Source organism: Ostrea edulis, chromosome 5 (genome assembly GCF_947568905.1).
Source record: "Ostrea edulis chromosome 5, xbOstEdul1.1, whole genome shotgun sequence".
Lineage (NCBI taxonomy): Eukaryota > Metazoa > Mollusca > Bivalvia > Ostreida > Ostreidae > Ostrea > Ostrea edulis.
In genome coordinates, this window is record NC_079168.1 from 80,824,192 (window position 1) to 80,968,370 (window position 144,179).

Consider the following 144,179-nt stretch of genomic DNA (forward strand, 5'->3'; position numbering starts at 1 on the left):
TCTCTCTCTCTCTCTAATTTCGTATGTTTTATACTTTCTCAGTAATACCGTAAAGCATATCTTTAAAATTTGTCTCTATGAATTTATGAAAATACATGTGATGGCGGATTCTGGCTCACGAGGTTGAGTGGCTGCGGTTGTTCGCTGTTTTTTCGGTCTAGGTGCAGAATTTGCTATCCTCCTCCCAATCTAATTAACACATGTGTAGCGAGTATGTGAGCGGATCTAACATCTAATTTTAATTAGATTGTCCTCCTCCCGGCATATTATTATATATCATCATATCTATTATGATTAAATCAACTAGTACTGATTTGAGAAACTATTTCAGGGTGTAGTGAGCCACCTGAAATTTCACTAGAGGAGTTATTCTGCTAAAATTAAACTTTAATATACAGCACAACCAGCCGCAAGACATTTGACCTACTGCCTGAATTGAATGGTTGACCTTGACCTACAGTGTAATATCTGAATAGACCAGTAGGTGTGTCGAAGCTTAGCTGGCTGCCCAGTAATCCCTCATAGGCTGCTTAGCAGCTGGATTAACAAGAGTGATACAAATTTAATATTTATTAATTGTAATCAGAAACAGGATGCAAATTTACATATATGGTGGAAAGGGTCGCATGCAAATTTTTTGTGGGGAACTGGAGAGGCGGCCAGTGTGCCAGTTTGACTACCAAAGTAGGGGCAAAACAGGGACCCTATGTGGACATAGGTGCCCGAACCTGAACCGGTGACAATGTTCTAGGGGGGGGGGTAGAGATTTTTGCGCATCTCACCTGTCTCCTACGTGCTACCTGATTTAATTAGCAAGTGTGGATCAAGCTGTAGACCCTCCTACAGTAGGAGGTGGATGTGGCCCCAGCTATGAACTAGCTGAGAGCCCCACGAATTAAACTTTAGCAACTTATGCAAGAAATTACTATTTTCTGTCAATATCCACTGACCCTTGATCTACTTTAGTGGTTATCTGGAGGGTACACGTGAAATACCTGCCCCCTGCTTTAGTAGCAGGTGGGAGGAGAGCCGGTTTTGGCGCAGAATTAGTGATCAACTACCCCAAGGCACTCCCCAGTCGGCCATCGACATTGGAACAATGTCCACCACAACAAATTTGATTTCTTTTTCTTTATTTTCCCCATCACCATGCATACTTGGAATTGGAGGCACTTTAAATAGTGGGGTGGGCAATGTGCACCCTCGTCCGTCACCCAGGCCCCCTGTAGGCACGAGGGGAGAGCCTTGATCTCTATGCTCCCCCCTTCGAACCCCCTTGTGTACTCTCAAGCAGTGGTTACTATGACCAAGATTTTACTGGTATCACCAAACTGACACATTTCTGATAATCATTCTCGACTTGTAGATTAGCTGAATTTCCTGTAATTTTCATGGGAATATCTAAAACTTTCAGGATTCCTGACCAAAAATTAGACTCAATTCTGAAGTTGACCGTTTCAAAATGTGTAATCTCAAAGGTAATAAATCAACAGCAAAGTAGTCTCAATTCAAGACTTGTCAGCCCTTTGAACAACTCCTATGATGGAAAGCAAAAATTTGACAAAATTTCCTAACACCGATTTAGAAAACCATCTCCCAGTCCTACTGGAGGAAAGTTAAATCCCATAACTGAAACTGATATACCTCTAAAGATTCCTATTGATTCTGAAAATTTTAAGCAAAAAATTCTAGAATAACTTTGAAGTCTGAATTCCGTCAAAAAAGATGTAACTACAAGTCCAAAAAACTTCCTTAAAAACTAAGGTAACGATAGCAGAATACGGCACAATGCTAAATATCAGTTTCGACAATTCCTAAGACTTAACAATAAACTGTAATAGATCAAACTTTTTAGACCGGAAATTCCTAATAAATTCGTCAAACTAATCCAAACGTCCCAAAGCCATGCGAGAATTAATCCAAACTCAGCTAAGAATTAAAATTAAAAACTGATTACTTGAGTCAAAATACGAAATAACCCAGCCCAGCAATACTCCTAAACCTATACCCCCCACAGCACACCCCCTCGAAGTCCTAAGCAGCAGAGAGCGAGCGTCTCGAGATTCCCGTTTTATACTAAAACATGACGTAAAGGTTAGAAACGTAGGACAAAAGTTGGAAAAGTTGGATAACGAAAGATGACACTTTCTGACGTGGTTTCTTGACTGTTGGAACCATACAAACTCTAATAAATGCCTATTAAATAAATTATGAAAAAAGTCAACGCCGAATACATCTGAGACAAAATCAGTCAATTATTTACATGAAAATAGAATGCATAGTGTTATTGACTTCAAAATTAACCAAACAATAACTAACTTTTCTGATCAGGCAATAAACAACGACGAACCCATCAACAATCTAGCTACAAGTCCAAAATTAGATTGAAATTGTCGATAATTATCGGAAATAAAAACTGCAATTAAAGGAGACTAACGATATGGATCTAGGGTCTACCTGCTATGGAAGGTGCTAAAGATCCAAAGAACGACAAGTAAGGTGGGAATATACTGCGACTCATACTCTGTGAGGCTGGTTCTAGCACAAACCTGTAACGTGTGTACGAAATAGCATACATTGCTCCACATCACTTACGCTGTCGGAATCATCTGTAAACTACATAAATTAAAAAGAAGCAAATTGCTGAAGTAGCAAGTGAATTACACGTAATTGCATAGGGACTGTTAATAATAAATAAGTACTATGAAGTTAATAACTCTGCATAAATTGACACCTGTGAGGTCCTAGGTACCTACAGTTGTAATCATGATGTATTAAAACCCGCGAACCCCTGTGGCCGTGAATAGCAATGCCTACCCTGAAACTTGGGCCCAATAATGCCTAGCAAGTAAACCTAACGAGATAATGTAGTGGTTGGCCGCATTGCAAATTGAACCTCGTGTTAGGTTGAGGTCCGAGCCCCTGGTCTATGCTGTGCCGACATTTTGGCACAATCGGGTATACCTGAACGTTATCCAGACACACATGTATATGACATGTGTTGATCAATGAATACAAAGTAACGCGACATTACGGAGAACTTTACAGAATGGGACAAATGAAGAGTAAACAAGCATTGGAATTTGTAGCATGATCTGACTATCTGGTACCCTTTGCTTGACCGACTCGGTAACCATGCCTATTGAAAGGTCATGAAACCTATGATAACCAAGTACCTTGAATCACAAATGGCATTTTGGCAAAATAGATACAAGGATGCTTACTCCTCCTAGGCACCTGATCCCACCTCTGGTGTGTCCAGGGGTCAGTGTTTGCCCAACTCTCTATATTGTATTGCTTATAGGAGTTATGAGATTGATCACTGTTCGTTATCTTCACCTTTCATGCAATCAAAATTGTGCCATAGGTTTGCCATTGATCGAGATACATACTAATAGAGCACCGGCGATGCTAAGTATATTATGTAGTGTAGGACATGACCAGGATATGAATTTACATATGGTGGATCCCAGAAGATCTATACAGAAACTAAGTTTGAGTATTGATATCGCCTTGCGGGCTGTGTTATGCAAATGCTTTACGAAGGCAGAACTGCCTGCAGAACTTGAAGCTAACTTTTTATGTCACCAGTCCAGCCGGACTGATGGGGTATAATTTCAACCAGTCCGCAGAAAAATTTACCAGTCCAACAGAGTTTTCCAGAAATAATTAAATATATTTCGTTAATGTTATTTAAATGAAATTTAAGTCAATGTGCCTCAGACAATATTGTAACACTTAAATGTGGGATTTATATTTACAAATCAGATTCATCTGATATCTACAGATCGAAGTATGCCAAATGTGTGTATGAAATTTATGATAAGTTTATTTTCCAAAATGATGATTTAGAAAATTAACTAGTCTCATCTGACTGGCTAAAACAAATGTCATTCAGTCCGCTAGACTTTTAACCAGTCACAGACTGAGGGGCATGTTAATTTCGAGCCCTGGCCTATAGTATTTGAAGCAAGTGAATATCAAATAAATGGAGCGACTAACCAGGTTGACCTTGAGAAGGGAGAGTAGCGATCGTCCGGGATTAAACCTCTATCGCCGGCTGAATGGGTACCTCCTGCATTTAAAAGAGGGGGGTTGCCGTGCTTCAATGCCTTGGCTGGCATGCCGTCCATGTCTCGAGCTCAAGTCCCATGGGGATCCGGGTTAGAAAGGTCCACAGCACCCCTTGCTTGTTGTAAGAGGCCACCAAATTAAACCGAGGGTCCGAATCACAGGAGGTGTGGGCGGTGGCACGATAAAAATTGCTCCCCGCTAAGCGGCCGAAAGCGCCGGGCACAGGCCAATGTTTCGCAACCCATCGCCGACAGTGGTGACAATTCTATTCTTGGAAGAGACGTTTTATTGTATTGCTTATAGGACTTATGAGATTGGTCACAGTTCGTTGTCTTCACCTTGTAAAAACAATAAATCAGTGTTGCTTCTATCTGTTTCTTTTTGGCTCCATCCTGTCGCTACACTAGCAAAGGATTGTTTGGCTGCGTATACGATTGAACGATGTTAATAAATGAACTTGATGGCAATGGATTGTCTTTGTGATAATTATTTTTCACAATGTGTTCAATCTAAGGTTTTCAGCAGAATGAAAAGTTAACTCGTTCTCCGTTAGGCGTAGTTGTCTATACGGTGAGATGGTTCAACCAGGTTTATTTCGTAAACGGTACGAACTGTATTAGCCAATCTTAATTAATTGTGGACTATTTGATATGCATCAAATAATTTTGATTATTGTTAATAGATCAGACATCGTCCATATATCTAAATGTCGAATTGAAGGCCACAGCGAAAGATATTTTCTTCTCACGTAGTTTTTTTTAATAAATTCTGCTTCATATGAATATAAAAACAGGTCAGTTAACAGGAGCACAATTTGTGTCCATGGGAATTCCAACATACTGTTGGAAGACCTGATCACCAAAGACCACGAAGATATTGTCAATGAGGAACTCTAGCATATTTTTTATTTCAACTTCAGAGTACTTGTGCGTGGAATTAGAGTGGTGTTTCACAAAGTAAGTTTTTGGATGGCTGATATCACTAGATTTGAATATTTCCTTTTTCCATTTTTGTTGAAGAAGCAACTGTCTATGATGTCAAAAAGTCTTGTTTTTAATTTATCGTGAGGAATGGTCATATATAGTGTTGAAAAGTCATAGGTTTTGATGTTATTGATTTGGGAAAAGTTTTGCAATTTTAAGTTTACAAAAAGTTAATTTTTTTGAATCCACATTTAATTAAAACAATTTCTGGCATATGTAGTCCCACAGTAAGTTTGCAGTTTCTCCTTCACAGCTGCTAATATTTTCGTGAGGAGCAAAGATAAGGGCTTGGTAGAGCACTAGCTGGATCCAGCAATGTATCTTTGTTTGTAAGGGGTTTTATGTAGTTTAGGAATCCAGTATAGGTACGGTAACTCATATTCATTCGACCCATTGACTGCGATATTAAAGGTGTCTAAAACTGAAGCATGGTTTTGAAGAATTTCATCTTTCGAAAGGATAGCTGGAGTATAAGTACGATTACCAAAAGTGGAATTAATGCCAAGTTCGTTTAAAATACAGTTGTAATAATGGGCCTTACAAACAAAGACAATGTTGTTACTAGCTTTGTCAGCTGGAACCAAAAGATAGTCCTCATGTAACCTATCTAATTCTTTGATCACTTCTGGTTTACTAAACACAGAAGGATAGATGGTACGTACTTTTATTTTAATATGTTTAATGCGGAATTTTAATATTCCTCTTATGCTTTTAACCCATTCTGACAATGTATCAAGTTCTTTTTCATATTTAGACATCGTCAGGTATTATCTTCGACAGAATTCATAATAGAGATGAAGGTCTGTCGCCAATTAAAAGACCAAGGTTCTTTGTATTTAGGACCTTTTTAGAATAAGTGATTTGAGGTCCTCATTTTCAACTATAACAACATCACCAGTAATGACATGTCCAGTTGAACTATAGTTGAAAGAAATAAATTCCTTTTTCTCTGACTGACCAGCAGTTCAATTCTGCACATACTTCGAAGTGTGATTTAAAATCACTCCAGGATGTACTGCCATCAAATGTTGCAGGTTAAATGAAATGACGCTTCTGGTCTTCAATTTCTGGACCTGTACATGTGGTATTATTCCTAGCTTTGGCAGTATTGTTATCTGCCACTGTTCTCGAAGTTTGACCCAACATTGATGTATTTCTCATATTTGAGACACACCAATCAGTACTTGTTGATCGAGTATTGCTTGCTATTCCCTCATTTTTGCTTCTTTGACTATACCCCTTTGGTCTGCCAGTTGCCCTGTCACAGTATGGTCTGCCAGTTGTCCTGTCACAGTATGGTCCGCCAGTTGCCCTGTCACAGTATGGTCTGCCAGTTGCCCTGTCACAGTATGGTCTGCCAGTTGTCTGTACATTCTAGGGTGATCATACGTATGACCTGTCAGACTAATATTACTAGCATGCCGTGTAACAATTCGTGTCGAATGTTTATGCCTAACCGTTTCCAATTCTAACCTCATGATTTCCCAATCAAGAAATGTTATCTCATTTTTAATATTGCTACCCATTGCTTGCAAGATTGAATAATCAAATATGAAAGGCAAAGAAGTACACCGCTGCCACCAAAATTATGTAACGGCACTCTATTGCCATCAATCTGTTATGAGTTCGAAAAGAACCTCTTTGCTTAACTAAAGTGTAATTTTCCTCAATCACTGATTAGATATATATTTATTTATTTGAATGTTCCTACCTTGGGTTGAAATCAAGTAGTAAATCAATAATAAATGGAAGACTTGAAGAAAGTAAATAGTATGTTTCCTTAACTAAATAGACTAGTACCAGGAACAGGTCGGCTCTATTCGGGCCACTGTCCCCAGCATTAGCTATTTTACCTAACTTACTGTCAGTGTTATGGTCAGTCACAATGAACAAGCACACCGGAAAACAATAAAGCGAGCAAACAATCAAAACAGCTTCAGCTCTATTCGGGCCACTGAATTAATTGTTTACTTAACTTTCCTAATACTAAAACCTTTATTTATCATTACTTCTTATTAGGCTTCTGCTCGGTTTGATCGGTTCACAAGAAGGACACGGAATCACAGCATCCCGGGTTTATATACACACGGGATGTTCTAATCATAAGGGGTGTCAGGTTATTCCATGATATCATGACAAATATAGTCAGTAAAACGTTTGATTGAATAGAACAAAAACATTACAACAGAATGGTTTAAAGAGCCTTTAATGGGCAACATCCATAATTACAAAATTCAGTCTGTATTCTGGTGTTGAAAAGGGAATGTGAGGTAGACCAAATTGTCTGTTGACGGATGGTGAAAGTGAATCAAATGAGACATTGTGTATATTTGGTCTTTGGTATGAACGATGTCCATGGCTACGTTTGCGTTTCAGTGTATTGGGAAAAGTCCCACCACATTCACGTTATTTCCTTGTGAACTAGTCAAAGTTCCCACATTATCTTTATAGCACCCATTTAGAAACGCACTGTCTAGTGTCTTAATCCAGCAGTCTTCTCATTTTCTACGAAACGGAGTACTTAAAGTTTTACTGTTAGTATGGTTGTATGTTTTTTTCTAGATTTCTGATCCTTATCGGCAAGATTTGATTCCACATAGCCGGAAACACAATTGCGTCTAGATCTACCATATGTGCTACTCTTGTTGTGTTTTTTTTCCCCTGTTTTATTATCTAAACTGATTGAAGTTAGAGTACATTTTACAATCCTAGAAGTTGTAAAAAATGAATTTATTTTCCGATTTCCCATTGTTACAAGGACATTTGTTAAAATATGTAGTAGTATTTCTTTAAAGATGTTTGCCTGTTCATTAAATCTATAAAGTATGTCATTTCTTGATATTACAGGAGCTCAGAAAATAATTAATTTCATTACATTACAATTACTAGAGTCACCACTTCCTGATGAAGGGTCAGGTGAGGAAATCGCAAGTTCAAAAAGTACAGGTGAGAAACCAAAGGTTGATAAAATACAGGTGAGAAACCACAGGTTGGTAAAATACAGGTGAGAAACCACAGGTTGGTAAAATACAGGTGAGAAACTACAGGTTGATAAAATACAGGTGCGAAACCACAGGTTGATAAAATACAGGTGAGGAAATCACAGATTGATAAAATACAGGTGAGGAAATCACAGATTGATAAAATACAGGTGAGGAAATCACAGATTGATAAAATACAGGTGAGGAAATCACAGATTGATAAAATACAGGTGAGGAAATCACAGATTGATAAAATACAGGTGAGGAAATCACAGATTGATAAAATACAGGTGAGGAAATCACAGATTGATAAAATACAGGTGAGGAAATCACAGATTGATAAAATACAGGTGAGGAAATCACAGATTGATAAAATACAGGTGAGGAAATCACAGATTGATAAAATACAGGTGAGGAAATCACAGATTGATAAAATACAGGTGAGGAAATCAAATGCAAGTGGAAATAACACAGGTGGGTAAACCACAGGCAGATGGGTAAATCATAGATGTTTAAGAGCTTGTCTACGAGAAAACCATGCAAAATGTGATAGAAGCAAGGTTGTCGGATCAACAACATATTTTGAGTGTAATAAAGTACATCAATATCTAATACTTTGGCATATTTTTTTCGGGGATGTAGTCATTGGATAGGGATTTGCAGTCATGTTACTAAAAATAGCACTTTTGATCTGACAAAAGGGTAAAATTATGTATATTTTACCCTTTTTATTTAAAAATTCTAACAGGTTATTGAAAATGGATTTTTAAAAATTGACACAGTTTGTAAAACAACTGGATATACATATTCATATTGTTTAGTGGGACTCTAAAATTTTACTTCCGTTTAAGTGCACAAAGGTCACAAATTTGGCACGATTCCAGATTTTGATAAATTGCAGAAAATGATAACTTTTGAATCAACCAGTAGTCAGAAAGTAACGCTTTGATTTATTCAAAATTACTTTCATCTTATAGAGAAGAAGTATATTTACGATATATCAAAAATCTGTCTTTGGATTTTCGATTATAGTAAATATATTAATACTTCAAGTTGGGCATTTTTTCCTGCTTGTAGAGCTTTTATTCTGGTAGCCACCTAAACCTGTTTGCCATGCATGGTCCTTGTTATCTTATTAAGTCGTACATAACTTTATGATTTCATATCAGATGACCAGAAGTATGTATCAATCATTTTTTGTTGCTATGGGTCCTGGTTGCAATGGTGACAAATTGCAAAATTTGAAAAAAATAACGTGGTTTTTTTTTTAAATAATATGCATCGTATGAATAGATGTAATTTAACAAAACTTTTAAAATGCAATTTTTAAAAACAAATTTCATGCCAATTTATATTATGCTATATATAATAAATTCTTTATTTAAACAGGATAGCACAATTAGTACAAATGACTAGTTTACATTGTGGTCCTACAAAGACTTAGATATACCAAAAGCAATTGGATCATATTTCTTCATAGATTTGCTTTTCCTATGGATACAATAAGGATAAATCTATTTTTAAAATCTGACTGGTTATTGAAAACATTCTGAAATAATCAAACTCAATCGCAAATACTAAGCCAGACAGCAATGTAACTTTTGAAAAGTTGTATGAGAGTCACAATATTGATATTCTAAAACAAATGAAATGGTTGCCATAGTAACATTTAGACCAATTTAATGACAGACGTGCTTTAATTTCAAAGGTAAAACTTGTGTGAAGACAGAACTTAATAAATATCCAGAGTATAAAAATACCCCAAATCTTTATCTTTTCCTCGGGACAGTTAACACGTCATATGAAGTTGTCAGGTACAATATATTAGATAAAAAGTACTTTGTGGCTAGGAATTTTTAGATGTCATCAAACTTTAGCAAATGAAGTACCCAGAAAAAAATTGAGCAGCAATCCTTAAACAATTAAATAACATGCTTAATATGTGCATATAAAGAAGAGTTGTCAGATGACTGTACCTAACCGTTTGTTCAAAAGGTTAAGTTTTTGAAAAATAGGTCAAAGTCCAAGGTTACTGGGTCAAAAGTTTTGCTACCATATCAAAGGTCTGCTCATGAGGTATCTAAATATGAAATATCAAATCTCTATCCCCTTGGTTCAAAAGATATAGCCAAGGTTAATGTTTTTGAAAAGTAGGTCAAAGTCCAAGGTCATGCAACGTTAATTGTTCTGGTAACAAAAGAAATGGCATCTATGTTTGAAACATCAAATCTCTATCACTCTTGGTTCAAAAGATATAACCAAGATAAAGTTTTTGAACAGTACGTCAAAGTTCAAGGCAAAGGTCATTAGGTCAAATGTCTTCTACCAAAACAAAGGTCTCTTCATGAGGCATCTATATGTAAAATATGAAAGCCTTATCTTTATTGGTTCAAAAGACAGCCCAGATTGAAGGTGTTTTTTTTAAAAGGTCAAGGTCACAAGGTCGAAAGTCTTGGTACCACATCAAAGGTCTCTTCATGGGGAATCAATAAGGGAAATATCAAAACCCTATCCCAGGTTAAAGTGTTTTCCTTAAAGTGGCGCCGACGCCAACACTGGGGTCATTACAATACATGTAGCTCTCCGGAGAGTCGTCCCGGTGAGCTAAAAAGAATGTGCATGTTCTTTTCTTGTCTTTCTTTTGTTTTTTATTCTTACATGTAGCGTATTATTCTACATGTTAAATCCATGCGAAAGGATTCGAAGCAGCCATATTCAATACCGGAAATTAATAATTATAAACATTATATTGAGAAGAGAGGGGTGGTAATGGTAAAATGCTCTTAGATAGTGAATGATCTTGTTAAAATCATAACATAATCAAATCACCATTACACGTACATATGAAATATAGCTTAAACACTGACAGTAATCATATAAATTGCACCGAAGATGAAAGTCAGATGATAATAACACCCGAATTCGCACAAAAGTAAAGACGTTCGCTTGTAATAATTGGAAATATAATTTGTAATGAAATGTATTGTTTATACCTGACCCGGCCGGTATAGTCTGTCCTGTCTAAACACGTACAGTGTAGGTGGAGAGGCCCCGTAGTTGGCACTCATCACCAGGGCGGAGGGTGTGGGCGGGTGGCAAATTTTTTATAGAACCCCCAACCTCCCTGAAAATGCACTAGATCCTCACATGCTCCATCTGGACTGATTCATATTTTCTTTGATTTCCTCCACATAACATCTAAGCATTCTCAATTAATGCATGAATTATCAAGGTAAGAACGCTTTCAATTCTTCAATGACAAAATGCCTGACCACTAGTACTAGTTTGCAGTATAACAGGATGAAGAACCGGATACTTTTTAAACCATGCCAATATTTAGAAATTTCTGGATTACATTCACAGATACTGTTGTCTTTCACTGATATCACATAAACATGATGTACAAATTCTCAAATCCCATTTCAAGTTGGAATCATAACATTCCATAATATTGCTATCATTTTTTACCTTCTACATATGAAGAGTGCATCAAAGGGGAGGTAATTCCAGCAACAGGTCTATTTCATTAAAAGACCCCCTTTTTCATATAAAATAGTAGATTACTGGGATTTATTTATTAGAAAATGTTAAATCTATAAATAAACTTAAATTTCCAAACAATTTATGCATCTAATATCACAAATTTTAAATCTTTAATCTTTTAAAAGATAATTTTCAATGCTTAAAAATATTCATTTTTGTCAGTTTTTAAATTTTAATTGCAAATGAACGGCCAAAAGTCCAAAATAAAATTTTCTATATTTTACAGACAAGGATTTGATATTTAAGTATTATACACTTTTAAAGAAATTTAAGCGTTACTTTTGCAGCAACACCTATTTCAAAATTGACCATATACCCCAAAATGAAAAAGTTTGGCACAATGCCAAATTACAGGCTCCATGTAATCTCTATATGGACACTTATGATGTCAAACATGATTTCTCCAAAAGTGGTTTACATGGAAATATCATAAAAAATCCATTCTTTTCATAAGTCTTCAGAATTGATTTGCATTTTTGAAAAAATAAAACCCTAATATTTAAGGATTTTTCTTGTGTTCAAACACTAATCCACGTGTAAATACAGAATGCACTGTTACTAAAAATAGAAACGACCTATCAATATATTGACCTCAAATTATAATTATTCCAACCATATACTCCAATGATATAAATGATTAGAAATGATATTGATGACCACCATTTCCTTCATTTTTATATATTTGCATGGTTTTCTCGTAGACAAGCTCTTAAAACAAATCATAGATGGTCAAATCACGTGATCAGTGATTTTACTACTGTTTTACATTGAAGTGTTATACAAAGATCAGTACAAGGCTAGATCAGCTAAACGGATGTACTGTAATAAATCTCTAACAAAGCAACAATATTATACTAACCACAAGGAAGATAGAAATACTCAGTCACAATTAATGTGACGCGTGTCTAGGATATTCTGATCAACTCGTAAATTATTAGTATACAGTGTATGATTAATATGAAAGATATATTAATAACGCCAAAAAAAATAATAATACTCTTTTGAAAAATGAAATTCTTTGATTCAAGTGGCTTCTTTTACATACATCTTCAGGCCATTGAAATAAAACTCCCTTATGGTTGGATCAAAGTTTTGGTTCTCAATCAATTTTGCCGATACTAATATATTTGATTCCACCTTTAAGATTTACTGCGAATCAAGTTGAATCGCCAAGAACAGTTCCTGGAGACAAAGGAAGAAATCGTGATTACAAAGAACTTTAATGACTGAAAAGTATTATCAAAAAAGAAAGTGGGGAGTTTGTTCTGCACTGCATTGTATCTGTATCGACAGAGGATGCTTACTCCTCCTAGGCACCTGACCCCACCTCTGGTATATCCACGTGTGACCGAGAGCAGTACAAATCAACATAACAGAAGTGCTTATCAACATTATTCATTGTGATTTATGATACCATTGCATCGATTAAATATATTTCACTCATTGTACACCTGAGTATTACCATCACAACACGCATATGAATTATTTATCTCATCGCTGTATGGTTGATTGCTTTATTAATAAATCGTAGACGACTATTATCCGATGAAATGTGAATTTTACCGTATTTAAGCATTAATTTATTACGCTAGATCACGATACGAATGTGCGCGCAGATTACTAAATGTCAGATACTTGTTTCCATATCTGTCACGTGATCATTCAAAACATAATTCTTTTATCTGCATTATCATTACATTGGATGATATAGGTAAACAAGTAGATTTCCCACAATTCCCCGTGTTTGTGAGTCAATAAGATGCAACAGACACGGGATAGCTGGTATTGCTTTCTACAATGTCATTGGTCTGTCGGTAATATCAGCATGATTGGTTGTTTGGCCCCGCCCATCCCTACAGGTGGCGAAGCAGAACAAAGATTGGTTACCATTCGGAGGAAGTCGAGTAACTATTGATCATTGTTAGTTACTCCTGTTTTCTCAAACAAGACGTAGAAGGTCGTTAAAACAATCCCAATCCGTGCACGTACACATGAAAGATTCGTGTCACGTGATCAGACGGGAAAAAATAAAAGTAGCAGATTGTGTCAGTTTTTTCCGACTTTTTCCTTGAAGGTGTAAGTATATATAAAGTATATGTTGCTTCTTTTAAAATAAGTGGATTTTTAAAGCATTACTTTAGGTAATATGGCAATTTAACGCTACTCTTTTGCACTTGTAACAAAACGCCTTGCATGCTTATCAATGTATTTATTCAAATGTAATAATTTACTTATTAACAATTTTAGATTTCAGACAAACCGCGTATCATGAGGATCAGGGAGACGGGAAAAAGAAGGGTACGTAAAAGACTGTTATAGTGAATCCATCTATCTTCCAATCATAATCTTAAATGATTAAACATTTCCTGTATTCTATATATTTTCTTGAAGATGTTCTCCATTACCAAAAAACAACCACATTCATAAATCAACACATTGCATTTCACAGAGTTGTATTTAATAAAACTTTCGTCAAACTATAGGATGAAGTCCGGGCGTACGATATTCCAGGAGACCTTTCCCCTGGCAAGCAGATCATCCTGAAGGGGCGTGTCTCTTGGGGGACGAAATCGTAAGTGCGCATGTCTGATAATGAATATATTGTCATAGTGCGAGGGGATCAGTAAAATACTGTATGGGTTGAATCAGATAGTATGAGAATTAAAATTTAACTAAGAAACTGGTATTTCGGTTATCAAAGGAGTTGGAAGAGGTTTTCTAATTTGCTAGAACTTGTTATCAATTCCCTTTGTATATTTATAACACAATAATATATGTTCAAATCAGAATCAAAGGAGTGGGATAGTGAAAATGCATTGTCGGAAGAGTTCATCAGTATTTCTTGTATGAAGCTAAATGCAAATGACATTAAATACAAACATCTTATGTTTAAGTAGTACATTGTGCGAGTAATAGGTTTTTCTTTCGTCTGGAAAACAATGGATTCTCACACAAAAATACGGAAGTTTAAGGAGGTACACCCCTCGTGTAAAATGGCAATAGGCGGATGTGTCCAATTGTCCGTATTACAACCGATGATTAATTGATTATGGTTGTATAAAGTGGGTTATAGTTACAATGCAAAATAACAGGAAAATATCTCTTATTCCATTCGATAGAAAACAATTTATTTTTGGATTCGACATTGACATAATACACACTTACAAATGGATTCAGACAGATGCTGAAATTCATTTCCCAAGGGGTTAAAGTAGTCACTTCGCAGGCGGAAGGTTTTGGAATCAATTCTCAATCCCAGCGGCCGCGTCAAGCCTAAAATGTTTAACATAAGTAGTGAATGTTCCTTCGCAAAGAGCGCAAGGGTCTTTCGGATATGACGTTATAAAAGCGGTTATCACGTGTCACGGTAAGCGTTGGCACCAGAAAGAATTCTTCATTGCTACAATCATAAACATTGGTTAAACTTCATGGCACTGCACTTACTGCTAGTGGCATCTCCATAGGGTGAAAAATGATTGAATGGAACCCAAAACAACAAAAGAAAGAACACTATATAGGTACTGTGGAATCATTGGAATTCGTGGTGGCTCAATTTTCGTGGAATTCGTGGTTACCCCTCACCCACGAATTTACATCCTCAACGAATAAAGACAACTAGTATACAAGAATCTTACAAATATATAAATCCACGAAATTACATCCCCACGAACCCGTAAAAATTCAGCAATCCACAAAAATTGGCCCCCACGAATTTAAATGATTCTACAGTATATTTGCGAGCCTTATACCGAGTAGTGATGACTTGTTACTTCTTCTGTTATACTACAATTGAAAATTGCTAATCGTTAATTGCAGAAATTAAATTCATTATTCTTGTCAAAAGGTTTTCAATCAATCTTTCTGAAACATCGAAAATGGGGGATGGAGACATAGTATTCCACTTTAATCCACGACCATCTGAAAGAGTATGCGCGCGCAATGCATTGGTCGGCGGAGTATGGGGCGCCGAAGAGAGGTGGCAGCCATATTTTCCCTTTGATGACGGGAGATCCTTTAGTATGAAGATAGAAGTCACCAAAGAAATGTTTAAAACTTACGTCAATGGAAGACATTTTGTGGACTTTTCTCATCGAATAGACTTTCGGAAAGGCAAATACCTCATTCTAGGAGACGGAACTGAGTATTATGACGTCATTTTCCAAGACAAACCCGTAAGTGAATTAGAGTGCTCTTTCAAAATGTTTTAATGAAATATGATGCAGTTTCCATAGCTTCAAAGCAATGTAAACACGAACTATATTTTACTGGTTTGAAGTTAAATAAGTGCATGTTTCAGTCATTGTAAAGCATTTATTTATTGTTTTCAATGTTTTGATTTAGATCATTCCATATAAAACAAGAATACACAACGGAATGAAAATTGGGAAGACCATAAAGATACGTGGCATGTGCACGGATGATGACGGGTAGGAGTTCTGTATGGCTAAAGGATTTAGGAATTGCATCTTGACAAGTTTTCTTGTTACGGTCAAAGCGGATGTATATAACTGTATAATTTGCGAGTTTTTTGTAAATATTTAAAAACTGATTTGATTTGCAGATTTGCTATAAATATTGAGTTGATTTAATTTGTAGATTTGCGATCATTGTAAATTGAAGTTTTACATTTGCGATAAATGAAAACTATTAAATTTGCATATTTGCAATAAATGTAAACTATTAAATTTGCATTATTTGCGATAAATGTAAACATTAAATTTGCATATTTGCGATAAAGGTAAACTATTGAACTTGCATATTTGCGATAAATGTAAACTATTAGATTTGCAGATTTACTCGCGTAAACTATCAAATTTGCAGATTCGAGATCAATGTAAACGGTTTAATTTTTACATTTGCGATGAATGTAAAGTAATAAATTTGCAGATTTGTGATCAATGTAAACTATTAAATTTGCAGATTTACGATAAATTTTATGGATAGAGACGACTGCATCTACTTTCACTTCAATGCTCGTCCCCGAGAGGCCTGTGTGGTTAGAAACTCATATATAGGAAGCTGGGGTAGAGAGGAGAGGGAATGCCCCCCAGGGTTACCATTTTACCCCTCTCAGTACTTTGACACCTCTTTCGTCTGCATGGAGGACAAGTTTGCGGTTAGTACCATCAGCTCCGTTAACACTCCCACCACCCCACCCCCTTTTGCATTCAGGAATCTTCTGTCACATGTCATACATAACCACAAGGAAAAGAGATCCTATTGCTTCCTCAATTGTCAAGTTAGATAACTCCTATTCTATTTACCGGTCGCGGTAGTTCATTGCTAGAGCTTTTGCTTCGTAACCGGGAGGTCGTGAGTTCGGGTCCCTCTTATGCCATGACCGCGCCAATCTAAGACGTAAACATAGGTAGTGATTGCTCATTCGCCAAGCGCTCGGCATATAGATGTGAGAATCATGGGTCTTTCCGATACGACCTTACAAACGGAGGCCCCGTGTTGTGGTAGGCGTTGTCACGTTTAAGAACCCTTACTGCTACAGTCGTAATCGCTAAGCATAGGTCTAAATTTATGGAATTTCACCTTCAACTGTTAACGTCTCAATATGAGTGAAAAATTCTCAACAGGACGTCAGACAAACAACCTTATTATATAGGTATCACTTATAAAAATATCGATTTTTCAGAAAAGGGAATCAACATTTCATGATCTATATCCAATTAATTTTAAAAAGTAGGAACCCGGAAACGTAATTCTTTATTACGAAATATTTGCTCAAAGTTAGATGAAATGACAACCCTGTGGATTTCATCTATTCATTGAAGAATATGAATTAATTTTTGATTCAGTAGTTTTCAATGAATTTTCAAAGAATAAGTCAAATTTTAAGAATCAATATCTTTTGGGAGACAGCATTTCACAAATTCTGATCTAGTTTGCAAATAAACCCTGTCATTAGGTAAATGTTGTCTGATGTGTTTCATACCTATTGTTAAGCCATTCTAAACATACTGATTTTGACTACGAATAACTCCATTTACCTGATCAAGATATAGGGGTCCCGGCGGGTGTAACCGGTCAATAGCGGATACTTCTAGTACCTACTCCTCCGAGACACCTGATCCCACCTCTGGTGTGTCCAGGGGTTCGTGTTTGCCCTTCTTACAATTTTGCATTTTATATAAGAATTGTGAGATTGACCACGCTTCATTATAGTCACTTTTTCATCGCAGGTGTTTGTAAACAATGAACACTACATAGATTTCTTTCATCGAGGGGACCCAACCAGGATTTCCATTCTTAACATTGTTGGTAGTGTGAACATCTTGGATGTGGATTGCCTAGAGCCCGTGGTAGGTGAAATGTAATCAAGTAATTCCATTACGTCACGTCGGAATAGGTACTACATGTAGTTTAATCATTACATTACATGTAACTGACTTAAAACCTTGAGAATACATATATGAATGTGTGTTTATAAATATTCATCCAAGGAAAACCCATAAATACTTTACCAGATAGGTGTAATTGGTAAGTAAGGTAAAATAGCTTTCAATTCTTTTAGAGGACATGTGAACACGTATTTCTGTTTTAGATAGCTCAGTCTGAAAACATTTCTCTGCTTACAGGGAATAGACTCCGTGACGGAGGTTGAATCTGGTCTAGAGAAGGGGGACATCTACATGTTGAAGGGCATGATGAAAGATGAAGGAAATACGTGCGTCCAAATATTGAATCCATAGGGATTTTGTTCGTTTTGCTGTCATTATTTTACTAAACAATAGAGCCTTTTGGCACCCTTCAGTATGCAAATCTGATTTCTTAATTTTGTATTAAATTAATGAATCCTCTGTGATTTTGATAAGTACTCACAGTACTTTGATTATATTTCATGGGTGTTCTCAGCAATTCAGTCATATGTTGATGGGTACTCACAGTACTTTGATTATATTTTAAAGGTTTTCAATCAACTTCTTGAATGGGTTTGCTATGTCCGATGACATTTCCTTCCATTTCAATCCTCGGAGAAATACACGTGAGGTTATCTTGAACAGCCGGTTTGGAGGGGCGTGGCAGGAAGAGGAGAAGGTGTCTTTACCCCCCATTTTCTGGACAAACAGACCATTTGAAGTTAAAATTGAGACGAAGAGAAACAAATTTTCGGTACATGTCACGTGTTGTAATATTTCATTAACATTGTGGTACTTGCTAATAGCAAAGCCTTTGTTACAGTAATTGTATTGGAAGGTAGTCTAATACGAGCATAAAGTAAACGAAAATGCCATTCGAAAAGTCCCAGATACATGTAAGTTACAATAACACTAGGAATGCTACAGAGAAACTACAACAAACACTAGAAATGTCACAGATCAACTATAATAACACTAAACATTATAAACTAACACTAGAAACGTCACAGATCAACTACAATAACAGTAAACATTATAAACTAACACTAGAAACGTCACAGATCAACTACAATAACAGTAAACATTATAAACTAACACTAGAAACGTCACAGATCAACTACAATAACAGTAAACATTATAAACTAACACTAGAAACGTCACAGATCAACTATAATACACTAAACATTATAAACTAACACTAGAAATGTCACAGATCAACTATAATAACAGTAAACATTATAAACTAACACTAGAAACGTCACAGATCAACTATAATACACTAAACATTATAAACTAACACTAGAAATGTCACAGATCAACTATAATAACACTAAACATTATAAACTAACACTAAAAACGTCACAGATCAACTACAATAACAGTAAACATTATAAACTAACACTAAAAACGTCACAGATCAACTACAATAACAGTAAACATTATAAACTAACACTAGAAACGTCACAGATCAACTACAATAACACTAAACATTATAAACTAACACTAGAAATGTCACAGATCAACTACAATAACACTAAACATTATAAACTAACACTAGAAACGTCACAGATCAACTACAATAACACTAAACATTATAAACTAACACTAGAAACGTCACAGATCAACTACAATAACACTAAACATTATAAACTAACACTAGAAATGTCACAGATCAACTACAATAACACTAAACATTATAAACTAACACTAGAAATGTCACAGATCAACTATAATAACAGTAAACATTATAAACTAACACTAGAAACGTCACAGATCAACTATAATACACTAAACATTATAAACTAACACTAGAAATGTCACAGATCAACTACAATAACAGTAAACATTATAAAATAACACTAGAAATGTCACAGATCAACTATAATACCAGTAAACATTATAAACTAACACTAGAAATGTCACAGATCAACTACAATAACAGTAAACATTATAAACTAACACTAGAAATGTCACAGATCAACTATAATAACACTAAACATTATAAACTAACACTAGAAACGTCACAGATCAACTACAATAACACTAAACATTATAAACTAACACTAGAAATGTCACAGATCAACTATAATAACAGTAAACATTATAAACTAACACTAGAAATGTCACAGATCAACTATAATAACAGTAAACATTATAAACTAACACTAGAAATGTCACAGATCAACTACAATAACACTAAACATTATAAACTAACACTAGAAATGTCACAGATCAACTATAATAACAGTAAACATTATAAACTAACACTAGAAACGTCACAGATCAACTACAATAACACTAAACATTATAAACTAACACTAGAAACGTCACAGATCAACTACAATAACAGTAAACATTATAAACTAACACTAGAAATGTCACAGATCAACTATAATAACAGTGAACATTATAAACTAACACTAGAAATGTCACAGATCAACTACAATAACAGTAAACATTATAAACTAACACTAGAAATGTCACAGATCAACTACAATAACAGTAAACATTATAAACTAACACTATAAACGTCACAGATCAACTACAATAACAGTAAACATTATAAACTAACACTAGAAATGTCACAGATCAACTATAATAACAGTAAACATTATAAACTAACACTATAAACGTCACAGATCAACTACAATAACAGTAAACATTATAAACTAACACTAGAAACGTCACAGATCAACTATAATAACAGTAAACATTATAAACTAACACTAGAAATGTCACAGATCAACTATAATACCAGTAAACATTATAAACTAACACTAGAAATGTCACAGATCAACTACAATAACAGTAAACATTATAAACTAACACTAGAAATGTCACAGATCAACTATAATAACAGTAAACATTATAAACTAACACTATAAACGTCACAGATCAACTACAATAACACTAAACATTATAAACTAACACTAGAAATGTCACAGATCAACTATAATAACAGTAAACATTATAAACTAACACTATAAACGTCACAGATCAACTACAATAACAGTAAACATTATAAACTAACACTAGAAACGTCACAGATCAACTATAATAACAGTAAACATTATAAACTAACACTAGAAATGTCACAGATCAACTATAATAACAGTAAACATTATAAACTAACACTAGAAACGTCACAGATCAACTACAATAACACTAAACATTACTCTGATTTTACGCACAAGTACTCTGGAGTTGATCATATTAAAATGATGCTGGAGTTCCTCATTGACAATATCTACATGATTTTTGGTGATCAAGTCTTTCAACAGCCAGTTAAAATCCCTATGGGCCCAAATTATGCTCCTTTATTAGCCGACTTTTTTAAATCTTAATTTATTCAAAAAGCTTCTATATGAGAAGAAAAATTTTCTCGTTGCAATAACACTAGAAATACCACCGATAAACTAAAATAACACTAGAAATGTCACAGATGAACTACAAAAACACTAGAAATGTCACAGATGAACTACAAAAACAGTAGAAATGTCACAGATAAACTACAAAAACACTAAAAATGTCACAGATAAACTACAAAAACACTAGAAATGTCACAGATAAACTACAAAAACACTAGAAATGTCACAGATAAACTACAAAAACACTAAAAATGTCACAGATAAACTACAAAAACACTAAAAATGTCACAGATGAACTACAAAAACACTAGAAATGTCACAGATAAACTACAAAAACACTAGAAATGTCACAGATAAACTACAAAAACACTAAAAATGTCACAGATAAACTACAAAAACACTAGAAATGTCACAGATAAACTACAAAAACACTAAAAATGTCACAGATAAACTACAAAAACACTAAAAATGTCACAGATGAACTACAAAAACACTAGAAATGTCACAGATAAACTACAAAAACACTAGAAATGTCACAGATAAACTACAAAAACACTAGAAATGTCACAGATAAACTACAAAAACACTAAAAATGTCACAGATAAACTACAAAAACACTAGAAATGTCACAGATAAACTACAAAAACACTAAAAATGTCACAGATAAACTACAAAAACACTAAAAATGTCACAGATAAACTAAAATAACACTAGAAATGTCACAGATGAACTACAAAAACACTAGAAATGTCACAGATAAACTACAAAAACACTAAAAATGTCACAGATGAACTACAAAAACACTAAAAATGTCACAGATAAACTACAAAAACACTAAAAATGTCACAGATAAACTACAAAAACACTAAAAATGTCACAGATGAACTACAAAAACACTAAAAATGTCACAGATAAACTAAAATAACACTAGAAATGTCACAGATGAACTACAAAAACACTAGAAATGTCACAGATAAACTACAAAAACACTAGAAATGTCACAGATAAACTACAAAAACAGTGGAAACAGCATATACATGTAGAATTACTGTTTCTCTTACTAAGAAAATATAGTCTTTGGTGGTAGTCTCAAAATAATTAATCTCAATTGAATATAGAACACTAGAATCATGATATATCATTGGTACATAATATAGAAATAAATTTAGGCATCTCAGTGGTACACAGAAGTGAATGCTAAAATTATCATATATCAATGAAATATACTATTAATCATTTATAATGCCTGCCTATCATCTTCTAGATTTTTGTCAATGGCGTGAAGATTAGCAACTACAGAATGCGGGGGAGTGTGGATAACATACAGTCAATCCGGGTCTCTGGAGAGGTCTTCATCTTGGAAACACTTCTGATGAAGAGACTGGTAACTCTCTCTCTCTCTCTATCTCTCTCTCTCTCTCTCTCTCTCTCTCTCTCTCTCTCTCTCTCTCTCTCTGTGCATTGTATATAAGTAATACGCCAGTTTCGAGATTAGAGCTTCCCTATGTAGGAGGTGCATTTAGTGGAACTTTGAATGCTTAGGTGGGACAGAGTGGTACTACAGTCAACGAGAAAGATGATAAAATTTATAATGACCGACTTCTTTTTAAATACTTGATGTAGGAAATATAAAATACCATCAAAAGAAAGGTTTTACTAAAGTGGAAACATAAATGCAATGCCATATTTCCAAACAATGTCCTGGATATGATAGGTAGGAGTAACAAAATAACGTAATATAATAAGAATTCCAAGTATTGAATACTTATCATTTACTTAATTTGTGTACCAGTCGAAATTAGGTGATGAAACTGCGTATGATAAACTTACTGAGCAGATTCACTTATGCAGTGATGAATATATGTCCCACTCCCGCGTGTAAACAAGTTGTTTTGCACCTTACTAAGTACAAGAGTTCTCCAAAGGGAAATAACTCGGACTTATCTCGAAACCGGCATATTGATTGTGATTTTTTCCAGGAGAAGCCTATTTGGGAGCGTTTACAGGGTGGAGTCCAACCGGGAACCTGGGTCATTCTCCAGGGCACACCAAAAAAGAATTGGCAAAGGTAATTGTTTTACCTTTTGTGGATTAACATTGGAACGAAACGCAGCTGACTTCAAATTCTGATTATTCGGAATGTTCGTCCCTTCAGTTTAACGAGCTTACAATGCCCATTTAAAATACTGTACATTGATGTGCTATCAATATATATTTTGTATTGCTTGTGGAATTTATGAGATTGATCACTGTTCGTTATCTTCACCCTTCATATAAGTATGGGAAAGGATTAGCATTCATCTTTATAAAAGCGTTTGTGACCCATGGAGATTCCATTAACATTTATATGCATGTTCTCTGTTTTACTCTTTCCTCTGCTATTAACAACCTTGTAATGTTCTATATTTGTAATTCAAGAAATATATTTTTTTCTCTATCAAGGAATAAATTTCACGGCGAAAATTACACGAGATATGATGACAAAAATATGTAGTAAAAATACGATATCCATGCAAAATAATGTGATGAAATACATGTACAAATAGAGTAAAACCTCGTTATTTCGAACTCGATGGGCCAAGAAAAACTTAGAGATACATATATGAGGGTTCGAGATATCGAGGTTAAAATACATAAAGAAAATTTAGTTGGGACTTCCATCTCACTTCGAGATATCGATGTTCGAGATACTGGAGTTCAACTGATAACATTTAATTCCCTATTCAGGTTTGCCATTAATTTTGCCTGTGACGACAGAGAAGATGGGGATATTGAGTTTCACTTCAACCCTCGAAATAACGACAGAATGGTGGTCAGAAATCATCGAGAATTCAACAGATGGGGACGGGAAGAGACGGAAATTCCAAACTTCCCTTTCGAAACCGGAAACACATTCGAAATTGTGTTTTTTGTCAGACGAGAGAAATTTGTGGTGGGTACCTACTTGCATGTGAGCATGTTACCCCTGTAAATGTTGTTTTGAATCATTCTAACTAATTAGATAGCCAGAAAGAGCATACCCGTAAATGGTTTACACAATAGGTGTAAACTAAAAAAAAAAACCCGAAGATTGTCCACCAGAAAGCTATATCAAATTGAAATTTAAGGTAGAGATTGATAGGTTGATGCTAAAAAAAATTAACCATTGAATTTTTTTTATTTTGATATATGTTTATGATGAAGCTTCGATATAAAACATAATAAAAAATCAATGTAGGTAATCGACCTTGTTTTTGAGAAATATTGTGATTTTAATAACACCTTCTTTAGTCCTTGTAAAGCGTAAAAAGTGAAGAAAAATAAGTAGAGAGCAATATACAAATAGAGCTATAACATTTTTATTGTAAAAAGGATCATAACTTGTCATATATGGTTCCAAACAACCTTTCACATAATTGTATCTTACACATCAATTTCAAGTTCAGCAATCATTATTAACATGCAACAACACTACTTCAACAGAGCTACATTGGCTAATTACCTTAAAATAGTGCACAATATTTGCACACAGGGTCATACCTTTGCTTAAGCTGCAAAAAAATTACCCATCAAATTTCTTATTTTATTTCATTAAGTGGTCAGTCTATTAGTAAGTAAAATATATGAAAAAAATTATACACTATAATGGGGTTCAATATGGAACTAGCAAAAAATTCCTAACCCCACCCCCTTTTAACAAACTACACATTTTCGTAAGAAAAAGGGTTATTAAAAGATGTTGTAAACAATCCATCAAAAACAGCTTGCTGAAATTCGAAGATTCTTTGTAATACCTTTTTTAAATTAATAAATATAATACAGAAAGTATGTATTTCAAATTCTAGCTTATATTTTGTTGTAGTTCTCGTTGTTGACCTTTGTGCACTTACACTCAGAATATAGATTTATCATACGTCATCATATTTGATGATTAATATCAAGAGTTTTCCCAAATAAAAATCCCCACAAAAAATTGAAATACAATTTATATTTGTTATAACAAATGTTTCCATTACACCCCAACCCCTTTAATATACTGCATGGTATGGAGGAGAAAGAATGAGCAGGAACATAGACGTCATGAATTGCACTCGGTGCATTGAGAAGAAAGATTCAGCCAGCAGAGATAAACTACTGATCTTTTTCTAACCTAAAATGTTTAAGCATTCCCAAATTACCTCTTTGAAAATTGAACATGACAATAAGAAGGTTTCTATAAGCTATTTCAGGGGCGGATCAGGAATTGAAGTTGGGGGGGGGGGTGCAACTGTATGAGGCAGGGGTCTGGGGGCCGCCTTGAAGAGGGGGGGGGGATTCCCCAGAAACTCCTGGATTTTACAGGGCTTAAAATATGTCTCCTATGTAGTCATTTTTATTATTTTCTGTCATTTTTAATAAGGTGAAATTAATAAAATAACGCAAATTTTAAGGGTTTTTGGAAAAAAATAGCAGTTCTCCCACTAAAAGTAATTCAATAAATCAAAAGATTTTGTCAGACATTTATTTCTCTGAGAGTGGAGGAAATTATGGCTTCTTTTATCGTATATATTTCTCTAAACAAGAGACCACGATTTACTTTAAACTTGAAAATTTTAGGGGGGCTCGCGCCGGTTGCCCCCCCCCTCCCCCTCCCCACCCCTTACACCCGCCAATGCATTTATGTATGTGCTCTTGCAATTGACCTTTTTGCACTCACAATGATTGCATTAATATTTAGTTATTTTTCATACATTTTTTTTTACAATAACCAGACACGATTACCTATTATAAGAAATTGATATGATTATACAGCATAGTGCACCAAATATGTTTAAATAACAAATTTATATTTAATATCAATGGAAAGATTTCCACCCAATCGATCCATGGATTGATTGATTGTATCTTGTTTAACGTCCCTCTCGAGAATTTTCTACTCATATGGAGACGTTACCAAGATCGGTGAATGGCTTTAAATTTAGACCTTTGCTCGGCGCTTACGGCCATTGAGCAGTGAGGGTTCTTTAGCGTGCCACATCTACTGTGACACTGGGCATCCGTTTTGAAGGTCATCTCCGAGGACCAGTGACATTCACACCTGATGCTGAGCGTTTGGCAATGGAACTGTCACTACCCGTTTCAACAACTCAGGTCTGTCGCGGCCGGGATTCGAACCCTGGCCTTCCGGATGCGGGGCGGACGCTCTTACCTCTAGACCACCACCGCGGCTCGACTCATTGATCTCAAGGCTCATATCAGCTATCTTGCTCTCACAAATATATATGTCTCTTCAAAAGTTTATGAATCCTACTTGTAGTCTCACACTGAAATAAAAACTCACTTGGATAACTTAGAATGCATGCATATTGCATTCACAGTATATATGCACTGTGTGTGTGTAAGGGGGGTGGGGTAGAAAATGAGAAATTCAAACACATTGATTAAAGTTATAAAATTGGTATTTTATTTTCATTTAGAAATGTTTACTGATTTTGATATATCAAAAACTTAGAATAATCAACAATGACACTTCCTCTATATGTATACAATATTATTGTCTTTAAAAAAGACATGTAATACATGAGTACATGTACTTGTTTTCCATTAAATTCACACTTTAGTATGTTGCACAATATAGACATTGCTCTGGGCTCACAAATACATTATTGATTCTATCCAAGTCCCACATTTTGCAGACGTTCTTGAATTTTCTCTGTAACCTGTAAAGTTGTGGGGTCCAGGGGATATGACATCATCAATGTAAATGAAGTACCTGTTAAAATATATTGTGTATATTCAAATATTGAAAAAAAGATGAATATCTAATATACTAAGAATTGTCTTTATAAATGTCTGGTGTTAAAATGAAAAATTCTATCTTACTAAGATAGAAAATATTGTACCTTTCTTGCTGATTTTCATGGCAAATTGCTGTTGAAGTTGTTGGCTGGAAGCCCATTTCAACTTGCACTGGTCCTTAGGATGATGCTTAGAAAAAAATCATCATAATTAATATTTGCACAGTCAGTATTAATCATTAATTATACTGTGTCAGACAATGTCAATTTTAAAATTGTGTGTCTCAATGCATGTTCAGTGAACTTTAAAATGCTGATATATTGAAAATTACACACATAATATGTATTTTATTGTTAATTTTTAAAATCTTGTCTGAAATCAGTATTACATATGTAACACTACATGTATGTTAAATGTGTGCAGTGCAGCAATGTGAACTCTTGCAGTAGTAATACATCTGCATGATTGTTATTTATTTCATATTGTTATAGTTACCTTATATTTAAACTGTACATACCCTCCCACCCCCGGGTCCTTAATGAGGTGAATAAACATCATAATTATCATATTACAATATGAGATGACAGATATGTTTTCATAAACTGCCAGTTCATTCTAATAATATCAAAACAAGTCAACTCTAGATTTATCAGACCTGTCTCCTTTACGGAGTGTGGGTCAAGAGAAGGACATACATATCTTATTTTCATACAATACATTTATTTGCCTATGAGGGGGGCTTGTGATTTTACAAATATTTTAAATAAAGTTTTGTAGACCTAATGCTTGTATGAAACATGAAACCCCAGATTTGAAATATCTCTTAGGTCAAAGAAATTTCAAGATACTATAAGTACTATCATTTATACCAAATAGAATTTTAGTGCAACACCCCCCCCCCCCCCCCCAAACTTGTGAGAGCCCTATTTGTTTTCCAAATCTGGCATATACATGACATCCATTTACAATTACATGCACATGTAGGAGTTATATTTTGGGCACATATGGAATACATAAATGCACAAAAAATGAAACAGCTCCAAGTTGTGCGTTTGTAGATGTTATTATAAAATCGCGTTGTGAAATAGCAGAGGAAAAGTGGGTTGAATACAATTTGCCATTCTTTTCACTTACCAAACGAAATTATGATTTCGTTGTCCACGTTGAATGCATCCATCGAATTCCTCTTCTCAGAAGAAACTTTGTTTAAACTCTCAATGACTACATAAACAGTATTGAAACTCGCAGCACTCGGACATCACGATCACGCTACATCAACAACTTTGTTTACGTAGCGCAGCTATGCATGGTGGTGAATTTCGTGAGGTAAAAAGTGCCATTCTGCACGGACGAAACATTTAGTCTACTATTATTACATTGACGTATTCCTAATCTAAACTATGGCCAAATTTCTCTATCTTTCGTCGAGACGACCCTCTCAATCATCGATTCAGTCACAGCAACAACTTGTACTTTCGGAACCCCTTTTTGTTTTTCAACTACTCTATGACGATGTACGGAATTCCGAAAAATAATTTCACGTGAAAATACACGATTTTTACTGATCACGTGGTTGCTATCGGTCTCTACCTTAAAGAAAACAATACGAAATATTTTTCTTCACCGTGATTGTGACGTCATATATTTTCTATGATTACCATAGAAAATATATGACTTCACAATCAAATGACTTCGCAGCAGTGTGAGACACAAAAATCTCACATGGCTGTCTCACATGGGTAAAGTTGATCTCACACTGGTGATAATGTGAGAAATGTTTATCTCTTTGTTTCTTTGTTTTTGCATCAACTTGATATTCGTCGATAAATTTTGAATTACACAATACAGAGATTTCATACTTTTAAAATTGACCGAGATATCAAGGTATTTGCAATGTAAAACTTATACGGTACCAATTTGGATGCACCAGATGCGCATTTCGACAAATAATATCTCTTCAGTGATGCTCAACCGAAATGTTTGAAATCCGAAATAACAATGAAGTTTTAGAGCTATTATAGGGAAAAACAGTGTGCCAAAAACGTGGAGTCAAATTCGTCTAAGGATAAGAGCTATGCTTGAGGGAGATAATCCTTAATTTTGAAATTAATTTCTAAATTTTATGACAGCATTTAAATATACATCCGTATTTTCAAGCTAGTAACGAAGTACTTAGCTACTGGGCTGTAGAGACCCTCGGGGACTAACAGTCCACTAGCAGAGGCCTCGACCCAGGGGTCATAATGTAAAACTTATACGGTACCAATTTGGATGCACCAGATACGCATTTCGACAAATCTGATAGTTCAAGGTCAAAGTTGCCACATTTCAAAATGTCCACCCTCGAGAACATTATATATACATGTATATATATTGATTGATTGGTGTTTTTCGCCACACTCAACAATTTTTCAGTTATCTGGTGGCGCCCAGTTTTTATTGGTGGAAGAGAGAACCCAGATACAATATACCTGGGAAGAGACCACCGACCTTCCGAAAGTAAACTGGGAAACTTTCTCACTTACCGGCGCGAGCGAGATTCGAACCCGCGCCGTATATATATATATATATATATATATATATATAGATATATAGATAGATAGATAGATAGATAGATAGATAGATAGATAGATATACATATGTATATATATATATATAATCCAAATAGAAAGAGTTGATATCACACAGTCAAAATAATTCAATAAAAAAGCAGGAAAATATGCAGTTCCAAAATATATTTTTAAAAATAAAAATCACTAGCGCTTTCTGGATTTTAACATCCATTCTCAGGTGAATACAAATAATATTGAATATAAAGTTGTTTATCTTAGAGACGTCTATTGCTATATATATATATATATATATATATATATCTTTTCTGGCCTTGTATCTTCTTAGATCCGACACTTAAAGAATATAGGGTGTTGTATCCCAGTGAACTTGAAATAAAAGGCATCACAAAGAGTCTTCAATGTCTGCTAATATATTGGATATTTTATTGACCCTAGATATGAACAGCAAACAACCACACAATTTTATGACAAACTTCAGCTTCACCCTCGTCAACTTCCCATACTTGTGTAGCAATAGTCCATTATCACCTGCATAATCATGGTCTTTATGTCCCATTTTAGTCTAACAAACATAATGTTGCCCTCATTTCTAGTCAATAACACTATTATGACAACTGGACACCAGTATTAAGTTAGTCAGTAACACTATTATGACAACAACTGAAGACCAGTGTTAAGTTAGTGAAGTCAATAACACTATTATGACAACTGGACACCAGTATTAAGTTAGTCAGTAACACTATTATGACAACAACTGAAGACCAGTGTTAAGTTAGTGAAGTCAATAACACTATTATGACAACTGGACACCAGTATTAAGTTAGTCAGTAACACTATTATGACAACAACTGAAGACCAGTGTTAAGTTAGTGAAGTCAATAACACTATTATGAGAGCTGAACACCAGTATTAAGTTAGTCAGTAACACTATTATGACAACAACTGAAGACCAGTGTTAAGTTAGTGAAGTCAATAACACTATTATGACAACTGGACACCAGTATTAAGTTAGTCAGTAACACTATTATGACAACAACTGAAGACCAGTGTTAAGTTAGTGAAGTCAATAACACTATTATGACAACTGGACACCAGTATTAAGTTAGTCAGTAACACTATTATGACAACAACTGAAGACCAGTGTTAAGTTAGTGAAGTCAATAACACTATTATGACAACTGGACACCAGTATTAAGTTAGTCAGTAACACTATTATGACAACAACTGAAGACCAGTGTTAAGTTAGTGAAGTCAATAACACTATTATGAGAGCTGAACACCAGTATTAAGTTAGTCAGTAACACTATTATGACAACAACTGAAGACCAGTGTTAAGTTAGTGAAGTCAATAACACTATTATGAGAGCTGAACACCAGTATTAAGTTAGTCAGTAACACTATTATGACAACTGAAGACCAGTGTTAAGTTAGTGAAGTCAATAACACTATTATGACAACTGGACACCAGTATTAAGTTAGTCAGTAACACTATTATGACAACAACTGAAGACCAGTGTTAAGTTAGTGAAGTCAATAACACTGTTATGAGAGCTGAACACCAATGTTTGGATTAAACTATAACATTCTCTATTTACAGACGTACGTTAACGGTCAGTACTTCATTGATTTTAATCATCGCCTTCCGTTGGAAAGAATCAGCCATCTTACCATGGAGGGAGACTGCAACTTCTACGATCCGGAAGTAGTGGTTTAAATGTCAGTTAGCAAAAAGAACACGAATAATGAAATAACAATGGATTATATAAGGGGCATAAATATCCTTTTGTTTATTCATGTTAGAATACATCGCAAAGTGCAATATTGATAATAAGTAAAAGTCTGCAATTAATGCCTACTTAGTTCTTCAAATCCTGTAATTTGATAACATGTATGAATGATTGAGCGTCCTCTTCATTAGATAACATATGTACTTTAAATCAATATATCCAGTCCACATCATTGTATCTACTTGTAGTCCCATATATATTCCTTTTATTTTTTCAAAGGTAAGAAATATTTTGTAAGAAGTATTATTTCCAGTATAAATAAATGAAAAATACTGGAATTGCTTCTTGTTTTTCACTTAACGTATTGCTTATTCCTACTTTTAAATTGCTTTTGAATATCTTATGGGTTTCCATTAAACTTTTGATTATTTCTACCTTGGAATTTCTTGTTTTTCACTTAAAGTATTGTTTATTCCTACTTTTAAATTGCTTTTGAATATCTAATGAGTTTCCATTAAACTTTTGATTATTTCTACCTTGGAATTTCTTGTTTTTCACTTAAATGTTGAAAATTCCTTTGATTCACGTCAGGCATAGACAGTTGCGTCTTCAAAAAAATAATATTGAAAAACGAAATATTCATATTTAGTGATCATTCATCCAAAAAATACTTTGCTAAAAACCATTCTGATTCCACGCACAAATACTCTTAAATTAAGAAACATTTGTTTCTGGCACAAGCATTTTCACTACGGATTACTCCGTTTACCTTATCAATATATAGGACGCGCGGCGGGTGTGACCGGTCGAACGGGGACGCTTACTCCTTCTTGGCACCTGATCTCACCTCTGGTATATCCAGGGGTATGTGTTTGTCCAACTCCCTACTTTTACCGGTCGCCAGAAGATGCTTAGTCCTCCTAGGCACCTGATCCTACTTCTGGTGTGTCCAGGAGTCCGTGTTTGCCCAACTCTCTATTTTGTATTGCTTATAGGAGGTATGAGATTGATCACTGTTCGTTATTTTCACCTTTCATACTGAAGTTCTTCATAGACATTATTTTCGTGCTTCTTCATGATCAAGTCTTCCAATCGTATGTTGGACTTTCCACAGGCACGAACTGTGCTCCTTTGCTAACTGACCTTTCCTTGTGTTCTTACGAGGCAGAATGTATTCAAAAGCTTCTACATGAGAAGAAAATATGTCTTGCTGTGGCCTTCAACTCAACATTTAGATATATCGACGCTGGTTTAACTGTTGACGATAATCAATTTCATTTATACGTGTATGTTGATTTATATACCTCAGTGAACTCGAAATAAAGGACACCACAGAGTCTTCCACGTCTGCTTCGTACTTATTTTTATTGAAAATAGGTATTAAAGGCAAATTAACAACTCAACTTTATGACAAACGGGATGATTTCAGCTTCAGTAGCCTGTCTCGATTTCAAAACTGATCATTCGCTGAACAAGCTCTTGTATATCGAATCAGTTGAGAGACATAAACACCATATGCAGGTGATACTGGAATATTGCCACATAGATATGGGAAGTTGTCGACGGAAAAGCTGAAATCATCCTGTTTGTCATAAAGTTGAGTTCTTTGTTTGCCGTTAGCATGTATGTTCAATAAAATGTCTAAATACGAAGCAGATGTGGAAGACTCTGTGGTGTCTTTTATTTCGAGTTCATTGGGATATATCAAATCAACATATGAATGAAGAGTAAAATAAGTAATCGTATTTCGCAAAGTTCTGTCAATATACTCACAAGTGATAACGATGTCTGGACATACCATTGTTGTTCAGTTACGACAAAAGGAGTTATCATTTAACAATCTTACTCAATTTGTTGTCATAGCCAGGGATGGGCACGATTATTCAAAAATGTAATCGATTAATAATTGATTACTTGGAGGGTTTTGTGTAATCGATTATTAATCGATTACAGTCATTATTCTTCTGTAATCGATTGCAATCGATTCCTTAGGAGGATGTAATCGATTAATAATCGATTACTTTGAGGTTTTTATATATATGCATGTATGATATGCTTTACGGCGTGACCGTGTTTGAGGGCGAAGCAAAAAGTATTAGCATTAGTATGTAGATCCAAAACAGGACAAAAAATATTTCGAAGTTTGCACCTAAAGTGTGAGGACAGAGCTCAATCAAAGTATTCTAACTTTAGACAGTTTTGATCCGCCTATTCATTGAACGTGGGAATTTCAATCCAACTAATGTAAACAGCGCATTTGGTTGTGACGTCATATTCAGCGTCGGTGTTTAGCAAATTCATAAACATAGTAGGAGACGAGGAACAATCGCGTTACTCGACACCAGGAGTGATTATAGGGCCTGATTAAGAAAATAAGATTTACATGCTTTTACGGATTTTATGCAACATCTCAGAACGACGTGAACTTGGGTACACGAGATTCAAAATGGAGAAATACATGTCCACGCGCTAGTATTCGAATCGACGCCATTGGGATCAAATTAAGAAAATAAGATTTACAGGTTTTTACGGATTTTATGTAACATCTCAGAATGACGTGAACTAGGGTAGACGAGATTCAAAATGGAGGAATACATGTCCACGCGCTAATATTCGAATCGACGCCATTGGTACCCAAACTTTTCAAGTTCCATAGGTATGGTTTAATTTTTCATTATTTTCCTATATTTTCCTTTTAAACATGTATATACGTGTTACCTATAGGGAGAGCTCCGTTCTCACGGCCCGAAAAAAGGAATGTTGATGTTACATTTAATTATTGAACATACAAATATAATCTCGTTCGTGAAACATCAAATCTCCTGCAAGTCACAGAATTACATTTAATCATCTTGAGTTTTTGAAAAGTTTCATCATTCAGTCTGCATCTGTCAGGATGAAAGATTCTTCCAGCAATGCTAAATGATATTTGCACTGGAGCCAAAGAGGCTGGAATAGAGAGGTAGCGTTTAGGCAAAGTTGCGTATATGTAAGAACTGCAATGCTTGCACTTAAGCTTAACAGTTCCAACTGGTGGCAGTATGAAAGGATTTTTCCAAGGCATAGTTTCATACTGAATACAATACTCCTCCAGTTGTATTTAACTATTTATATATAGTGGAAACATGGTTAACAGAATTCAACTATTTGTACACTCAAGTGAACCTGTGTATATCCTAAAGGCTAATATGTTTTACGGCGTGACCGTGTTTGAGGGCGAAGCAAACAAATTTTGGCATTAGTATTTATATCCAAAACAGAACAAAAACAACCCGAAGTTACCCCTCCTAGACATCCGGTCCCACCCCTGTTGACCGGTCACACCCGCCATGGATCATCTATCTCGATTAGGTAAACGGAGTAATCCGTAGTCAAAATCAGTATGTAAAGAACGGCTTGTATGAAACACGTCAGACAGGATTCGACTATAATGACAGCTTGCCTTTGCAAATAAAATCATTATAATGTCCAAAGAATTTGTGAAATGTTGACTTCAAAAGAGACCGTTGAAACTCCTGTATCATCAACTTATATATCAGTAGCTTGTCTCGATTTAAAAATTTATCATATGCAGAACATGCTCTTGCGTATCGAATCAGTTAAGATATATACACATCATATGGAGGTGATAATGAAATATTTTTACATAAATATGGGAAGTTGACGATGGACATGATGAAGTCATCCCGTTTATCATAAAGTTGAGATGTCAGTTTGCCGTTAACATCTTTGTTCATTAAAATATCCCAATATAAAGCAGATATGGAAGCTTCTGTAGAATCTTGTATTCCGAGTTCACTGGGATATATCGAATCAACAAATGCATTAAAATGAACATGTTAATAGATAAAACGTCGCCGATGTCTCTAAATGTTAAGATGAAGGCCACAACAAGATATTTCTGTTTCTTTTGATGTAGAAGCGTTTGATTCGATTATGCTTCATAAGAATATAAAATAGGTCGGCTAACAAAGGAGCACAATTGATGCTCATGGGAATTCCAACAGACTGTTCGAAAACTTGATCGCTAAATATCACGTAGATATGAGGAACTTCAGCATAGCTGTGCGTGGAATCAGAGTGGTATTCAACAAAGTAATTATTTGAATGACTGATCACAAGATATGAATATTTTTGTGTTCCGTGTTTTATTGAAAAGGCAGCTGTCTGTGATGTCAAAAAGCCTTGTCTTGAGGAAGGGTCGTGTAAAATGGTGAAAAGTCATACGTTTTAATGCTATTGATTTTGGAAAGTTTGGTGATTAAAAATCAATTCTAGATAGTACAAATTGTTATATATAAAGGATATCGCCCAGTTTCACCGTAAACCATATAACGTGGCGTACTAGTTTTTAATTTAAGTACAACTTTTTCAAAACTCACATATAAAACTACTCTACTTTCATTCTATGGTTTCCTCAATATGCGAGAGACTATGCCCAACGCAAGAACATGGGAAATGACTGCATGACATGGAGCAGCTTTTAAAGAAACAAAGACACTTACCACTGCATCCTATTATACCCTACCCAAAATAATATCCTCATCCGCAATAGAGGTGTCTTTGTGACAGAGAAAAGAGTTTCTAATGCTGAACAAGTAAAAGTAAAATGACTTGTCAACAATGTCCTACTTAATCTCAAGGTCGTCATTGCATTGCTCGAAAAGGAAACACTATCCATGTATACCGACATACCATCCACCAACACACCATAGCATAGTTATAAAAATAAACATAGTCCTCCATTAATATCATACATACCACCCACCAACACACCATAGCATAGTTATAAAAATAAACATAGTCCTCCATTAATATCATACATACCACCCACCAACACACCATAGCATAGTTATGAAAATAAACATAGTCCTCCATTAATATCATACATACCACCCACCAACACACCATAGCATAGTTATAAAAATAAACATAGTCCTCCATTAATATCATACATACCACCCACCAACACACCATAGCATAGTTATAAAAATAAACATAGTCCTCCATTAATATCATACATACCACCCACCAACACACCATAGCATAGTTATGAAAATAAACATAGTCCTCCATTAATATCATACATACCACCCACCAACACACCATAGCATAGTTATAAAAATAAACATAGTCCTCCATTAATATCATACATACCACCCACCAACACACCATAGCATAGTTATAAAAATAAACATAGTCCTCCATTAATATCATACATACCACCCACCAACACACCATAGCATAGTTATAAAATTAAACATAGTCCTCCATTAATATCATACATACCATCCACCAACACACCATAGCATAGTTATAAAAATAAACATAGTCCTCCATTAATATCATACATACCACCCACCAACACACCATAGCATAGTTATAAAATTAAACATAGTCCTCCATTAATATCATACATACCACCCACCAACACACCATAGCATAGTTATAAAATTAAACATAGTCCTCCATTAATATCATACATACCACCCACCAACACACCATAGCATAGTTATAAAATTAAACATAGTCCTCCATTAGTATCATACATACCACCCACCAACACACCATAGCATAGTTATAAAATTAAACATAGTCCTCCATTAATATCATACATACCACCCACCAACACACCATAGCATAGTTATAAAATTAAACATAGTCCTCCATTAATATCATACATACCACCCACCAACACACCATAGCATAGTTATAAAATTAAACATAGTCCTCCATTAATATCATACATACCACCCACCAACACACCATAGCATAGTTATGAAAATAAACATAGTCCTCCATTAATATCATACATACCACCCACCAACACACCATAGCATAGTTATAAAAATAAACATAGTCCTCCATTAATATCATACATACCACCCACCAACACATCATAGCATAGTTATAAAATTAAACATAGTCCTCCATTAGTATCATACATACCACCCACCAACACATCATAGCATAGTTATAAAAATAAACATAGTCCTCCATTAATATCATACATACCACCCACCAACACACCATAGCATAGTTATAAAAATAAACATAGTCCTCCATTAATATCATACATACCACCCACCAACACATCATAGCATAGTTATAAAATTAAACATAGTCCTCCATTAGTATCATACATACCACCCACCAACACACCATAGCATAGTTATAAAATTAAACATAGTCCTCCATTAATATCATACATACCACCCACCAACACATCATAGCATAGTTATAAAATTAAACATAGTCCTCCATTGGTATAATATATACATGTACTTAGATTTTATTTGAAGTAGGTTTATTTACTCTAAGGGAGGATGTAAAACATCCTATTCTGAGACGTGAAAATCTTCCTTTCTATTTGGATTTTCCTGAATACTATACGATCAGTACAATCCCTGGCTATCAAAACAAAGAATTCCAGTTGTAAACATTCATTTTATTGCAAAACTCAGAATATCTCCTGTAACAAAAGTAGCATAAAAAGACTCACAAAATAACAATATATATATATACATAATAAAATGTGGTAAAACTGTCTTTAAAATATTATCTACTTGTCTTCCTTGTCCATTTTCTTCTCTTTTTTTAATTGTTCTTGATGCGAGCTCGAGGGGGCTTTACGTGGAGGAGTCAGTGGTCTCCCCTGATATCGGTAAAGTGACTTTTTAGCTGAAGGTCGCAGTATCTGAAAGTAGATTACATAATTATAATTCATTGAACCAACGGATAGAGGCGCCGTTTGACAAGTTTTCATCTTGTCATCATTTTCAAAATCACATGACGACTGGCAGAGTACCTTGTAATTTACACACTGGATTTACTAACCCTAACTCCATTAGCTGTCATTTTGTTACCAAAAATTGAATTCAATTTTCATTGAATTTCAGCAATAACACCAGTATTGAATTATTTCAAACACTTTTTAACCCCAAAGCAGATACATGCATATGTAATTTTGGTAATTAAATAATTATTGTCTTGCAAGACATTAATTCTTCTTTATATATTTCTTTACACTTAAAGCGTTTATATAACGTAGTTTTATGTGGTTTCTCTTGTTTTTGTATAAAATAAATGTTTTCATTAATAATTAATATATATTCCTATGCCATTGAGAGATTTGGGGGAAAATAAGTTGTCATCACTTTCACAGCTAATACCCCTTTGACATTAATTTTATCTCTAAAGTTGTGTTCCGCGTTCTGATATTCGGTATTCAAATAAAATCCAAACAACATGACTAATCATATCGATCTTTGTTTCATTTTCCGTTTGTTTGTTTCGTATAACATTCTATGATTCGCAACTTGTTTTATTCTCTATGTTTATATTTGAATGACATATTTTATAATTCGGTACTTCTTATATTATTCATTTAATATTCATTTTAATGACATATTCTATAAATCGGTATTAGATTTATTTTTTATTAATTTATTTTGAATTCCATATTTTATAAATCAGTACTTGATCTATTATTCGTTTGTTTTTTTTATAATGACGCATTCCATTAGTCGGTACTTCATTTGTTTTTCATTTATTTATTTTTTGAACGAAATATTCTGTAAATAGATATTTGATTCATTTTTTAAAAGTATTTATTTTGAATCACATATTCTGTAAATAGGTTTTTCATTTATTCGTTTCGAATGAAATATTCTATGAATAAATACCTGTTTTATCTTTCATTTATTTAATTTAAATGACACATATTCTATCAACCAGTACTTTTCCTAAGTGGACATCTAATTCCATACCTGAAATGAGCACATCAATGACTCGTCGACAGACATCATCGCCCCAGCATTATCGAATTCCCCGCAGTAATTTGGGGCTGAAAATATCGTCACTAGCTGTCTCTTAGCAAAGAATTCGTAGCCATCTTCCACAACCTGAAAACATAAAAATGGCACATTCAAATATAGATGAAAGTAATCCACTTAGATTATATTGTAATCATTTGCTATAAAGCTGTGAATGCATCTTCACAAGTCAAGGGTCATTGATATCGTTAGTGCGAGGTAACGAATCAATAACCCTTCACTTGTGAAGATGTTGTGCATGATGTTTTTAATATTCGCTGTTTTCACTATAGATCAAAGCCGTAAAACTTTTAACACACTCAACAATTGTTAAACTATCAGCATGTAGACAACATAACTGCAATATCAATGGGGGAAAAGCTGGACTCGTTTGAAATCCATATCGTCTATTTTAATATTATTTCAATAAATACATTGATTTCAATTCCTTTACCTGGTGGCCGCGACATATTAGATCGAAATCGTGGCGATTTAAGAATTTGCTAACAACATCTGCACCAAAGGTGAAGGACACGCCTCTATCATTTTCTCCCCAGCCTTGAACTTTTTCTGGGTCAGACCACAAAAGGTCACACAGTAAACCTGAAGTAAAATGTCAAGGTCAGTTACTAAATTTACATCAGTAACAGTTCAATCAAGTTAAAATATAACAGATTCCAATCGTCTGTATTTAATTTCTTATTTCAGTTTATCAGCGTAAAATATCGTGCAGACAGACAAGCAGACAAAACTTACTAGTTATACTCCGTGAATATCGCTAACATCAAGCCCCTTTCACACATTCACGGATGAGACGCCGGATTATCCCGGATTGTCAATCCGTGATGGTCCGTGACAATCCGCAATCACCGTGTACAAACCGTGTATGCATTCGGTGTCGTCTGGGACAATCCCTCTTGGCCAAGCCAAACCGTGAAAAAAAATTAAACATGTTTAATTTTTTACCCCGGATCGTCCCGAAAGAAAATCCTCCGTATTGATCCGTGTAGGTACCGTGTATCAACCGAGAGGTCCGTGTATCAACCGAGAAGTCCGTGTATCAACCGAGAAGTCCGTGTATCAACCGAGAAGTCCGTGTAGCCACCGAAGTAACCGTGTAAAGTCCGGGGTCATCCGTGTACGAAACTTTACTGCTGGAGAACATGGGGTGTCTACAGCCTGTACACGGATTGTTCCCGGTAGCTACACGGACAGACACGACAAACGCAGGGAAGACAGACCGTGATAATCCGTGTATCTCCGTGGATGGACCGGTAGGAACCGTGATCTTCCGTACGCTCCGTGATCATACCGGCACCGACCGGGATTTTCCCCCGGGACATACGGGTAGCTACCGTGCTTATCCGTAGAGAAATTGGCGTTTTCGGTGTCTGCGTCGTGATAAGACCGTGTTGACACCGGCATTACGACGTCACAGAACCCAAAGATATCGGATCACCTCGGATGACTAGAATTTTGCATCCGACGTCGACCGGCTATTGATCCGTGAATGTGTGAAAAGGGGCTAAAGGGAGACTGTTACATGTAGAACAATGTATTAATAGACGAATGATATTGTCCGGGACCGAAACCTTTATGTATTGATCAATCCTCCAATTCCCTGGAACGATTGTGTATCTGACTTCTTACCTGTGTCTGATCATTCACCTGTTCTGTTCTTACCTGTGTCTGATCATTCACCTGTTCTGTTCTAACCTGTGTCTGATCATTCACCTGTTCTTACCTGTGTCTGATCATTCACCTGTTCTTACCTGTGTCTGGGACATCTGTGGGTCTGACAATTCTTCTGATCTGCTCCATGGACTGAAGATCTGGAGACAACCCTGCAATATTTACACGGTAAGCCATTAGATCCCCAATTTTAAACATCCATTCAATAAAACCCCATTACAATATTCTCCATTAGATTTCTTACAAGTTAGGATTGAATACACATACCTCCATGGCAACAAAATATTTTGTCGTCGATGACAGCAGCAACAGGTAGACAATTAAAACAGTCTGTAAAGGTTTTCCATAACTTAGTGCTGAATCTTTTGATACCTAAAATGTTATACATTTCAGATCATGAATCATCCATTTTTATAAATATGTTTTACTTTCATACCAGTATAGGTTTTAACAGTTGAGTACCGGTATTAGTACTAATAGTCCCGTGGGGATCCGGGTTAGAATAGGTCCTCAGTACCCCTTGCTGGTCGTAAGAGACGACTAAATGGGGCAGTCCTTCGGATGAGACCGCAAAAACCGAGGTCCCGTGTCACAGCAGGTGAGGTACGATAAAGATCCCTCCCTGCTCAAAGGCCGTAAGCGCCTAACGTAGGCCTAACTTTTGCAGCCTTTCACCGGCAAAGGTGACGTTTCCATATGAGTGAAAAATTCCCGGACGGGACGTTAAACAATACACATTCAATCAATGAAATATTGATGTAGGTTTTAACCGTTGAATACCTGAATCGGTTTTAATTATTGACTGCCGGTAATAGATTACAAAGATCATAGTTAAAACCGTTAAAATACCAATATTTTTATCCTATGAATACCGGTACAAGTTTTAACCGTTAAATACCGGGATCGGATTTAATCCTTGAGCTAGGTCCAGTGGTTAATAGGTTGTCGATTATGGTCATTTGATCTTCAATCAAACAGGACAATGCTTTGTCAGAGTCCACTCTGCTTTACAGGGGTGTCCACAACTAGGTTGGGGTAAAGATAGAATAAACTTGTGTCCCCTACATGGGAACTGTAAGTCTTCCATTCGCTTAGCAACAACGTTCCGAGGGGGGGGGGGGGGGGTCCAAAGACAATCAGAGATCTTATTAGTGGAAGTGACAGTAGGATTTGGTTATGAGACATTAAGAAGCTATTATAAATATAAAACTCAACAAATTAATACAATGGTACCTACTTATTTCTAAATTCTAAATACTTACATTCAGCATAAAATCCATACTGCACATTCACACTGGCACATTCATGATTCCCTCGCAGTAGGAAGAAGTTCTCTGGATATTTGATTTTGTATGCTAGAAGAAGACATATGGTTTCTAGTGACTGCTTTCCCCTGTCCACATAGTCCCCTAGGAATAGGTAATTAGACTCTGGGGGAAATCCCCCGTACTCAAACAGACGCAGGAGATCTGTGTACTGTCCGTGAATATCACCTGTAAACAATTAAGATATTATGACAATGATTGAGTAATTATCTGTCACAGACATGAGGCTTGTAGTACTTTGTACAATATTATCATGTAACAAATGTTCATGGGATTTTGAAATAAGCATCTGTGTACTGTCCGTGAATATCACCTGTAAACAACAATTATTGAAAAATCGAGAGAAAATGTCAGGTATATATATTTTTTCTTATCATGATAGATTTTGGGGGTATGAAATGTCCATATAGGTGAAGTCATTTTGTTATTTCAATTTGGGGGTGGAGCCAGGACATCGGCCAAAGTTTGTACATTTTCCGTCCAAAATACGGGCTTGAAGACACCAAAAATGACCTAACTTTTTGCTGAAAATGTTCAAACAAACGGGTAGGGGTGCCACCTCTAGATCACCACTGCCATTCATCCACGTTTAAGAATATTCTCACCACAAATTTTGATAGGGGCCTCCAGTTCCAGTAAGATGGGCTGACTGAGGAAGATTTCTCTGGACTTCAGACAGAGAGCCCTGATTTCACTCTCTGTCATTTTGACAGAATTGTTATGTCTGCACCCTCGAACTGAAAAAAAAGGTTCGAATGATAATTAGTATTTGGGTTTCTAGTACACTGTATGCCTACATCAGCACAGGTACCTGAAGTATGGATATCACCCCCCCCCCTCCCCTTTTTTGATAATTTTTTTTTTTTTGCGGCGATAATTTCTCTGAAATATGTGGATTTTAAAATTGGCGGAATTTTCATATGTAAGGTAAATCGTGGTCTCTTGTTTCGAAGAATGTAAACGATAGACGAAGCATTAATTTCTTCTACTCTCAGAGAAATAAATGACAAAATCTTTTTATTTATTGAATTACTTTTATTGGGAGAACTTACATTTTTTCCAAAAACCATTAAAATTTGCGTCATTTTATGAATTACACCTTATCAAAAATGACAGAAAATAATAAAAATTACTGCAAAGGAGACATATTTCTAGCCCTATAAAATCTAGCCCCTTGGCCCCCCACCAGGGCTTCGCCCTGGACCAAATGGGGGCCTCAAGACAGCCCCCAGACCCCCTGTCTCAAAAAATTGCGCCCCCTAACCGCAATTCCTGGATCCGCCCCTGGGGTTCCCTGTCTATCTCATCCTTCTTTCGATTCATGTAATCGTTTCAGGCTTTCTGCAAGTTTTAGAGATTGGCCTTCTACGTGAAGCGTGAATCGATTACATAAATAGAAAGAGGGATGAGATAGACAGGGAATTCACTCATTTGTAACAATTTTTATCAAAAACGGGGGGGGGGGGGGTAAGTAATATCCATACTTCATGTGCCGGTGTACATCACAGGCTCTAGATATTTTGAATATATGATAAAAAGTTGTCTTTCTGTAAACTATAGTTTGTTTACATGAAGACAAATTTTTATTATATATCTAAAACGTCGAAAGCCTGTTGGTTTTAGAAATTGATACCATTAAATTTCCCGCGCTTTGTTCATATACTCAGTTTTAGATAAATCGTACTTATATTTTTCTGACTTCCACAAGCCTATAAATATTCAAAAAGTTGCAACGAAAGAGTTTCAGTTTCAACAGACAAAGGGGATCATTTCATCTATTTCAATCAAAATGATGTGCATTTCATTTTGCCCATGCATGAAAATCATTCATTAATTTTTAAATGCATTTTTGTGCATTTATAAAATTCATTTAATGTGATAAAAAAAAGTACATACCTTCTAAAAGTCGACTGATCAGGTTGTCAACGTTTAATTCCATTTCCGTCATTTTCCCACTAAATATCCTTATAAAAGCTCCAGCACTTTCCAAATCCTGAGATAATTTTGTGCTGCCTGGTATCTAGAAGAAAAAATCAGATTCTAACATAAATATTATACAGAATATAAAATATTTTACCGCCGTTTCGTGTGCTTTCTTTTCATTTAATATTGAGTCATTTATTCTATATTTCTATATTTTATATTCCAACTTTAACTACATGTATCATCACTTGTTATAATTACATGTATGTAATTTTATAAGTGTATGACATATCAAAGTTTTTTATATTGATCATATCATGTAGTATAAATTATCTATATTATAATATATTGTGTTCGTGGTGAAATAACATATATTTGATATGTGTGTAGAAACATAAGATATTGATTATTTATCAGTGAATTCATGCTGTGTTGGTGTAATGATTTGAGTGCACATGGACTCGTGGAGTGCAAGGGGCGTGTCTCGCTGTCATGGACGCTCCTGCCCTCCACTCTTTTACGGTCCAAATGTACTCGTTCGGCCTCAGCAATTGAGAGCCCCTTTCTCGTGCTTATTTTTGGATATCCCGGTGCGTTTCTGTCAGGTCACGTTCGCGAAGATACAAAATTCCAGGTGTGTTATTTACGTTTATAACACCCCCGTACTCTATTTATATACTGTCGACGAAACGTTCACGATAAATCAAAATTTCGTACAGCACAAACGCTCTGAACAAAAGGGGGTAGTTTGTCGCAACAAAAAAATGTCATAAAATAGAAACCGAATTCCAAAAGTACGAATTTTTCTGATAATCCGAGGCGGATCCTGATAAATATGACGTGGATCAGGATTATTAAAATCAGACATATCTCGATACTTCATCGGTCAACGAAAAAATAATGTAAAATTCCAAAAAAAGTTAAATGACAGCGAGACGATGCGGAATATCCAAATTACACGACTTCTTGGCTACACACCTCGCTCTAAAATGACGAATTGTTTGGTCATACTAAAAAAGCATGTGACCACGATAAAAGTTTTGATTGGCTATACCATTTAAGGCATATGATGTTATGTCTTAATATAGAAATGACGACTGATTTCATCATTCATGTTATTGTTAGAAGTAATACGGCCTACAATAATAATGTTACTGCAATCTTTTCTTTATCAGATAATATTTAAATAATATTTAAACCGATATGCTGGATTTATTTGCCAACCTTTATAGGGAAATCAAGAGTGTGAATACAGATCGAAGCATGCATATAAACAACGCACACACACACACACACACACACACACACACTCACACACAGAGAGAGAGAGAGAGAGAGAGAGAGAGAGAGAGAGAGAGAGAGATGTTTCCTATTCCGGTGTCTTGGCATTATAGCTGTCTAAAGAGGCATTTAAGTAATTCCACCCATGTCATCAGATTTTGCAAAATCTATGATCTATTTAGATACATGCTTGATAGGAACATAAATTTTGTTGGAGTCTTTTCCGATAATTATTGTAAAAAATCTTATTAAAAATAAACTACATGTATTTCAAAAGTCTAAATTATAGATGAATAATCATAGTCTGATTAAAACCAACCCCCTTCTCCTGATGACGATAGAAGAAGGAAAGGGGGGGGGGGGGGGAGCTGGTTTTAATCAGACTGGATTAATCAATGATATTGAAAGCAAGGGGAATAACTCTGTTTTATTGATTTCTTCATCAAGTCTATTAATATTATGCGATAGGTTTCCTTTATTATTTTTTTACAGACATTTTATATTTTTTTTGTGAAGAAACAGTTTCATGAAATTGTTAAGAATGCTATGATATCGTCATAACCAGTTTTTTAATGAAATTTTGATAACGCTGTTTAAAGAAAATTGCCATATTCTGACGGATATATGATTCTGTTTATGTATATCTCGCATATTAAAAAGTGTGATGACCTATATATTTTATTTGATAATTTGTTAGTTTTAACTCTAATAAATGGAAATAAATACACATTTTAAACTTGTATCAGATAAAACTGCGAGTATGGAGTTACCTTAAAGTCGACAGCGCTAGTAGTGAAATATCATTCGAGTTTTGTTTTTCTTGACTTTTATGATTGGATATATATATTCACGTTTTACATTGTTAATTTTTGTCTTAAATTACATTATGTACAGTAGAGGAAGTGTAAATATAAACAAGCTGTCTAAACACTTGGAAAAGTCATATTTTATATTGTCAGTAATATACTAACCAAGCAAAAGATGTAAAGCAGGGCAAGCGCTCACTGATGTACTAAACAAGCAACAGCAAAGGCAAGCGCCTATAAGTAAGTAAGTAAATTTTATTTAATGTCGGCTTTGTGTACCAGTAACAACAAATAACATGAGCTCTACAGCGCTCTTAAACCGACTATTGACTGGTCAACTCACTGGAAGGAAAAACAACCCAAAAATCAAGATCTGCTATATCTGTAAAAATCTACCTTTATTTCAATTCTTGTTTTAAAACTATGGGGAAAAAAGATTTTAATATGTTAATTTGTTTATTCTTCATAACATACAAACTCTTGGTCGACGAGAAGTAACGGCGACTGACAAAGGCTTTCAGCGTGGTTATCATTGGTTGTGCGTGTTGATGCAGTAGATACATAGTCCTATTGTCAAAATGCGATAAGAGATGTCATTTTTAGTGATACACAGCATTCAAAATGAGATATAAAACAGCTCCTCAGATACTGCCGTTATGTACTCTTCAGTTTTACTTAGAATTACATCAATTATTTTTAAAGTAAACAACTTCATAATTTACATGTTGGTAAATTACTACAACTTTGCGTTTAAAAATATGTTCCTTCTAATTCAAAATTGAAAAAGAATCCTTTAAAAACAGAGAAAATACGCACCGCCTTCAAATACCTGGTCTGTGAACCCCTGTCAATCAGGAAAAATTAAGATTCGTATTGGATGGTAGAAATTGATGGACAATCAGTAACTATAGTCTTTCTGTATATATACACCATATCTATCTTGGCTGGCGATCGAAGCGTCCGTGGCAATCTTTTGATGCCTACCGCGTAAACCAGCTGGAGAGGGAAACGGTTTTGGCTTTTTCATGTAGAGATAGTCACGCAATAATAGTAGTGAATTTTGCATACAATTATATAAATTATACTAGAATATAGTAGGTTATGCTTAGGAATGGGTACGATTGATAATGATTATTAAGGATTTAGCACGTTATCTACACGGACATCGAGTTTACGCTAAACAGATTAATTATGAGTGAATACATTGTACGTTAATGAAATCTTGTTTACACTCAGTTAAAAATTTATAAGCGAAATTTTCCCTCGAAATATGGCGGCAAAAGCACATGCAACTGTCAACTTATCGGAAGAGAAATTAGCCACTATAAGGACTCTTTCTTGTGTATAATGGTTGGAATTGTGATCCAGAGGAAGAACAAATTCTTCGTCTGGACCAGTTTTCAAAGGAATTGTCGGAAAACCCGAACGTCCTAACTGTTTTTGTAGGCCATGTTCCTGCTCTATAGTTACATGAGTGTCTGTCTGTCAAGACTTCATTATTACAGATCTACACTGAAGGTCAGGTAGCTCTATAGTTACATCAGTGCCTGTCAACACTTCATTATTACAGATCTACACTGAAAGTCAGGCAACGCTATAATTACATCAACATTTAATTATTAAAGATCTACACTGAAGGTCACATAGCTCCATAGTTACATCAGTGTCAGTGTGTCTGTCTGTCAACATTTAATTATTAAAGATCTACACTGAAGGTCACATAGCTCCATCAGTGTCTGTGTGTCTGCCTGTCAACACTTCATTATTACTGATCTACACTGAAGGTCAGGTAGCTCTATAGTTACATCAATGTCTGTGTCTGTCTGTCAACACTTCACTATTACAGATCTACACTGAAGGTCAGGTAGCTCAATAGTTACATCAATGTCTGTGTGTCTGTCTGTCAACACTTCATTATCACATATCAACACTGAAGGTCAGGTAGCTATAGTTATATCTGTGTCTGTCTGTCAACACTTCATTATTACAGATCTACACTGAAGGTCAGGTAGCTCTATAGTTACGACAGTGTCCATCAACACTTCATTATTACTGATCAACAGTGAAGGTCAGGTAGCCCTATATACATGTACAACTTTGGTTGACTGATAATTCTGGTGTACCATCCCGAAAAACTAATTCAAACAGGATAAAACTGTCTCAGCAGGTTTGGAATATGTTGAGTTCATCGTGGGATGATGGTCGGTACATCAGCTGTACATAGCCAGAAAATATGCACATTACGCAGGAACTCCAGTCGGATACTGTAGGTCTGGCAGCCTAACTCTACTATGTATAATTTTATTGTGACCTTGACCTTTGACTTAGTCCAAAATATATACCATTTCCTTAACCTTTACGTACCTTATTACCAAACAGAGAATCGACAGTCAGCACGTAGCAAACTACTTAATATTCTCCTCTCAACGTACTTTTTTCATCATGATTTAAGCAACTCTAACCATCATCCTCTTCATATTGAATATGAAGTCCCTCAGTTAAGGTAAAATGAAATAATCACAAAACAAAACATATACCGACGTAGACTGACAGCATAAAAATATTTACAGACACTGATGTAACTACAGAACTACATGACCTTCAGTGTAGATCTATAATAATGAAGTGTTGACAGACAGACACACAGACACTGATGTAACTATAGCTACCAGACCTTCAGTGTAGATCTGCAATAATGAAGTGTTGACAGACAGACACCTAACAGGGCTCCCTGACTAGTGTAAACTTGTAGAGTATATGTACATGACAGACAGACACCTAACAGGGCTCCCTGACTAGTGTAAACTTGTAGAGTATATGTACATGACAGACAGACACCTAACAGGGCTCCCTGACTAGTGTAAACTTGTAGAGTATATGTACACATGTATAAACAGAAAACACAAAAATCAAAATATAGAAATAGTTTATTGTAATATTGTTCATCGATCAGAGTTTATGGTGACATAGTTAAAACAACAAACCAGATATATATATTGGCTATTCTAATTAACAGCAGATCTCTTCAGTCTATACATACACAACTTGGATTAAATCTATAAAATTCCTGCTCAGTCACATAAATAAAAAAATCCCTAGAAATATTGATAGTGAATTCCTATACCAACACAGAATTAGATTTGTTATTGCAACACGCCATTGCATAGAATCTTCCACGAAACAGAGATTGGGGAATACAGGGTGGTATACGGACAATGAACACAGACTACGACTGCCATTAAACACTGAAGACGAAGCACGAAACGGAGGGCAACACAGGACACAAAACATGCCAACCACATAAAGACCAAAGATGACGCAGAACCTACCAATCACATGTACAGATTCATTTTACTTTAGTTTTCGTCAGATGAGAGAATGTTCTGGCAAAATCCAAATACAACCTGCAGTCTGTGAGGACAATGCTTTTACATATCTCTTCAACAATTCAACCTTAAAACCTCAAAATAAAGACATATTCTAAGCGTACTATTACAGTATTAACACTGAAAACATGTGATTTAGACCGGCCAATGATGCTAAATCTCACATGATTCCAGTGACTATCCTACTCAAACTACAAAATAAATAAGAGATTACGGCCATTTCCTGACACGTATAAGATGCAGATCATTAAAAACCCTGTTATCATTTAAACCAAGCCTCCAACAGATACTTCATTACACATCAGCCAATAATTAGTCATCACTCATCCACTTCCCTATCATCGTACATGTTCAAATAAACATCATTCAGTTACTTTCAGTTTAACATGTTACTTTGTTTAACACGTTACTTTCAGTTTAACACATGATACTTTCTGTTTAACACACTGCCACCCTAGAGAAAGCTTTACATGAAGATGGTGGTAAATTAAGACGTCTGTCTAGTTCATCTAATACACAATGTACAAAGTACATAAACGTACTACAAAACCTCTTGGGTGAACAAGTCTAAATAATAACATGTACTAAGCTACTCTCATGTATATTATTTTTTTAAAATTACCATTGCAAAGCTACAATGTAAATACTTTACATAATACACTAAAGAACATAAAAGGCATATAGACTTTCAGGGACTCAATAGATATGCAATTACAGACATGTTTATGTTTAAAGTGTTAAATGTCCATTTGTATTGAATAATCATTAAATTACAGCTTTCAGTTTCAGTTTCAAAAAAAACCTACACAAACATTATCACAGTTCAGCTTGAATTAGAATATGTACAGATGGTGACGGTGTAGTGTGTACGATAAGTTCACCACATGGGAATAATTTATAGCTCCCATCCAAATCATTTCTTCAACATGCATTACTGTTCTAGTTAAAAGATAGCTTTGATGTCACCTTTTAAAAAATAATAAAATGCACATAAAAGATACGGATGACTGCAATCAATGTAGGTTTAGTGTTGCCTAATTCAGGAACAGATCACATACAGCAACTTTCACTTCATCAAACACTCAGGTTTAATATTACTATCATTATTTTTTTTTTTTTTGGTCTAGGAGAGACTAATTCCAGGACAGGTGTACACCCAGTCTGAGACTTCTGATTATACGCTACACATCTAATGGGCTGCTAAATTACTCTCCATCCAGGGTGATCCCAGACTGTGAAAAGTTCATCTTATGGTGATATGTTGGTGAAGTGGTTTCTTAAGACTTTTTTTCAGTCTCTAGCCGATTTGATTTCTTGTCTACTTTCACTTTTTCTGTTGTTGCTGAGGTCCTCTAGGTGGCGTTACTGGTCGACCTGAATTCAATCCTCCATACTGGTATTTGGCTTTCTTTTCTGAGGGCTTCAAGATCTAATTAAACAAATACAGACAGTGTAGAATCTCAGGTGTTTTTAGGTCACCTGAATTCATTCAGGTGACCTATTGCTATCTGTTTTTGTCCGTCGTCGTGCATCGTGCGACGTGCGTCGTGCGTTAACATTTGACCATTTTCAGCTTCTTCTCTGAAACCCCTGAACCAATTTCAACCAATTTTGGCATATAGCATCTGTGGGTGGAGGGGAACAAAAATTGTGAAATTCGTGGTCCCTGCCCCCCTGGGGCCTGAGGGGTGGGGCAAAAACCATCAAAATGAGTGTAATTTTAAAAAATCTTCTTCTTTACTCCTGGACATCAAGAAGCCAAACTGTGGGCATAATTATAATGAGCGTTGAGCCCTCTACCAAAATTGTGAAATTCATGGCCCCTGGGGCAGGGGTTCTTGTGTTAGGGTGGGGCTCTATTGGTCATATAGTGAAAATGTAGAAATTCTTTGAAAATCTTCTTCTCTGTCTCTGGGTATTAAGTAGACAAATTAATAGCATGGTAATGATGAGCAAGGATGCCTCTTTATAACCCCCACAACAAGTTGTGGGAGGGTATACTGGAATCGGGCTGTCCGTCCGTCTGTAGACGCAATGGTTTCCGGGCTCTAAAGCATTATCCTTTCCACCTACCGTCACCATATCATATATATGGACTACCCATGGATGAAGATGTTCCCTATTGATTTTGGGGTCAAAAGGTCAAAGGTCAAGCACACTGGACATTGAAGTAGCAATATGGTTTCCGGGCTCTAAAACGTTATCCTTTCCACCTACAGTCACCATATCATACATATGGACTACCCATGGGATGAAGATGTTCCCTATCGATTTTGGGGTCAAAAGGTCAAAGGTCATGCGCACTGGACATCGAAGTAGCAACACTCAGAAAAGAGGTAGTTTATACCTATTACCAACACCCTTTGGGAGATTGGGTTAAGCGGGGGGTATTCTTAGTGAGCATTGCTCACAGTACCTCGTTAAAAATTGTGAAATTCATGGCCCCCTGGATCAGGGGTTCTGGTGCTAGGGTGGGGCTCTATAAGTCATATAGTGAAAATGCATTATTTCTTTGAAAATCTTCTTCTCTGTCCTTGGGTATTAAGTAGACAAACCAATAGCATGGTTATGATGAGCAAGGATGCCTCTTTCAAAATTGTGAAATTCATGGCCCCTGGGTCAGGGGTTCTGGTATTAGGGTGGGGCCCTATTGATCATATAGTGAAAATGCATTTTATTTCTTTGAAAATCTTCTCCTCTGCTGCTGGGTATTAAGTAGACAAACTAATAGTATGATAATGATGATCAAGGATGCTTCTTTCAAAACTGAAATTTATGGCCCCTGGGTGAGGGGTTCTGGTGTAAAGGCGGGGCTGACCACATAGCTATTCAATTTTTCTTCCATCCAAAAGTAAGATTTTTATATTTAAACACAAACCTAATTCAAACATTGGAAGGTTGTTACATGATACTCAGGTGACCTATAAGGCCCCTGGGCCTCTTGTTCTTTTTAGAAAAATATTCAAATACAAGAAATGTTCCTGGCATCTGAAATGCCACCCTGCCCCTAACATGACTATCTTGTCTATCAAGTTTATTACTATCAAGTAAAGAGCTATCTTAAGGTGAGGGGTGTGACATTGTACAAATATATTGCAATACACAGAAATAAAATTATATCACAATCAAAATAAATACTTCAAAGAATATTTGTATAATACATGTTCATGATAGAAAATTAAAAACATGGTGGAAACAAAATATATTTTGTGTTTGAGTTTGGCTGGACTTTTCCATTCAATAAACGATCCAGTCTCAAGCCCCAAAATAACCAGTGGTAAAACAAGGGCAAAGACTGATCTAATATTCATTATCTTCATATGGTCAAAATTTCCCCATTACCTACAGATATTCCTGTCCAAACAACTGAGCTTACCTGAAATGAACACATGAGTGTCTCGTCGACAGACATCATCCCCCCAGCATTATCAAATTCCCCGCAGTAATTTGGAGCCGAAAATAGTGTTACTAACTGTCTCTTGGCAAAGAACTCATATCCGTCCTCTACTACCTGTAAACAAGAATTCCTTGTGAGATCTCAATGTATTTGTATAATACTAAATAATACACTCTTCCATTGTGAGATCTCCCTGCCATGAAACGTAAACAAAATTCATTCTATTGCACTACAATACATTGCAAGATATCCCTACCACGAAATGTAAACAAAAGCTCATTCAATCACAAGGCAGCAAATCGTGAGATCCCAAAGTATTTGTGATGTAATTGATTAAACTTTTGTCTCTTGTGATGATGAAATAATTTGTCTTTTAGTATGGCTATCCTCTACAGTAAGATACAACTTTGATATACAATAAAATTCTGCACCCCCCCCCCCCTCCTCCAACAAGACATTAAAAATATCAAAGATGATTCAGATGTCCTATAACTTTCCTTGTAAAACTTATTGAAAATATGAAAAGATTGTTTATGAATTTCTTTGCAACTACTGTTGAAAAATGAACATCAAACAAGCTCTACGTTAAATACACTGAGAATATAAACATGTACAAGTATCTAGAAAGCTACTGACAATTTGTCTTAACTCTCTGAAGATTTTTAACCCGTGTTATGGGGAATGACATTTGTCATCCATCTTAAGCAATCCATTCTAACATACCTGATGGGCTCTACATATAAGATCAAGATCATGACGATTTAAGAATTTGCTAACAACATCTGCACCAAACGTGAAGGACACGCCCCTATCATTCTCTCCCCAGCCTTGAACTTCTTTGTCTGGATCTGACCACAACAGATCACACAGTAAACCTGGGAGAAAAATCAACAAATATTAGTTTTATTTCCAGAGTAGGTGTGTTTAGAGGATTAACACCATATCACCATATATAAATGAATAAATGAAAAATACATCTATAAGTATCATAATCCTTGCCCTTTTAAATTTTATCAGCTACCTGGCAATAGCTCAATGAGTTAACGTGTGAGGCTTCCAATCTATAGATTTCAAGTTTTTCCTGAGTTACTTCCTATTAAATTGCATTTTTTCCCCAATAAATGAGGTAAATTTCATACAAGTTATTAATTTTTAAAGATTGTAAATACCCTTCATTTTTCAATGTGTTATACATTCTTGACTGTGTCTGATTATTCACCTGTTCTGTTCTTACCTGTGTCTGATTATTCACCTGATCTGTTCTTACCTGTGTCTGATCATTCACCTGTTCTGTTCTTACCTGTGTCTGATTATTCACCTGTTCTTACCTGTGTCTGATCGTTCACCAGATCTGTTCTTACCTGTGTCTGATCATTCACCTGTTCTTACCTGTGTCTGATCATTCACCTGTTCTGTTCTTACCTGTGTCTGATCATTCACCTGTTCTTACCTGTGTCTGATCATTCACCAGATCTGTTCTTACCTGTGTCTGATCATTCACCTGTTCTTACCTGAGTCTGATCATTCACCAGATCTGTTCTTACCTGTGTCTGATCATTCACCTGTTCTTACCTGTGTCTGATCATTCACCTGTTCTGTTCTTACCTGTGTCTGATTATTCACCTGTTCTTACCTGTGTCTGATCATTCACCAGATCTGTTCTTACCTGTGTCTGATCATTCACCTGTTCTTACCTGTGTCTGATCATTCACCTGATCTGTTCTTACCTATGTCTGATCATTCACCTGTTCTTACCTGTGTCTGATCATTCATCTGATCTGTTCTTACCTGTGTCTGATCATTCACCAGTTCTTACCTGTGTCTGATCATTCACCTGTTCTTACCTATGTCTGATCATTCATCTCATCTGTTCTTACCTGTGTCTGATCATTCACCCGTTCTTACCTGTGTCTGATCATTCACCTGTTCTTACCTGTGTCTGATCATTCACCTGTTCTTACCTGTGTCTGATCATTCACCTGTTCTTACCTGTGTCTGATCAGTCACCTGTTCTTACCTGTGTCTGATCATTCACCTGTTCTGTTCTTACCTGTGTCTGATTATTCACCTGTTCTTACCTGTGTCTGATCATTCACCAGATCTGTTCTTACCTGTGTCTGATCATTCACCTGTTCTTACCTGTGTCTGATCATTCACCTGATCTGTTCTTACCTATGTCTGATCATTCACCTGTTCTTACCTGTGTCTGATCATTCATCTGATCTGTTCTTACCTGTGTCTGATCATTCACCAGTTCTTACCTGTGTCTGATCATTCACCTGTTCTTACCTATGTCTGATCATTCATCTGATCTGTTCTTACCTGTGTCTGATCATTCACCTGTTCTTACCTGTGTCTGATCATTCACCTGTTCTTACCTGTGTCTGATCAGTCACCTGTTCTTACCTGTGTCTGATCATTCACCTGTTCTGTTCTTACCTGTGTCCGATTATTCACCTGTTCTGTTCTTACCTGTGTCTGATCATTCACCAGATCTGTTCTTACCTGTGTCTGATCATTCACCTGTTCTTACCTATGTCTGATCATTCACCTGATCTGTTCTTACCTGTGTCTGATCATTCACCTGTTCTTACCTGTGTCTGATCATTCACCTGTTCTTCATGTGTCTGATCATTCACCTGTTCTTACCTGTGTCTGGGACATCTGTTGGTCTCATTATCCTCCTGATCTGTTCCATCGACTGAAGATCTGGAGACAAGCCTGTAAAATTAACTTTGGGCTTAATACCAACATAAATAACAAAGACAGGGCTCTCCATCCCCCTAGAATGGGTCTGATAAAAGGAGCCCTCCAAATTGAAAAATAAGCAAACATTAACAGTCTAGAAATTCCAAAATGCGAGACAAAATAAGTATCAAAGATATATTTCTGAAATGATCACCTATTGTCAAAATACAGAGAAATACACATATTTCTAGACTAAACTTTCATACTCATGATGGGGGTGAGGGGTGGGGAGGAGGAGGAGGAGGGGTGGGGTGCTAATTCAATGAATGCAACTGCGCAAAAGTGTACCTTGGTCTTTACCTTTACAGATTTTGAAAAATCTCTTTAAGTGAAACAAAAACTTGAGCGATTGTATGTTATGAATTAAAAAATTCCCAATCTAAACAAAAATTCCTAAATTTCCAAATGTAGAGGGACAGCACCCTGTCCTATAACCTTTTAAACTTTTAGGGTCCAATGGTTCTTAAAGGGACATGAACACATTTTTGGTACACAAAATTATTAAGATTGATGGCATTTGATTGGTATAAAACATACCAACAGACCTAAATTTCAAAATCTGATGCAATGAGGTATTTGAGACATTTTCCAAACTATGGAGCCCTGTTTATATTTACATATCATGTGACTCAACTATTAGCACGGCGAAGTTGAAACTTCAGTGAGAAAAGCTTTTACAACAAATTTTGTTCTGCCCTTTTACTTGGTGCTTGCTCCCTAAATTAAATGTCTAAATGTTAAAATGCTTTTGACATAGATGTACGTGTTAGAAATCTTAGTGTTCTCATCTCCGCACGTGGTTTCCTGGCTATAACAAGCATGTTGACAAACACAATTCTTGGGAGTCGGATTTTATGACTTATGTAAATGCAAAACATATCCTGTATCAAAATACTCTAATCCACTTATCTATGAAGATCTTTATTCCTATATCAAACAAGAGGCCCAATGGCCACATCACTCACCTGAGTCACCTTGGCTCATATTTAAAGATTTTCCCTATATATTTGTATGCAAAACTTTGATCCCCCCCCCCTTGTGACCCCATCCTACCCCTGGGGGCCATGATTTTAACAAACTGAAATCTGAAATATGTCAGAAAGCTTTCATGTAAATATAAGCTTTTCTGGCTCAGTGGTACTTGAAAAGATTTTTCCTATATATTTGAATGTAAAACTTTGATCCCCTATTGTGGCCCCATCCAACCCCCAGGGGCCAGGATTTGAACAAACTTGAATCTGCATTATGCCAGGAAGTTTTCATGTAAATCTCAGCTTTTCTGGCTCAGTGGTTCTTGAGAAGATTTTTAAAGATTTATTCTATATATAAGTATGAAAAACTTTGATCCCCTATTGTGGCCCCATCCAACCCCCGGGGCCATGATTTGAACAAACTTGAATCTGCACTATGACAGGAAGCTTTCATGTAAATTTCAGCTTTTCTGGCCAAGTGGTTCTTGAGAGGATTTTTAAATGACCCCACCCTATTTTTGCATTTTTGTGATTATCTCCCCTTTGAAAGGGACATGGCCCTTCATTTGAAAAAACTTGATAGCCTTTCATCCAAGGATGCTTTGTGGCAAGTTTGGTTGAAATTGGCCCAGTGGTTCTTGAGAAGAAGTTGAAAATGTGAAAAGTTTACGACGCCGACAGACAATGGACAAATATTTATCAGAAAAGCTCACCTGAGCCAAAGGCTGAATTTCAATCGGTCACAAAAATTATGTCCATGCCCCTTTAAGAGGAACCCCATTTTCACTATTTCCAACTTATCTCCTTAAAAGAAGAGATGACCTTGCAGTGGAACAAACTTGAAGCCCCTTCAATAACAGACACCAAACAAACTTTATCAGATAAGTCTTTGGCTTGGGTGAGCTAGTAATTTCTATGTCTTGGGGTGTGTGGGTGAGGGGCTACCATTAAACTGCTCTTACTGAACTGACCGATACAGTTGTAAAATACATAGGTGGATCCCAAATTATTCCCATACATAGTCCTTACCTCCATGACAACAAAATATTTTTTCATCTATGATAGCTGCTATAGGTAAACAGTTAAAACAATCTGTGAATGTCTTCCATAACTTCACATTGAATCTCCTTTTACCTGAAAGACAAATCATTTAATAACTTTTAAAGTGATGACTTAACAATGTTTCTGATTGGCTGAAAAATTTGTTTGATTTCTACATCAAAGAAAACCTGAATCTGGATTCATATCGTGTATTGATACGTCGTATGAATTTGAAAACAAAATCATTCAAAAATGTTAATTAAATCTATTTGATGAGAGAAACTAGTTATTTTACTATTTAAAAACATAATTAAATGATAAGAAATGAATCTTATAATTCTTTTCTTGGTGGCGGTATCATAGGGAAAATTGGACAGAAAACTTTTTTCATCAATGTGCTAAGCACTATACCTATGATACTGCCATCAAGAAAAGAATTATAAGATTCATTTTTTAAGAACAGATAAAACATCTGAACATTTAATACCAGGAAATTCCACAGAAAATATTACAGCAGAGAAAAACTCGTGATTCTATGTTGTTCCCATGGAGGGACAAATCTATCACCATTTTTGGTCACACTTACATTCATCATAAAAGCCGTAAATTCTGTTAATACTGGCATTTTCATGATTTCCTCGCAGTAGGAAGAAGTTCTCTGGATATTTGATTTTGTATGCTAGAAGAAGACATATGGTTTCTAGTGACTGCTTTCCCCTGTCCACATAGTCCCCTAGGAACAGGTAATTAGACTCTGGGGGAAATCCCCCGTACTCAAACAGACGCAGGAGATCTGTGTACTGTCCGTGAATATCACCTGTAAACAATTAAGATATTATGACAATGATTGAGTAATTATCTGTCACAGACATGAGGCTTGTAGTACTTTGTAAAATATTATCATGTAACAATTGTGCATGGGATTTTGAAATAACCATAATACTAATAGAGAAATGAAATGCATCACTGAATGAAATTATTATCAAGTGATTTGTTAAGAAATTTGGCAAAAAACTACCATTAAAATTGCCTACAATGAAATAGAAAATGATGTTTGAAAAACAAAGCCATCAAACTGACAAAATACAGAGACTTCTCAAATACCATCTAAAGAAAAACAACTCAATCTGTACCTTAATATTAACTATTATCTCACAAAAATCAAACTGTGTGATGGTGTTTCAAACATACACAGATTTAAATGTCAAATACAGAAAATGATTTGAAGGTACAAAAATATTTGTTTGTCCTAAGTAGGTACATATAGCAATTCAAATGCACTACTAGTTTTTTTCTCTGCACATGGTTTCCACATTCACTAACATTGACTACTTACCACAGATTTTCAGAGGAGCCTCTAACTCTAGTAAGATTGGCTGACTGAGGAAGATTTCTCGGGATTTTAGACACAGTCCCCTAACTTCAGTATCTGTCATCTGTACCGTCTTTCCTGGTCTGCAACCTCGTACTGTAACAGAGAATCATCACAGAGTCAGTCGTATTGCATGCTAGGACTGGTCAAAGTGCTCCCTAAGAGAACAAATATAAGCATGTAAATATCAGAGAGAGAGAGAGAGAGAGAGAGAGAGAGAGAGCGTTTTTAAATTTGATTGCAAGCAAAGGCCATAGCATTTCTGTCATAAGATACTTCTAAAAAGACATGTTATCTGTGTCATCTGCATGAAGCAGAATACATATATATTTTATCAATTAGTTAGGATAATGAATTATCAAGTTAAAATGTAATCAAGAGATCGCTTTGTATGATTAAACATTTCTGCAATGTCACAAAATGGATAACTAAAGGTATAAAAATCATAGCACACAATTCATATTGTAACAGGAAGGAAGAAAATGCAACACATCAGACCAGGATTCGAATCCAGGTTCCCCAAAGTCAGCTGCTCTACCAACTGAGCTCTCTGGCCACCGACAATCGAACCCGGCTGACCACTACATTCCTCCCTTGTGAAATATCTTCACACCTTGAAGACAACATTAACCCTGGATCTTTATCCCATGGCAGACATTTTCACATGTAAGTTACAGGGGCTGGTCTACAGCACCAAATGTAATAGGAGGGGGGAAAATGCAGCGGACCAGACCGGGATTCAAACCTGGGTCCCCTTGAATCTCTAGTTAGGTGCTCTACCAAATGAGCTATCTTAACCACTGGCGTTTTAACACATCTGACCACCACAATATTATACTAGTATAGAAGACTTCAGCTAAAATTGTGTTTCCTTCTCCTTACAACCCTTCACTTGGACCTATGAGTAAGCAAGTACATACATGTACAGTGTTCGAAATTAACCATAGACCAATAGACCAAGTCTATGTCAAATGACACTGGTCTATGCCAATTGTAATTGAGGAAGACCAAATTGTCTATGCCGATTTTCTAGATTTAAAGCAGTAAACTTATCACAAAGGGCCCAGCATGGTTAGTCCACGTCTGATAAACTTTAAGGAGAAAGACAGATATTGTTATGGAAAAGGAAAGAAAATATGCTTTCTAAGTACATTAGAAATAAAGGAAAATGTTATAAATTTGTGTTATTTTTTTTTCAATGTTGCGGCCTTTACCAATTCGATGAGGTCTATGTCATCTTGTTTTGGCATAGACCTGTGGTCTATACCAAGTTTTAAACCAATTTCGAACACTGCATGTACAGGAATATATCTGATTTTGAACAATAAACTGCAGACTCGGCCACACACAATTACTTCCACCAAAAAGTTTGTTGTTATCACAAATACAAACATGATTATTTACAAAACATTGTTAATTATTGAACCTTGGTGATGGATTGTATTCATAATCTAAATTAACATCTAATCACAATGACTCATCACTCCTATTGTTTACAATTTTCTGCTATTTCAATAACCTGGTCACTGGCAAGATTTCTACCCGTTAAACGGAGAGATGTGTGAAAACATTTCGAGACTTGGTACACGTTTTCAAGAATGAAAATAGATTCTTTTTTTAATTACAATTATAAATACCATATAAACAAATGCACTGTTAACACGATACACACAGGTTACAACATGTAAGAAGATAAAGTAAATGTACATACACTAGCAGACATAATCTAATCTTATACATTCTTCATAATAGTACGGAACAGGTTGGGAACACTTCCCCTGTAGCAAGATATTCTCGCTAAAACATGATTATCCCTCTTTAGCGAGAAATAAACATGACCATAAACAGGTGTTTTGGCGTCTTTATTAAAAATAATGGCAAATCCCGTGCAACGCTGAATAAGTGCGACACGCACTCAACATGATGCGCATTGTTTCTATGAAATTGAATACATATTCATGAGATTGCATATCAAAGTTGCTGCGTAAAGGGAAGCAGTCTGAAATCCAATACACAGCGCGAGTGTTTTTGTTTTGATTGATATATTTGCAGAAGTATCAGACATTTTAGCACTTTTTCTTTTCACGTGAATCATGAAGAGATGTCCTCCCCGGGTGTTTTTCTCGGTTGTATGGGATATAGTTATTCTCGATAGAGAGGGATAATCGCGTTTTAGCGAGAATATCTCGCTATAGGGGAAGTGTACCCAACCTGTGGAAGGATCCAGGGAAGGCTTGCAGAATGTATACATTCTACCCCCCCCCCTTTTCCTTTTCAAACTTTACCTCAACCTCATCTCCGTCGCGCCCCAAAACATGTAATGAGGTAACTGTTACGTATAAAAACTACCATTCGAAAAAGTTATACTTATTTTTTTTATCTGAAAAACAGAAGTATTACTTCCGCAGAGCCCACCAACCGGAAGAAGTTCATAAAGTTCTGTTTATGTTAAATATTTCTAAAAACAGTTGTGCGGTTGAGCATCCTTTCAAAATTATCAGTTATCTGACATCCAAATAAAAACCAATACCCTTCGTTATCCCTGATCAGAGAAAACAAGTAATGGTGCAATACCTTCCAAAAGTCGGGAAATGAGGCTGTCAACATTCAACTCTGTGTCCGCCATTTTCGGCACAAGTGTGACGTCAGTCGTTGCCAGAAAGGGGCGTATGCCTGACTCAGCTAGCTTGCTCCGTCAACTTACACCTCTGGCAGCTGAAATAATATTGAAAAAAGATAGATAGAAAATAATCAGGCGATAAATTTCTGTGTTGTTTACCAATATATCATGTGAAATAGTTAAAAAAGAAAAACAGACGCGGTGGGGCGGATCTTATTTCCCTGGTCCATTTTTCAATATATATAAATATGGCACGCCAAATTCACAAAAATGAGCTAAACATAGTTTCACAGTTGATAAACTAGGTTTATCGACTGTAAACTATAATTTACGAACTGTAAACTATAGTTAACGATTCGTTAACTACAGTTTTCATCCGTAAAACTATATTTAACGGTTGTAAACTATAGGCCTAGTTTACAAATGCTAATCCAAGTTTATCTGTCTTTAAATAAACGTTAACAATAAATTTTGCTGATAAATACAGATTCACTTTTGTAAACTATAATTTACATTCGTTAACTATAGTTCACAATTGTTAATCCTAGTTTCACAAATTGTGATACTAAATTTATCAGATAAACTTAATAATAGTTTAGACTTGTAAACCTTAGTTTACAATCGTGAAACCGTATTTATCAGATAAACTATGTTTTGCAATCGCTAATGATTGTTTTCATTGTTAATTATAGTTTACGATTGTGAAACATAGATTATCTGTTAACTATGGTTTACAGATGTGAAATATAGATTAACGTCGTTAACTATAGTTTACGGTCCGTAAACTATAGTTTACAGTCGATAAACCTAGTTTATCAACTGTGAAACTATGTTTAGCTCATTTTTGTGAATTTGGCGTGCCATATTGATATATATATATATATAGAGAGAGAGAGAGAGAGAGAGAGAGAGAGAGAGAGAGAGAGAGAGAGAAGAATATATTTATTCACCAATCAAGGGCCCGCAGGGGGCATATACAAATTAACAATTAAACATTTTAACTACATGATACAATTTACCAGTGGCGTAGCTTCCATTGAGGCAACCGAGGCAGCTGCCTCGGTAACAAAAAAACAAAAAAAAAACACCTTTTACGTTGTTAAAATGTCGATAGACCCCCTGCCTCGGTAATATTCGAACCCAAGCTACGCCTATGTTAATTTACACATGTGTATCATATACACATGTTACCAGGTAAGGGTTTCTACATTGACATACAGCTAGTAGGGGGAGGGGGCATTGCATTATATACAGCTAGTACAGGTACAACCACCATAATCCCACCATGCATTATACACAGCTAGTACACGGCTAGGTACCACCACAATCCCATCATGAATGTGCATTATACACAGCTAGTACGGGGACTATCATCACAACCCCACCATACATTATACACAGCTAGTACGCAGTGGCGGATTTAAGGAGGGGGGGGCGAGCCGGCGCCCCCCCCCCCCCTAAAATTTTCAAACTTAAGGTAAATCGTGGTATCTTTTTCAGAAAAATGTACTAAACAATGTAAGAAGCAATAATTTCTTCCACTCCCGGAGAAATAAATGACAAAATCTATGGATTTCTTGAATTACTTTATTGGGAGAACTTAATTTTTTTCCAAAAGCCCTTAAAATTTGCGTCATTTTATTAGTTTCACCTCATAAAAAATGATAGAAAATAGTACAGAAGAATAAATAGGAGATATATTTCAAGCCCTATGAAATCTGTAAAATCCAGGAGCTTCCGGGGGCTTCGACCCTTGGACCCCCACCTGGGCTTCACTCCCAGACCCCCTGCCTCATAAAGTGGCGCCCCCCGTAACCACAATTCCTGGATCCACCCCTGGTACGGGGACCGCCACAACTACAATCCCATCATGTATTACTGTATGCAGCTAATTCAGGGACCACCAAAATCCCATCATGCATTATAAATTGTACGGGGATTATGATATTCCTTGAACTAGTTGTGTATAATGCATGCATGAGATTGTAATGGTCCCCGTACTAACTGTGTATATAATGCATGATGGGATTGTAGTGGTGGCGGTCCCCGTACTAGCTGTGTAATGCATGATGGGAGTGTAGTGGTGGCGGTCCCTGTACTAGCTGTATGTAATGCATGATGGGATTGTAGTGATGGCGGTCCCGTACTAGCTGTGTATAATGCATGATGGGATTGTAGTGGTGGCGGTCCAACGCCAGCGACCCCACCCCTCGTTTAGTATGTCTCCCCATACCTCTGAGACTGTAACCATCCGTTCTGAAATTTATGGATCCAAAACTAATTGCACCTGGTATATATAATCAACTTCGGATATGTCAGCCTCCAAAAAAAAAAAAAAAAAAAAAAAAAAATCCCTGGGTTTATTGTGTGCACGTTAATTTTCCACTAGCAACGCCCCTGATCACAATTCAATTCTGACCAGTGTCCAGACGGAAACTTATTCTTAACAAATATTGTATCATATATCTTGACTTGGCACAGGCACCGTCCCTTGGTACCCTCTGTATTCATGACAACATTTTATAATATTGTTTTATTTTATTACCCATATAACATCCTTGTTGTACAGCACATCTTCAATCAGTATTATAAGCCAACTCAAGACCAATGTCAGTGTAGAAACCCATAATATGTGTGTGGTAGTACAGGTGTACATTTAATTAATTGTATCATACAGTTATATATATATAATTATTAGAATTGTATACTATACTATAAGTAAGCTGTCATGGATAATTAACATGTGTATATAGCATACATGTGTACATATGGTATCATGTATTTATTTTTAATTGTGTACATATAAATAAACCGTCTCGAATACTTAAGGTACAAGTCTGATTGATTTGGCTCAAGCACAGTCTATTGTTTTACTTTATATCTATATTGAATCTTATTGTATAACTGCACATGCCTCTGAGGGCCTTTGATTGACGAATAAACAGAGAGAGAGAGAGAGAGAGAGAGAGAGAGAGAGAGAGAGAGAGAGAGAGAGAGAGAGAGAGAATGTACGTATAGCTAAGGGCACCTGCCATGGCATTGTATTTTTAACTAGGGGTACCACCTCCCAGTTAACTATCCGAACTTTAATTTACTATTTTATTTGGTTTGAAATATAATGCATATCATATTTGTAATTAAGGCCTCTTTACAAACATATAAGTCGAGTTGTGATTGGCATGTCTTTAACTTTGTATTCATGATATTACTCAGAAATTTAATAATGAGGAAAATATTTAATACCTTGAAATATGCGAGAACAACACAAAGACCAATTGTGCTTCATGTTTCATTCATGAGAAGACTAACGCGTGGCTCAGAATGTTTGGGGGTAAGTGAGTTTGAGTGCGAGGCATGTAATCGAAGCATTAGAAAAATCGGGTCAGAAGCTGAAAAACTTGTTATCTTTCTCTCCAAGGATTATCTTAGCTTTTATCTTCCACCAATCAGGACCCGCCTGAGTTTTGGAAAATTCTTGTTCGGTCTGATTATCCTGACGCTGTAGGGGGGATTGCGAGTTAATGGTTTAGACATCACAGGATTAGTGTTCAGACAGTGGTCAGCTGGTCAGTTATGGAAGCTCGGGTGTTTTTTGAACTTGGGGTACTTGTGTTGGGAATTTTGTGTACTAGTGTGTGTGTAGGAGTACCTTATGACCTATTCTACTCCTATGGACTAAAGTATGGTGATGCAGTATTGGAGCGTACAGACGATGTTAGCTCTAACGAGATAATGCTAAACGCACCTGTTGTCTTCTATGATCAACGATACAACAGTCTTTTTGTAAGTAGCAATTAAACCGTTTGGTGGTAAAGAGAGTTGAATTCTGAAGTCTTTAAAAATGTTTCAGGCTACCTCAGCCATACCTGTAGTGAAACGGGATTACATAAATTACATCCCCCTCCTTCTCCCATTTCTTTCTTGATTATGGCTTTTATCTGCTACATTTCAGTTTATACTGTTTAAATACTCCTCATGATCTTTTTAGAAAATGCAAAACGTTTTTCTAGATGTCCCTATTGTTATAGTTTTACCGGGGGGGAAAAGCTAGTGTCCGCTTAACATATAGTGAATAACACCCAAGGATTCCGTAATCCCGCATTAAACACCACGAGACCTGTTGTGTTTATTCAAATTTAATGAATTTCGAATTAATCCGGTGTCACAGTGCTTTGAGTAATTGTGTTTATTCAAGTGATTTCACACAAAGCATCCGGGAAAGTGAATCGTGTCATGTAAGGTTTTCAACTTCATGTTTCTAATGGCATTTCCGGTATATAGAATGATCTATTTTTGTCAAAAATCAAATACACAGACGTGAGACTACAACCAAGAGGAGACGTGCCGATGGATAGAATAACAGCGGGGGATGGGTTATCCCGGCCCCATAAATCAACTCACAAGTCAAAGTATAAATTTTTGACCGCTTTTAATATGAGGCTTTAATAAATGTGGACATACTAGTGCCCTCAAGGCCAGGGGCAGCATGAAAATACATGCAAATGTATACAGCAAAGAAAAAGACGTGATTACATTACACATAGTTAATACGTCTTATGGCGTGACTGTTTGAGGGCGAAGCAAAAAATATTGGCATTAGTATTTAGATCCATAACAGGACAAAAATATCCCGAAATATTAGCACCTAACGTGTGAGGACAGAGCTCAATCAAAGTATTCTAACTTTAGACAATTTTGATCCGCCTGTTCATTGAACGCGGGAAACTCTATGCAACTGATGTAAACAGCGCATTGTGACGTCATATTCAGCGTCAGTGTTTAGCAAATATACAAACATGGCCAGGAGACATTGTACAATCGCGTTAATTGAGGAGTGATTATATTTGATTAAGAAAATAAGAATTACATCCTTTAACGGATTTTATGTAACATCTCAGAACGACGTGAACTTGGGTACACAGCTAGACTCAAAATGGAGAAATACATGTCCATGCGCTAGAATTCGAATCGACGCCATTGGGACCAAAATTTTCAAGTTCCATAGGTATAGTTTAATTTTTCACTAGTTTTCTATATTTTCCTTTTAAACATGTATATACGTGTTACCTATAGGGAGAGCTCTGCTCTCACGACCCTTCCGGCTGTGAGAGGGCTTCGCCCTCTAATACAGTAAATACTGTGTAACTATTAATTACATATAGTCCCGTGGGGATCCGGGTCATAGGTGCTTGGATCATAATATATGAATACACATCTAACCTTATACACATGTAGATAGTCATTGATTATTTACATATGTATAAGGTTAGAAGTGTATTCATATATTATGACCCAAGCACCTATGATCTGGGTTAAAATAGGTCCTCAGTACCCCTTGCTTATCATAAGAGGTGACAAAATGGGGCAGTCCTTCAAATGAGACTGCAAAAACCGAGGATCTGTGTCACAGCAGATGTGGCACAATAAAGATCCCTCCCTGCTCAAAGGCTGTAAGCATTGAGCATAGGCCTAAATTTTGCAGCCCATCACCGGCAGTGTTGACGTCTCCATATGAGTGAATTATTTAAACATTCTCCAGAGGGACTTTAAACAATATACAATCAATCTGAATCAATTGCGTATATTGTTCAAAATAAATTCCTCAGTTATATATCTAGAATGTGTATGAATTTTTGTTCATCATTAAGTGCATTAAAATTCTGTACTGTTTTTTCTATAACACCACAAAATAGATTTTTGTGTATGATATTACGGATATCGGATGATGGGAGGGAATGTTTTGTTTTGTAAAGTTTCTTGGTAGCTGTTTTGAGAATTTCTTTTGTAACATCATTTCAAGTACATGTAAAAGACCATTTTGTCTCCATTTGATTTTATTTGTCCTAAATAAACCAGCATATTGTCACTGACCACCACAGTTGTTCAGTGTGTGCAGTACTCACAGTCTCATGTCAGCTTGGCTTTGCAAATATTACATTTTGTCAATACGAGTGAGTTCTGTTCTGTAGAGGGGGGTATACATGTACATTAGATACATGCTATCCACACTTCAGGTGGTTGTGGGAGGAAAGCTCTATCACTAGGAAGGGGGTCCTATCACTATGGAGGGGCCGTCCTATCACTATGGAGGATTAGTCCTATTACTATGTATGGATAGTCCTATCACTATGGAGGGGCTGTCCTATCACTATGGAGAGGTAGTCTTATCACTATGGAGGCCCATCCTATCACTATAGAGAGGTAGTCCTATCACTATGGAGGGTTAGTCCTATCACTATGGAGGGTTAGTCCTATCACTATGGAGAGGTAGTCCTATCACTATGGATGGGTAGTCCTATCACTATGGAGGGTAGTCCTATCACTATGGAGGGGTAGTCCTATCACTATAGAGGGGTAGTCTTATCACTATCATCATCATCCATTTTGATTATCCAGGCTAAATTAATCCTTTTGCAAGGGTGAGGCCTGGCTGTCCTGTTGAGGACAAAGTTGTTTTTCCAGACTTGGCGATCCAGTGGATTGATCTTATCCAATCCTGTACACTCTAGGTCTTGTTTTACTATATCTCATTCCATGTCAGCTTTGTTCTACTTGGAGCTCAATATCCAGTAACATTCAATGTACGAACCTGTGATATCCAACCTGTACTAGTATGCTCAACATGGCCTAACCATCTCAGCCTACATATCTGGATAACATCAGCAAAGTTTCTGATGTTAAGCTGAGTAATAAGAGACTCAAAAGTGACACTCACTTCAGGATTGAGAAGGCAGATCCATCTTATCATGGCTTTGTTGTTGCGTATTAGTTTCCTTAGAGTGGAGGGGTCGTACTATCACTATGGAGGAGTATTCCTATCACTATGGAAGAGTCGTCCTATCACTATGGAGGGGTAGTCCTATCACTATGGAGGGGTAGTCATATCACTATGGAGAGGTAGTCCTATCACTATGGAGGGGTAGTCCTATCACTATGGAGGGGTAGTCCTATCACTATGGAGGGGTAGTCATATCACTATGGAGAGGTAGTCTTATCACTATGGAGGGGTAGTCCTATCACTATTGAGGGGTAGTCCTATCACTATAGAGGGGTAGTCCTATCACTATGGAGGGGCCGTCCTATCACTATGAAGAGGTAGTCCTATCACTATGGAGGGGTAGTCCTATCACTATGAAGAGGTAGTCCTATCACTATGGAAGGTTAGTCCTATCACTATGGAGAGGTAGTCCTATCACTATGGAGGGTTAGTCCTATCACTATGGAGAGGTGGTCCTATCACTATGGAGGGACTGTCCTATCACTATGGAGAGGTAGTCCTATCACTATAGAGGGGCCGTCCTATCACTATTGAGAGGTAGTCCTATCACTATGGAGGGGCTGTCCTATCACTATAGAGAGGTAATTGCATCACTTTTGAGGGACCGTCCTATCACTATGGAGAGGTAGTCCTATCACTATGGAGAGGTAGTCCTATCACTATGGAGGGGTAGTCCTATCACTATGGAGAGGTAGGCCTATCACTATGGAGGGGTCGTCCTATCACTATGGAGGGGTAGTCCTATCACTATGGAGGGGCCGTCCTATCACTATGAAGAGGTAGTCCTATCAATATGGAGGGTTAGTCCTATCACTATTGAGATGTGGTCCTATCACTATGGAGGGACTGTCCTATCACTATGGAGAGGTAGTCCTATCACTATAGAGGGGCCGTCCTATCACTATGGAGGGACTGTCCTATCACTACGGAGAGGTAGTCCTATCACTATGGAGGGGCTGTCCTATCACTATAGAGAGGTAATTGCATCACTTTTGAGGGACCGTCCTATCACTATGGAGAGGTAGTCCTATCACTATGGAGAGGTAGTCCTATCACTATGGAGGGGTAGTCCTATCACTATGGAGGGGTAGTCCTATCACTATGGAGGGGTAGTCCTACCACTATGGAGGGATTGTCCTATCACTATGGAGAGGTAGTCCTATCACTATTGAGGGGCCGTCCTATCACTATGGAGGGGCCGTCCTATCACTATGGAGAGGTAATCCTATCACTATTGAGGGGTCGTCCTATCACTATGGAGGGGTAGTGCTATCACTTTGGAGAGGTAGTCCTATCACTATGGAGGGGTAGTCCTATCACTATGGAGAGGTAGTTCTATCACTATGGAGGGATCTTCATATCACTATGGAGAGGTAGTCCTATCACTATTGAGGGGTCGTCCTATCACTATGGAGAAGTAGTCCTATCACTATTGATGGGTTGTCCTATCACTATGGAGGGGTCATCCTATCATTATGGAGGGGGTTGTCCTATCACTATTGAGGGGTTGTCCTGTCACTATGGAGGGGTATTCACACTACTATGGAGGGGGAGTTCTATCACTTTTTCTCCATTTCTCAGTATAAATCATTATATGAAATCTCGTCATACACAATATGGAAATGAGATAAAGCATATACTACATTTATATGACTAGCACAGCATCAAAGCATTGAAGAGAAAACCACTGGTCTACACAAATTAAATAGCTGTTAAAAATTATAGGGGTCTTTCTGTGTTAGCATTAATTCATCCATTTAACAATTACATTTTCATAGGGTCATCTAAAGAGGCTGCATTCAATTTATTAGGTATTAGTGGGGAATACCTCAATTATTTTGCTAAAGTAAAAATGAAAAATGTAAGTAAACCTGCTCTTAGATAATTGCTTGTAGGTATATTATCGGTAGTTGATATCTTCTTGTAGTACTAAGCACATGGTAGATTTAGAGAACTTGTAAATGTGTTTATGATTTTTAGATAATATTGATTTAATTAATTTAATACACTGTAACTTTGTATTTTCAGATCAATAACAATGGACATTTATCATTTGACTTTGAAGTGCCTGTGTACCAGCCTACCCTTGTGCTTCCATCAGACTACAAATTAATCGCTGCATTTCTGGCAGATGTTGATACTTCAGCTGCAGGAAGCGTTTACTACAGGTATGTTTCACATCTCACGTTTACAGGAGCCAAAGGTTTACATGGCTCAGGTCAAAAAAATTAAGTTTAGAAAACAGATACTCTTAAAGTGTGAGCGAATGGTATCCAGGGAAATATTTGACTTGCATTAACCCAGTCATTTGTCCAACTGTTGACCCCTTTTCTTAATGGGAGCAAAACATTGGAAGAATTCAATTCTCTGAAATTTTGCATCAACTTTAATTGCCTATCTGACTAGAGTGGCCAATTTTTAAAGAAGATTGTTCAATGTAAACTGGGCAGGGATTTCTCTCTCGTTAGATGACCTGATACCCAGATAACGAGTCTCCAGATAACGAGTCTCCAGATAACGAATCTCAGCAATCTGTTTCTCCTGTTGTAGTGCGTGCTCACGTTTAAACATCTTAAACTGTTCTCTTGGATATATAGGTCAATTCCTTCTAGGCATGGAACAGAACATCTATGGGGGAAGGAAACATGAGTTTTGAATAGTGTGGTATGCACCCTCCTAAGGTCTAAGGGGTGGATCCCAAACTGCATTTTTAAAAAATCTTCCTTGCTACAGAATATTAAGTGCAGAAACTGTGGAATGTTATTCCATTTTCCTTCCAGTTATAAATTGTATATTGTTTTCAATGCCGAAAGCTCTGTAAAAATATATGTATGTTTATCAAATCCAGGGGGTTGAAGAAAGAGTTTACATGCAGGGGAAAACAGTAAATGACTTGTGCCAACAGAATTTATCTAGGAATCATTTTTCTTTCTATCAAAATAATGATAGCATCGTTTGTGGCATAACTGAGTTCTTGTAAAACCATCATTGAAGGCTGCAGAGCACAACAAACAAATAAAATAGATTGAATGATATTTGTCTGGTTTGTAACATATTTTTGTATAATAATGTATGTAATATTTTATTTGTGAGCTAGGCTATTATTTCACACAACTAGATATTATCAGTTAAGTCCCCAACAGAAATTTTATGACCTCTCTTGATGAATCCCTGGACCCAATCTGCACATCCACAATCTTAATCTGATCCTTTACAAAATATTCTAACACAGCTTAAATTTTATTCCTCACAAAAAATTCAAACACAAGCTTAATCCAATCCCTAACAGATAATTCTAAAACAAGATTTATTCAAGTCCTCAAAAAATATTGAAACACAAGCTTAACCAAAATCCTTCACAAAATATTCAAACACAAGCTTAATCCAATCCATCACAAAATACTCTAATACAAGCTTAATCTAATCCCTCACAAAATATTGAAACACAAGCTTAATCTAATCCCTCACAAAATATTCAAACACAAGCTTAATCCAATCCATCACAAAATACTCTAATATAAGCTGAATCTAATCCCTCACAAAATATTCAAACATAAGCTTAATCTAATCCCTCACAAAATATTCAAACACAAGCTTAATCTAATCCCTCACAAAATATTCAAACACAAGCTTAATCTAATCCCTCACAAAATATTCAAACACAAGCTTAATCTAATCCCTCACAAAATACTCTAATACAAGCTTAATCCAGTCCATCACAAAATTCTCTAATAAAAGCTGAATCTAATCCCTCACAAAATATTCAAACATAAGCTTAATCTAATCCCTCACAAAATATTCAAACACAAGCTTAATCTAATCCCTCACAAAATATTCAAACACAAGCTTAATCTAATCCCTCACAAAATATTCAAACACAAGCTTAATTTAATCCCTCACAAAATACTCTAATACAAGCTTAATCCAGTCCATCACAAAATTCTCTAATAAAAGCTGAATCTAATCCCTCACAAAATATTCAAACATAAGCTTAATCTAATCCCTCACAAAATATTCAAACACATGCTTAATCTAATCCCTCACAAAATATTCAAACACAAGCTTAATCTAATCCCTCACAAAATACTCTAACACAAGCTTATTCCAATTCCTGATAAAATATTCCAATACAAGCCTAATCCAGTCTCTCATAAATAATTATATATAAATATATATATAAATAATCCCTCACATAATAAATATATCATATATAAATAAATATATGTATATAGGAATCACTCTGTCTGTCTGTCTGTCTGTCCGTCTGTCTGTCTCCAGATTCGTGTCCAGGCCATAACTTCTTTGTTCTTTGACATAGGCATACCATATTTGGCACACAGGTGGATCACCATGAGACGATGTGTCGGGTACCTTCATGACCTCTATATGACCTTGACCTTAAGGTCAAAATTAAAGTTTTTTTTACAATGGATTCATGTCCGGGCCATAACTTCTTTGTTCTTTGACATAGGCATACCATATTTGACACATGAGTGTATCACCATGAGACGATGTGTCATGTACCTTCATGACCTCCATATGACCTTGACCTCAAGGTCAAAATTAAACATTTTTACAATGGATTCATGTCAGGGCCATGACTTCTTTGTTCTTTGACATAGGCATACCATATTTGACACATGAGTGTATCACCATGAGACGATGTGTCAGGTACCTTCATTACCTCTATATGACCTTGGACTTTGACCTCAAGGTCAAAATCGATTACAGGGTTTTGACATAGTCATACCATAAGACATGGGTGTATCACCATAAGACTATGTGTCATGTACATTCATGACCTCTTTATGACCTTGACCTTTGATCTCAAGGTCAAAATTATAGGTTTATACCATGGATTTGTGTTCGGACTATATCTTCCATTTTCTTCTACAAAGGCATACTATATTTTTACACTCAGGAAAGAGGTAATTTATGCCTATTAACAACACCCTTTGGGAGATTGGGGTAAGCGGGGGGTATTCTTTGTGAGCATTGCTCACAGTACCTCTTGTTCAATCACAAGTTTAATCTAATCACTCAAAATTAATTCTAAAACAAGCTTGATTAAACCCCTCATAAAATACTCCAATATATGCTTATTAAATCCAACCCCTCACAAAATATTCCAACACAAGCTTGATCCAATCCCTTACTAAATACCTATTCAATCTGAAGCTTAATCCAATCCCTTACTAAATATTCAATTGGAAGCTTAATCCAATCCCTCAGAATATAGTGATGAAGATGGCCTTGTGCCATATAATCTTAAATCATGGTCTCTCCAGTTTTCTCTCTAGGAATTTTATTCAAAATCAAGGGAAATATGGGTGGCATTTTAAGGATCTTGATTTCTAATTATGAAAGTAAAAGCAGCAGTTGCCAGCTCTCTGAAGAAAGGCCAACTTGTAGCATCAACATTTTACACATAACACTTCTAGGTACAGATTCTCACTATATATATATATATATATGTGTGTGTGTGTGTGTGTGTGTGTGTGTATAAAGAACTCAGGTTACCCTTAAGGCCCATGGGCCTTTTGTTTATCAAATTTTCCTTTACATATTTTTGACATTGAATATCAACATTTAATTTAGGCAAACTCAAGATGAAACTTTATTACAAAGAGCCTCCTCAGATGTCAAAGGTCATTTCCAAGGTTACCAGGATTTCAAGGCCACAAATCTTTTCATTGCCACTTGGGAAGATGTGGGGTTTTACAACAAAAGTAACACAAAGGTAATTTCTTTAATTCTTGATCCTCTTTTTAAGAATATGCATATTATGAAATAGATAGGATGTTGATGTTTAAATTCAAATTAAAAAAAACAACACATACTCAATACATGTTATATAAGGCATGTTATATTTTTTTAAACTTGCGTGTAAGGCACTTTGTTTTGAAGTAAAGGTGTTTAGCTTTAGTTCGGATATCTACAATTCTTCAATTGATGAAACATTTCATATCACAAAGCATGAATTGTTTGAACAAAGATTTATCAAGTTGAAGGGGGAATACATATGTAACTCCAGGTGCTGACGAGGACCAGCAATGTAGTTAAACAAATCCAGCGTTAACCGTTAAGCATGATACTATTCCTAGTAAATGTGATTATATGAATCGTCTGCGTGTTATAAAGTGATCCAATATGAGAAACATTTTACCTTTGTATGGCTGGAGAATGTCCAAACAATGTTCCTGTGTTGTAGCGTTATTCGAGGAATTGTGTCACCATATTAAACACTTTATTTTGGAATTTTAAGTGATTTGCCCCCCAAAGTTTGAAGTGTTTTGTTACAACTTTAATGTGTTACTTACTATGAGATCACAATGTATGGAATTTTGACTAGATGAAAATACACAGTTTTGATGTTTTGAATAACAAGTACTGAATATTTAGAGGTGGGAGGGGGTATTTAGAGGTGGGAGGGGGTATTTATTTTTACTGTTTACTGGTCATTTAAAATGTGATAAGCAGAAACTATTGAAAGAGGTATTTATGAATAATTCAAACTTTCATTTACTGACATCAGATGCTGAGTTGTGCTTTATTCTCAGACATGTGGTCACTCTGGCATGTGGTCACTATCAGAATGAGATGCTAGTCAGTGGAAGCTACAAACATTCTGATCTTGTTACTGCGGGTCATTAGCACAGCTTCAGCCAGCTCTACAACCTATTAACGGAGAATATTAGGGGGGGGATGCTTACTTTCTCACACGTAAATGTCACATCCAATACCATGATGAGGCTTGTCTAATATAATGATCTGGGATTTAATGTGTCTGCATTGTGAATTCTTTTCCATAAAGTAATAAAAGTCAAGTTTACTAACAGTTGTGAGAAAATTCAAAATTACAAATGTGTACATGCACTGCAAGCAAGATACTTTACTGAAAAATGAGATAATTCTACTTCTATCCAAGGGTTGCCAATGAAGCTTGAATGTATGTTTTTTAAATATATATACATGATATATACATGTATATATATATATATAGAGAGAGAGAGAGAGAGAGAGAGAGAGAGAGAGAGAGAGAGAGAGAGAGAGAGAGAGCACTAGATTCCAACAACACCAGATATCTAAAAGAATCAGATCCACATGGTGGATACCAAGGTCAAATACAAAAAATATATAATGCACTAAAATGAACAATTACATGTATATATAAAGTAAGAATAAATACACCATCAAAATTTTATAAACTTGATGAATCAGTAGTTTTAAGAAGTTGCTTATATGATTGATAATTATTTGTAGCTCAACACGTTCCAAATTGTTCTGGTGACAAATGGATCGGAGTCCTTTGCTCTTTATAACTACCTTGATGGGGGTCTTAACTGGGTCACCAGCAAGGGGAAATTCAACACAATTTTACCTGACCCCCCAGCGCAGGCTGGGTTTGATGCCGGTGATAACCAGGACCATTACAAGTTGCCATACAGTGGAACCAGCCAAGCCTTCCTGTTTGCCAGGCAAGTGAATTTATGTGACTTCTTCTTTTTCTTCCAGTTCTCATACAAAGTTTGTCCGGGTCATAACTTTTTTGTCTTTTGACATAGTCCTTCGATATTTCGTATGTGGGTATACCATGACAAGATAGAGCTGAGTGTTGCGTGCCATTTTTGATGACCAAATGATAGAATTTGGGGCATTTTTGTTGTCTGGATCAAAACTGTTTTGTCTTTTGACATTATATAGGCCTTTCATGTTTGGTATGTGGGTATACCATGTTAAGAGAATGTGTTGCGTGTCATTTTAGCTGACTTTTGACCTTGACCTTTTATGTAAAGGTCAAATGATATAATTTTTTTCCCTGGTCCGTACTTTGTTGTCTTTTCAGGGGTAGACAAATAGCACTGCCTGACGCCCGGGGTAACCATATTTTAGAGTCGGGCAGGTGAAATTACAAGAGTATCTTGTCCATGAGCAAGTGAATTTCTAAAGGAAAATGAAAATTTAAGTTAATGATTTAAATTTACAATCGGTCATTTACAACACCAATCTTGGATAAACCAAAAGTATGTCGGCTTTCTTCTGATGATTTAATAAAACTACACTCTTCTGTATCTACAAAGCATGCCAAGTATGACAAAATGAAGAGAATCCGGGGAAACTTGGTCGTGGCTTTATTACAATGAGCAAACAGAAATAGATATAAATAAAATACAAGATAAACAATTTCAAATACTTTTATTTATGTCTTAATTTAAGATGGGGTAAGTGAAATTTGTGGTAGAGCAAGTTAGTTTGGCGTCTCTACCTGTCCTTGGGCAAGTACTTCAAAAATGTATTTGTCTACTCCTGTCTTTTGACATAGGCCTTTGATATTTTGTATGTTTAATTTACTATCATATGTTCACATCACTGTTCCCTTTTTTAATCTCATTTACATATAGGCGAATGTTCATGGACCGTTAAGTCTTAATTTTCCACTTTAAAGATGATCCCAAAAAATGTGTTAAAAACTATGGAAACGGAAGGGTAGACATCAGTTTTAGTGGGCTAAACAATTCTTCCTAGTCATCAAAGGATTTAAGAATGGTGCACAACCAAATGGGATTAGAAAAATAAGATTTGAGGAGGAGGGAGGGGTTGATTTTTAGATATGTCACTGCACTCTGAATAGAGAACAACATTGAGGCACTTGTATGTGTGTATGAAAACACCTATTAGACTATACATGTACTGTAAATTTAATATTTTAAAAATTGCCAATGGTTTGCCTTCGATATCTTTAAGAATTGAAATGATTACCATTTCCTCACGAATGTGAACAACATGCATGTGAATCTTGTTAAATATGAAAATGTTATAATTAATACAAAAACCAGTGTAATGTCTGAATTTGTCAGTACAACAACCAGTGTAATGTCTGAATTTGTCAGTACAAAAACCAGTGTAATGTCTGAATTTGTCAGTACAAAAACCAGTGTAATGTCTGAATTTGTCAGTACAAAAACCAGTGTAATGTCTGAATTTGTCAGTACAAAAACCAGTGTAATGTCTGAATTTGTCATTACAAAAACCAATGTAATGTCTGAATTTGTCAGTACAAAAACTGGTGTAATGTCTGAATTTGTCAGTACAAAAACCAGTGTAATGTCTGAATTTGTCAGTACAAAAACCAGTGTAATGTCTGAATTTGCCAGTACAAAAACCAGTGTAATGTCTGAATTTGTCAGTACAAAAACCAGTGTAATGTCTGAATTTGTCAGTACAAAAACCAGTGTAATGTCTGAATTTGCTGAAATAAATATAACATAGTACAACAACCACTGGAGTAATTGATAACAGGTTGTCATGGTTACTGTTTATGTTTTACAGTGGCTCCAATGTGAACGTGCCTGGACAATGGATGTTCAACATTGGACAGCTGAATGGTGGGGGCATCCGTGAGCCTTCATTTGGCACAGAAGAAACGGGAGGTAAGTTATGCAGTGAGGTGAACTGTGTGGAGTTTGGGTCAAAGGGTTAATGGAGGTCCCTTTATTACATTATTAGTTACACAGTCAGTTTGAGACATAATATGGAGTCATCCTGAATGTGAAATGGAAATCTGTATTGCCGAGTCCCAGCCAATACGGATTTCCATTTCACAGTCTGGATGACTCCATATTATGTCCCAAACTGACTGACTGTGTAACAAATTTATCCCACCAAAGACCTTTCGAAAATTTGTTAAGATTTCAGTAACATCTTTGATAAATATTAATTCCATATACATGTGTCACATTGAAAATCATATAATCACAATATCAGAACATCACAATTAAAAATATGAACACTAACATTAAATAAACAAATCATGTGTGTTGAAACTGAATGCAGCCATACATCGAAAACTACATTAGCTGTCAGACAAATATACCCTTGCACGGAGACGGTGTATTGAAATATTCCTTGAGGCAAGGACTTGTAGACAAAGGTCTTTCAAGGTTATTTTGGAAAGGTCAAGGAAAGGTCAAGGACACTCAGAACATATTAAAGTTCCTTAGGCTATAAATAAAAATGGGTTTGTTTCCCCTCCCCCGGCCGGGTAAAAAAAAAGGGCCTGGGTCAAAAAATTTTTATACCAAAAATTCGCACTTTTTTTTTTTATTTCCGGAACAAAAATCTTGTCCGTTCCAAATTTTACTTTCGCTGTTTTTGGAACAAACTCGATACAGTGTCAATTCTCCGGGACTACTTTCCCCTACGAAGAATATGAATTATAAATGCCAGCAGACATGTCAATCCAGTGACCAACATAAAAACAAGCTCAACCAACACATGGCATACTCTTCTTCTGATGTACAGTATTGAAAATGACTATCGGTGCTCTGAGCTGCTTTTTATACGCCCGTCGAAGACGGGACGTATTATGGTATGGCTCTGTCCGTCTGTCTGTCAGTCTGTCCGGACCTTGTGGGCAGGATACAGACTGAACCATAAGCCCTAGGACTTTACAACTTGGTACATTTGATCACCATGATGAGAGGAAAATGCCTATTGTTTTTCAAGGTGAGAGGTCGAAGGTCATGGTCGTAGTATCACTTATTAGGAAAACCTTGTGGGCAGGATACAAACCGAACCGTAAGCTCCAGGATATTATAACTTGGTATATTTGATCACCATGATGAGAGGAAGATGCCTATTGTTTTTCAAGGTCAAAGGTCAAGGTCGTAGTATCACTTTTTAGGAAAACCTTGTGGGCAGGATACAAACCGAACCGTAAGCTCCAGGATATTATAACTTATTATATTTGATCACCATGATGAGAGAAAGATGCCTATTGTTTTTCAAGGTCAAAGGTCAAGGTCGTAGTATCACTTATTAGGAAAACCTTGTGGGCAGGATACAAACCGAACCGTAAGCTCCAGGATATTATAACTTGGTATATTTGATCATCATGATGAGAGGAAGGTGCCTATTGTTTTTCAAGGTCAAAGGTCAAGGTCGTAGTATCACTTATTAGGAAAACCTTGTGGGCAGGATACAAACCGAACCGTTAGCATATTTATGAAGTAGCGCATTCTAAGGCTATCCCTCTTTATATCTTGATATCCATTTCTACAAGCATAATAATGAATTAGCTCACAGAGGACAGTGCTAACTTCACTAAAATATGAATCCCACTAAAATATGTTTTCCTTGAGCAAAATCTACGGGCGTATTATGCCATGTTAGCGTTGCTCTTGTTCATATGTGTTTCCAACGAAAATTTAAAAAAAAGAAAAGAAAAAAAAAAACCACCTGTCTGCCGGGTCTATTTCAAAAGTCAGACCCGGGGGAGGGGAAACAAACATTCTTTTAAATATGGCCTTATTTATACATTTTTAGGTCACCTGAGTAAACTCATGTGACCTATTGCAATTGGTCTGCATCCGTCGTCGTGTGTTGTTCATCATGCGTCATGCATTAACAGTTGAACATTTTTAACTTCTTGGTAAGGCTGTTCAAAATTAATTCTACGTTTAACGTCACCTCAAAACTTCAAAACCTATGAGAGAGGGAGGAAAAAAATAAACAAACAAAAATTTTAAACAAATGTGTATTTATTAAAAATCACCTATTCAGTGACCCCAAAAATCAATAATTTCAAATAATAGATATTGTTGGGTTTTATATTCAAGTCCAAGTCAATTAAAATCACCCAATTTAGTGACCAAAAAAGTAATATGTCAAATTAAACACATTGTAGGATTTGATTTTCAAGTCCAAGTAAATTTTGGCGTTTTCCCAGCAAAGACTTTTTCCTTAATTTGGGTTTGTATATCCCCTCTGCGAAAACACCATGCAGATTGGGTGAGCGGAGGAGTGGCTTGCGATAATATCAGGTGGTACATCCAATGGATGTTCATCACCACAAACATAGCAAACTAAAGGAAAACTTCCTTTTGTGGAAATAGTTGCTAGACACACGTGACCCACAGTTACAATTAAAATTATTATGACAATATTTCATACATTTTTGTAATGACACATCTTAAAGTTTAAAATATGCTTTACTTTGTTTTGTGTTGGTTTGTTTTTTGTTATACAATTTTCTATGTACTATTAATCAGTGTTGAAAGATGCTAATTTGGTGTACCACAACTAAAGATCAGGATTGTACCTTCACTTCTACAAATACAAGGCAGGATTCCAATAGTTTATGACGTCTTCAAATAAATTGATTAAAATATTGCACAGTTTTCTTTTTAGTGCTTTTAATTTTTATGATTAAAGGGACTGGTTCATGATTTTTGATAAAAATATTTTTTTCATTTTTGATGTTAAACATTAGAAATATAACTCATTTAATGTTGACAGCCAAAATTTTGACCTTCTGAATGCAAGAATGAAAGCAATGTTTTAGCCTTAAATCTATGTTATGTAAACAAAGACTCGAGTCTTTTTATGTACAGAAACAAACAAGTGAACTATTGATTTTGTGATATAATGCATCTTAATGTTGTATAGTCACAAATTTTTATTATTAGATGACACGTTTTACCCCAAAAATGCTTGAAATGTGAAAGATATAATAAACTTAGATCGATATCCATTTCTTTTGAAAATTTCGTAAATAATATCATACCGCAATCTTTGTTTAGAAAACAAATAATAAACTCTCTAAAATGAGCTTCTGTGATGATGTATAACATTGATTTCCATATGAAATCTTTCAAACATATTAGACAGTAGATTTTGATCATTAAAAGTGAAAAACAAAATTTTGGGTAGAATGGTGAATCAGTCCCTTTAAATGCTTTGTACAATCAGTAAGTTATGTATTTCCAATCGTAGTACAAACTATCATGAAATAGTATATCGGAACTCTTCAGTGTTGAGAAGGTAAATTTTATATGAAATGGTGGCCGTTTGCAACGACTTCGAAAATAACCATCTTTATTTACTATGGAATTTACACTATGTAAAGGTAAGAAATGCATGTTTCATTGTGATGGGGAGTTAATAGGATGTCGAAGGCGAAAAGTTGAAGCGGTCAAGGAATTCAGTTTAACCCATTTTAATCGCAAAAAGTGGCCGAAGTTCAGGCAAGATTTCACTTTGTGTGACACTGGTCTGACATTCAGAAGAGGCGTCAGTCCAGCTTCGACGAATCTCGCTGAGATTAGTTCGGTTCAAACCATCTTTGTACGTTTTCTTTGCTTCAATAGTGGCATATACTTCCATTTTCTTCACGTAAGGACCTCTGATTCAATTTTGCATACGTTTCCCTCTTACGCGGGAAGTATAATCAAGTCGCTAAATGAAAAACCAAACACGAACGACTACTTCAAATCCGGATTTGTTTGTTTTTTCAAAACGGCAATTTCGCCGAAACCTACGCGCGCGGGTGACGTTAAACGTAGAATTAACTTTAGGCAGCCTAACTACCATTCCAATTCTTTTCAAATTTGGTATGAAGCATCTTTTGGACAAGGGGGGCATAAATTGTAAATTTCAGAACTCCTGCACCCCTAAGGCCTTAGGGGCGGGGCAAAAACTGCCCAAAATTGACCAATTTTCGAGAGAAAAATCTTTTACAACCGCACATAAGTAAAAAAAAAAAATAAATGCATAGGGATATAGAGCAGGAAGGTCTCTACCAAAATTGTAAATTTCATGATCCCTGGAGTAGGGGTTCTGAACCCAGGGCGGGGCCAAACTTGGTATATGGTGGTTATGTGTAAAACACTTAAATAACATCTTCTTTAGTGCTATTGATACTGAATTGAAACTAAATGGATATTTAGAAAGAGCAGGTAGTCCTTTACCAAAATTGTAATTTTGATGATCCCAGGGTTAGGGGTTTTGGTATCAGGGTTGGGCCAAAATGGTCAGTTGTTAAAAATGTGAACAATTGAACATTGTTAACTTCTTGATAACTTCCATTCCAATTCCTTTCAAATTTAGTATGAAGCATCTTTGGAACAAGGGGGACATAAATTTTAAATTTCAGAACCCCTACACCCCTTGGGCCTTAGGGGGAGGTCAAAAACTGCTAAATATTGACCAATTTTGAAAATGATCTTCTCTACAACCACACACGTGTAAGAAAAACTAACTGCATGGTGATGTAGAGCAGGAACACTTCTACCATAATTGTAAATTTCTTGATTCCTGGGGTAGGGATTCTGACTCCAGGTTGGGGCCAAACTTGGTATGTAGTGGTTATGTGTAAAACATTCAAATAACATCTTCTTTAGTGCTATTCAAAGTAAATGAATATTTAGAAAGAACAGATAGTCTTTTAACAAATTTGTAAATTTGATGATCCCAGGGGTAGGGGCTTTGGTGGGGCGAAAATGGACAGTTATTAAATTTGTAAAAAATAGAATATTTTTAACTTCTTGATAACTACCATTCCAATTCTTTTCAAATTTGGTATGAAGTATCTTTGGGGAAAGGGGGCATAAATTTCAGGACTCCTGCACCCCTGGGGCCCTAGGGGCAGAGGAAAACTGCCAAAATCGACCAATTTTCAAAAATCTTCTCTATGACTGCATATCTTCAATAAAAGCTAAATGCATAGTGATGTAGAACAGGAAGGCCTCTACCAAAATTGTAAATTTCATAATCTCTGGGGTAGAGGTTCTGACTCTAGTGCGGGCCAATCTTGGTATGATATATAGTGTACATGTGCAAAATGTGTAAATGATATCTGCTTTAATGTTTTTGATACTAAATTAAAACTAAATGGATATTTAGAAGGTTTAGGTAGTCTTTTACTCAAATTGTAAATTTCATGATTCTAGGGAGTAAGGGTTTGGTTTCAGGGTGAAGCCAAAATTATTGTAGTGATTATTGTCTTTATCATTTGAAGGACTTCTTTCAGTTTACTTATACAGTAAAAAAACTTAATGCATATTTAGGAAAAGCAGAAAAGAATATTACACAAAAAATGGTGAATTTCGCATCCCCAGGGTTTTCACTTTAGGTTGGGTCCGTGATATCATTTAATGATAGTACATGTACACATATTATTTTATGTAAAGCCTGTCATCAGTATAGGCACTTTTAAGGGCATTGAAGTTTTAAGAACACATCTTGTTTTATGCTGTTGCTGAATATTAGAATTTTACTTAGATATTTTCAGAACAAGAAATTGTTTCTAGATTTTATAGCCCTTCGGACCAGTGATACTTTTAACTAGTACTCAGGTGACCAATAAGGCCTGTGGGTCTCTTGTTGATATAAAAGTTCTCCTAAACCTTTCATAAGAAATTTATCAAAATTGATCACAAATATTCTTTGAGACCGGGACTTTTGGACCAAGGTCATTTTTGAAAGGTCAAGGTCACTCAGAACACCTTATATAAGTAAAAAGTTCTTTATTTCAACAATTTTTGAACAGGTATTGATCATATACAGGTATCACACAAATAAGTAATAGGCAAATGGCTTTCAGACAAAGGTCACTCAAGGCCATTTTGTAAAGGTCAATTTCACTCAACATAAATCTTATATATGAAAAAGAAACAATAATATTTCAACAGTTATTGATCATTGTGTAAGTAATTCATCATGTGAAGTAGTTCATTGGTTAGATGCATTTCGGGGAGCATCCATCAGTTTTACTGATATTCTTGTTTTGTTTTGCAGTTGTAATTTTTGAGCCGACCCTGGGGAGCGAGACATGTACAGAGGGAGCCACTGAGTGTGACTTGAACGCACAGTGTGTGGATTACTCCATTGGCTACTGCTGCAAGTGTCTAGATAATTACTATGGCAACGGGCTCAATTGTCTGGAAAAGGGTCAGTATTCGCTGTAGTCTGCACTATCTCTAAGTTGACAAAAACTAATACAATGCTTCAGTAGTACAGTGTGGGATAAGGAAATTCCATTGAGGGGACAAGATTCGCAGTCTAGGATGAGGCTGTGCCGAGTCCTAGACAGTGAATCTTGTTCCATAGGTGGAATTTCCCTATCTTACACTAGTAAAAAATGAAGGATTATTTCTCTCATATTTTACTCACAGTTTAGTGCATGAATTCAAAATCTTTGAAAAAATTCAAAATTATCAAAATCCTCATTTGAATTTCGATGCAAAATCTAATTAGACAGCCAGAAAGAGCATACCCAAAAATGGTTTACACTGTAAACTGAAAAAACTCAAGGTTGTCCACCAGAAAGCTATTTCAAATAAAAAAAACTCAAGGTTGTCCACCAGAAAGCTATATCAAATAAAAAAAACTCAAGGTTGTCCACCAGAAAGCTATATCAAATAAAAAAACTCAAGGTTGTCCACCAGAAAGCTATATCAAATAAAAAAACTCAAGGTTGTCCACCAGAAAGCTATATCAAATTGAAATTTAAAGAAAACAATACTAAACATTGTACTTCTCCGTGTAAATATAAGACGTCACAATCAAATGACGTCGCAGCAGTATGAGACAGAAAAATCTCACATGGCTGTCTCACATGGGTAAAGTCGATCTCACACTGGTGATAATGTGAGAAAGTAAACTTCAGTATTAAGTCTATATATATATATATATATATATATATATATATAAGTATTTGAAGGGTATACAAAATGGAAATATATATGCATCATGTGTGTTTATTCTAATCAGGAGTGCCCCAGCGAATGAACGGCAAGGTGTATGGAGAGTTGAATGGCTACACAATCGAGAATCTGGACATGCATGTGTACATTGTGACACGTGATGGGCGAGCGTACACCGCCATCAGTCGCATAGTACCCCAGATGGAGGGAAATCTACGATCGTTGATCACTGTTGGAGGAATCATGGGATGGCTTTTTGCTCAGCCCCAGCACCCGGATGCCAAAAACGGTTACATGTTATCAGGTATAAAGCTGACCAGTACATGTGCAGTTTGATTATACAACCATGAACGATGACATGTTATCGAGCATATAAAACTGACCAGTGCTTGTCCAGTTTAATCGTACAGCTAAGAAAAGAGAGAGGCCATTTCAAAAAGCTTATTTGTAATTAAACATGATAATGATACTTCTGTATAAGATTTCTTGTGTTTAAAATTCTGATTTTGTTTAATATAGTGTTTTATTATTTACATGTATGTGACTGACAATAGATATCATTATACAGAATTTCATTTCAACAAAGTGCGTAATTGTTAAGCAGTTTCTGACATGTCAGAAAGCAGATATTTTAAAGTCGTTTAGTGTTGTTGCTTTTTGTTTCCAGGTGGCATTCTGAATCGTACAGCAGCAGTTCGATACTCCACGGGTGAGCAGGTTTCAATCATTCAGAAGTTTCATGGACACGATACCCAGGGACACATGAGGCTGGAGACAAATATACAGGGTACTGTACCATCAATCCCTATCAACTCCTCGATCACCCTCGGAGATTACACCGAGGAATATCAGCGTATCGCACCAGGTAGGTCGCATAACAAGTCTTATGCAAGAGGGTGTTTTGCAAGTGTTTGTGTTTGACAACTTTTAACGTTGTACTAATTGCAACTGAAATAATACATTACTTATTTTATAATTATTATTTGGGTTTCAAAATCATGGAATTTAAAGGAATGGCAGCATAAGAAGTATAAGATATTAATTTAAACCATGCTTTGTAATTCAGCTTTTACTCAGTATGGAGTGATCAGAACATGTATCAAATTCCACGATAATGAGAGTTTTACGTATTGATATTTAGGACAGTGGCAGTCGAGCTCCACTGGGCGTTACGTAGTGAATGGAATAACTCGTCAATATCAACTGGATCAGACAATTATGTACGAGGAATGTAAATACAACACTGACCCTCAAGTGGACGTCATGAGACTAATGACCAGCAGGAACTACCTGAGTTATGAAGTTGATCAGAATATCGTCCGCTACATCATGACGGCCAAAATGGGAGTCAGTCAGTCAGGTACTTGATTTTGTTTGCAGAACTTTGTGTTTGGGTACATGTACTTACAAATTACAAGCTGTGTGTGTCAGTTGTCCTGATTGTATAGTTTTATTGTGTTCTCTGTATCTAGGTATAGCTTAACAGGGTGGAAATCGTGTATTAAAGTTACGCTTTTACGTTGATCTTTTCTATAAATTTCTGTAAGGTCTTGATCCCTGCCTAGAGGGCGCTGCTAGATGTCACCAGAATGCTGAGTGTATTCCTGAGGGCAATGAGGTCAGATGTCAGTGTCGCAGAGGATTTATTGGGGACGGTACCGAGTGTCAAGGTAACCACAGACCACCAGTAAACATATACCATCTGATTAAAAGATCCGTACCATTGATCTATCTCCAGAATCGATCTTGGGGATCTGTTAACTGTCAGTGCCTAGTAACAGATTCTATCTCCAGAATCGATCTCGGGGATCTGTTAACTGTCAGTGCCTAGTAACAGATCTTTAACAACTTTCACTTTTATTGTTTGAATACTGTGGAATCGTATAAATTCATAGGGACCAATTTTCATAGAGCATTCAATATTTTACAATCCATTGGGATGTTAATCTTGGATTATCCAATATTTTACAATCCATTGGGATGTTATTTCTTGGTTTATCCAATATTTTACCATCCATTGGTATGTTATTTTGTGGGTATGGTTTCCGTGCATTGAAATATTGTGCAAATTGTGAATTTCAATGAGGTTTTCAGTTCTTGGGATAGGGGCATGAAAATTCTTTACAATCCAGGTTTAATTGGCTGAAATGTGTGTGATTGTTTATATCTTATCTTTATCGACCAGATGTGAATGAATGCACAGAGAATCCATGTGACGTTAACGCTGACTGCTACAACCTACCGGGGTCATTCGAGTGCACATGTCGCTTTGGTTTCACAGGGGATGGTTTACGATGTCAAAGTAAGAAACATGTAAACACATAATGCAATCCTAATTTTATTTACTCTCTATGAATAAACAAATACATAATCATAATTAATATTTAATCTAAATTTTTATCATTGTTGAATCGGGATTGAACATTTCCAATAATAATAATGAATTCTTTTATTTAGACAGGATAGCAATATTGGTACATGTATTACAAGTTTGCATTGTGGTCCTGTATGTTTAAAAGCATGATACTATTAGTTACACAGTCAGTTAGTGACCTGATACAGAAAAATACATGGTGTGAAAAGAAAACACCATGTATTTTTCCGTATCAGGTCACTAAACTGTGTAACGAATTTATCATGTCAAAAACCTCTAACTGTATATGTGGGGGTCTATATCATACAACTTATCGCTTTGCGAATTTTGTCACGGCTGCAAGTCGAACACGACAATAAATTACTCGCTCAATACAGATTTTTCTCGCATGATACATTTTATTTTTCACAGTGTCATGTGACCAAGATCTGACCAATTAGATTTCAACAATTTTGTCTGAGGCGTGATAAACACTTTTCCATTGCCTTCCTGCTCTTTGCAGACTGCATTTTGACCTTTGATCTTTATGTCTGTTTACAGGGGAAGTAAGACTATGTGGAGATGACGTCTGCAATCCCAATGCACGTTGTGTCTTCAACAGTGACATCGGACGACCCATGTGTGAATGTAATTCTGGTTACTATGGTGATGGAAAAAATTGTTCCACTTTAGGTTTGTTTTGTTTTTTTCTGACAGATTAGATAGTATCCCCCTGTGAATAAAGTGTAGGGAGGGGGAATAAAGTGTAGGGAGGGGGTATAAAGTGTAGGGAGGGGGAATAAAGTGTAGGGAGGGGGTATAAAATGTAGGGAGGGGGAATAAAGTGTAGGGAGGGGGTATAAAGTGTAGGGAGGGGGAATAAAGTGTAGGGAGGGGGAATAAAGTGTAGGGAGGGGGAATAAAGTGTAGGGAGGGGGTATAAAGTGTAGGGAGGGGGAATAAAGTGTAGGGAGGGGGAATTAAGTGTAGGGGGGAATAAAGTGTAGGGAGGGGGTATAAAGTGTAGGGAGGGGGAATAAAGTGTAGGGAGGGGGTATATTGGATTTAGCATGTTAGTCTGTTTGCAGACATGATTTTGTCTGGACATGTTCTGAAAGACCAGCACATGTATTTTTCTGAAAATTTGTACACTCTTTATTCACCATATGAAGATGTTCACCATCTATTTTCATCATGACTGGACAATTTTTCTGTTTAACTTGTAAACAGTTAAAGCAGTGGCCTTAGTCAATATTTTTAGAGATGTCATTTCAGACAGATCTGTTTTGGAATTGATTTTGCAATTGTTTGTTTTAATATTGAATCTTGAGATTAAGAATCGCTCCAAATAGAGAATAGTGGTTTTGATATTTTATAATTCCTTAAGGCTCATCAGCTATACAGGATATTCACCTCACCTTACCCATCCTCTTTGTGCCCGCTGGCACATAAGGCCCCAATACACTGCCTCCACCTGCCTCTGTCTCTGGCTACTGATCTTGCTGATGCCCAGCTATTCCACCCCAGCTTTAACCTTTCCTATTCATTAGTTCTTCTCCACATTGTTTTTGGCCGGCCTACTTTCCTCCTTCCCTCTGGGTGCCATGACAGTGCGGTGGTGCAAATCCTGGTGTTCTTCATCCTTAGTACATGGCCAATCTAATTCCATTTCCTGAGAAGTATTATTTCACTTTCACAGGATATTATATGTTTTGCATCTTTGCTAACCAACTGTTTTCAGTGCACTCTGCTTCCTATAATTTATGGGGAGCAAAGGGGATCAAAAACCCTTGGCTAGTGAAGATGTCTGTTTTGTATTATTTTGATATTCATCATATCATAAGGTTTTAGAAAGTTTTTATTTGTTGCATCATGTAAAACGTTCAATTTTTTACATCATGTAAAACGTTCTGATCTTTTACACCATGTAAAATGTTCTGATCTTTCAAAACATGTAAAGCGTTCTGATCTTTTATATCATATGAAACGTTCTGATCCATACATAACTTAAAATTTTTGGATCTGTTGCATCATTAGAATTAAAAAATAGCCAATGTTTTCTGAATGGTTTCAGCGTTTGAGTGTAATGAGGCCCCTGACGTTTGCCACCAGGATGCCGAATGTGTCTTTGACTACAATGATCGGCGCTACAAGTGCGAGTGTGGAGAGGGATTCAGTGGTGACGGTCTCGTCTGTGAGGCGTACAAGGACCAGTGTAGCAGATGCCACATCAATGCCACATGCGTGTTTAACGTTAACACGTTTGCCCACATCTGCCAATGTAATCCAGGATTTACTGGTGATGGGAGATTCTGTTCAGCTATTGGTAATTAAGTATTTTTAATTGATTAACCCACATGCATTTGTAGTATTTGTGTCGTCAGTTTGTGATTGGCACACTGAGGATTTCCAATAAAAACCATAAAGATGTTTATTTAGGAAAATTACTCTAAGATATTTTGATTTTCAGAAATACCAAGTGTTTGCCAACTTTGTAGTGTAAATGCAGAATGTTTATTTGATGTTTCCAAGCAAAACTTTACCTGTCAGTGTAGATCCACTTACCGTGGCGATGGGTTTAACTGCACGCAGGCGGATTGCCGTTACGAACAAATGTGTGATCCCAACGCAGACTGTTTGTACGATCCGTTTGAACTGAGATACCTCTGCCTCTGTAGAAATGGATATTCAGGTCAGTGCATGTGATAAGATTATGTCCAGAAATTTACATTAGTTCTACAAGAATACGGTTTATAAATTAATATTTATATTACAAATCGCATTTTCCTCTATGAACCAACCAATATCAGCACACGACACAATCCGTTCATATTGACAATGAACGGATTATGAACTAGTTTAAAGCATGCGACTGAGTGTGTAATGATTTGAAAATATACAACATGTGTTACAAAGATCTCACAAAGTCACACCCTGGATTGAGATTGTGAACTTACGTGGATTATCATCCTAATCTTGTGGTCTCATAGCTCCAAAATACAGTGCACCATGCACTATTGATAAAAGGCAGGGTAAGACGAAGTGTGACGTCATGTCTATGTTTTGATGTACGTCACAATACGACTGTGACATAGGTGGATCTTAGTAGTTCGTTTTATGCAACAAAATATTTCCTGACTTATAGAAGCAATGTAAAGAAATGATGATTAAGTAAATGAATATAAATATAAGAAATGAACATCACTTTTGAGCTGTCGAGCTAGTGCAATTCACAGAATTTGCCTCAAATCCAAATCCGTTCATATTGACCATGAACAGCTAAAAGGTGACGTTCATTTCTCAAATAATCTTGATACTGGTATTCTTGCTGGGGTTTAATTTAAGAGATACCATCAGTATATTTCATTTTGACTGCATGTACAGTTAAAACTGCCTAATCCGACACCCGTGTAATCTGTTTCACTGGGCATTTCGACCCTTATTTTCATTCTGAATTTCACATTTTCATTGTTTATGACACTGTTTATTCTGACACACTGAATATTCAGACAAAATATAATTGTCTCCCTGTGCTGCATGTTGAATTAGACAGGTTTCGCTGTAGAAGAAATCCATTGTATTCAAGCTCAAGACATCCAACATTTATTGTTTTTGTATTTCTCGGCTGATTTTTTTATCCATTGTGTTCAAGCTCAAGACATCCAACATTTATTGTTTTTGTATTTCTTGGCTGGTTTTTTTTAGTAGACATTTTCCTGATAACCTTCACGATACCTGTGTTTTTGTAGGTAATGGTTTGACTTGTGAGCCCCAGGGTTGTGAAGTCTACAACGATTGTGATGTAAACGCCCAGTGCCTGCCCGACCCTAGGTACACCAGCAGATATGCATGTCGCTGTAACCAAGGATACAGGGGTGATGGCAAATCCTGCGAACAAGAGGGTAAGCTCTGATTGGTCTAATCATAAATCAAATGATATGTCATCTCTGATTGGTCCAATCATAAATCAAATGATCTCTCATGTCTGATTGGTCTTATCATAAATCAAATGATATATCATCTCTGATTGGTCCAATCATAAATCAAATGATATGTCATCTCTGATTGGTCCAATCATGACATGGAGGCCGATTCATCTCAAATTGTTGCCATCATAAAACAGAGTATTTTACAACTACATTTTATGCCTTTGTTTGTTGGTTTTCTCTGTGGACATATAATGGAATTTAAGTGTTTTGAAAGTGCTAAAACTAGATTAGTGATAAATTGAGTATGATTACAGTAAATATCAGTCATCTATGTGAAAAATAGAAAATGAAATCAGAAATAGAAAACACAAAAACATTGAAAGAATGCGACTAGCTGTGCGATGCCTTAAAATTGAAATATCTCCTTTTGTATTACAGAGGTTTCCTGTAACCAGATTAATAACTGCTCCCCATTTGCCGAGTGTTTGTACAACCTCTCTGTGGATTCCTATCGGTGTCGTTGTCGACCTGGTTATGATGGTGATGGAAAGGCCTGTATTCCAAGTGGTATGTCATGTACCATTTCCATAACCACAGCTTTATCTAAAGAAGACTGGATAAGATTACAATGTATTGGGGGGGGGGGGGGGGGGGGGAGTTCAATTACATGCATCAGTCATAGAGACTTCGCTACATGCATGTTACATGTTATGTATTGAAAGCCCCTGATACCATCAGTAATGTAGGTTCCGTAATTTTGCAAGATCTGATCACCATTCATGAAATATATTTACTCACTTTTATTTTAAATTGCCAAAATACATGTGAAAACTCTGAATTGATCGACAGACCACTCCTGTGTTTATTTTCTTTTGATTTGACTTTTGCGAGTCATTTTGCAGTATGGTGTACAGTACACTTATAACGAACATACTTATAACAAATTCATGCTTATGGTGGAGTGAGATTTATTCCCATATGAGAGGAAAATAACCAAAATCGTATTTGTTATAATGAAGTTTGGGTTATAATGAACTGCTTTTCACTTGCCCTGGAGGTTCACCATAACCGTATTTTACTGTACTTGAATAAAACAAGTACCGTATTTTGCCAAATATAATACGTATTTTTTTTCAAGAATTTTTTGGTTCGAGAAAGGGGTGCATATTATATACCACAATAGGTGTTTGACCAATTTTTTTGAGGTGGAACTCAGCGGTTAAGTACATGTAATGATTCACTCTGAGACATAGCCTTCATAAACTCCACACGTTGTTACATTGTTCATTTATTTAAAAGCAAAAAATTTATCTTAAGAAAATTAGTTACCCGGTATTACTACAAAAACGTAAATTGTAGAAAATGTGACACTTACAATATGTAAAAAATCAAATTATTATGAAACAGCCAAATTAAGATTCATTGGATCTGAATATTCTTCACGTCGTATGCCACCATTTTAGCATGATTGTGTACACAATGCCTTGTCACGTGCTAAGATAAACGACGTTATTTTGGGAAATTATACCATCTCTTTATCAGTAGATAATGTGTATTACTTGGAGGTTTTATACCATCTCTTTATCAGTAGATAATGTGTATTACTAGGAGGTTTTATACCATCTCTTTACCAGTATATAATGTGTATTACTAGGAGGTTTTATACCATCTCTTTATCAGTAGATAATGTGTATTACTAGGAGGTTTTATACCATCTCTTTATCAGTATATAATGTGTATTACTAGGAGGTTTTATACCATCTCTTTATCAGTAGATAATGTGTATTACTAGGAGGTTTTATACCATCTCTTTATCAGTATATAATGTGTATTACTAGGAGGTTTTCTACTGTCTCTTCTTCAGATACGAATGAGAGGGTGCTGTGGTTCTAGGATATGATATTGAAAACGTTTATTCACGCTTTTCTTTTATTCCCAAATACAGTGAAACCTATCTAATCTGACATGCACTGGGAGATAAATCTTCTGTTGGAATACACAGTGTGTCAGAATAAACAGTGTAAAAAACAATGAAAATAGGAAATTGAGAATGAAAAAGAAAATAAGTCCAGTGAAATAGATTGCACAGGTGTCAGATAAGGCAGTTTTCATTGTATTATGCAAATATTATAGCACCAAAGAAATATGTTTAGATACATTATGCACAATTTATTTTTGAAGGTCACAATTGCCAAAGAAATCCCACAGTGTGTGACCCAAATGCTAACTGTGTTTCAAATGGAGAATTATATGTCTGTGTGTGCAACTCCGGATTCAGAGGAGACGGAAAACTCTGCTATAGTATGTTAAAAATAACTATGATGATTAAACACTAACCGATGTGTTTTCATGAATTCTAAATTTCCCTTCATTTATGTATCAAAAATCCTTATTTTGTGACAGTTTACCGTTGCCTTTGATGTGCACATACAACATGTACTTTCTGTTTTTAGGGACGAGTTCCGAGGACTTCCTGTATTTGTCTCAGGGTAAAACTCTCAGTCGGGTCAACATGGACCAAGACACAGGACCAGGAGAGCTAATTATTTACAAGCCCAGTAAGGACCTCTATATAATAAGGGCTGTTCCAGAAATGATCAAATGGGGGGGTCGGGCGGCAAATGATATTTTTTTGTGTGGGTGGTCGTATTTTTTCATATTTTATTTGGTCCGTGGTTGGACTGTTAAAAAAATATTTATTATGGGTAGTGGGTAGTTTCTATTGTTTTATTTTGTGCCACGTTGGTGTTGAGTTTTCAGAATATTTTTATTGTCGATCTTGTCGTGTTGGTTACAAAACGTCGGAGGGAAAATTGAAAAGGTGCTTTCGAAATGCTGCTTTCGAAATCGGAAATCGGAAGTAACATAGAACTATTCAAGTTGTCGCTCTTTGCAGCGCATAACTTTCCATTACGGCACTCTTCAAATTAGAGGCGCGTTTAGTAGGGTCCCTTTGGACGTGATGGCGGCGAACTCTGTTCTGTAGATTATTACAGTTTACAGTGCATCGATTTTGGGAATATTTTGAAACCAATAGGTACTCCGTTTTCTAATAAAAATAGGCAAACCTTAGTTGATTTATACGAGGGTACCGATGCGTTATATTTATCAGTCGGTGTGATGGTGATATAGAGGCCTCCGGTCGCGGGCTCCATTAGAAGACGAACGATTCGTGGAAAAACATATCCATACCCATTTCATGATAATAGCATCGTTTGGACTCCCAATCTTTCCAACATTCCCGCCATAGATGCCTTTGATTGTTGATGTGACATCGTTTCTTCAGAACTACTGTGATACAATGTCGCACAGGCATTACCGCGTCATTGACTAGAATGTTTGTCCCGAAAACCTCGCGAGATTTGTACCGTTTTCATTTTTAAAAATATTTTTGTGGTGGGTCTGGTTAGGGCTATTCCAGAAATAAATACATGGGGGGGTCGGGAGGCACCTTTTGTATATACCAAGCACCCATAAAAAAAAATAAAAAATTACCCCATGACCCATCAAATTAATAAACTCATTTTACAATGACCCATCTAATAAAAAAAAAAAAAACTAACCAAACCCACCACAAAAATATTTTTAAAAATGAAAACGGTACAAATCTCGCGAGGTTTTCGGGACAAACATTCTAGTCAATGACGCGGTAATGCCTGTGCGACATTGTATCACAGTAGTTCTGAAGAAACGATGTCACATCAACAATCAAAGGCATCTATGGCGGGAATGTTGGAAAGATTGGGAGTCCAAACGATGCTATTATCATGAAATGGGTATGGATATGTTTTTCCACGAATCGTTCGTCTTCTAATGGAGCCCGCGACCGGAGGCCTCTATATCACCATCACACCGACTGATAAATATAACGCATCGGTACCCTCGTATAAATCAACTAAGGTTTGCCTATTTTTATTAGAAAACGGAGTACCTATTGGTTTCAAAATATTCCCAAAATCGATGCACTGTAAACTGTAATAATCTACAGAACAGAGTTCGCCGCCATCACGTCCAAAGGGACCCTACTAAACGCGCCTCTAATTTGAAGAGTGCCGTAATGGGAAGTTATGCGCTGCAAAGAGCGACAACTCGAATAGTTCTATGTTACTTCCGATTTCCGATTTCGAAAGCAGCATTTCGAAAGCACCTTTTCAATTTTCCCTCCGACGTTTTGTAACCAACACGACAAGAGCGACAATAAAAATATTCTGAAAACTCAACACCCACGTGGCACAAAATAAAACAATAGAAACTACCCACTACCCATAATAAATATTTTTTTAACAGTCCAACCACAGACCAATTAAAATATGAAAAACTACGACCACCCACACAAAAAAATATCGTTTGCCGCCCGACCCCCCCATTTGATCATTTCTGGAACAGCCCTTAGTTTTTTTTTTAATTAGATGGGTCATTGTAAAATGAGTTTATCAATTTGATGGGTCATGGGGTAATTTTTTATTTTTTTTTATGGGTGCTTGGTATATACAAAAGGTGCCTCCCAACCCCCCCATGTATTTATTTCTGGAATAGCCCTAACCATAAAGTACCGTGTATAGTGCACCTACGTGTATAGTACGCACCCGAAACAACTGATTATTTACACGCCCAGTAATAACCATAAAGTACCGTGTATAGTACGCACCCCAAACAACTGATTATTTACACGCCCAGTAATAACCATAAAGTACCGTGTATAGTACGCACCCGAAACAACTGATTATTTACACGCCCAGTAATAACCATAAAGTACCGTGTATAGTACGCACCCCAAACAACTGATTATTTACACGCCCAGTAATAACCATAAAGTACCATGTATAGTACGCACCCCAAACAACTGATTATTTACACGCCCAGTAATAACCATAAAGTACCGTGTATAGTGCACCTATGTGTATAGTACGCACCCCAAACAACTGATTATTTACATGCCCAGTAATGACTTCTATACAATACGCAATTTCCAAGTTGCCCAATAGTTCTTTACCTTTGTGGAACTCTTATGCACAGTGAGACGCAAATATACTTTCGTGCACACGTGGTGGGTACAAATGCTTATTGCTGCCTTCATATATTGCCTAAAGGCCGATTATCAGACACCATGCAACCACCCAAACTGTAGGGTCACACAATATTAGTAAATTTATGAGTATTAAATGATGAAATAGCTCAAACAAAAATCGATAATCGCCATCTTTCTTTGATTAAAGTATCACTCATGCTGAAGAGGAAATAAAAAATAATTTCATATTTAATTTAATGGTCTATTCAAACAAATATTATTCTTGATATGGTCAGTTTAATGTATACCAGTGGCTGATATAAACAAAATTTATGCTTTCATAACTTTTATCCTTATTTACATTGCTAGTCTATAATATATGCAATCGTTACTACTCGGCTATTTCCGTAACCGCAAATGAACCTCGTATGTGGATCGACGCCATCAGAGTCTGTTGCCATGTGTACACATATGTAACTATGATGTCACAGTCATACATTACAATATGATTTGCGACATTTCAAATGCATCTAAGATATCATACATATCTAAGGTATTCTACCACTATCATTTTCCACTTATATGTTTATGTATTAGAGTGTATAAGACGTTAATGATACCAAAACTGAATCAATGGTAAAAATATAAATAACACCCCTAACAACTGATTATTTACAAGCCCAGTAATGGTAACCTGAACTTATACCAAAAAAGGGATGATCCTTTTAGTCTTTTGGATTGTGTGCACTCCACTCTTTCAGGGTTAGAATTCCTGGAAATCAACTGCGCACAATACATGACAATTTATGAATCTACTATAAACCAGTCCAATAAGGACCTTAGAAGGACAATCTGTTTGTTTGTAATTGAGGTAATTGCTGTGTGTGTGTATATTTAAAATATTCCTATTGGCCATTGCAGGTCATGAATGTTCTCATTGGTTGTTACAGATCAGTTGATAGTTGTATTGAAAGGTCTCATTGGTTGTTACAGGTCAGCGGATTGTAGTATTGAAAGTTCTCATTGGTTGTTACAGATCAGCTGATTGTTGCTGTTGATGGTGACTGTGCTGATGGAAGCCTATATTATACAGATGTTGTAGAGGGAAGCGTTTATCATGCTGCTAGCAATGGTTCCAATCTCAACGTCATCATATCAGGCAAGTGCTGTGAACTGATACAGTTCTAAGGTACTAGTTATGGCAATAATACAAGAATTACGAGGGCTATTTGATGTGTATTGTACCACAGCGTGATAACGCTTTGCATGATTTTGTGGATGATGGTACTCTTGAATATCTCTGTTCAATACCTTTCCAACAGTATAATCACGAGCCTTCAGCTCCACATAGTTTTAAACTTATAGTCATTTCAACAGAGCCAGTCATTGACCACTGTTGTAAAAATGGTTGGGAAATGGGTTGAGAATATTGAAGAAATTAGAGCTTGTATAAAAGTTCGCACAAAACTCGGTCATTCGGTAATGCAGATTTTTACTGAATTGGGGGAAATTTATGGGTCTGATAATGTATCTTATGAGACAGTTCGTAGGTAGAGAAAGAAATTTCTGACTGGTACAGAGTCCGTCAAAGATGCAAGAAAATCTGGCCAACTTGTGACTAACAGGCAAGGCAAATGTCTCAAAAGACAGGGAAATAATTGAAAGTGATGGCAGATACACGATTCGTGATATTGCCAAAACTGTTGGCATATCACTATCGCGGGTGCATTTCATTTTGAAAGTAAGAAAGATTTCTGCTAGATAGATACTGCATATATTGACAGATAACCAAAAACGGGTACGAGTACAAACCGCTAAACAATTGCTCAAAATGTTTCCCAAATTCAATCAAAGCCAATTTGCAAACTTTGTTACTGGTGACGAAACTTGGGTTCACTATTTCGAACCAGTAAGAAAAATTGGAAACAAATTATGGCTAACTAAATATGGTAGAAGGCCTGTAGTTGCCAAAAGAACCATAAGCACAAAGAAGGTTCTTTATTGCATATTCTTCTCATGTGATGGTATAGCTGTACAAATTCCGTTGCCGAAGTGCACAAGTGCTACAAGTCGGTATTACCGAGATGTTATACCAAAAATGCTCAAGAAATATTATCATAAACGACGCCGTGTCAGGATTTAGGCATGTTCGTCTACTTTATGATAATGCTCCATCACACTCATCTGAGCTTGTAAAGAAATTTTTGAAGTCAGAGGTTACCATCTTGGCACACCCACCATACTCTCCAGATCTAGCCCCATGCGACTTTTTCCTTTTTCCATAACTTAAAAAATTCTTATCTGGTCGTTGTTACAAGTCCCGACAAGCCCTTGGCTCAGCCATCAACCAGTGCCTCAGAGGTCTACCTTAATCGTGACGCATTTCAGAAATGGATTCAGAGATTGAAATTATGTATTTCAAACCGCAGAGAATACTTTGAAGGGATGTAATGTTCATTTCACTATTTGAGTTAATTCCTTTTGAGATATTGTACAATACACATTACATATCGAACAGTCCTCGTACCATGGGAACCAAAATGTGAGACCCTTGTATAGCATTAAAACAAAGACAGATAACTTGTTGGGGTCTTAGCTACATTTGTCATTTCTGAAAGGTGCTTTATTAAAATAGAATGTATTTCTTATTAGTTTTTAATGTTTTATTAGGATGTAGTGTATTTGTGAATGGTTTTTAATGTTATTAGAATGTGCTGTATTTCATTTAAGATATATTGTGAATGAACCCTTATCACGTACAAGAGTAATCTTTACTTAAAGTAAAGTGATATCAACAGATTTTGCAAAGTCAATGATTTAATAAGATTAATGCATGACAGGATTTTGTTGGAGTCTTTTTTAAATAGTTTTTGTAAAAAATATTGATAACCATAAAATATTTCAAAAGTCTAGTTTATATATTCAAAATATTAAATCCTAGGGCAATAACTCTGTTTCATTAAATTATTTATCAGGTAAATTATGCAATAGATTTCCTTTATTTTTCACAAACAGTTTCATGTAATTGTTATGAAAACTATTACATGTATATTGTTATAAACAGGTTTGTGAAATTTGGTAATGCTGTTAAAGGAAAATTGTAATTTTCTGACGTTGATAACCGGTATATGCATGCTAAATGGTAAATGTTGTGAAGTATGATGTCACAGGTAAATGTTGTAAAGTATGTCAAAGGTAAATGTTGTAAAGTATAATGTCACAGGTAAATATAACAAATTATTATATAGCTAATAAATAGTCTATTATAAAATCTGCGTAAAATCTAGAGAATGTTAGCATTCAATATCCTGAGAATTTATTGAACGCTAACTTTGCATTGCGTAAATTGTATGCGCCCGAAACATTCCGAGTATAAGTGTTCAATATTGACATTACTGTACGACGTAAACATGCCAAAGTGGCAGACGACGGTCCTCCGAATCTGACAGAGTAGGTATTTGTTATTTACTTAAGTAAAATGTTTTACTGTACATAAATTATGATGTTCCCATTCACAAAATCAGTTTGTTTTGAACATGCATTAATGACGGGTTAAATATTGAACAGTTAAGAAATGCATGCTGTTATTGCACATCTTCACTTTAGATGCCAATATTGATGAATTCTCGTCTATTTTGGAGTAGTTTGAGTGAAAAGGGATATAATTTAACAACTAAATATGTGACAAATAAATATAATGAAATATGATGTCACAGGTAAATGTTGTAAAGTATGATGTCACAGGTAAATGTTGTAAAATATGATGTTACAGGTAAATGTTGTAAAGTATGATGTCACAGGTAAATGTTGTAAAGTATGATGGCACAGGTAAATGTTGTAAAGTATGATGGCACAGGTAAATGTTGTAAAGTATGTCACAGGTAAATATGATAAAGTATGATATTACAGGTAAATGTTGTAAAGTATGATGGCACAGGTAAATGTTGTAAAGTATGATGGCACAGGTAATTATAATTTTAAAGTATGTCCCATGTAAATATAATAAAGTATGATGTCACAGGTAAATGTAAAGTATGATGTCACAGGTAATTATAATTAAGTATGTCACAGGTAAATATAATAAAGTATGATGTCACAAGTAAACATTTAAGGGTATGATATCACAAGTAAATATATAAAGGTATGATGTCAGAAGTAAATGTTTAGAGGTATGATGTCACAAGTAAACATGTAAAGGTATGATGTCACAAGTAAACATGTAAAGGTATGATGTCACAAGTAAACATGTAAAGGTACACTGTATGATGTCACAAGTAAATATTTAAAGGTATGATGTCACAAGTAAATGTGTAGAGGTATGATGTCACAAGTAAACATTTAGAGGTATGATGTCACAAGTAAACATTTAAAGGTATGATATCAATTAAATTAGATGATTTTGACCACTGTTTTACACATGGTGACATACAGGGTTTAATATCGTGGACACCCACCTGTATAAGTTTATATGCACGGTGTGCACCAGTATCAATGGTTGACCGTTTTATAACTTAGGTTTTATAACTTAGGTCTGAAGGCGTGTCCATTGACTGGGTGTCACAGAACATGTAATCAATGGTTGATCGTTTATGACTCATGTTTTATAACTTTAGGTCTGAAGTCTCCTGAAGGTTTGTCCATTGATTGGGTGTCACGGAACATGTACTGGACAGACTCCGAGATGGACTGCATAGAAGTATCCAGACTTAATGGAACGTCCAGAAAGAGGCTGTTCGAGAAGGGACTGGTCAACCCAAGAGCCATCGTTGTCAATCCACAGAGAGGGTATGTGCCACTTCTTGTCAGTCCACAGTTTTCAATCATAAAATCAATGCTAGCAGAGTAAAGTACAAATAAGTTAAGTTTTTCACTTATCTATAACATAGACTAATTTTTTGTTCAAATTCATAATAAACCTTCTATCCTCTGACTAGAACAGATAATTAATGACCAGATTATTTTTTTTAGAAAAGTCATATTAATCTTACTTTACTATCTGACTATGTAATGAGTAAATGATTTAAAAAAAACAGTCTGCAGTATTGTTTTTTAAAAAGCAGAATTTGTTGTGTGATTTTTTAGGAGAATGTACTGTACTTTTGTTTTAAGCAGCATTTGTTATATGATCTTGTAGGAGAATGTACTGGACTGACTGGAACAGAGGATCTCCAAAAATCGAGGTGGCAGACATGGATGGCACCAACAGGAAGGTGTTCGTAGAGTCGGACATGAGACTTCCAAATGGTCTGGCCATCGACCTTTATTCCAGCCAGCTGTGCTGGGGAGACGCTGGTGAGTGAGAGTGTGTTACTAGATAGGAAAGCTGACAGCAATTGATGTACAACTATCACAAATCCAGCTTCCTGAATGGAGCTTCCTCTTGGTAGATTATGACACACAATCAAATTGGTAGATTTTATCCATAGTACATTCAAATCCCCAACCCTTGGTATATTTTATCCATTATCCATGGTACATTTGGATCCTCAACCCTTGGTAGAATTTATCCATATTACTTTCAAATCCTCAACCCTTGGTAGAATTTATCTGTGGAACATTTTTATTCTCAAACCATGGTACATTTGGATCCTCAACCCTTGGTATATTTTATCTGTGGTGCATCTTGTATCTCTCCATTATCCAGAACTAAGCAATATGTCACCTTGAACTAAATATTGTTCTCTATATACATTAGCTGGAGGTTAAATACAATGAAAGCCAACGCAGCATGTGAGCATAGAAAAGCAATAATTGTCTCAAATTTTGTCTTTTGCCAAATTAAGTATTTTCCATTCATGTTTCAGGTACTAGAAAAGTGGAGTGCATAAGAGAGGATGGGGCAGGACGTGTTGTTCTGACAGACTCTGCTCCTTATCCCTTTGGTCTCAGTTACCATGGAAACAATGTTTACTGGACTGATTGGTCACAGTAAGTTGTGTAAAGTTTTTTTTTTTATAATTACACATAATTGGATCTGACTTACATGTGTACCCTTGATATGAATATCTCATGTTTAAATATATTAAATATATATTGTTAAAGTCCAAAGATTACTTGGTGCAATGATTTGTTTGAGAAGAGAAAAACCATTGAAAATTGATTGAAATGTGTGTACATGTATCAATGCAGCATGTATACAAACTGATTGTAGGAAGTCCATAATGGACGTCAGACAAGGAGGGACTCCCCAGAGCTCCCTGGAAATTCCTGTTGGAGGAAATGGCCGACTGTATGGCATTGCCAGTGTGTCTTCCTGCCCCAGAAGTAAGTCTCTATTGTCCTTGTTTATTTACACTCGTGTTCTCTTAGTTTCAATGCTCTGCCATTTAAGTGTCTAAAAATCGACACTGTATTTTGAAATATATTTAAGAAATGTAGATGTATCATAAATAGCCATGTTCTTGCTGTCTACAGGAAAATATTCACCCCGTTTTATTTTCTCCTTTTTCACCTTTGTTGTCAGTGAGCGAATTTAAGACTGGGTAAAATTTGTTTTTAGCTCACCTGTGCTGAAAGCTCAGTTGAGCTTTTCTGATCGCCTGTTGTCCAGCATACGTTCGTCCATCTATCCGTCTGTAAACTTTTTACATTTTCGACTTCTTTTCCAGAACTGCTGGGCCAATTTTATCCAAACTTGGCAAAAAACATCCTTTGGTGAAGGGCTTTCAAGTTTGTTCAAATGAAGGGCCATGCCCCCTTTAAAGGAGAGATAATCACAAAAAAATGAAAAAATAGGATGGGGTCACTTAAAAATCTTCTTAAGAACCACGGGACCAGAAGAGCTGTTTACTTGAAAGCTTTCTGACATAGTGAAGACTCAAGTTTGGTAAATCATGACCCCCGGGGGTAGATTGGGGCCATAATAGGGAATTGAATTTTTACATGCGAATATATACATGTATGTAAAATCTTTGAAAATCTTCTCAAGAACCACTGGGCCAGGAAAGTACAAATTTACATGAAAGATTCCTGACATAGTGCAAATTCAAGTTTGTTAAAATCATGACCCCTGGGGGTAGGATGGGGCCTCAATAGGGGATCAAAGTTTTACATACAAATATATAGGGAAAATCTTTAAAAATCTTCTTCAGAACTCAAGAACCATTGGGCCAAAGAAGTTTACATTTACACGAAAGCTTCCTAACATAGTGCAGATTCAAGTTTGTAAAAATCATGGCACCCGGGAGTAGGTTGGAGCCACAATAGAAATCAAAGTTTTACATGCTAATATAGAAGAAAAATCTTTGAATATGGGCTAAGGTGACTTAGGTGAGCGATAGTGGCCCATGGGTCTTTTGATTTCTCTTATCTTTCTTTTAACACAACTGTGTCTGGACAAATTGAGCGAAACTGCCAAGAAGTGCAGAACGGCGAAAATAACACTGGTGAAAATTACCCTGTATACAGTATTTGGTAGAGGTGCGCGGTATTACCGGTATACCAGTATTTTTCTGGTGCCTGTATGTACCGCGGTACACGAGGCAAAATATCGGTATATTCAAGTCTGATAACTCTTAACAAAAATATAAAATTGAAACAAAGTAAAAATATTAAGAAAAAATAATTATTAAAGAGATTTGTGTATGCAGTAACACTTTATTTACATTGTTCCTTCGTTGTGATGTAATGACAGGTAAGTCTGATAACTGTACACAATCGGTAAAATATATGAAGTATAAAACGTGATGATTTGATTATTAATGATATGAAAACAAATCAAAATTAAACAAACAAAAAAATAATAGAAAACATTTCATTAAGTAAACATTTTAATATATAAAAAATGTTTTTATGTTGTTTGGTTTATGCGGATCGAATACCATTTCGGCCTATTAGGCAAACCCCAAGTAAAAAAAATAAGATGGCAGATGCAGACTTACGTGTTCGAAACCACCGTTCTTCGTGCGAGTACAAATTCCTGCCGAATCTGAATGCCAAATTAATGGGTTTGAGTTGCAAGAATGTAAAAATTGTGGTCGAAGAACAAGAACACGTTCGTGCACACATGCTCTCTCTAATGAAGTGGACAGGCGTATCCTACATGTAGAAGTTCCCGTCATTCGCGACTCTAGACTTTGAGATCGTGTCAAATAAATTCCACAGGTTTTCCTCCTATTAATTATTTTGATAGTCGTTCCAGTCAGTAGTCTAGACACAGTCGATTCTAGTCATGATACAGAGACACTGTATGTACTATATGCTTACTTTTATGGTTGGATTAAACTTTTGTTCTGTTAACTGGCTTCAAAATAAATCTAAATAAGATATTTTCCTTATTATTTATATTTGAATAAATTGAATGTAATTTACAATCAATAAACTAATAACTGCTCTTTATATACAATAAATCACAACTAAAATTGAATCATAATATTAAAAGAATAAATCTGCGGTATACCGTGGTATGTACCGCGGTATTTTGCAAATACCACGGTATACTGCGGTACCTTTATTTTCTGCAGTACCCAACTCTAATATTTGGTTCTGGTTGGAAAAAAATTTGACGAGTTGTGCACCATGAACTTATAAAATTTCAAACAATTCAAAGTTTTCACTCATTATCTCAGTCAAATTCAGGATATAAATATGTCACGAGAATGTGCAGGTCCAAGTTCATAATTGGGTAATAAAGGTAATAAAAAGATTTTGAGGAAGTGTGCCCCTTGGACTTAGAAAATCTTAAGCAATTTACAGTTTTTTGTTCATTTTCTCCGTCATGTGTTGATATTTGGGATTCAGATACATCCTGAAAATATGACGGTTAAGTTTGTATTTGGTTCCAGTCGAATAATCTTTGGAGGAGATAAGCCACTTGGACTTTGAAAAATTCCCAACAATTCAAAGTTTCCACTTGTTATCTCAGTCATACATGGACATTTTGAATTGCAATTTGGGTTATAGATATATATCGTGACAATACACAGGTAAAATACTTATGTAGGTCCAGTTGGATATCATTTGACAGAGTTATGACCTTTGGGTAGTGGCATTTGTGTTGCTCTGAAATACAAAATGTTGCCATTGATTATTACAGTAAATAATGCCTGCTCCTTGAACAATGGTGGGTGTGTGTACCTGTGTTTACCCACTCCTAATGGAGGAAGAACATGCTCTTGTCCAGATGATATATCAGAGGAGAAGTGCAACGAGATTTCTGTCATCAGAAAGAAAAAGTAGACTAGAGGTAAGAGTATAGTACAATGTCACATTAAGTTATTTTGACTAAAATAAGAAGTGCAATGAGATTTCTGTCATCAGAAAGAAAAAGTAGACTAGAGGTAAGAGTATAGTACAATGTCACATTAAGTTATTTTGACTAAAATAATGAAATCCTTCTTGGCTTTTACGTGTTAATGGTCATGTCAGCAAATATGACCAACAGACTTTTTCAGTAGACAATATTTTTCTGAGTGATGAGGCAACAAACAAAAGGAATTGCTTTTATATACGATGAAAACATTAATTTAACCAGACATGTTTGTAAAACATATATGCCTCCCCTGGTGCACAATTGAAAAGGGTTATACACATGCATCATTTGATTGATAGTAGTAGCACCAATTCGAAATATTAAGTAGACAATATCTTCCTATGTCAGGAGTGGATTGACCAAGTGACCTAAAAATCAATAGGGGTCCTCTACTCCTTATGCTGTTCCAGTGTACCAAATTTGATGTCTGTCAAGCAAAGGGTTCTCAAGATATTGAGCTGACAGTATATTCCTTTGTCCAGTTTGACCCTTGACCTTTGACCATGTGATCTCAAGATCAATAGGGGTCATCTTCTCCTGAAGATGTACCAGGGTACCAGGTTTGATGTCTATCAAGAAAAGGGTTCTCAAGATAATGAGTTGACAGTATATCCCTATGTCCAGTTGGACCCTTGACCTTTGACCATGTGACCTAAAAATCAAGAGGGATCATCTTCTCCTGAAGATGTACCAGTGTACCAAGTTTGATGTCTGTCAAGCAAAGGGTTCTCAAGAAATTGAGCGCACAGTATATTCCTATGTCAAGATATTGAGCAGACAAGGTCTTCCTATGTCCAGAGTAGATTGACCCTTGACCTTTTGACCTGAAAAACAATAGGGGTTCTCTTCTACTCATAACCAACCCACATATGAAATATTATTACGATCAAGTGATTTGTGTGCAAGATATTGATCGGACGACAAGTGGTCTACCGACTGACAGGAGCAAACCAATATGCCCCTCTTCTTTGAAGGGGGGGGGGGGGATAAAAAAAATTGTCACCTGTTAATAATATGCCACTCATTGGATAAATTTTATCATGTGACATCATAGCAGACTTACAATACGCAATCCATATCAAGCAGTTAAGCGGTGTAACGGTGATGGAGACATTCTGAGGTGTTGACTGGGACCCTTAAAGAAATAGTTGCCTTGATTGAATGCTGTTCGTCAGAGGAAATATCAAGTGATTTTTTGAGAACTTATTGGAACAAACACAAATACGAGATTCAGATAATTGCTGTTGTTTGTGTTTTTATATATTTTCAGTGTTTTAAGTAATATATTTCATATCCTGGAAGTTTTGCAAAATAATCAAAGGATTTGCCAGTCAGATATTTTTTAAAAATTTCACATACTCAGTCTTGTTTCTTTTATTTCCTGTTAATTTGGAAATGCATAAAAATTTAATACACATTAGTTTACTGTTGCATTACTATCAAAAAGCAAAATCTAATGTGCATCCATGTGAACAGGGCAATATTTTGCAGGGATATCGTTTGCGTACATGACAAAGAAACTAATTTTTCCAGTATTCAAGCCACATTAATAGAAGAGTGGTTTGTTAATATATTGCATGTAACACAAATATATCATACTTCCATTTTTAGCCTTAGAACTGAGAGTAATTAAAAAATGCCATCAACTCATAACAGTAGTTTCCCTACTTTCTTCAATTTACAAGAGTTATTCCTCTTTCCTCTTGGTTCATTTAATGAAAATGCCTCATTATACTCTGTAATAGATATTTATGTATCATGGATCTTTTTTTTTTTTTCAGAATGAGACAAAATTTGAACAAATAATTAAGACCTGCAAAGTACTCAGAAAACAAGGGAACATGTGACATCACCTACAGTTCATTATGTGCCAAAGATGTTTCATGTCTGAAATGCAGTATTTTATATTTGTCATCATTTATATATTGTGTAAATACTCAATGGTATTCAGGTCATGTGGGCTGCCTGTTGTGTTGATGTGAGATTGTAAATGTTTTAAAGTAGAAAGGCCACACAAGTTAAATTATGTGTTTATCTCCATAAGAAAGGTCACATGAATTTTTGTCTCCATTAAAAAGGCCACATCAATTAAATTTTGTGTTTATCTCCTTTAGAAAGGCCACATAAACTAAATCCTGTCTTTAACCCTACTAGAAAGGCCACTTCAATTTAATTCTCTATTTATTTCCTTTTGAAAGGCCACATAGATTAAATTATATGTTTATCTCCATTAGAAAGGCCACATAGAATAAATTCCATGTTCATCTCCATTCGAAATTCTGAGTTGTATGGAAGGCCAAAGGAATTAGATAATGTGTTTATCTTCATTAAAAAGGCCACAGAATGGATTTTTTGTTTATTACTATTAGAAAAGGCCAAACAAACTATATTCTACAAATGTTTATCACTAGATTATATTTTGATTACATGTCTGAACACATGATGTATGATAGCATATTTTTTTTTACAGCAATTCAATTTTAGTCATAAAATTTTTGATCAGCAACTAGACAAACCTTGATTACTTGATGATGTTTTCATTTATATTGGGTGCTTGTCGCCACCGAATACCCATCATTTAAAGTGAAATTAATTTACTTTTTGAATACTATTAAATTAATTAGTTTCTGATGAGAGTGGCCAATTAGCAAGAGAATAACACTCGAGGTGTCTATAGAAAGTGTTTAGCTTTCCACAGTCTCTTTTTTTTAACTAACCGTATGAAATTTGATTTTGTTGGCCTAATGATATTATTTGGGTAATTGTATGTTGTATCTTAGAAAGCTGTGGATGATATTTGCCTAAATTAGTTAACAAATTTTGATTGTGTTGTGTAATATTCTGAAGAACAAACATTTTGATGTGTTTTTGTAATGTATGAAGACACTCATTTTCATATGAAACTTTTTCAAGTTTATGACCAGTATATGAGAATGTATTTAACTGACAATATTTATAGCAGGATATTATCTAATCTTTTCATTATTAATTCATTGGTAATATGATTTCTCATTTCCATTTTTATCTGCAAAATCAATGAAAAGTTAATCAGAGATCAATGCTTGTCAATTTCACCAGATCAGGTGACCAGATAAATTAATAACAGGTTATTGTTCTTGCTGTGCATTGTTATAATGTACTTTGACAGTTCTATGAGGTTATCAGTGAAGTTTGATCCAGCCATTATCCATCACTATGGCTGTTGATCACTGTTGCGCAAAATGAAATGAATAAAATTATTAAAAACGAATGTTTGTTGCAATTGATTTGTTTGTAAAACTTGAGATGATGTGATTACAAAAAACATGAAATTGTGGTGCTGAGAGATCTTTCACACCATTAACTGAGATGGGCAGATTTACATGATATTGTACTGTCTACCCCAGAAAAATTCTGGATTTACCTAGTGCTATATATGCAGAAAGGGAAGCAAGCATGACATATTAATTGGGGTCTCAACACTGATGCCAGGCTAAAGTTCATATGATAAATTTTACAAATTAAAGGGATGGGGGGATATTTGTTTTCTGTATGTGTTTGTGCTTTTGACAATTTTACATGGAATACCTTTTAAACTATGCAAAATAAGAGGCTGTATGCTGGTAGGTCAAGGTCAAAGCTACATGTCCCATAAAGATCAAGGTAAAATTTACCACACTTGAAGTAGGTCATGCTCGAGGGGGGAGTTTGGGTTTAATAAAAAATTTGTTTGCACATACAAGAAAGAGGTAAGAGATAACATGATGATTATTCAGAAAAAGCTTTTCATAACATGTAACTATACAATTTTCTAAATAAGTATTAACAAGAGGAGAAATTTATTAAAATTTACCCAAAATAGTAATCTCAGTTGAGATCAGATCGGCTGAATATATTTGGACTGATGTATGGCAGGCCCTTTTACTATTCATTCGAAAAATTAGATATCTATTTGAATTAAAGAGATATCTCTTATTTTAAAGAGATATCTTTAAAATGAGAGATATCCCTTACTTTTAAGAGATATCTCTTTCACTTAAAGATATCTCTCACTTCAAGAGATATCTCTGAGAGATATCTCCTTCATTTAAAGAGATATCTCTAAGAATTCCTAGAGAGATATCTCTCAAAGTATAAGAGATATCTCTTTAATCGTTGAAAAGGAGATCTCTCTCAAAGAGAAAGAGACATCTCTTTTCAATATTTTTTTTTAGTCCCGTGGAGATTCGGGTTAGAATAGGTCATACAATAGTATGGCAAGCCCTTTTCTATTTATCCATAAATTAAGATATCTCTTTAAATAAGAGAGATATCTCTATTGGTTAAAGAGATGTATCTGTAAGTTAGAGAGATATCTTTTTATGCTAGAGATATATCTCTTTAACCAAAAGAGATATCTCTTTAAACAAGAGATATCTCTTTAAACAAATGAGATATCTTTACATTTGGGAGACATCTCTTTCTCTGAGAGATATCTCTCAAAGCTAGAGAGATATCTCTCAGAGAGAAAGAGATATCTCTCTAGCATAGAGATATCTCTATTGATGTAAAAAGAGATATCTCTTTAATAAAGTTAGAAATATCTCTTTAAATTTTCAAAGAGATATCTCTTTAACCTAAAGAGATATCTCTTTAACTTAAAGAGATATCTCTTTAGATTTCCCCCCCGGTGATCATAATGACTTCTCCCTGTTGCATTTTGTCATTGAAATGATGTAACCCTATTTTTTAACCAAGCAAAATTGTGTACAAATGGCGGAAGAGGTGGTTGGGGTAACATTGTCAAGTTGCCGAGAGGAGAAATCAAGTCTAGCTCGCATATTTCATCAATTCATTATACCCCCCGCAACAAGTTGTGGGGGGGGGGGTATACTGGAATCGGGTTGTCCGTCTGTCTGTCCGTCCGTCCGTCCGTCTGAAGACGCAATGGTTTCCGGGCTCTAAAGCATTATCCTTTCCACCTACCGTCACCATATCATACATATGGACTACCCATGGGATGAAGATATTCCCTATCGATTTTGGGGTCCAAAGGTCAAGCGCACTGGACATTGAAGTAGCAATATGGTTTCTGGGCTCTAAAGCGTTATCCTTTCCACCTACAGTCACCATATCATACATATGGACTACCCATGGGATGAAGATATTCCCTATCGATTTTGGGGTCAAAAGGTCAAAGGTCAAGCGCACTGGACATTGAAGTAGCAATATGGTTTCCGGGCTCTAAAGCGTTATCCTTTCCACCTACAGTCACCATATCATACATATGGACTACCCATGGGATGAAGATGTTCCCTATCGATTTTGGGGTCAAAAGGTGAAAGGTCACGCACACTGGACATCGAAGTAGCAATATGGTTTCCATTTAAATTCTTTAATGGCTTTTTTCATCGCATGGAGATGCTGTGTTCCTAGATACCTTTTGGATCATAATACTGAAGTTTTACCTATTACCAACACCCTTTGGGAGATTGGGGTAAGCGGGGGGTATTCTTAGTGAGCATTGCTCACAGTACCTCTTGTTGTCTTTGTTTTCTGTTACCTGTACATGTATTCATTTCACATGCGGTAAAAGCAAAATCTTCCCACGGGATTGCAGCCATCAGGGTGTTGCTAAAACGCGGAACGGAATTTAAGAATTAGAATGATTAATGTAGATAAGATAACGGTAAAAATCGGGGGGGGGGGTGGTGATTCATTTTGATTAAAATCAACAATTTGGGAATTGTTTACAAGCTATAAAACAACTTTATCGCAAAATTTTGCATCATAAATTGATTAAGCAGTACACTATATAGTTAAACGTTAGTATCAGAATTTACATTATACAAGAATTTGAAATTTCGGCATTGACACACGTGGTTTACTTTTTCAGTATGTTATCTTATTTATTTTTTCTTCATTTGTGAAACAGCATACTGTCAAAATCTGGGGGGGGGGGGGGGGGAGATGAAAAAACCGGGGGAAAAGATGGTGCCAACAGGCGCTTGCTTGATATTTTTATTAAAACTTGCTATGCAAATTATTAAGCAAGCGCCTGTTGGTACATTCATCCACAAAATACACCGTGTAAAAATACATAATAATGCATTAGTATGAGGTATCAATATGAAATGGTGGATTCTGAGAATGACTTCCCGTTCTCTCTGTAATTTCTGCATCCCTTGTTCATAATAAGCCTTTTGATTTTGCAAAATGTTGACCTCCTCATAACATTATTGCATGATATATTTTCCGTTTCCCGTTCCGTCTTCCGTTCCGCGTATTAGCAACACCCCAGCCATCATGGTAAGATTTGCTTTGGCGGACTTCAATTTTAGGGAGAATTCCTTAAGTATTCAAACTAATAAAAATATTGGAAAGAGATATCTCTTTCTCTTTGAGAGATATCTCTTTTTCAACGATTAAAGAGATATCTCTTATACTTTGAGAGATATCTCTCTAGGAATTCTTAGAGAGACATTTCTTTAAGTGAAAGAGATATCTCTCTAAGTGAAAGATATCTCTTAAAGTATAAGAGATATCTCTCTAAGTGAAAGAGATATCTCTAAAAGTGAAAGAGATATATCTTTAAGTGTAAGAGATATCTTTAAAAGTAAAAGAGATATATTTCTAAGTGAAAGAGATATCTCTGCAAGCGAAAGATATTTCTTTTTTAGAGAAATATCTCTTAAGATTAAGAGATATCTCATTTTAAAGAGATATCTCTTTAATTTAAAGAGATATCTTATTTTTCGAATAAATAGTAAAAGGGCTTGCCACATATGGAGCGCCAAATTAACATAAACTCAAATAATTGAAGATATCTTCAATTATTTGAAGATACCATCAATTCAATTATTGCTCTCTTTAATTGAATTAATGTGCACATTAAATCAATTATTGCTCTCATCAAATGAATTAATGCGCGCTTCAATTCAATTATTGCTCTCATCAATTAAATTAATGTGTACATCAATTGAATTAATGAGAGCAATAATTGATTTAATGGACGCATTAATTCAATTATTGCTCTCTTCAATTCAATTGATGAGAGCATCAATTTCGTAGAAATATTGCTCGCAATAATTGATTTAGAGCTCGGTATAAATAATTTGATGATCTCTTTAATTCAATTGAAGATATCTTTAATTATTTACAATGCTTTTGTATAAGGAATTAATGCGTGCATCAATTCGTTTAAAGAGAGCAACAATTCAATTAAAGATATCATTAATTCAATTGTGGATATGTTGAATTGAAGATATCTTTAATTATATAGCTGCTCTCTCTAAAAGAATTATTGCTCTCTTCAAATGAATTAAAGATATCATTAATTCAATTGAAGAGAGCAATAATTGAATTAATGCGCGCATTATATCAATTTATTGCTTTCTTCAACTGAATTGTAGCGCGCATCAATTCAATTGTTGATATCATTAATTCATTTGGAGAGATCATTAATTCAATTAATTAAGCGCGCATCAATTCAGCAGAAGAATTAATGCTATCATCAATTCATTTAATGCGCGCAATAATTCAGAATTGAAGATATCAGGGCCGTAAATTACATGGAGGCGGAGGAGGCAGCTGCCTCCTCCAACTTTTGAGCCAAAAAAAATTAAAATTTAAAGTTCATTAGAATTTATGTTGTTTCCAATAACTAAGAACATGATACCTCCCTTAAAAAGCATTCCAAATCTTTCTTTTAGAATGAGTTAGTCAAGTAACATCTTAGAAGGCCCTAGAATCAAGGATTTTGCACGAAACGTGCTCAGTGTGCACAAAATGTGCTCAGCGTCTGGGGGCCTGAGCGGCCCCCAGACCCCCGCCTAATTTCCTGCCTCCTCCAAATTGAAGGTTAATTTACGGCCCTGGATATCATTAATTATTTGAAGAGATCTTTAATTAAATTGTTGCACGCATCAAATGAATTGATGATATCTTCAATTTCAGAAGATATCTTCAATTATTTGAGTTTATGTTAATTTGGCACTCCATAGCCACAGTCCTCAGTATCCCCTTGTTTGTCGTAAGAGGCGACTAAATGGGGTGGTCCTTCAGATGAGACCGCAAAAACCGAGGTCCCGTGTCACACCAGGTGTAGCACGATAAAGATCCCTCTCTGTTCAATGGCTGTAAGCGCCGAGCATAGGCCTAAATTTTGAAGCCCTTCACCGGCAGTGGTGACGTCTCCATATGAGTGAAATATCCTCGAGAGGGACGTTTAACAATATTCAATCAATCAATCAAAATTTTTTTGTATTACTTTGAATACTTGAGGAATTCTCCCTAAACCGGAAGCCCGCCAAAGCAAAGCTGCAATCCCGGGCAAAGATTTTGCGTTTACCGCATGTGAAATGTATACAGGTAACAAAAACTAAAGACAATAAATTGATAAAATATGTGAGCTAGACTGGATTTACATTGACAGTTATACCAAATTATGTTTCTTACATAAAATATGTAGATCTACAATAGATTCTATGTCAGCTTGCTCCGTGTGCAAGCTTAGCCGCTCCGTTCAAATGAAGACTTCCATGGCACAATATTTTACCTCCTGAAATTGAAGAGTTCCTATATTCTGTTTTATTACTGCTTTATCTAGTTAGTCATACATAGTTATGGCACGCCAAATTCACAAAAATGAGCTAAACATAGTTTCACAGTTGATAAACTAGGTTTATCGACTGTAAACTATAGTTTACGGACCGTAAACTATAGTTATGTAAACCTTAGTTAACAGATAATCTATGTTTCACAAGCGTAAACTATAATTAACAATGAAAACAATCATTAGCGATTGCAAAACATAGTTTATCTGATAAATACGGTTCCACGATTGTAAACTACGGTTTACAAGTCTAAACTATTATTAACGAATGTAAATGATTGTTTACGGTTTGTAAGATATAGTTTATAGTCATTTAATGCGCCGAATTCACAAAAAAGTGATAAACACAGTTTTGTAAGATATAGTTTATAGTCATTTAATGCGCCGAATTCACAAAAAAGTGATAAACACAGTTTTGTTTAATATAGTTTATGAGTAAAAATAGCAGTTAGCTATAGTTTACGATCAAAAACTATAATTAACGCATGTTAAACATAGTTTATCTGATAAATATAGTATCACAATTTGTGAAACTAGGATTAACAATTGTGAACTATAGTTAACGAATGTAAATTATAGTTTACAAATGTGAATCTGTATTTATCAGCAAAATCTATTGTTAACGTTTATTTAAAGACTTGGATTAGCTATGGCACGCCAAATTCACAAAAATGAGCTAAACATAGTTTCACAGTTGATAAACTAGGTTTATCGACTGTAAACTATAATTTACGAACTGTAAACTATAGTTAACGATTCGTTAACTATAGTTTTCATCCGTAAAACTATATTTAACGGTTGTAAACTATAGTTTACAAATGCTAATCCAAGTTTATCTGTCTTTAAATAAACGTTAACAATAGATTTTGCTGATAAATACAGATTCACATTTGTAAACTATAATGTACATTCGTTAACTATAGTTCACAATTGTTAATCCTAGTTTCACAAATTGTGATACTATATTTATCAGACTTGTAAACCGTAGTTTACAATCGTGAAACCGTATTTATCAGATAAACTATGTTTTGCAATCGCTAATGATTGTTTTCATTTGTTAATTATAGTTTACGCTTGTGAAACATAGATTATCTGTTAACTATGGTTTACACAATTAACACTTATTTCAGTCCCAGCATACACTGTTTCCGGTTACAGATACTTCATCATTGAATCATTTTCAAATAAAAGATTGAAATAAATCTAGATTTCTTACATGACTCCGGAAAATGAATGTCAATACACTTATCAACACTTCACCGCGAGTTACGTTCCTTTACGGGGTCAGCCAAAGGTCAATCCAGTTTTTACTATATATTGAAGGGACATGGAAACGATTTGAGGTGAAATTTTTCAAATTTTATTTTTTAATTTTTAATGTTTAGAATGCTTAACTAAAATATTACTATTGATCAGCAAAGATTTGAATGTCAGTAGTTAAGGTACATGGGAGATACAGAGCTCACAATTCTCTGTTATGTAAACAATGCTCGTGCCATGTTTTTGTTTACCTAGGTTAGATAAACTAGTAAAAGTTTCGTTTAAAGCAGATTTTTTCAATTTATAAGTGAATTCTTAACACAATTAAATAGTTTCTAGTGTTTGGCACATCTTATTTTGTTTTAAATGCGCTATTTTCTATAACAGTCTAATGAAATCAAAAACATGACACGAGCCTTGTTTAATAACAAAGAATTGCGAGTGCTGTATCTCACTTATAACTCAACAACTGATATTCAAATTTTGGTTGACCATTAGAAATACTTTAGTTAAGCATTGTAAACAATAAAAATGGAAATAAAAAAAATTCAGCTCAAATCGTGTCCATGCCCCTTTAAGTTTTCACACACGTTTATGGATTACCTAACTCTAGGACATTGTTGCAGTTGGTTGCAATTGACGAAAAAATAAAGAATGCCAAAGGTATATGGATCAGAAAATTACAAAGGCCAACGGTGGCGGACAAGGGACGTAACTTAAGCGAAGTGTTGATCCGTGTATAGAGTCCACTTTTTTCTTTTAGACATACTCAATAAATTCAACAGAGGTGTGATACAGATTTTTTTCACAATATTATGAAAATGTTAAAGTTCCTATGTAAATAAGTAAAAGTCGTAAAGAGAAAATAATGATGACGTTACAATCCTAATCACTTCGTTCACCGTGGTTGATTGCGATCAGTATACAGTTCATACAGTATGGCGTTTCAATCGGATCACGCGCTCGTCTTTTTCCGTAAGTGGTTACGGAAATAGCCGAGTAGTTACGATTGTGTGGCGTTTAGATCACAGTTAATTGTGACGTTACTATACTCTTTGCGTAACATTTGTTGATTATCGCCGTCATGGATACTCGACTGACTCCAAAATCCTTTCACTCCAATAAATGTGACTTCTGTTATCAGGCCGGAGTTCCCGTTAAATCACTTTCTTGCAGAAACCATTTTTACTGCGGTGTCTGTGAGAGGTTTGCTCCTAAGTTTTATAAGAAGAACGACTACAGTTGCAACCGATGTCTCGTTCACCCCTCGAGATTTACCCCCACCAAAGTTTGCATGCAGTCTACCACGAAGAAAAAGCCTGTTTTTGAAGAAGTTACGTGTACTATTGTCATAGACAGTGGAAATGTTCTTACGTTTGATGGTAGGTAGGTCTACCTTCTTGTTGTTCTGATGCTATGAATTTAATTCACGTAATCTATGGAAACATATTTTTGCTGTAGCTAAGCAGCACAAAACATCAGCTTCCTGTCATTGTAGAAATTTCCCGGCTTTGAGTGAACGTCAATTCGAATTACAAGTCAAGTCGTAACGTAGTGTAATAAGTCAAGTTGTAACGTAGTCTCGCGCAACCAGACGCTCTGCGTTCTCCGTAAATATCCGACGAGCAGAGAGTCTGGTAAAGACCATCGTCGGTTACCCACGGGTGCTTCTATTCGATTATCTCCATCATCACGGGTATGAGGGAGCGTGAGTGGACTCAAAACCGTGGTTTGCGACGATGGGTAAAGACACGCGATAACATTTGTAACGTCAGAACGAGGTTTACCAAAATATCGGTATCTAATTTGATTGGTTGATTCAACACACCTCCAAAATAACGACTACCGAAGAAATTTGTACCATATATCTTTTTTTTTAAATTTAAAACGTGAACAAATTCGTAATAACTTTCTCTGCAGAAAATTCTGATAACTTTTCAGTAGTTTTCGAGGGATGAAATAAATGTTACCCTCAACTACATACATTATTTTGTTTTACATTCAATGTCATACATTTATTAGATATATTATGTTAACGAAAGCAAAACATTGAGGTTTGAGAACGTTAAACGAGAGAAAGCTTTCAATTGTGACGTCACATTAGAATGACACAAAAACATAACGTCAAACGTTAACATTTCGTAACGTATTTCAAGACAAAAACGTAAACATCAAGTGAAATGCAAAATTGCATTAGAATGGAAATATATTTCTTCTCGATTGTTATTTGTAACCGTTAATGTTTACGCTGAAGTTTATGATTTACGATCCCGCATATTTTCCTATGGTTACGTTGCTCGCTTTAAAAGTTATCTTCTAGAGGGAGACAACACAGTTGTCACCCTGCGCGTGAGGGAGACATCACGAATTGTCTCCCTCCATGTGACCAGCCCTCGACCAATGAAATTGACTGTGTTATACTGAAGGATAATAAGTCAAGTTGTAACGTAATGTAGATCTAATAAGTCAAGTTGTAACGTAATGTTACAAATTGACTCGTATTGTAACAAATCAAGTCTTTTAGATATCACCACACATAGACCGTTTGTGTGTCCATAATTTGTATTGAGTTTTTTGTTGCCTGCCTAGTATCCGTAATTTGCTGTTCGACATCCATCCAGTCCCTGTATTACTTCTTTTCCATAGCTCAGTTCAATTATGAAAATCATATATACATGCACATTCTTTTTATCAATTTCAATTTGATAAACTACATTGAAGATAATTGCTGTTACTAAAAAAAAAAGAAATTCTGCAAAACTTTTCATAAGGCTACTCGTCTAAATTCTACAAAAAAGGAATATGATATTCTCAAAAACAAATAGAAACAAACTTAATTTTGTGCATTAATATGTTTTATTTCAACATCGGCTGTTGATATTATGTATAGTAGTAAAGCTACGTCTCGTCAGAGATGATTGACTTTTGATATTGTGAATTTCTGTAATTCAGATAATGACACAGATTCAGAAAACGATTTAGAAGGAAACAATGTTGAATGGGATCATCTATTGGAGTCTATGACGTCATCACAACCAAATCAAAAAGTGGACAAGTCAACCAAGGGTCTACAAGAAAAACCCCTCAGACTAGATTTGTCAGCAATCAATAAGTCTGATGGTCAAGAGTCGCCAACCATTGGTAGATCTAGGAAATCACGTGATGAAAAAATCCAAGAATGCACAAGTCCTAATTTTGTTGGGGGAGAATATAACTTAGGGCAAGGTTCCTCAGAAACGGAAGCAGAACAGGAGAGGGGGTCCTCACCTGTGAAAGGTATCTATAATGCAGTGTTGATAATGTTATCAAAACGATTAGTTGCAGAATTATATTTGGAACCCCACCCCCACTCCCAATCTGATTAAAGGCAGGTCCTCGATCCGCTCCTTTATTTTATGTTGTCGCTACACGAGGATTTCCTCGTGTAACGGTAACACAAAAATAAATGAGCGGGTCGAAGAGCTGATTTTAATCAGATTGCCCCCACCCCCTCCCTAGTCACTGGCATTACTTTTGAAAATCGGTTATATAATATATCCCGTGACTTACTGTGGCGGCGAGGTACGGTTATATATCCCGTGACTTACTGTGGCGGCGAGGTACGGTTATATATCCCGTGACTTACTGTGGCGGCGAGGTACGGTTATATATCCCGTGACTTACTGTGGCGGCGAGGTACGGTTATATATCCCGTGACTTACTGTGGCGGCGAGGTACGGTTATATATCCCGTGACTTACTGTGGCGGCGAGGTACGGTTATACATGTATATACATGAGTACTTCTCCCAACATAGTAAAATTCATGACCCTTGGGTCAGGATTTCATGTCCGTAGACAAGGTTACATGCGTCATATGGTTGAAAATGTATTTTGTAAGTCAAATATCGTTTCCTTTGCTCATGAGCTTGTGTGCATAGTTAAAGTGAGAACGGAGGCCTCCATAAAAATTCTGAAAATCAATTTTTCCTAAATCAGGAAACTTTTAAATTCTTCTTCATCATCCATGAACATTAACAGACAAACTGCATAAATAGTTTTACGAATATTGAGAAATGCAAACTTCTCTAGTCAGCTGTTCAGTCTCCAATAGTCAGCTGTTCAGTCTCCACTAGTCAGCTGTTCAGTCCCCACTAGTCAGTTATTCAGTCTCCACCAGTCAGTGTTTCAGTCTCCAATAGTCAGCTGTTCAGTCTCCACTAGTCAGCTGTTCAGTTTCCACTAGTCAGCTGTTCAGTCACCAATAGTCAGCTGTTCAGTCTCCACTAGTCAGCTGTTCAGTTTCCACTAGTCAGCTGTTCAGTCTCCACTAGTCAGCTGTTCAGTTTCCACTAGTCAGCTGTTCAGTCACCAATAGTCAGTTGTTCAGTTTTCAATAGTCAGTTGTTCAGTCTCCAATAGTCAGTTGTTCAGTCTCCACCAGTCAGTTGTTCAGTCTCGACTAGTCAGCTGTAAAGTATCCAATAGTCAGCTGTTCAGTGTCCAATAGTCAGCTGTTCAGTCCCCACTAATCAGCTGTTCAGTCCCCATTAGTCAGTTGTTCAGTCACCACTAGTCAGCTGTTCAGTCTCCACTAGTCAGTTGTTCAGTCTCCACCAGTCAGCTGTTCGGTTTTTAATAGTCAGTTGTTCAGTTTCCACTGGTCAGCTGTTCAGTCTCCACTAGTCAGTAGTTCAGTTTTCAATAGTCAGCTCTTCAGTTTCTAATAGTCAATTGTTCAGTCTCCAATAGTCAGCTGTTCAGTCTCCACTAGTCAGCTGTTCAGATTTCAATAGTCAGCTGTTCAGTCTCCAATAGTCAGCTGTTCAGTCTCCACTAGTCAGTTGTTCAGTCTCCACTAGTCAGCTGCTCAGTCTCCAATAGTCAGCTGTTCAGTTTTCAATAGTCAGCTGTTCAGTCTCCGATAGTCAGTTGTTCAGTCCCCACTAGTCAGCTGTTCAGTCTCCATTAGTCAGCTGTTCAGTCCCCACTAGTCGGTTGTTCAGTCTCCACTAGTCAGCTGTTCAGTTTTCAATAGTCAATTGTTCAGTCTCCACTAGTCAGTTGTTCAGTCTCCACCAGTCAGTTGTTCAGTCTCCACTAGTCAGCTGTTCAGTTTCCAATAGTCAGCTGTTCAGTTTTCAATAGTCAGCTGTTCAGTCTCCACTAGTCAGTTGTTCAGTCTCCACCAGTCAGTTGTTCAGTCTCCAATAGTGAGCTGTAAAGTATCCAATAGTCAACTGTTCAGTCTCCACTAATCAGCTGTTCAGTCTCCAATAGTCAGTTGTTCAGTCTCCACTAATCAGCTGTTCAGTTTTCAATAGTCAGCTGTTTTGTCTCCAATAGTCAGTTGTTCAGTGTCCACAAGTCAGTTGTTCAGTCCCCACCAGTCAGCTGTTCAGTCTCCACTAGTCAGCTGTTCAGTCTTCAATAGTCAGCTGTTTTAGTCTCCACTAGTCAGCTGTTCAGTCTCTAATAGTCAGCTGTAAAGTATCCAATAGTCAGTTGTTCAGTCTCCACTAATCAGCTGTTCAGTTTTCAATAGTCAGCTGTTTTGTCTCCAATAGTCAGTTGTTCAGTCCCTACTAGTCAGTTGTTCAGTCTCCACCAGTCAGTTGTTCAGTCTCCACCAGTCAGTTGTTCAGTCACCACTAGTCAGTTGTTCAGTCTCCACCAGTCAGCTGTTCAGTTTTTAATAGTCAGTTGTTCAGTTTCCACTGGTCAGCTGTTCAGTCTCCAATAGTCAGTAGTTCAGTTTTCAATAGTCAGCTGTTCAGTCTTTAATAGTCAATTGTTCAGTCTCCAATAGTCAGTTGTTCAGTCTCCACTAGTCAGCTGTTCAGATTTCAATAGTCGGTTGTTCAGTCTCCATTAGTCAGCTGTTCAGTCCCCACTAGTCGGTTGTTCAGTCTCCAATAGTCAGCTGTTCAGTCTCCAATAGTCAGCTGTTCAGTTTTCAATAGGCAGCTGTTCAGTTTTCAATAGTCAGTTGTTCAGTCTCCAATAGTCAGCTGTTCAGTCTCCAATAGTCAGCTGTTCAGTTTTCAATAGGCAGCTGTTCAGTTTTCAATAGTCAGTTGTTCAGTCTCCATTAGTCAGCTGTTCAGTCCCCACTAGTCGATTGTTCAGTCTCCAATAGTCAGCTATTCAATTTCCAATAGTCAGCTGTTCAGTTTTCAATAGTCAATTGTTCAGTCTCCACTAGTCAGTTGTCCAGTCCCCACTAGTCAACTGTTCAGTCATCAATAGTTAACTGTTCACTCCCTAATAGTCTGCTGTTTAGTCCCCAAGGCGGAACATTATACTGAGGGGGGGGGGGGGGTGTCAGAGAATCTTTGAAATCTTCACCCAGTGCAAAACGGTTTTTCAATAATTGAATCACCTACACTTTATGATAATTTATTCAACGATCTGGTTGATTTAATTTACGCGAATGTCCAACTTTGTGAATATGCGTGAAAATAAGTTCTCGCTAATAAAACATATAAGATATTTAGTATGGACTTCATGAGCCTTATCAAGGTCTTGAAGATCAAAGAAAATTATCACCCTAGAGCGACGCGGGAGGAACTGAGTAATCAAAATTTCAGAAAGACGGACGTGTCGCATTTCAGGGGGGAAATCTTTCGGAATAGAAATCAAACTGGTCACTTGGGAATGGAAGTAAGATTTGAATGGTTGGTGTCACTAAAATAAACAAAACCAAAATGTTCGAAAGATACCGGTTCTTCCGTGTATCTCGTTTTCGCATGACGTCATCCATTCCTCCCATGGAGCACAATTGCATATGGCGGAATTCAGAACCAACTTTTCCCACCACAGTAACTGCATGTACTTCTACCTCCTCTGGATGAGTGATCAACTTGTTGCACTTTAGTTGAAGCTGAGACTTTGAACGAATCAACGGAGACGTTTATCGCAATGTCCAGACGGAGATGATGCCAGTTTTTGGATAGTTCGTGGGCGGGATGAATTTTGCCTAATTTGAGTTCTAAATGATAGGAATTGGAATGAGAGTGTGTTCATGGTGCGGGAGAGTGTGTGCATGGTGCGGGAAAGTGTGTGCATGGTGCGGGAGAGTGTGTACATGGTACGGAAAAGTGTGTGCATGGTGCGGGAGAGTGTGTACATGGTACGGAAAAGTGTGTACATGGTGCGGGAGAGTGTGTGCATGGTGCGGGAGAGTGTGTGCATGGTGCGGGGGAGTGTGTACATGGTACGGAAAAGTGTGTGCATGATGCGGGAGAGTGTGTACATGGTACGGAAAAGTGTGTACATGGTGCGGGAGAGTGTGTGCATGGTGCGGGAGAGTGTGTGCATGGTGCAGGAGAGTGTGTGCATGGTGCGGGAGAGTGTGTGCATGGTACGGGAAAGTGTGTGCATGGTGCGGGAGAGTGTGTGCATGGTGCGGGAGAGTGTGTGCATGGTGCGGGAGAGTGTGTGCATGGTGAGGGAGAGTGTGTGCATGGTGCGGGAGAGTGTGTGCATGGTACGGGAAAGTGTGTGCATGGTGCGGGAGAGTGTGTGCATGGTGCGGGAGAGTGTGTGCATGGTGCGGGATAGTGTGTGCATGGTGCGGGAGAGTGTGTGCATGGTGCGGGAGAGTGTACGAGGGGAATCCGCCTAGTCTATGTGCGTCCACTTTTTGTAAACACCATTTCATTTGGAAAATTTGCTATTACATGTGTTAGATTTTTTTTACTAAGAATTAAGAAAGAATAAGTACTTTGCACCATATATGCATTAACTTTCTGTACCCGTATATATAAATGCATCTATTTCAATGTGTAGTATGTTTCTTATAGCTATACTTGTAGTTCTAGCTTATTAAACATGGTCTTGCTATTTATAAATTTCTAGTGACATCATACACATGGTTTCCCCATAAACTGTAGTTATCAGATAAACTTTAATACAAATCGCGTATTCAAACTTTTCATCTATTCACAACAAGACGTAAGGGGGTATAGTGATTTCCTCGCGCATGCGTCTTCACCATTCAAGATTTTTAGTGACCGTTCGGCTAGTGATGTCAGAGTTAAAAAGTCATAGGTAAAGATTGTAGTTCATCAAATATATAATGGTTGACGTAAAGAATACCTTACAAGAGATCGGACTCGTGCTTCATTTTTTTTTTTTTTTTTTTTTTATTTTTTTTTTTTGTATTCAAAATATCAAACTTCAAAAACTCTGATAACCGTTTGACTTTGAAAACCTCTAAGTTAAAAACATTTATGAAACGTATGCAAAATTATTTAAAAAAAAATATTCTATCCATGGGAGAATTACGATGTATTATTTTATTCATAATAATAATAATAATGATAATATTTTTTTTACTTAGACAGGATAGCACAATAATTAGTTTCAAATGACTAGTTTACATTGTGGTCCTGTATAAAACATATTCACTGACATTTCCATCTTGAAATACAATTATTCTTCATTTCAACTCAATATATTTATTTGATGATATGTTTTACCAATCTTATCAGGAATAAAGAAGAAATCAATGTTCCCAACGAAGTCATCTGATGAGAGCGACTTGGAGCTGCTCGATGGTGTGGAGGGACCAGACTTGGAGCCGCTCGATGTTGTGGTTGGACCGGACTTGGAGCCGCTCGATGTTGTGGTTGGACCGGACTTGGAGCTGCTCGATGGTGTGGAGGGACCAGACTTGGAGCCGCTCGATGTTGTGGTTGGACCGGACTTGGAGCCGCTCGATGTTGTGGTTGGACCGGACTTGGAGCCGCTCGATGTTGTGGTTGGACCGGACTTGGAGCCGCTCGATGTTGTGGTTGGACCGGACTTGAAGCCGCTCGATGTTGTGGAGGGACCGGACTTGGAGCCGCTCGGTGATATGGAAGGACGGGATTTTGAGCCCCTCGGTGACGTGGAGGGACCGGATTTTGAGCCCCTTGGTGACGTGGAGGGACCGGAACTAAGTGATGGTCGGGACTCTTCTGACGATTTGGCGGGCGTTTTTTGGGCATTATAAACAGAGAGAAGCCATTCTTGACATAGAATGCTATGTGGGTTCAGGAATTGTAGGATAAAATAGAGGACAGTAAAATGTTAGAAAATATAATGTTATAATAAAATATTTGATATTAATGGGTTTATCTTATTTTCTTTGAAAATTAAGATTAACTACAACATGATCCAGCTATATTCAACTCTAATCCCGTCAAGGAGAGGTACAGTGCTCTCCAAAAATGCCTGTATATTTAACTCTTCTATCAGAGAGCTTTTAAAGAATATGTGTACATTGTATATTGAACTCTTCTACGAAGGCTGTTCGATATGTAATATGTATTGTACCACAGCGAAATAATGCTTTGTACCATTTCGTGGATGATGATACTCTTTAATAGCTCTATTCAATACCTTTCCAACGGTATGAACACGAGCCTTCAGCTCCACATAGTTTTAAACTTATAGTCATTTCATTAGAGCAAGTCGTTGACCACTGTTGTAAAAGTGGTTGGGAAATGGGTCGAGAATATTGAAGAAATTAGATCTTATATAAAAGTTCGCACAAAACTCGGACCTTCAGAAATGCAGATTTTTACTGAATTGGGGGAAGCTTATGGGTCTGATAAGGTATCTTTTGAGATAGTTCGTTGGTGGAGAAAGACATTTCTGACTGGCACAGAGTCCGTCAAAGATGCAGCAAAATCTGGTAGACCTGTGATTGTAACAGGCAAGGTAAATGTCTCAAAAGTAAGGGAAGTAATTGAAAGTGATGGCAGATACACGATTCGTGATATTGCCAAAGCTATTGGCAAATTGCTATCGCGGGTGCATTTCATTTTGAAGCGTATTTTGAAAGTACGAAAGATTTCTGCCAGATAGATACCGCATATATTGACAGATGACCAAAAACGGGTACGAGTACATTGCTCAAATTTTTTTTCCAAATTCAATCAATGAGAATTTGCAAACATTGTTACTGGTTCACTATTTCGAACCAGTAAGAAACAAAATATGGCTAACTAAACATGGTAGAAGGCCTGTAGTTGCCAAAAGAACCATAAACACAAGAAGGTTCTTTATTGCATATTCTTCTCATGTGATGGTATAGCCGTACAAATTCCGGTGCCGAAGGGCAAAAGTGTTACAGGTTGGTATTATCGAGATGTTATACTAAACAAACTCAAGAAATATTATAAAAAAAGACGCCCTGTGTCAGGATTTAGGCATGTTCGTCTACTTCATGATAATGCTCCATCACATACATCTGAGGTTGTGAAGAAATTTTTGAAGTCGGAGAAGGTTACCGTCTTGCCACACCTACCATACTCTCATTTCCTTTTTCCAAAACTTAAAAAGTTCGTATCTGGTCGTCGTTACAAGTCCCGACAAGCCCTTGGCTCAGCCATCAGTCAGTGCCTCGGAGGTCTACCTAAATCAGCGTATCGTGACGCGTTTCAGAAATGGATTCAGAGATTAAAATTATGTATTTCAAATCGCAGAGAATACTTTGAAGGGATGTAATGTTCTTTTCACTATTTGAGTCGAATGCTTTTGAGATATCGTACAATACACATTACATATCAAACAGCCCTCGTATTAGAGAGTTTTTCCAAATATACATACATATTGAACTCTCTTATTACATGTACATAGTCCTCTAAGAATACGTGTTTATTGAACTCTTCAATTAGAGAGTTCTCCAAGAATACGTGTATACTGAACTCTTTTATTAGATAGTTCCAAGAATACCCGGTACCCATATATTGAACTCTACTATTAGAGAGTTCTCCAAGAATACGTGTTTACTGAACTCTTCTATTAGAGAGCTCTCCAAGAATACGTGTTTATTGAACTCTTCTATTAGAGAGCTCTCCAAGAATACGTGTACCTGCATATTGAACTCTTCTATTAGAGAGCTCTCCAGCAATACGTGTACCTGCATATTGAACTCTTCTATTAGAGAACTCTCCAGCAATACGTGTACCTGTATATTGAACTCTTCTATTAGAGAGCTCTCCAGCGATACGTGTACCTACATATTGAACTCTTCTATTAGAGAGCTCTCCAGCGATACGTGTACCTGCATATTGAACTCTTCTATCAGACTCCTCCAAGAATACGTGTACCTGCATATTGAACTCTTCTATTAGAGAACTCTCCAGCAATACGTGTACCTGCATATTGAACTCTTCTATAAGAGAGCTCTCCAGCAATACGTGTACATGTATATCGAACTTTTATATCAAAGAGTTCGTCAAGAATGCATGTATATTGGACTATCGGAGTGTTTTTCATTGAACTCTGATATATCAGTACTCTCTAAGCGTAAGTATTTAATAGACTAGACCTCAACAGTCCCTCTAACTACAAACTGACCATAATCCAGCGGTTAACAACAAACTGATCAAACAAGAACAATCCATCTGACCACTGACCACTGTAGCCGCACTCTGACCACTATCACTAACTACACCCCATTCACACTCTCGCCATACTACAAACAGTTAATCTAACGCCATACCCCTACCACTCTCCGGAAATTCGCCATACACCCGTGAAGCTGGGTGTTTCGTATTTCATTGTGTGTAGTATGCACCCATGCGCGATTCCGAACAGTGATTGTCCTAAAATCGCCCGTCTCCCTGACCTGAAATGCTACATGTTGTATTTTCAAGGACAAGTCCAATGTTGTAAATTTTCCAATATATTTCCCCCGAATCTATCACGTCACGCCATCGATTCCTCTGAACCGCCCTGCCGTGACAGCCTTACCTGTATCGAGCTTTTATTCAGTTTTCATCTTTCATGCAAAATGTATTGAAACAAAACGATCGATTTTTCTACGACAAAATAGAAGTGATGTTAACTTAAGTGGCAATCTATAAATAATTCATTACTACCCATTGTTGTGTTATTGATTGTCTTCGATGCCATTCTATAAGGTGTGCGTCCGTTTTTCTCCACAGATTTTGTAACCTTGTCGCAGATGATATATTCGCTGATGCGACTGCAACCCTCTACAGTCGATTGAAGACATTTATTTGTGTTTACTCAATAGATAGTCTCTTAAGAATACGAAAACACTTGTCTCTTTTGGCATTGTCACCATGGAGACATGCGCATCGCAATAGCAGTGGAGGATTTCCAAACCAAACAAGCTTTCAGTCAGGTGCCGCGGATACCTGGCCGCTACGCATGCGCATTACCAGAATATTCATTAGTAATAATTAAATCGCTCTACTCATTATGATTTCCTGATATAGAACAGCAATACCTTTTTCGAGAAAGTGAAAAATGATAAAAAACGGGGAAACAATTTTTCGGAGATGTCGTCATGATGAAGGGAGTGTGTTGTCGCCGTGATTTCCATCCGTAAGAAAATCTGCAAACATTTGATAGATTGGATTTACTTCTGGATGCCCTAGTGAGTTAAATATGCCAGGAGCGAGGAGGGGGCTAGTTGCCCCCCAAAACACATTCCTAGAGAACATCATCCGGCGATCCAATGGCCAGCGTAAGTCCTTTGTATATTTTTATATCATGGGGGACGGGCTCCTTTTACTGAAGTATGTAACCCATGATGTCTGTTCGAGACACCACAACTCCTAATAAGTAATTTAATGGAGATTAATTAAGTATCAAAGGTTTACTTATGATATCATCTCTCCCACTACTGGTATGGTTTATATTATTCGCAATCCATGTCAATTTACCTAAACCATGATGGTAATAATTATTCATGTATTAAATACATAAGTTTATTATTCAATATTTATAAATGTTTTAATTCAATCTTCATATTAAGCATAAAATGATAACACTCTTGAAGTCAATAATAGTTCGTTTGTTTTCATTCATCAAGTAATTTAGCCTGATACGGTTACTAAAAATAAAGCGGTTAATTTCCACCCTAAAAATCCAAATATTGTCATAGAGTGTGCGATACAAAAGCAATATTAATTTTTGTATTCACAATTATTAATAAAATTAGAAATTAGATAATGAAAAATAGCGATGACGAGCGATGAATTATCAAATTACAGAGGCCCGTGGGAAATCAAACCTCATCTGCCATTAAAAAGGGGCATTAAAATTGGCACTGGGAGACGATCTCTCAGCTCCGTTTTGTGATGGGATGATTGTGTCACACGATAGGAGACCCCTCCGTGTATTACGGTCAACAATAAACCATCCCATCGCACGGATCTATAGAAAATAAACCTTCAGGGGAGTCCAACTTTCAAAACTGAGCCTTGTTGTTTTCATCTCACAGGTATACCATTTCACTCTGTCAAAACATGAGTAGTTGTATGTAGCACACTGTGAGAAGAGAAGATACAGTGAGCCCTCTCATATGATCATTATTAGGGTCTTATTTGGCCCCTAAAATGTGAGCATTCCCGTGAAGTCCGGGTTGAGATTTGAAATAAGTTTCTGGATCTTCAGTTCCTGTGTTTGACAAAATCCTGGTAATAATTACGACCAGTTTCGCGCAATCTTTTCTAACTGAAGCACTTTATCAACTACCATTGTTTCGTGTTTTTCCCCCCACTGAAAAATGTCACTTTCAGTAATTGTTTTTGATTTCGAAGACACCGAGCGCATAGAAGAACGTGATTTATATTTCTGCCATAAACACGCTCTTTAATGCGCTCCATGTTTGCGATAAAAAAAAAAACTGACACAAAAAATGCAATTTTTCATCAAAAATTAAGAAATCTGTGAAAACGTCGCGTACGTATATGCTATTTGTAATACATAAATGTCACCAGAATTACCATGTATAGACTTTTTATTAAAGAAAAGTGTCTTGAAAATTAAGTCAATTTGTTACATAACCCGATTCCCTCCTTCCTCTCTCTCTCTCTCTCTCTCTCTCTCTCTCTCTCTCTCTCTCTCTACACACACACACACAAAATATATTATTTTATATTATATAACAACTTTTCTTCATTCATTTTTTGTCACAATATATATATATATATATATATATATATATATATATATATATATATATATATATATATATATATATATATATATATATATATATATACATGTATATATATTACAAAGGGCACATGATTTCGTTTTCCGGATTCTTTAATTTTCTCTTATCGGATTCTTCAATTTTCTTTTATTGAAAAATATACGTTCTTAGTACATGATTTGCACTCTAATGAAATAGTCATGTTAATATATATATAGTATAAACCTAACTCAATTTACCCCAATAAATGCCCAACCATATTTTCAAAAATTGATACAATATGCACTACACATATTAATTCAGAAATCTCAGGCAGGACTACTGATAATGGGATAATAATTAAAAAAAAAACCAAGACTTTAAGACAGAAAATCCCCGTGTATGATTATGTCAAACATTGATACATGTATACATGGAATTCGAATAAACGATATAATGAAATTGGTTGTAATGTATTTGATATCAATACGTTAAGCAAACTTACATAATGTATATAGCTTTTCCACCTTCTTAATCTGAGAGTATAGAGACGTCAGAGGCCTTGGCTGAAGTACCACAAATTTAGACCTACATAATGCACGGTGCTCAGGACCGAAGCACTGAGGGTTCTTTATTGTTTCAAGGCCTGCCGCGACATGGCCTCCGTTTATAAAGTCATATGCCGAAATATCCGTGATTTTCACCACTAACTCCGGATGCTTAATGAAAGAACAGACTGCTTGTAGGGAAAAGAGCACCATAGACCTCAATACTAACCTTTGACCCTCTCACTAATTAACTAAATCTAATTTTAGACAAATGACCGCCAACATTTGAATTTTGAAACTTTCATTCCAAGTTGTAATAAAACACGACAAAAATTATATTGGGGCCCATTGCTTTTATATGTCATATTTATACTTTTTTTACAACACATAGCAATCTGCAGTAAATTACACCCTTCATTTCAAACACACCCTACCATGGTAATTTCCTCAGTCATTTCTCGATTTGGTGCGATAAGTTTTCATTCTGACAATTAATTTAAAATTCTGTAATATTTTTTTTTTCATTCCAAATAATTTCACTCTTAATATTAGCCAATCACGCAACACCTAGGCATTTATACCTCTGCTCAATCATGTAAACTGCGTCCGGGTTACCCATCCTGGGTTTTGATACAATAATTCCTTATGCGTGATGCGGCGTCGCGATACAGAATAAAACCAGTGCCTCCCGGTTGTGAAGCGAGCATTCTAAGCGCTATGTTAGTGCGACCGGTGTTTAGTAATTGTACAGATTCAGAATCTGTTATTTTGTCCAATATAGAAAAATGCATGGAAAAAGATCCAAATTTATATTCATATGCGGAGGAATATTAAAGGTAACTGCATGGGAGTTAGAATAATCTACCTGTGTCTCGGGACAGGCCCTCATCACCGGGTCTTTAGGACATTATTATTTTAACAATGGAACATTCTATCTAACTGCATGGATACAGAAATTAAAAGATAACTACGATCAGAAATGAAGGAAGATAAAAGATATGATTACCATGCTTCTCCTATACCCGGTGTAGTGATGTCAGTAATGATATGTGTGAAACTTTACCTCTGAAACTCTAGTAGATAATGGTAAAATCAGTTGTACAAGAATATACTCTACTAGCGGCTACCTGTTGTAAAGTTTTTTATACAAAGTAGTTACTAGACATTTATTGGACGATAGTGAGGTCCGTTAAAACAGTCACATCCCCCGGGGTTAGCAGCCTTCGTATGCCCCTCATTATCATGCAATAACTGTTTATTACACCGAATCGACTTTCAATTTCATTTGCTTCCATTTGTAACATAATTCTGGATTTTTATATTATATAGATATTGCATGTAGTTGATGGTAACATTTGAAATTTTCACCTGAGAAACTACGACTCGGTTGACAATGGTTTTCTCGGGGTGAAAATTTTCAACGTTATCCTCAACTACATGCGATATTTGTTTTTATCATACTGAAAATTATATTAACAACAAAACAGAAGGCTTTTAAAATTCAGTATTTCATCTATGTTGTTGCAAACATGTAAAAAAAAAAAAAAAAAAAAAAAAATTAACTCAACACCGTAAAATAATTCAAAGTTAACAAGTTTGAAATGGTGAATTCTGTAGTATTCAGCAAATCAGGGTTCACTTTGACACGCTTTGTTCATATCTGCTCAAACGATGTCGTATAACAATCTACAACGAACCGTACGCGCATAAATTTGTCACATGTGATAATTTTTATAATATCATCCGTTGTCAAGTAATATTACCCCATGCTAGATACTACATGTAGCTATCATCCTGGAGCGCGTGCTTTCTATTCTCGGAGGGAAACATTATGTTTTTTCAACTGTTTCTTGGCCAATCAGATTCGAGTATTTTGCAGGAAAGTATAAGGTGGACGATTCAAACCAATCGTAACTGCTCGGCTATTTCCGTAACGGCTTACGGAAAAGGACAAGATTCAAATGTACATGTATCTCTCCAGCGACATGCCCGAATAAACCGATATAGATAGGTAAAATATCCTACAGGAGTATGGTACATTACAGCGAACATACATTTGATAACGTTCAATGACGTCAGATTTGTTCACGTTGGTTTTTATTGTGTTTCTGGTGTCATAAGGATATTTTCCTGATTACGACTCATTAAAAAATAACACGACTGTAGCTTCGTCTCAAGCTGTGTCGCATTAATGAAGATAGTGAAATAATACCAAAAACGTTGCTGCAAATTTGTTCATGCATTTAAAAAAAAAATTAACACCTCTTGATAATGTTTCCGAAATGGGGTTATTTGCATTTAACACTTTATACACTAGAATGGAACCAAAAATAAACAAAACAATGATAACATACAGGCTAAAACATTGCCCTAATGATAACATACAGGCTAAAACATTGTCCTAATGATAACATACAGGCTAAAACATTGTCCTAATGATAACATACACGCTAAAACATTGTCCTAGTGATAACATACACGCTAAAACACTGTCCTAATGATAACATACACGCTAAAACATTGTCCTAATGATAACATACACGCTAAAACATTGTCCTAATGATAACATACACGCTAAAACATTGTCCTAATGATAACATACACGCTAAAACATTGTCCTAATGATAACATACACGCTAAAACATTGTCCTAATGATAACATACACGCTAAAACATTGTCCTAATGATAACATACAGGCTAAAACATTGTCCTAATGATAACATACACGCTAAAACATTGTCCTAATGATAACATACACGCTAAAACATTGTCCTAATGATAACATACACGCTAAAACATTGTCCTAATGATAACATACACGCTAAAACATTGTCCTAATGATAACATACAGGCTAAAACATTGTCCTAATGATAACATACACGCTAAAACATTGTCCTAATGATAACATACACGCTAAAACATTGTCCTAATGATAACATACATGCTAAAACATTGTCCTAATGATAACATACACGCTAAAACATTGTCCTAATGATAACATACACGCTAAAACATTGCCCTAGTGAAAACATACACGCTAAAACATTGTCCTAATGATAACATACACGCTAAAACATTGTCCTAATGATAACATACACGCTAAAACATTGTCCTAATGATAACATACACGCTAAAACATTGTCCTAATGATAACATACATGCTAAAACATTGTCCTAATGATAACATACACGCTAAAACATTGTCCTAGTGATAACATACAGGCTAAAACATTGCCCTAGTGAAAACATACACGCTAAAACATTGTCCTAATGATAACATACAGGCTAAAACATTGTCCTAATGATAACATACAGGCTAAAACATTGTCCTAATGATAACATACACGCTAAAACATTGTCCTAATGATAACATACAGGCTAAAACATTGTCCTAATGATAACATACAGGCTAAAACATTGTCCTAATGATAACATACAGGCTAAAACATTGTCCTAATGATAACATACAGGCTAAAACATTGTCCTAATGATAACATACAGGCTAAAACATTGTCCTAATGATAACATACACGCAAAACATTATCCTAATGATAACATACATGCTAAAACATTGTCCTAATGATAACATACACGCTAAAACATTGTCCTAATGATAACATACACGCTAAAACATTGTCCTAATGATAACATACACGCTAAAACATTGTCCTAATGATAACATACACGCTAAAACATTGCCCTAATGATAACATACAGGCTAAAACATTGTCCTAATGATAACATACACGCTAAAACATTGTCCTAATGATAACATACAGGCTAAAACATTGTCCTAATGATAACATACACGCAAAACATTGTCCTAATGATAACATACACGCTAAAACATTGTCCTAATGATAACATACACGCTAAAACATTGTCCTAATGATAACATACACGCTAAAACATTGCTCTAATGATAACATACACGCTAAAACATTGTCCTAATGATAACATACACGCTAAAACATTGCCCTAATGATAACATACAGGCTAAAACATTGCCCTAATGATAACATACACGCTAAAACATTGCCCTAATGATAACATACAGGCTAAAACATTGTCCTAATGATAACATACACGCTAAAACATTGTCCTAATGATAACATACACGCTAAAACATTGCCTTAATGATAACATACAGGCTAAAACATTGTCCTAATGATAACATACACGCTAAAACATTGTCCTAATGATAACATACACGCTAAAACATTGTCCTAATGATAACATACAGGCTAAAACATTGCCCTAATGATAACATACACGCTAAAACATTGCCTTAATCTGCTTAATTCATGACCAAAGAATGTCAACATAGAACAACATCTCTTGGAAAATAACTAGACTTATATTTTCCGCTGAGTCACAGTAAAAACTAAACATGGCTAAAAGAAAATAATGCTTTAATATTACAAGGTGTTATAACTGCGAAGCAGTTTAGACAAAGCGTAATCTGTTCCAATTACATACTTTGTTATTAAGTTCATTTATTGTAATCAGATTTGTCACGTGATATGTGCGCTTTTAATCAATTTTTGGGATAACGTAAAACAATTAACAATGCTTCATGTAGGAAATGACGTAAAAATTGGATATGTTGCTCAGCAATTTAGATTGAATGTTAATAACAATCTTAATTCATATACAAACTGATGACGATTTTTGGAACCAAATCTGACCGAGCGCGAAAAAGAAACAGAAGAATATTGTTTCACTAATATATACGGTAGAGGTCGTAGATATGTCGAAGAATCATTTGTTCTCAGCGTAAACATAAACAAAAACTCAAAATTAAATTTAATACGAATTTAACAGCATCTATAAAAGAAAACCAGGGGAAAATTATTTTTCTTGGCCTTTTCCGGCAAAGTTTTCCTCGAACAAACGTTACGGTACTGAAGATGAAAGACAAAACGGAGTTAATGAGAGCTCCGGGCTTCACTCACGAGGTTTATGGGTTTCCAAAATGGTCATAAAATTTGTTTAAAAAATTATTTATGGAGAATTTTAGGATACATGCGTAAATATTAATGTTCCCATTCTAATGAAAACAAAATTTGATATGCGCTACGACCATCACCGTGTGTATTGCATGAATACTTTTTCGAGCAAGTAATGCGGTCAAATAAAAATCTTAAGAGATGCTCAGAAATTCGAATTTCCTAACCAAATAACACCAAACTAGCTATGTTGTGTGTTGCTTATGCAACATTGAAAATAATTGATATAGAATGTGGTGTGACTCGAAAGCAACAATGTTGCTCTAGAAATGAATTAAGGCACCACAGAAATTCGTATTTTTTAGTGAGCGAAAATAAATAATACACATCCACTCCTAGATCAAACATTTCGTAGTTTCGTCATTACGGCGCCATCTTATTTCAATCAAATGAAGTACGTTAAAAATTATCAGTTCCATAGTTCAAACAAACTCTTCTCTAAATGCACTTGTTTTCCCAGTGTAAATCTATATACAAAAAGATAAAGTGAAATTTTCCCGTCAAGCATATTCTACTAAGATTTTCATACAAAATACATTGAACTTTACGTAATGGCTTAATCAGTTAATTTTCCTGGTTTTGAAACGCCCTTCTGTTGACATAACACCAGGGAGAAAACATCTACTTATATCGCAGAACTATTCCCGTGCCGCATAACTTGATGATTAATCTATTTCAGTAGTCAAAATTATAGTTCCATTTCCAAGCTTGAAATCAAAGAACAGTGTTCATATTAATGATAAAAAACTAATAATCACACGACGTCATATATTTAAATGTCATTTACACGTAGTCCTTCGTAGTGAAGTCTTTTGTTCAAAGTTCCTCATCACTAAAGATTCGATGTCGAACATTAATTACTAAACACAGTGGGATAATGGACGCAGACGTTAGTTCCAGATCAAACGTTGGACAGTGTAAACGATCACAAACCCGCACACGTGGGATGATATCTTTACTATAGATTTTTAAAATAATTATTCTTATTTCTTTTATGGTATTTATCATATATATTTGTCTGATTACCATGCCTATCTTTGATTCTATTAATGGCGGTAGAAATTCTTTACCGTCACTGTTTTCATTTACTTCATATTTATATTCATTTTGTCCTTGAAAATACCAGTTTACTGTAAGACAATGATATCAAATAATGTAAAGACTGTAAGACAATGATATCAAATAATGTAAAGACTGTAAGACAATGATATCAAATATCAAGGAGGACTGTCTGTTGCCCAATCAAATGTGCTTTGAAATGGAGACCAGAAAAAAAGTTTAGGACATTTCTGTCTATTATAACTGTAAAGCCTTTTGAGACCTCTTCAAATGAATCAAAACAGGCTATTGGAAGAAGTGACTGCAGACCCAATACGAATAACTTGGAATGAAATTTCGGTCTTCCGCCGCAGTTTTTCAGCGCTGCAGCCAAAGATAGTCCGTTGCCCATTTGACCTTCTGCCCTCCCAACAATCGCCGGCATTGCATGCACTGCCGGTCCAATGACAGCTTCATGACGTGACTTGCTTTTCTCGTCAAGTTATGGTGTAATTAGGACTTTAATACTACAATGTACATCGCTAAACCGAGTCTGTTTTACTACATAATGAAACGAGTAAAAGTATGAAACTGATAGCTAGTTTGTATTGCTTTTGAAATTCTAACCTAAACGTCATCGCTGGAACAGAGACTAGGATATAAATATTAGATGGAGCTTTGAGAAAATTTCATGAAACATTCACCATTACGATAATATAATCGCCATTATTCAATAAGTGCCAGAATTAATCCCACGATCAAATGACGACAGAGGTATGAAAAATGTATACGTTTGAAGACGTCATATATAAGATTCGTCTGGCGGTTTATAGTTAATGACGTTAGATTCCAGAATCAGATGACCCTCGTCTCTAGCCAAGAGTGCTTGGTCCACTCCCCAATGGCCAAGGCTGAGATTAGGACAACCATTTCACACATTCCCCTAAAAGGATGCTATTGAAACGCGTCCCTTATAATTTTATTTCCTGACCAAAGGGCTAATGACTGGTAAAGACCAAATTTGGTCCCATAAAATGACTTTAATGAATAGTTTTAAATTAAATGTTCATAATTGGACGTCTATTGTCTTATCAGTACACAACAGTGTCCTGACAAATTGAATCATGCGGTTTAACTCGTTATGAAAAGTCTGTCAATGCAATAAAAATACGCAACGACTTTTTGTAGAAACATTTTTTTTAACTCTTATATCTAGGTATCAAATTTACATTTGATTTTTGTAAGTCAATTTTTCTAGAGCTATTATTGTTTGTTAGTGAACAAGTTGGAAAAGACTGGAATTGTGACGTCAACGTTAATGCGTAGTGTGTACATATATATCGGATCCCAAAAAAATTCAAGGTCGAAATTTTGGCAAGAAAAAATCCTTTTAAAATAAACATCTGTGCTTTATGGACAATGATTATTAAAACAGTACAAAAGGGGGAGGTGTTGAAATACTTAACGACGCATACTGCAAATTCACAATTATGGTTTTTCAGCTACACTCAAGAGACAAAAGACGCAGGACAAGTGATACTCTAAACTGTACCAGAGCCAATGACATTATGACAGTGCAGTGGTATATGATACCGTCAGTCTAAGGTTAATATTGTCTAGAAGTTCAAAATAGTGAAAAGTGTAAATATTAGTCTGTCGAATCCTAACCCGTGGCTAAGCATCGAGTATGAATAAAATTGTTACGTCAATCACTGGTAATTATGTACATTGTAAATGAGAGAATGATATGAAACGAGTTGTTCATTATTATATTCCATTGTCCGAGAATACTTTGTACATAATTATTTTATGATGATTTTGTAATTTGGTTTAATCTTCATTACTTACAAATTACAAATGTAATAGGTTTTTTTCTTAGAGATATAGTATAGCCCCTTTTGGTGACTTTTGGGGGGGGGGGGTCACCCTAATCATCTTATTCCTTTCTAATATCATAAAAAGATAAATGAATTATGTTTATCAACTTAGAAATGATTGCATGTCCGTCAAAAGTTACACTAGGAACCAACTTACAAAGCTGGTGTAATTTTTGTCCAGGAAGCAAAAATATTCAGGGGACGTAATTTGAAGATTGTTTTAAACTTTGAAATAAATGCAGAATGCATAAAATCATTATCATTTACAGGAAATGATTTGTATGAGTCAGTTTGACTCATTTGATTCTTTGGGGAAAAATAAAAGAAAATTGCTTTTACTAACCCATTAAATCGCCATGACATTAATTGTAACAAATCAACATTAAATGTGTGTTGTGTAGATACATATTTTTCCAGGGTAGTGAAACTTTTAGCGAGAAAAAAAACAAGAAACCTTTCTTGAAATGAACATATGAGATTTATGGGCCAGTGATCAATCAAACGAGCGAATTCCCGGGGGGGGGGGGGGTATCCGGTCACCCCTCCTCTAGATCTGTGCATGGTGTGATATTATGAGTTGCTGTCAAATGTATCAACACATGTTTTAAAATTTCACAAAGCAAAAAGTATCTTTGAAGGTAAACTGGTGGTAAACAGAATTATAATTTTGTCAAAAAAGTGTGAAAATATATATTTGAAATCTCCCCGGTTTTTTGCTTCTTTTTTCCCGCTTTTTTTTAAAGAATAGAATTTTCACATCTTTAAGGGGTCATATTAAATCCTGATTATATATATACCTCTTTCACAACTAGATATAAGACTGTGTCGCCATATATGACGCCACAAGGCTTTAACCTATAAATCATTTTATTGAAAAATAAAATAATTTCTTAATAATAATTCTCGTTACAGATGGCCACGGTAGGACTGCATTGTCTGGTCGAACTATATTGTTTAATATACGTACCAGTGGCCGGTGACCGGATAACCCTATCCCCACCCCCGGAATTCGCTCGTTTTATTGATCACTAGCCCATAAATCTCATATGTTCATTTTAAGAAAGTTTTCTTGTTTTTTTCTCGCTAAATGTTTGACTATACCTAAAATGTTCAAATTTAATGTAAATCGTGGTTTCATGTTTAGAACAATGTAAACGATAAAAGAAACAAGAATTTCTTCCACTCTCAAAGAAATAAATGACAAAATCTTTTGATTTTTTGAATTACATGTACTTCTATTGGGAGAACTTTCATTTTTTTCAAAAACCTTTAAAATTTGCGTCATTTTTTTAATTTCACCTTATCAAAGGTGACAGAAAATAGTAAATATGACTACATAGGACTCTAGGAGACATATTTCAAGCCCGATAAAATCGGTAATATCCAGGAGCTTCCGGGGGCTTCCCCACCTGGGCCCTCACCAGGGCCGCCCCCAGACTCCCTGCCTCATAAGGTTGCACCCCGCCCCCGTATTTCCTGGATCCACCCCTGCGTACCGGTATGTTGATATCTGATAGTTCAATATTCTTATGCTGATATCTGGTATCTGATTGTTCAATATTCTTATCTTGATATCTGGTATCTGATTGTTCAATATTCTTATCTTGATATCTGGTATCTGATTGTTCAATATTCTTATGCTGATATCTGGTATCTGATTGTTCAATATTCTTATCTTGATATATGTTATCTGATGGGAAACGACTTTTAGAGCTTTTCGATTAATAATATCATGTTCATTTTCAAATAGAGGACACTGAAAGTAATGAGAAAAATTACACGGTTCACAAGAAATTATGCAGACATTAATTGGAAAACGGCATTCAATTTTACATATAAGTTCTCGACAATTGTGTAGCACTGAAATGGTTCTTTTTTAGTTTGAAATGTGGACTGTGGTGCGCTGTAATACCGTGTATAAATAATGTACTTTTGGGGGGTAAAGAAAGCATTAAACTTTGACGATGTTCTATGGACATTGCTATGGTTAATATATCGTGCTATGACAACGGAGAATTTCACAATGACGGTGACGTGCTCTAAATGATAGCTGATACCAACCAATCGATTTAATTGTTCCCCGACTGCATTACATAGAATCTCTGTTACAAACGACATAAGGTGATACACATATTCATCACTATCACTAAGAAGGGCATCTTTCAGTCTTCTTTAGACCCACTGTTTGTACTACAGCTGTCGTTGAAGTCGTTCTTATCAAATGACGGAACCACCTAACGCTGAAAGCCGAAATACGATTTCATGAACAAAACACTGGATTCGTATTATTTATTCATTGTACATATTATCAACACTAATGGTGTCGCTTTCGCATTCATTGGTAGTAATTTGGCGAAAGTGGCGCTGTCCCGGGGGACGCAGGTGTTCTTCGACGATAAAAAATAGCAAAAACACCAAGTTAATGACCCGGATCATTAATTGACAAACTTAATGAAGGCAACCTAATCATCAGAAAACACTCAAAATATCCACGTGTTCTCACCCAAAACCAATAAAGTGCAAATGTCCACGTGTTCTTATCCGTACTACACCGGGGCGGGGGATATAAAATCCCTGTCAAGAAACATAGACAGCTACCAGTGAATTGTTAGTGACACTTAGAATAACGATTTTAGATCAAATTATATTAAAGGACAAGGTTACTGAAAGGCATATTCTGAAATTGACTTTGAGCTGCATTTCGCAATGATATTTTGTATAGAAATCATAGTTCCTATTGGTTATAAGATATCGTTGTCACTGAAAGGTGAAATTCCAATATTCTTTGTGTGTCAAGATAAAAATTTGATTTACATTAATTATTCAATTTTTATCAAATTTTCCTGAAAGACACTTTACAAAAAGATTTAATGAATAGAAATTTAAGATATCAAAGTCAAAGATATTTTTAATTTGCCTGCAAGCTAAATTTTGGAGTACATCTTTTTTGTATTCGATTCCAAATCAAATGCAATTACAAAGGACAATAGTCAAGGTTCGTAATGGTTTTCATAGTTCAATATTAAAGGTCAATGTCATTGGAATGTAAATTCTGAAATCCCCCGTTTTCTGATTCAGTAGTACGTACAGGGAAATAAGAATGTTTCTTTCAATGTGCCGTGTTGCGAACGAATGCCCCGTTTTGCGGATCATGTTTCATCTGATCCATAATTATAAAAAAAAAACCACACACAAACAATATTTATAAGCAATAAAAAGGGACCCGAAAATATCGTCACGTGTGGTCGAGGACTCAAGATTTCCCGTATCAAGGATTGTCATATACCACTTCCTAGGAGTCCAGTTTTCTCGTATCAAGGATTGTCATATACCACTTCCTAGGATTCCAGATTTCTCGTATCAAGTTTTGTTTTATTGTCAGTTTGGTTACGTCTCTGCTGTAAGCTGTCTTTTCTATCGGTTGGCGTCTGTGAGTTTGTTGTTTGTGAGTTTGTTTTGTGTTGGTGTCTGTGAATCTGTTTTGTGTTGGTGTCTGTGAGTTTGTTGTCAGTTGGTGTCTGTGAGTTTGTTGTGTGTTGGTGTCTGTGGGTTTGTTGTGTGTTGGTGTCTGTGAGTTTGTTTTGTGTTGGTGTCTGTGAGTTTGTTGTGTGTTGGTGTCTGTGAGTTTGTTGTGTGTTGGTTGTTGTATGTTGGTGTTTGTGAGTTTGTTTGGTGTTGGTGTCTGTGAGTTTGTTGTGTGTTGGTGTCTGTGAGTCTGTTTTGTGTTGGTGTCTGTGAGTTTGTTGTCAGTTGGTGTCTGTGAGTTTGTTATGTGTTGGTGTCTGTGAGTTTGTTGTGTGTTGGTGTCTGTGAGTTTGTTGTGTGTTGGTGTATGTGAGTTTGTTGTGTGTTGGTGTCTGTGAGTTTGTTTTGTTTTGGTGTCTGTGAGTCTGTTTTGTGTTGGTGTCTGTGAGTTTGTTGTGTGTTGGTTGTTGTATGTTGGTGTCTGTGAGTTTGTTGTGTGTTGGTGTCTGTGAGTCTGTTTTGTGTTGGTGTCTGTGAGTTTGTTGTGTGTTGGTTGTTGTATGTTGGTGTCTGTGAGTTTGTTGTGTGTTGGTGTCTGTGAGTTTGTTGTCATCTGGTGATCTTTTGAAATGAGATCATAATGGCCGCAAATAACTATTTGTGGTTTTATATCTTATTGTGAAAACCACACGGTGGCCCCCGGGGGAGATATTTTCATCGGATTTACGGATAAAACAACAAAGCTGCTGAAACCCTAGCTATCAATTAGCAGATTTAAGCAGTGTTGGTGTGCGAATCAAGCCGAGAGAGAGAGGTCGATCGGTGAAGCAGTTTTTAAAAGAAATAGTAACATCGTCATGTAACTTGGAATATAGCGATACAGATCAGATATGATACAATCAACAACCTCTACAATTTACAAGTTCTTCTCCTGACATCATCGATATAACTGTCTAGTAAAGAGATGTAAATTAAAGAAATATAGCAGTTAGAAACACGCACGTACGTGGGCACTTATATCAAATAAACTTACATGAGACATTTGTAAATCTATGGGCATCAGAGAACATTAGATAGTTCATTAAATATATCAATGTTTCACTGCCCCAAAGCGAAAGTTTAGAATAAAAAATATTTACTAGTAGTCATTTTATATTTGTCAAGTAAATTATTTCGTGCATTCGAATACTTTTGATACATGAAGAAAACTTATGCGTATTTACATATCAACAATATATTTATCTTAGTCCATGTATGTGGCGAGACGAACACGCCGTATACATGCTGTTCTCTCTCTCTCTCTCTCTCTCTCTCTCTCTCTCTCTCTCTCTAACAATCTCTCTATCTATCTATTTGATAAGCTCTCTCTCTCTCTCTCTCTCTCTCTCTCTCTCTCTCTCTCTCTCTCTCTCTCTGCATTGGTTTGAAAAGCACTAAAATGCCAGGGATGATTCTAATTAACTAAACCCTATAAAGTGGGGCCTGTGGAACACACATTTCGTAATTAAAATTGATATCCTCTGAACAATTAGCCGCTTTCTCCGTTTTAATCCTATAAAAATATGTAACTGAGCCCTGACGGTGTGAAGGGTTAACAATGTTAGATAGAAGCAGTTGATATTGCTGACAAAAGTTAGGGACTTGTAAATTTTCTTTGAGGTTTAAAGTGCTCAAATACAAAACACTTCCCTATGTAATTCTATACAAGTTTTTCTCACCGTTTTGGACTTCATTAAGAATCATGGGAATAAATGAAGAGAAACTATACCACGTAGTTTACTCATTTCAGATGAATGTTAGAATTTGAAAATAAAATCGCAACAACAATCATTGTCTAGTTAAATTACGTCAAGAAAAGATGCTTTCTCCTCAAAACTTGACGTTTTGTATTTCTTACTGCGAGTTGTGATGGAAAATCCGTTTATCGGTTAAAATTTTTATTTTTATTGAATTCTGCTTACAGTATAGTCTTTTTTTCAAATTGTACTTAGGAATGATTGAATCGTTGGTGTAAATACTAGCAAAATGGTGTGGTTATCGTCTTCTTATAATTTTTAATGATGAAGTGGACAGTCAAAATGAAACACCACGTATCATAAAAATCTAATAAGTAGTTCATCAAATATTAATCTTTAATTGCCCATCTAACACCTATCGGGAAATCGCCTGCCGGAATATCAGGATTCCCAGCGCCTCATATCCCGCTCAATATAATCAAAATAAGGAGGAAGTGCTCCAAATACAGTAAGTGCAAACGAATAGCTTTCCATTTTCAAATCTTATCTAAAAATTTAACTGCATCTACATAAACAGGAGGGAAAAAATATTGATAAGAATTGTGTTTTTGTACATTTCCAACCTTGTCCGACAGACATAAATAGGCCCATTACAGAACCCTCACTTCATTGGCTATTTCAAGAAAAGGGAGATATTTCTCTCTCTATCCAATATCTGATGAACAGACAATCTTAGTACTCTAAAACTTGAAACTATTTAAATCCATTCCTGGTGCCTGTAAATATCTGCATTATTCAATACTGTGTGTGTCCTAATACCATTCCCGAGATAGATAGCTTTAATCCAAAATCAATAGATAATTAATTGAAGTAAACATGTATGTAACAGTGCTACAGCATTACCATATTCTTAGGTAAAATTTCGATATCAAAGATGATTGTTAAATTTCCTAATATTAGATTAAGAACGTTTTCCACCAAAGTTATGAGGGGTAATATCATAATCTACTCAATTTAAAAAAGACACCGTAAATTTTGGAATCACGACGATGTTATAATAGGTTGTATAGTGGGCGTGTGGGCACATGTCCTTGGCTGCTTAATGGGCATGTGGGCTGCTATCCTTAACTGAGTAGCGGACACGTGGGCTGCTATCTTTAACTGAGTAATGGACACGTGGGCTGCTATCCTTAACTGA

At 36.0% G+C, this 144,179-nt stretch overlaps 6 protein-coding genes and 1 long non-coding RNA gene across 9 annotated transcripts in view; 4 read left to right on the plus strand and 3 right to left on the minus strand.

Annotated features, from left to right (window-relative positions):
• The first annotated feature begins 13,433 nt into the window (after positions 1 to 13,433).
• On the plus strand, positions 13,434 to 31,808 carry LOC125650733 (uncharacterized). 2 transcript variants are annotated; one of them, XM_048879256.2, is made up of 13 exons: positions 13,434 to 13,657; positions 13,829 to 13,879; positions 14,065 to 14,153; positions 15,426 to 15,753; positions 15,923 to 16,008; positions 16,502 to 16,697; positions 17,773 to 17,892; positions 18,169 to 18,257; positions 18,499 to 18,703; positions 22,582 to 22,701; positions 23,297 to 23,385; positions 24,045 to 24,249; positions 31,245 to 31,808. In XM_048879256.2, exons 2-13 carry the CDS (start codon positions 13,850 to 13,852, stop codon positions 31,359 to 31,361), a joined length of 1,674 nt encoding a protein of 557 aa, XP_048735213.2. In that variant the 5' UTR covers positions 13,434 to 13,657; positions 13,829 to 13,849; the 3' UTR covers positions 31,362 to 31,808. The 2 variants fall into 2 exon arrangements, with proteins under 2 accessions (XP_048735213.2, XP_048735214.2); XM_048879257.2 differs by having other exon boundaries at positions 13,632 to 13,722.
• LOC130055085 (uncharacterized) lies at positions 26,717 to 28,664 on the minus strand. The gene is made up of 3 exons (XR_008803313.1): positions 28,209 to 28,664; positions 27,179 to 27,263; positions 26,717 to 27,048 (listed from the first exon to the last, which is right to left on the minus strand). It is a non-coding gene; the product is annotated as an uncharacterized LOC130055085 (long non-coding RNA).
• Positions 31,809 to 37,801: 5,993 nt separating the features above from the next.
• LOC125650741 (serine/threonine-protein phosphatase PP1-beta catalytic subunit-like) lies at positions 37,802 to 45,113 on the minus strand. The gene is made up of 8 exons (XM_048879269.2): positions 44,102 to 45,113; positions 42,811 to 42,942; positions 42,143 to 42,373; positions 41,148 to 41,252; positions 40,961 to 41,032; positions 39,643 to 39,791; positions 39,144 to 39,278; positions 37,802 to 38,071 (listed from the first exon to the last, which is right to left on the minus strand). Exons 1-8 carry the CDS (start codon positions 44,151 to 44,153, stop codon positions 37,937 to 37,939), a joined length of 1,011 nt encoding a protein of 336 aa, XP_048735226.2. The 5' UTR covers positions 44,154 to 45,113; the 3' UTR covers positions 37,802 to 37,936.
• A 4,011-nt stretch (positions 45,114 to 49,124) lies between these two features.
• LOC125650753 (serine/threonine-protein phosphatase PP1-beta catalytic subunit) lies at positions 49,125 to 74,782 on the minus strand. Its single transcript, XM_048879284.2, has 9 exons — positions 74,695 to 74,782; positions 61,705 to 61,845; positions 59,095 to 59,226; positions 58,345 to 58,575; positions 57,747 to 57,851; positions 55,648 to 55,719; positions 53,722 to 53,873; positions 52,978 to 53,112; positions 49,125 to 51,030 (listed from the first exon to the last, which is right to left on the minus strand). Exons 2-9 carry the CDS (start codon positions 61,754 to 61,756, stop codon positions 50,926 to 50,928), a joined length of 984 nt encoding a protein of 327 aa, XP_048735241.1. The 5' UTR covers positions 61,757 to 61,845; positions 74,695 to 74,782; the 3' UTR covers positions 49,125 to 50,925.
• LOC125650723 (nidogen-1-like) lies at positions 65,053 to 108,802 on the plus strand. 2 transcript variants are annotated; one of them, XM_048879239.2, is made up of 25 exons: positions 65,053 to 65,533; positions 70,557 to 70,696; positions 74,127 to 74,268; positions 75,792 to 76,006; positions 77,859 to 77,959; positions 84,105 to 84,257; positions 85,080 to 85,316; positions 85,680 to 85,877; positions 86,154 to 86,372; positions 86,560 to 86,682; positions 87,198 to 87,314; positions 87,927 to 88,058; positions 89,440 to 89,691; positions 89,836 to 90,057; positions 91,115 to 91,267; positions 91,733 to 91,861; positions 93,476 to 93,595; positions 93,748 to 93,852; positions 97,339 to 97,461; positions 100,916 to 101,087; positions 101,437 to 101,594; positions 102,107 to 102,230; positions 102,454 to 102,566; positions 105,337 to 105,486; positions 107,334 to 108,802. In XM_048879239.2, the coding sequence occupies exons 1-24, from the start codon at positions 65,324 to 65,326 to the stop codon at positions 105,477 to 105,479; spliced, it is 3,801 nt and encodes a 1,266-aa protein (XP_048735196.2). In that variant the 5' UTR covers positions 65,053 to 65,323; the 3' UTR covers positions 105,480 to 105,486; positions 107,334 to 108,802. The 2 variants fall into 2 exon arrangements, with proteins under 2 accessions (XP_048735196.2, XP_056022380.1); XM_056166405.1 differs by lacking the exon at positions 65,053 to 65,533 and adding an exon at positions 66,737 to 66,755.
• A 7,666-nt stretch (positions 108,803 to 116,468) lies between these two features.
• LOC125649648 (uncharacterized) lies at positions 116,469 to 124,475 on the plus strand. Its single transcript, XM_056166177.1, has 3 exons — positions 116,469 to 116,766; positions 118,337 to 118,660; positions 123,857 to 124,475. The coding sequence occupies exons 1-3, from the start codon at positions 116,469 to 116,471 to the stop codon at positions 124,357 to 124,359; spliced, it is 1,125 nt and encodes a 374-aa protein (XP_056022152.1). The 3' UTR covers positions 124,360 to 124,475.
• A 2,782-nt stretch (positions 124,476 to 127,257) lies between these two features.
• Positions 127,258 to 144,179, plus strand: part of LOC125648981 (potassium voltage-gated channel subfamily H member 1-like) — a 43,383-nt gene continuing 26,461 nt past the window's right edge. The window contains exon 1 of the mRNA XM_048876082.2: positions 127,258 to 127,851. Coding sequence (XP_048732039.1) covers positions 127,773 to 127,851 — 79 coding nt within the window. The 5' untranslated portion in view covers positions 127,258 to 127,772. The remainder of the gene's footprint in view (positions 127,852 to 144,179) is intronic.

Coding starts and splice junctions, on each gene's coding strand:
- LOC125650733 (XM_048879256.2), top strand. CDS start 13,850: ATGAGGATCAGGGAGACGGGAAAAAGAAGG. Junction 15,754..15,922: donor TCATTTTCCAAGACAAACCC/GTAAGTGAATTA, acceptor GTTTTGATTTAG/ATCATTCCATATAAAACAAG. Junction 18,258..18,498: donor ATGAAAGATGAAGGAAATAC/GTGCGTCCAAAT, acceptor TATATTTTAAAG/GTTTTCAATCAACTTCTTGA.
- LOC125650741 (XM_048879269.2), bottom strand. CDS start 44,153: ATGACGGAAATGGAATTAAACGTTGACAACCTGATCAGTCGACTTTTA. Junction 42,943..44,101: donor GATCAGTCGACTTTTAGAAG/GTATGTACTTTT, acceptor CTTTTTTTTCAG/TTCGAGGGTGCAGACATAAC. Junction 41,253..42,142: donor GTATGGATTTTATGCTGAAT/GTAAGTATTTAG, acceptor ATAACATTTTAG/GTATCAAAAGATTCAGCACT.
- LOC125650753 (XM_048879284.2), bottom strand. CDS start 61,756: ATGGCGGACACAGAGTTGAATGTTGACAGCCTCATTTCCCGACTTTTG. Junction 55,720..57,746: donor AATATTTTGTTGTCATGGAG/GTAAGGACTATG, acceptor TTAATTTTACAG/GCTTGTCTCCAGATCTTCAG. Junction 51,031..52,977: donor CACTCATGTGTTCATTTCAG/GTAAGCTCAGTT, acceptor TTGTTTAATTAG/ATCTTGAAGCCCTCAGAAAA.
- LOC125650723 (XM_048879239.2), top strand. CDS start 65,324: ATGGAAGCTCGGGTGTTTTTTGAACTTGGGGTACTTGTGTTGGGAATT. Junction 85,317..85,679: donor AAACGGTTACATGTTATCAG/GTATAAAGCTGA, acceptor TTTTGTTTCCAG/GTGGCATTCTGAATCGTACA. Junction 101,088..101,436: donor GTTGTCAATCCACAGAGAGG/GTATGTGCCACT, acceptor ATGATCTTGTAG/GAGAATGTACTGGACTGACT.
- LOC125649648 (XM_056166177.1), top strand. CDS start 116,469: ATGGATACTCGACTGACTCCAAAATCCTTTCACTCCAATAAATGTGAC. Junction 116,767..118,336: donor AAATGTTCTTACGTTTGATG/GTAGGTAGGTCT, acceptor TCTGTAATTCAG/ATAATGACACAGATTCAGAA. Junction 118,661..123,856: donor GGGGTCCTCACCTGTGAAAG/GTATCTATAATG, acceptor CAATCTTATCAG/GAATAAAGAAGAAATCAATG.